This window comes from Centruroides vittatus, unplaced genomic scaffold (genome assembly GCF_030686945.1).
Source record: "Centruroides vittatus isolate TY-2023 unplaced genomic scaffold, ASM3068694v2 contig_3067, whole genome shotgun sequence".
NCBI lineage: Eukaryota > Metazoa > Arthropoda > Arachnida > Scorpiones > Buthidae > Centruroides > Centruroides vittatus.
The window spans coordinates 220,046-340,558 of NW_027121970.1; the positions used below are offsets into that span (position 1 = coordinate 220,046).

The 120,513-nt window shown below is 32.8% G+C and overlaps 2 protein-coding genes across 4 annotated transcripts; both read right to left on the reverse strand.

Moving 5' to 3' along the window:
• Positions 1–27,582: 27,582 nt before the first annotated feature.
• On the reverse strand, positions 27,583–31,405 carry LOC136972940 (polyadenylate-binding protein 4-like). The gene has a single exon (XM_067267598.1). The coding sequence runs from the start codon at positions 31,073–31,075 to the stop codon at positions 29,513–29,515; it is 1,563 nt and encodes a 520-aa protein (XP_067123699.1). The 5' UTR covers positions 31,076–31,405; the 3' UTR covers positions 27,583–29,512.
• Positions 31,406–39,157: 7,752 nt separating this feature from the next.
• On the reverse strand, positions 39,158–118,159 carry LOC136972941 (adenylate cyclase type 10-like). 3 transcript variants are annotated; one of them, XM_067267600.1, is made up of 20 exons: positions 117,968–118,159; positions 113,459–113,683; positions 113,165–113,360; positions 112,057–112,143; positions 109,046–109,317; positions 108,659–108,911; positions 106,544–106,607; positions 106,322–106,452; positions 102,818–103,095; positions 97,255–97,426; positions 94,670–94,810; positions 89,170–89,300; positions 88,374–88,521; positions 82,700–82,797; positions 81,799–81,926; positions 72,485–72,539; positions 61,663–61,778; positions 55,586–55,700; positions 45,935–46,130; positions 39,158–39,338 (listed from the first exon to the last, which is right to left on the reverse strand). In XM_067267600.1, exons 1-20 carry the CDS (start codon positions 118,141–118,143, stop codon positions 39,222–39,224), a joined length of 3,099 nt encoding a protein of 1,032 aa, XP_067123701.1. In that variant the 5' UTR covers positions 118,144–118,159; the 3' UTR covers positions 39,158–39,221. The 3 variants fall into 3 exon arrangements, with proteins under 3 accessions (XP_067123701.1, XP_067123700.1, XP_067123702.1); XM_067267599.1 differs by having other exon boundaries at positions 39,159–39,338; positions 72,485–72,581; XM_067267601.1 differs by lacking the exons at positions 108,659–108,911; positions 109,046–109,317 and having other exon boundaries at positions 39,162–39,338; positions 72,485–72,581.
• Positions 118,160–120,513: the final 2,354 nt, after the last annotated feature.

Below are 120,513 nucleotides of genomic sequence, written 5' to 3' on the forward strand. Positions count from 1 at the left end.
GGTGATAAAATTGACATTCACGATGTCATCAGATGGTCCTCCAGTCAATATGAAATATCTAGCAGATTTTGACAAAAGTTTGAGATCACAAGGGACCATGCATGTCTCCAACTTGCAAATCTCCATTTGGTGCATAATTTTTTTGATGCAAATATAACAGCACAGACATATCAAAGAATTGCTGTGCAATCTTTTGTTGGTTTCACAGATGTACATTGTTTTTTCTAAATGTATATGAAGTACAGTAAGACCCCTCTTAATGCTGCCCGCTTAATGCTGTTTCGGTATTGCGCGGTAGTGTTGGAATTCCCCGAGATCGCACGCAGCATTGCGATTCCCCGAATGCATGTTTGCTGCGTCACAGTTGATTTATGATCGGTCATCAACTTTATTGTGTGTATAAAGATATAAACATATTATTTTATTTTATTGTGATAAATACGGCATTTTTTAGTTTTTACAATGGGTGATTGCAAAGAAAAAGAAAGTAAAGCGACAAGAAAAAGCATTTCTCTGGAAACTAAAATGCAGGTGCTCAGACGATTAGATGCAGGTGAATGGCAATCTGATATTGGCACTGCGTTAAATTTGTCAACTTCAACAATACGGACAATTTTAAAAAATAAAGAAAAAATCGTATCATCAACTACAGCCACAATGACTTCGGCAACAAAAATTACCCGTACCAGAAACAATGTGTTTGAGGAAATGGAAAAACGACTTTCCATCTGGATTAACGATGAAGTTGAACGCAATATGCCATTAAGTCAAGCAATTATAATGGAAAAAGCAAGAAAATTTTTTAACCGTATTCAGAATGAAAAAAGCGACACGAGTGAAAATTTCGTAGCTAGTCTTGGGTGGTTTAATCGATTTTTAAAAATAGAAACAATCTTCATAACATACAAGTTACTGGAGAAGTGGCAAGTGAAGATACAAAAGCAGCTGCATCATTTCCAACAACATTAAGAGCAATCATTGAACAAGGGAATTATCCTCCTGAATTAGTTTTCAATATTGATGAAACGGGCCTTTTCTGGAAGAGAATGCCAAAACACATTTTTTTTTCCCCGTGAAGAAAAGCGAGCATCAGGATTTAAAGCTACAAAAGATTGTTTAATACTTCTACTGGGTGGTAATGCTAATGGAGACTTTAAATTAAAACCACTGCTTGTTTATCATTTCAAAACCCCAAGAGTAATGAGGGGAATTTCAAAAGCATCTTTACCAGTAATTTGGGAGTCCAGTAAAAGATCTTGAATCACTATGAAAATTTTCCAGAATTGGTTTACCGAACATTTTTGCCCATCTGTTAAATGCTACTGTGAATTTAAAAAACTAGAACCGAAAGCTCTACTTTTGATCACTAATGCTCCAAGCCATCCAATGCATTTGTCTGACTTAACAACACGCATTCCAGTAGAAGTGGTTTTCCTGCCGCCAAATACAACTTCATTAATCTAACCAATGGATCGAGGCATAATATTGAATTTTAAAGCTTATTATCTGCGGCGGACATTCCGACAACTGATTGATAAAACAGATGGAGCAGATAAACAATCCATTAGAGATTTTTGGAAAAACTATATCATCATGGATGCTGTAGACAACAGTCAATCTTTCATGGAATGAGGTGACCGAGAAATGTTTTGAAAGGAGTATGGAAGAAAGTGTGGCCGGAGCTAAGCAAGGATGTTGACACAAGAGAATCCATTGTTAATGTTGACGAAATTGTCAAGCTAGCTAATGAAACAGGGTTGGATAATATAAATGCGCAGGATATTGAAGAATTATTGCAAGTTACAACTGGAGAAAGTTTCTCCAACGACAATCTTAAAGAATTAGTAGAACAGCAGATGCATGAAGATGACGAAATTAGCATTTCTGAAGATGAGGAACAAAAGGAACTTTTAACGGATTTTCTAAAAAAAGTTTAGCCAGTATAACGGAAATAATGGATCAGTTTATACAAAATGATTTAAATTTTGATAAAGTTCAAAGGTAAGACGAAGTGTCACGGATGCGATGTCTTGCTATCGACAACTGCTTGCTGAACGAAACAGGAAAAGGCAAACAACGTTAGATGACTACTTCACAAAGAAACAAAAGATGTCAAATGAGGAAGAACCTTCCTCATCGCAAACATAACTTCTTTACTCAAACTTTTATTTTTATTTCTATGAATGTTTTATGAATAAATATCAATATTAGCAATAAATAAGTCTCTAATTAATGTAATAAAAATATTTAACAATATTAGTTTTTTTTTCTGTAACATTTAAATTTTTTTGTTCTCTGTTCTGTTTCCGTATCCCCATTATTTACGTGTTAAGATGACCCTGTTTTAATGCTGTTTCGTTTAGTGCTCTGTCATCTAGAAACACATCCCCCGCGTTAAACGGGGTCTTACTGTATTTAAGCTGTTGGGTATGAATGGTGATCTATGTAAGCAATAGATGGCTTACAATAGTTCTATGATAACACACAACACACACTGAATATTGGGATATTGGCAAACCATATAGAATACATATTGAACAAAGAAAGGTAATTGCAGACTGCATATTCATACTACTTTTTTAGTAGGAGAGCATAAAATTGCTTACTTCTAAGTAATGTCTTTACCTACTTTGATAAAAGAAATTTTTTAGAGAAGACAATTGTCTTCTCTAAATGCATAAATATGCATTACATATTCTTGATTCTATCCTCCTCCTATCCTTTTTACTTTTGTACATGCAATGCAAAATTTTGTAATCACTAAAGTAATCTTTTTTTTTTTTAGATTTGATATCTAAACCTTAACAATGGTTTTTCTGATATTTAATTTAATCAATCTGAATGATCATGAAGGAAAAGCTTTTGCTTTAGATTTTTCTAAGTTGTAATTTTGCATTTAAATTACAATATTAATGTTGTTAAATATATCACTTACGTGTTTACAGATGGAGTCTGGGATACCTTACAAGTAAGTATAAATCATACACGATTACTTTGGTCCATTTCAAAGTCACACCGAACCAAAAAGTGGCAGGCTCGATAGACGCCACCCCATGGCCGTTTATTTGTTAGAAAAATTTAAAAATAATACAAAGGACACATAACAAATCATTGCCACACATAGGTAATGACAGAAGAGAAATGTAACAAATGTTGATAATTAAATAGCAGTAAATGCAGACTTCTTTTTTCTGTTATTTACACTAAAGTATTTTGGTTTTGTATATGTTACCGGCAAAACCCGACTTTATGCCAAACTAGTTTGGCGTAAGCGTGTCGGGCCAAACTAGTTTAGAATTATTATTCAAGTATATTAATGGTTAAAATTAAATTAAAAGGCAATCAATTAGATGAACAATATTTATTCAAACATAGTCTACTTAATTATAAAAAAACGGGGTTAATGATACCCTAGGTATCGAAAGTGGCGGCTCGTCTCAGAGTCCAGCAATCAGAAGACAGGGAACAGTGGGGACGTGCGTTCTAACCTAACCTATTCTAATAGTCTACTTAATAATTATGGTAATTTATGTTTCAATAAATATTGTTCATTTAATTGATTGCCTTTTAATTTTATTTTAACCATTAATATACTTGAATAATAATTTTAAACTAGTTTGGCATAAAATCGGATTTTGCCAGTAACATATATACTTTTGCTCCAATTAAACTCGGAAAATTTTCTGCTTTATTATTAAATTTAATAGTGAAAACCTTATTTTTAAAATTTACCCCCAATTATGTGGGAAAGTCATTTAAATAACAGATTATAACTTTTTCACTTAAAGAAATTGTTGGTGATTATATCAAAAAATAAGGTACAATGGTGGATAAAGTGTATCGTGAAGCAGTCCACAAGCTTTCAGATGCCCTAAAGAAAAGTTTTTGGTGTGGCCTTTAACCAACTTTAAACCGCCTCTATTACCTTTGTATCATCAGAAACTTTTGACTTCTCAAACATTCTTTCAAAGGTCCAATGAACAAAAATAGTGTGAAGTCGGTACTACAGTCTGGATGTTTTGTTGCCCCAAATTTCAGATCTTTTAGTGTATCCACTGTATGCATAATCGTGTTGGTGCATGACAGTGTCCAGCCCTAAACTCTGAGAGAAATCCTTGATGTTTCAATCTTATTGCAAGTTTGACTTATTTACTAGCATGTCACATTACTGTATCAAGCATTAGTCAGTTTGACACTTTTCCTAAAAGTGCATTAATATATAGGGCCATTGGCATGCCATGGAAACTTGTCTTTATTTTTTTTAAATCTTTCCACTCTCCCGATTTAAACAACAGTCTCCATACTGAACCTTCATTCTTCTATAGATTTCAGATGATTTTTCTCCCTCTAACCATAAAAAAACAAATGGCACTTTGTTGCTCTTCTGTGGTACATTTCAACAGCAGTGCAGCCATGTTGTACGAGCTATTGCACGGGTGCTTAACCATCACGACCCCTATAAGACGTATGCCGATTTCTTAATCTAAAATTCATGGATATATATTACTAAGTAACAGGAATTTTAATGACTTTCCTACATTCATTTTTAGTATTATATAGTACTGCTCCATAAAAACAGACTGTCTTTAGTTCAGCATTTCTTGATTTTACACTAAACTTCAGTTTTAGGAAGTCAAACATTCAGGTGATTTCTATCATGTAACATCAAATTGAAAATATTTGATTTTTGGGTCCTGAATTTGAAAAGAATGTCTTTTCCAGTTATAAAATTTTCAAAAAAGGCACAGAAAAAACAAAAGAAAGAGATTATATACTTAATGTTTGTTATAACCATTAGATCCTTTGATTGCTTGCTTTTTACAAAAGAAACTTTCAATTTAATATAAATGAAAAAGAAATGAAATGTAAATGAACACTTTTCAATTTAAGCATATAATAAACTACATACTGGAAATGGAATACGTAAAAAAACTACACCTTTATAAATCCATCAAAAATGTTTTCAATTGTTTTAAACGATCTCCGTCAGTTACAGAAAATTCGAACATAAAATGAATTTGAAATAAATATAAAAATTAATGGAAAAATGCCCTTGGACGAAATATATCAGGTCAGTCCATAAGTTCGTGCGCATTTTTATGACCTTGAGAAAAATCTTGTTTTGCTGTTAAAAATGTCAGTCTAATGTGATAATTTTTACATCGAAGTGTTAAATTGGATCTCATTCATATAATACTGTTCAGAATTGTGAACATTTCAGTTGTTTACTTTCGTTAAAATGGAAGTAACCGACGAATATAAAAGACACGTTTTATACTTTTTATTTTTAAGTGGTGAGAATGCTACAAATGCAGCCAAAAAAATAAATACTGTACATAATCAAATCGTAATTAGTTCAAGGACTGCGCAGAAGTGGTTTGAAAGATTTAGAAACAATGATTTTAGTGTGGAGGATAAAGCTCGTACCGGAAGATCCGTCGTTGAAGTCGACGGATCTTCCGGTACGAGCTTTATCCTCCACACTAAAATCATTGTTTCTAAATCTTTCAAACCACTTCTGCGCAGTCCTTGAACTAATTACGATTTGATTATGTACAGTATTTATTTTTTTGGCTGCATTTGTAGCATTCTCACCACTTAAAAATAAAAAGTATAAAACGTGTCTTTTATATTCGTCGGTTACTTCCATTTTAACGAAAATAAACAACTGAAATGTTCACAATTCTGAACAGTATTATATGAATGAGATCCAATTTAACACTTCGATGTAAAAATTATCACATTAGACTGACATTTTTAACAGCAAAACAAGATTTTTCTCAAGGTCATAAAAATGCGCACGAACTTATGGACTGACCTGATAGATAAACAAACTTAAATAAGGTCAAAATATGGTGAAAAAGAATAAATATAACATCAAAATTAGCATTATCATTAATTATTGTAAAATGATCTCCAAGCAGTTGACAATGCATCTGCATCTCTATGGTTTATACAGTCAGTTCCCATGTGCACCTTGAAGATTTAATTTCTCGAGATGCTTCACCGCTTGTCTATTTGATGATGATCTGATGATTGCCGCCCGATCCCATTGGATGCTAACATCTTGTCTTGCATATGCCGCTAGAACAGTGCTGTCCAGGTTCTTATTGTATATTTGTGTTCCTTGAGCCTTTGTTTTAATTAAAATGCACGTCGTTGCTCCCACATAAGAAAGATTATAAAGGTAGCAAAGATAGTTTACCATGGACAGGCAGATGTTGAAAAGAATTTTTTTGAAAATACACAGAGTGGCCAAAAAATTAGAGACATCTTCTAATAATGAGTTGATCCGCCTTTAGCTCTGATCACAGCCGATATTCTTCTTGGTGTGTACTCAACAATTGTTACTTTGCTGAGGAATGTTGGCCCATGCTAACATAATAGCAACTCTAAGTTGGATCAGTTTCCAAGCTGGTGGTGTTTCCAAGCTTTGAAGCGATCTTTTGACTGTTCCACAAATGCTCCATAGGTTTGAGGTCAGGAGACTGAGCTGACCATGGAAGCAGGTTAAACTATAATTGGTCTCAAATTGGTTTGAGTAACATCAATTGAGCATGGTTACAAAGTCACTTTCAGCAGGACAATGCACCATCTCCATCAGAGAACATTACTGCCATAAACGAGTGTACGTGATTGGCAACGATGTTGAAATAAGCTGTTCTATTCAGAGATGTGTTCACAAATATCAATGGGCCCAGTGTAACTTTTTTTTTCCCACAAAATCACCAGACTTAACAGAATTTCAAGTGATGGAGCATGGGAAATGTTGCATGCAAATTTTTGGACACACAATGGTTATTTGTCTGTTGGAATGAAAACTGGCCACTCCAAAAATAAAAATTGAACAAATTTAAAATAGGCTTATGTAAAACAAAAAACTCAATCCCGGAACTGAACAATAGAACAACAAAGTAACTTACCAATAAACCTCTCATACAGTCCAACAATATGATATCCAGACACTATCATCCCTGAAGGCCTTTTGGGTAGGTCAAAAATGTTGAATTCTAAAATGCAACGTTTTATGAACCGTGGGCTACACACTTGAAACTTGACTGTACCGAAATTTAAAAGTGCATATTCCATGGTTCGTAAGCCATTCCATTTTGGAACTCCACACATTTTCCTCCTTCTTTGGGATAGTGTCTGGATATCATACTGCTGGACTTGCATGAGATTTGTTGATATGGTGATACATTTCTTTGTTGTAAAACAAAGAAATGTATAAAGATTTCCTTAGTCTAAAAAGACTTACAAAACATTCTTTTTGAAAAGATTCATTTTCATTGTAACATGCATAATGATTTTTTTATATTTTGCTGATCAGTTTCAAATAATAAAATTCAATTGTAGAATATTATGTAGTACATGCTTGTACTTTGTCCTAAAATTTTAATATAAATGTCTCATATTTTTTTCACGAGGGTGTCTTGCATAAAAAATATAATATAAGCATTTGATAACTATTACTATATAAACAAAAATAAAACGAGATATATTTGTTCATCTCATGTTATAGTGTAAAGGTTTTAAAAATACATGACACACATTTGTTCTTTGAACTTCATATTGACATTAAAAAAATTCAAAACAGTGATAATAAAAACAATCACATACACTATAAATGATATATCAACTATTTGATTAATTTATGAGCATGTTAAAAATGATGATAACGTGCATATTCTAATAAATTTTCAGGTTTAACAGTTTTATTTTTACAAAAACATCTTGACCTGTTGTTTACTCTCTTTAATTTATCAATTATTATTGTTTTGATGATTATTTTTGATAAAACTTGGACTTTGATTTTAGATGTGTAATTTCAACAAGTCAAAAGCTTAGCTTTTGGAATATCACCAAAAACAATACACTTATTAGTCTAATTTTTTTACTTGATGTCAGCTTAAATTATACTCAAAGTTAAATTTTGCATAATGAAAATTTTTGAATGCAAGTATGAACTTTAAATTTGTAATTTAAACATAGCAAAGTATTCCAACTTACAAACTTATGGTATTTAAGAAAACTGAAGCATATTTTATTGAAATTTCAGTAAAGTAACATTTTTTATGTAAAGGTTGATTTGAAAGAAGGTGCAGTTTATACAATGATGTAGGTTATAATATCAAATTAAAATATGGTGATCATTCTTTCATCTTTGTTTACCTGCTTATCTATGTAAAGACAGACAGAAAAAGAAACTCCTTTGCTCTCCCCTGTTATGCTGGTTTTTGTTATTTCTTGAATTTCTCTTCTTCAGAAGTTGGGAAATTTTCATTTACAATACAGGTACTCCTCACTTTACGAGCGAGTTCCGTTCCAACGACTACGTCGTTAAGCGAGGAGCTTGCGCCAGGAATATAGGATCGTTGTAAAATTATACAAATTATGCAACAAACTTCAAATTTATTCATAAAAAGACTATTATATTATGCTATTAGCCTATTATAATACGCTTAGTGCGCATGTCACCATACGCCACTGATTGACACTCAAGTTGAGAAAGGGGATTCCCCGAATTGCAGGTCAAAACTCTAGTGGTCGTAAGTGCAAGTGGTCATTAAGCAGATAGACTACAGGTACTCCTCACTTTACGACCTGAGGAGAGCAATGATGATAGAAAATCAATACAAATTTTATTTCATTTTCTATCTTAATGGTTTAGTGATCTGATAAGTCAATACTAAATGCAGTTATAATGTTTGATGAATAATAATAAACGAAATTTATATCTAGGTTTATATCTACGAAAAGACAAATATGAAAGTTGTCAATTACTAAACTTTGTTATTCCATACTTTCCCTCTGTTATAGAATAACCAGGAAAGACAAGTTACCTTTATTAATTTTATTTTTTGACCATTCAATGTATTTTTAAAGCTTTAAAATTTGCATTCTATGCAAGGCACAATCTATTCTGCCTGTGCAAAGTTGCACATTGATCCCATTATATCACTTGTTGGGCTAGTGATAAGCACCTACCTAGACAGGGACAGACTATGATAACACCTTGCTATTGGTTTTTCTGGGATTCTCAGTTGCATTTTGACATTTTTGGGTGGTGGTGACAATGAGTACTTCCACTATTTATGATTCAGAAACAAAGCAGATGAGCATAGATAAACCCAGCATTTTCGACCATCTGGTAACTATGAACAAAAGTCATTCAGGCTGGAGTGACAGAGCGCCAAGTTGTGCATGCATAATTCCACCTTTGCTTGCTTTTGGAAAAGGTCAGCATTCTTGGAACCCACCATCAGTTTAAATAAAATATATTTTATTGTGACTAATGCCAAGTTTATACCATTGATGGTGATTAGTCTGTCTGCAAGCAGCAGTTCCTCCACTTTCAATACCATATTGTCATTCTGAGCAGATGATTGCCATCCACTGCAAGAGTCATTCTCCAGGGAGATATGACCACACCAAAATTCATGCTTTCACCTTTTTTGCGACACCTTTAATCTTTAATGAAATCTTTGTGATGAGATTTACATCTCTACAGTCACCATGATGATATTTTTCTGTACAATTTGTTGGGAAGTTCTCTAGTGGGAAATCTGTGAATCACATGATACTGTAGCACTCAAACTGCAAGAGCGGTTTTCCACCCACTCTTGCAGTTTGAGAGTGATTACAGATAGTGCAAGTGTTATACTTCTGTCATGCTTCCGTCTATGTGAGGTATGAAACTTTTTGACTGGCTTTCATATTAATTCATAAACAGAGGAAATGGGAAATAATAAACATTGAGTTCATCAAATGGAGTTAAATGCATATTACAAAGCTATTAAAAAGTAACTGACTGTCCTGATTATCAAGTATTTTTAAATGTTTTTAGTGAAAATTGTTAACAGGTTGAAACTTACATTCACTTTAAGTTTTTATTAATACAAATGTCTTCAAAGCAAAAAAATAAGCCCACATGATTGTGTATTACACATCCTGAAGTATGGAGGAGATTACATCATGCAGGCCCTCACAAACCATCTGAACCACTGCTGGAGGAAGGAAAATGCCCCTAGGGACTGGCAAAGAGAATATTCAGGAAACCTTACTGATTGTATGTTTTTCTTAGGAACAACTGGAAAGGTGTTACCCTTCTCTGGGTTCTTGGAAAAGTCTTCTGCTAGTTTTCCTATAGAGGTTAAAGGGAGCAGTTGGACCAATCCTGAAGGAAGAGCAAGCTGGCTTCAGAGAGATTGTTCACATGATCATCCCTTTGCTCTATGATATTCCAAAGAATAATGTCTGGAGTTCCAGAAATCAGTTTTTTAAAGTCAACAAAGCTGATTATCAGCTTTTGAAGTTGTCCATTGTGAATCGCTGTGGAATATTGTTAGATCTTATGGCATACCACAGTAATACATTAATATTTTTAAGAACTTGTATCTGGAGTCTACCTGCTGTATAAAGACGCATAACACCAGTTTCAATTTTGAAAAAATTGGTGTATCTAGGGCTACACTCTCTCACTACAGAATCTATGACCAGGAGGAACAGTAATAATGAGGCAAGCAATGGCCATCCCTGGTGCAAGAATTCCATAGAGAGGACAGATGCAACACAAATCTGGACTTTGCTGATGACATTGGGTACACTTCTGATACCAGTGCAAAGTATAGCCAGAAGGGTGGGATTGCAGATCAGAAGTGATAAAAATAATGTCCATAAATAGGCAAACAAAAGTAAAAATTATAGTTGGGAGTGAAATAATGGATAAAATGGAAGAGTTCTGTTATCTTGAGAGCATGTTATCGTCAGATGACAGCATTGACATCGATATAAAATGCCGACTTGGTAAAGCATTGGCTGTCTTTCAGAGACTTTGTGCAGTCTGGTCCATACAAGCATTCAGTACAGTGATACATCTATAACATCATTGTCATTCCAACTGCAATCTGCATCTATAAAACATGGAAAGACAAAAAGAAGATTACTCAGAAACTGAACATATTCCATCAATGCTGTCTTTGAAGGATACAGTCACAATATGTAATTCTAAGTATCACAAATGAGGAAGTCCTCAGAAGTGGCCTACACGAGCTACAGGACGTTGTTAGAGCATAGAATGCATTTTTTAGGACATGTACAGTACAGTACTTCATCTGCCAGAGGAATGCTTACTAAAAGTAGCCTTGAAAATAGAAACCACATGGTGGAAAAAGGGAACAAGGTAGACCACAATCTGGCACTCTACATATAAAGATGATCAGCATTCTGTGGGATGATGCTGAAACCATTTCAGCCAACCATATTTGCTTGAGACTGCTGGTTGCCCAGCATGCTACTTGGCTCAGGAGGATCTAAGACTAAGACTGTGTATTATAATAAATTAGAAATTAACCTTACTTTTGCCTTAGAAGTACCAATTATGCAATAAGAAAATATCAAATACAGTAATACCTTGGTTTTTGTTGACTCTTGTTATCAATATTTTTTGTAAAAAAAAAAAAAAATCAACAAAAACCAAAGTTTTGTCTTGGATTTTGTCAGTGTGCCCATGTGACCTTGCTGATAATTTTGTGAAAAAAAGGGCAACCCACGCATTTTCCTGCTCAGTGTGGTGTTGTGTAAGCATTAACCTGTGTCTAGCCAAACAGTCTCAATGTTTTCCTTTCCTATTCGTTCATCATGGGACCAAAGAAAGTTTTCACAGCCAGCAGTCCTTCAAAGAAGGCAGGAACATGATCAAGTTGAAGAAAATCATTGAATTGATTGTAAATCAGTTTTGTGAGTGTGGCATTATGATTGCTGAAATCGGCCGCACGCATGGGAAGTCGTCATCTACGATAAGTTCCATTGTGGCAAAAAAGGAAACAATAAAAAATGCTAATGTAGTGAAAGGCATGAATGTGCTAACAAAACAGAGATCGCAAACAATTGAAGATGTCAAACAGTTATTATTAATTTTGATCAATCAAAAACAGTAGATGGTAATTCTATTTTGGAGGCCATCGTATTAGTCTTTTATATTCATTTTTATATTAACTTCTTATAGTATTTAATACTAAAAACAATATTTATTCTCTATAAAATGTGGTTTTGGTATGCATTTTGGAGTGTCTAGAATGAATTAATTATCACTGTTTTCGTTTATTGCTAGATCATATCAATTGCCATTAAAATTTTTTTTACCACCCCATCATTGTTGGAAAGCTTTATTTTTGTTATACTGAATAAAATTCATGTGATTGATTGTAAATCAGTTTTGTAAATATTGCCTATTAAAAAATGTTCTGGACAGCTTGAGTCATTGATGACTAAAAATTTGGGAACTTAGATCATTTATGCTGAAGTAAACTTTCATTTCAATTCAATAATCAACAAAGGATACATAAATAAAACTTTAATCAAAAGCATAATTCATAGTTCAAGAATTCAATTGTTTTAAGATGATTCATTATGTATTTTTACAAAGAGCAAACAAAATATATGATCTCAATCAAATTCAGTATACTGTACAATTATCTATTCAAATACAAATTAAGTTGTAGTTTACTACTAAAAACTTGACTAGTTGTTGAATATTCAAGAATAAATGTTTTTGTTTCTATTATTATATCAGTTAATAAAAAGTAAATTTATTTTTATTTAACTTATGAACCCAAAATTTTTCTATATTTAAAGTATTTGTAAAAGTTGATTGACTTAATTCATTCATAGGCATGGTGTTTTTTATCTTTGGCAGATTTTAAAATATAAACCTAAAAATATACAGTAATAAAAAAATGATTCGTCTAAATAATAATAATCTTATCCAGTAAAATTGCCAAACCACACAAATACTAAATCAACTTGGATGGGGGAAAAATACTCTGTTATAATGTTAAAGTAAACTAAATGAAAAAACTGTTGTTGTCTGATACAGAAACTTGTGCATTTTATGATACATTCAAACAATTTTGATATGTGCACCCTGAATGACATGGCAGAGGTCCAACCCATACTCCACATCCAACTAGCTATTCAGCAACATTTGTGATGTGACATTGGCAATAATAGCTTGATTAAATTTGCATTTCAAATGATTTATGCTCTCCATAGGTGTTTGGTACACATGGTCCTTCACAAGACCCTACAGGGAAAAGTCCAGTGGGGTAAGATCTGGGGAGTGTGGAGGCCAAGAGAATGGTTCAGATTCTCTCTGATCCATCTTCCTGGGAACAGCCTACCCAAAAATTCTCACACCTGAGCTACAAAGTTGGCTGGAGCTCCAGGAGAAAGCTGAAGAACAGCATATGTTCAGATAATTTGTTCCTCTCACTGTCATAATAGACCCATTTTTCTTTGCTGAAAAAATTAGCCTATTATCCTGTTTTTCCATTAATGCACACCACACATCTACTTTTGAGTCTCTTTCAACCTCGTGAAGATTTGATTGGCCTATTAACTTCCTACAGATATGAAAAGTTGCTTCATCAGAGAAGCACACTTTGTCCAGGAAAGCATTGTTCTCTGCAATATTACATTTGCTGAGAATGTTTTGGGTCTATTATTTATGTTTATCCTCAGGATAGATTTGCTGGTGTATCTGAATCTCTTCAGCCTGTAAATGTAGGGTAGATGTACCAGTTCTGGCCAGAAAACAAATTTAACTTAAAAATATAATCACCACATATTCAAATCTGTCCAATGAAACAAACTTTTATTGTTAACTGTTGACATTGTTAACAATAAAAGTTTGTTTCATTTGTGATTATATTTTTAAGTTAAATTTGTTTTCTGGCCAGAACTGGTACTACACTGGCCAAAACTGATACATCTACCCTAATCTTTTGTAGACGACATCATGGACTGAGGAATGCCAAACTCCAAACTGGTTTGTCAATTCTTTGGACTTCTAATGAAGGCTGTCCAAATTCTTTGTGTTATCCTCAGACACCTTCCATTTGTTTTCTTTCCATGACTAGACTCAAGACAGCCAGTTTCTCATAATTTTATCCCATTTAACAACACTCACATAAGAACAGTATCATGATGTCTAAGGTTAATTCACTTTGAAATTTTCATTGCACACACTTCACAAGAATACAGAACACTTTCTGTTGAAACATTACCATCTTTGCACATTCTGGTCATGTGTAACAGCAGCACCATGGTGTGGTATTTTTCATAAATTGCCACAGATATCATTGTCATTTATACAAGTATTTTCAATCAGAATCTAATACAATGAAAGATGTAGGTTTAACATTACAAATGTTTATAAGCCAGACACCCTGTATAATGAAGACATATATTGCACGTTTTATCCGAAGTAGCCTATCATTGTATCATGCACACAGGGAGACAAACCAAATTAGCAATATAACTGATGTATCTATCCATTACTGGCTTCTGTGCTTTGGATAATGTTATATTTCTCATTGGAAAAGAAAAAAAATGAAGGATTACTGTATATATCTGCATTCAAGCAGATGGGTGGGTGGTGATTTAATTTGTGGTGACCAATATGTGAACTTAACATCGCCACCAGAGTGTATAGGATATAAAAAGCCCTCACCCAGAAAGGGTTTTGTCTATTTGATAACTGCATTATCATCTAGCAATGTTGAATTTCTATCATCGTTTCCTGTGAAATGTCACACACATGCAAGCAAGAACATCATTGTTCCTAGCCAGAAGCAAGAACAACCATAAAATAGCATGGGCTCCAGAAGCATGACTTACATTCTCTCAATGAGATTGAAAGTCACCAGAGGGTGCATAGAAGAATATAAAAAGCCAGTTTGAACCTGTGCCCAGCACCTTTTACACTGCTTGTGATTCCTCATACAGTGACTGCAATGATTGTGAATTCTGAACTTTTTGTTGGCAAACAATGCCACAAATTAATTATTTGCATCTAACAGAGTTGTCATTTACTGAAGAGTTATGCACTAATTGAAAACAACCAACATTCAAGTCAAAAATCATTACTTTTGTAATAAGACTTGATTACCTTTAAAAGAATGTTAAATTATTGTTTCATTCATCATTAATACTAACATATCTCGAAAAGAATTATATGGATAAGCCCAGAGTTTTGCTGAATTTCCATAAAAAATAATCATTTGATAGTTTTATCATATTATATTATTTGAATTTAGATAGTCTACATTCTAAGGAGTTAGTAAAGTAGATGCACAACATATGGCTAAATGTTTCAAAAACATATTTACCAACATGTATTGTTACACAGAATACTAGTAAACTCACTTATTTAAATTATACTGAACTCAAATATGCAGGAAATTAAAATAATATTGACATACAGTAATTTCATTTCAAAGTTATATGCACTACAGAAAGTGTCAGTCTGTGAAATGCAACTGTCTTTTTTTCTTCTATTTTAATAGTAATTGAGATGCAAGTTGTTTTTTGTGCAGTTAAGAAAAGCTTTCCTATTTACATCAAAATATATTTAATTGTTAATGTATTCAGTTAATAAAATTTTCTGTATCAAAAGGGCAATGCAGTAGCATTGTACTAATAAGTTTGATCCTCACTGAACACATTTCAGCAATACTTACAAATCCAAATTATTCAGTCTCTATTTCATCCAAATGTTTATTTGTTGGAGTCACCTTCCAAAGATCAACATGACTCCAGCAATAAAAGAAGTTACTTGCATGTACAGTAGTTCCATAATTTGTAAATAAATGCATTTCATCAAATGGTAAAATGTCACAAGAGGTACAGCTGAAACTACTGGTTTAATATTGATGAAACGGGTCTCAAAAGAAGCACAAAAAAATCAATTGAATGACATCATTTCTCAGATTTTGAATCTCTTCAACAATTCTCAAGATATAAAAAATATTCACAAATTAGATAATATAATGTGAAGACATCGTTTTCTTTTTCAACACCTCAAAAACAAGTCTTTGTGGCATTTTTTACTCTATGTGAGGCTACTCATCCATCTTAGTATGTAAAAATGTTGTTCCAGGGATATGGCACAATCATAAAATTCTATTAAAAATTCAAGTTATTTGCACATTTATTAAACCAATCAAATTTTTATACAAATTTTAATCATACTTTAGGGCAGGGGTGGGCAATCCGCAACCTCTGCTTCATAAGGCCCATATTAATATTTTATGTGGCCCGCATCACACAGAATATTTCAAAAATATATATAAAATAAAATGAAGATTCTAAATACCATCATCAAGGAGTCTATAGTCATACTAAATACTAAGAGCCCACTTCATACATGAGTGTGGTAGTTTAACTTTACAGCACTATACGAAGTGTAGAGAGAAGTTTTAAAAATGTTTTCTGTTGTTTCATTGGTATTTTGGTTTCTTTGCAAATTATAATAGGAACAGTATATACTATTAATCTGTATCTAAGCCAAGAAAACAAAATACAGATTTTTACAGTGCCTTTTTCAGTAAATATAGAAAATGTACTACATGAACTTATATCGCAGATAATAGACTTACATAGTAATTTACATTTGAAAGATATTTCTGTAGAAAAAAATTTGATAGATTTTTATAAACTTTTATCAAAGAAAATCAATTTTCCAATGTAACAATAGAACTTTTGCTACATACATTTTTATTTTTTAAAACTTTGAGCAGCACTTGAAGTCCAATACACCACTGATTACACTGGACAACAATGATTTTGTTTCGGGCTCAAAATTAGCATATTCTTATGTATTTTCATCTGCTGAATTCAAAAATCTCCATAAAAATGACCGATTAGCTTTGCTTTGGAGATACAGTGATATGTTATTTTTTAGGAAAAAACAAAACAAGCACCTGATCATTCACTGAGAGATATTTATTCTTAACACAAACGTTTTCAATCCAATCAATGGATCATCATCAGGCGAAATTCGAACATTACAAAAATAGAACAACAAGTTCAAAATACAAAAATATATAACAGCTAACCAAAACGTAACTAACAGTACAATATCATTTCTAAATATCAACAAATTAATAAAATGCTGCTAAAATTAAAATAAAATATTAATATATAACAAACAAAAAGTGTATACAAAATATTAATAATGTTCGAATTTTGCCTGATGATGATCCATTGATTGGATTGAAAACGTTTGTGTTAAGAATAAATATCTCTCAGTGAATGATCAGGTGCTTGTTTTGTTTTTCGTATTATTTTCTGCTGAGCACACTGTATGTTGTTATTTTTTAGAGTCTGCATTTGTATTTTGGAGAAAATTTATTTTTTGGAGGAGTTGTCACACCTCTCACACTGAATAGCAAAACGTTCTCCATATGTTTGTAGGTTATAAACATAATAAATGTAGCTATGACTTTGAGTTTAATATTGCTTCTGTTTTTCTTGGTTAAAATTTCTGGTTTTGGAGTAATTTTGACATGTAATACTGGTTATACCAAAATGCCATGAATATATGTAAATTTAGTGAACAATTTTTGTTATATTCGTAGTGAAATAACATTTTCGTCACAGAAACACAATCTGACGCCTCTTCTGAAGACTGCCTATCCCCATTATTTGGGTATAAAGGTAGGGGTAGGATGAGTCATGGGCTCCACGTTGCAACTCTTGTTCAGTTATACTACGAGAATGACTGAAAAATAAAAAATGATCTATGGCTTTTGCTGTGCCTAAGGTTTGGCGGGAGCCTACAAACCATACAGATGACTGCTATTCTGCTTGATTCCACTTATAAAGGCAGGATTGTCAATGAAGAAAAAAGAAACAAAATACCCAAATATTCCATCTGCAATTCGACCTATTCCACATTCAGATAGTTTACCAGTTCCTACTCCATTCCAACATTATGAGCTTGAAGTAGAAAATGAAGAAAGTGTGGGAGAAGAAGAACCCAACAAGCGTTCCACATTCCATGACCCTGATTTTGAGATAAAAGATGATACACCGCAGACTGAATTAAGCGAAATTGAGTGATCTCATTCAATATCTAGTCTTGTCAAAGAATAAAGCAGAACTTCTAGGGTCAAGACTACAGCAACGGAATCTTCTCCAACGTGATTCAGGGTCTCACAGTACAGAGAACGTCGAAGCGATCCGATTCCTTTTTTTGAGAAGAAAAACAATCTGGTTGTTTGCTGTGATGTTAATGGCTTGATGAATTTTTGAAAATGTTGTTAACATATGTAATTAAAATGGGTCGTTTCTTCTTAAGCCATTAAAATCACATACTGCCACCTCTTGTATATCACGGAAACTAGAGCTAATAAAAATCTTTCTTTGTCATATTCGATTTTATCACCCCAAAATTAGTAAGATTCCACTCATGAAATAAAGGAAACATTCAAAAACATTTTTTTTGTTGTCCAGTGTTATTAACTAATTACATTACTCGTAAATTAATCATTGAATTCCATCTTCTTGAAACTTAATAAGATAGAGACTTGCACAAATATAGATACAAATAATTTTAAAAACTCCATAACAATACAGAATGAACAACTATACCAAATAAATATTATACTGAATAAAGTAATTCAAGATGAACAAAATTATTATTATAAATCAAATAGTATATCATTAAATTATTGAAGAGTATACTATAAATTTAATAAAGTAAAATTGAGATTTGCATGTTAAAAAAATGTATTAGAATATTGCTTATTTTATATTTAATATCTCAGAGAACGAACTTTAAAAAAATGTACAAATTTAACTAATGACACTCATTTCACAAATAATTATTAAGTGTAAAATTTTTTTGGACAATTCATTATTATGATTTTTAAAATTTTGAAAAATATAAAAATAGCTGCTTAGGTCATTCTCAACCTTTTACAGCTAAAAGTTTGCTGACCAGTTTTTTAAGGAATTGTCAACAGCTGAAGAGGGGTTTAGAACCAAAATGCATTCTACAACAATAATTTAAAGTAATTAATTTTGCCATGCTCTTTTAAACATATCCTATAAGTCTTATATTTGTCAAGTTGTGAGATTTTTAGCAGCACAGCAAAAACTTAACAACTAACATTTTTGGTCGTATTTAATGGCTATCCTCAGGTTTAGTTATTAAAAGCTTTTGCTGCTCTAAAAGGTTGTGAGTGACTTTGTATTTTTCAAATATTTCATATCTAAATAACAGTTCTTATTTATTAGTCTTTTGTATTTTACAACTTCTATATTTAAATTATTCTAATCATAACTATTAATTTGAAGTTCTATTTTTAATTTTTTAATTTTGATCTGTATAAAAATTTTTAATGTAAATTATTCTAAACTCAACCGCCATTTATATTTTGTTCTAATTTCCGCAGAGAGCCGACGATGGATCAAATAAGTTCAAAAATGTTAATTTTGAAATAAATCTACTGGTTTCCTCAACTTACTAGTGTGTGTGTTAAATTTTAAACAACAAATGTACATTTCTAAGTTATCAATTTACATTAACATGTTTAATTTTATACACTATTAAAATTTAGTAATTAGCAGAGTCATTAAAACTACAATAAAAATTCCAAGGATTTTTATACATTCATTATATTTAAATATAAAATATCATTTTAATATTTCAAATGGAAATATTTCAATATACGAGCAGTTTCGACTTTCAGACAACTCGGTCTTTTATTTCGGCTACTATAAAACATCATTGCAAAAGAGTTCAAAATATTTGTCTATCAGTTTTAATTTCAGTAACAAAAAAATCATTTGTCAATATTAAGTTTTATTGCCTGTTTTCTATTTAATCTATGATTTTAATTATCATCTTAAATAATGTCTTATGCATTGTAACAAACACTGTAAAAACTAGTAAGTTTCTAAAGTAAAAACAATCAATTTAATAAAAAATTAAAGTTAAAACTTATAATTACTGTATCACTGTAAATAATTTTATGACGACAAAAACAATATGGCTCTAAAAAGAATTGGTATCGAGTCACATCATATTTTTTAGGCAGGCATTAGGCCTGTGTGTACTCAGTAATCTGGCATCTCTTGGTTGAAGGAATGGCCAGATTAACAAGAGTCTAGAGCAGGCCTGGCCAATCCAAATTGTTTCGTTGGCCACTTTGATCACGCGTAAAATTATGGTGGGCCACAATTTAGGCAAACATGCTTTTAAAAAAGTAAAACAAATACAAAATGAATAAGATTTTATTGTTATACCAAAAATTCGTACTCGCACTTGTGCATTATAACAATGACACATGCAAATTTTCATTTATTTAATTGTTTTAGTATACACATAATGGAAAACAAGTTTTAATAGATATATAATATTGCTTAGCGGGCCACACAATTTAACATGACGGGCCACATGCAGCCCACGGGTTGGCCAGGCTTGGTCTAGAGTATGTTTTTCTTAATTTTGAATATGAACAGCTTTTAACTAATGCACATGCTCTTCAGATAATTTTAGGACAAAAGAATAAATTTTTTTTCAGATCAGATTCATAAGCAATATAACCAATTTTAGTCAGTAAAAATAAAACATTTTATAAATGATATAATGTTGGGCACTAACTGCATAAAAAGTAGTTAACTAGTATAAAAGGCAATGTAATTTCAGTATGGTACTAGTTAACAATATTTTACTACTGAGAAATAGAAAAACAAGAAACTTAAGACTGGGTTAACATAACAGTTTTGTTTCATTTTATTATTATTTCAGAGGTCTCAACTTGTTCTTTTGAAGAACTGATATCATAGCCAAAATTTTAATCAAAATATAGTTGTTTTGACAACTTTGATGGAATTCTCTAGTGTAAGGCAGTGGTTCTCAATCTTTTTAAAGTCGGGAAACACTAAACTTTCGCATTTTTTTCCGTGGAACACAAAGGTTTGCCACCCTTGCTTTAAAACTGATGTAAGTCATCAGCTTTAAAGCAAGGAAGGCAAATCTTTTTGAAATCAAGCACACTTGGTCTAGTAGATGACAACATTGGCGTTTGCAAATTACATTCCCATACAAAAATTATTTTACATTGTATTTACTTTTCTTTTGCAACAATTTTTAATTGTATATTTGTTTTTTTGTGGAACACTTGAAGTGGCTTCACGAAGCACCCGTGTTTCCACAGATTGAGAACCACTGCTGTAAGGCATAAGGCATACAGAAATGATAAAATAAATTGTCAACTATGATATAAGATTATTTTATCGTATACGTTTTGTTCTTTCGATTGTTTTGCACTTGTTATATTAACACGGTGAGGTATAGAACAGTGATTTCCTTGAGACCCTCAAGTGGGGTCACCAATTCTTATGTGGTTGCATAAACATTTTTTCGTAAACATTATTCCTCTGCTTGAAAAAATCTTAAAGTGTTGTGTATATCTTTGGTTTCTTTGACAACCAAAGAAAAAGTATACATAACACTCAATTGAAGAATATTGACAATCAACAACAGCAACAAGAAAAAAAGGATTAGTGAATTTGTATGAAAAGAAAATTATCCAAAAAGCAATAATTGTAAGAAAATGGAAATTAGAATCAACAAAATTGAAGACCTTATTTCCAAAGTGACATATCTCCAGAAAGTACAAATTTTAAATATTTGCTTTAATGTTAAGGTAAAAACTTAATTATTGGTTTAGAGCTTTATTTTTATATTCTGAATATAGGTTTAACAGTGAAAAAAAGGGCAAAGGAAATGGTAGTTTTGGTACTTCAAGTCATGGACTTAAACCACTTTGGAACAAAATTGCAGCATTTAAATGGATAATGTAATAAAAACAACAAATACATGATCAAAAACTTTTCATGTTAAAAAACAAAAGAAAATAAGATACAAAACAAAAATGAAAATCACACAAACCTTGTTCATATGACTGAAGATAATAAAAAGTGGTGTTTAAAAAAATATACTAATTCCAAAAGAAAGAAAATAAAAACTTAATGATTACATAAAATTACTAATAAAAATCATATTGTAATTGTTCTGTCACAGTACCTATTTAGAATCAATCACTTTCTAAACAATTTTTTTCATTTGTGCGAATTACGATACTTTAAAATTGTTAACCTCCTTTTAATTTTGTAGCAAAAAAGCTGATGAGGGACTCCAGGTCCGAAATGCATTTTGAAAATAAAATAGTGTTCTTCTAAGTCTAATTTGATGTCCTGTGGTAGAGTAATAAGTCTAGTGGTAAAGTAAGGCCAATCTTAGTGCTCACAAGTCATTAAAAACATTTTTGTAAAATGCCATTGCAGTATGCCCATCACTTATTCCCAGTTTATTTAAAAGTTTTTTCACATTATCTATCTTTTCCAGCTTAAGTTTATTCCCCAATGGTAACAAATCAATTAATAGACATGACCATTTTTTAGCTCTTTTTAACATTGTACGTTTGCACATTCCCATCAGAATAGTGCTGTTTGCAAACAAACATATTTAGAGTTTATTTTGATTACTTTCATTTCAGATACTTTAAAATCCATTTTTGACTTAATGTGTGAATGAGTTACAAGTTTCTAATTATGAAGTTGCCAGTCTTTTTGAGCATATAGAACGAGTACATGTTCTTTACCAAGAATGTGTACTTGTTCTATATGCTCAAAAATTTTATTGTAGTCTTCTGGTAAAAGCAGCAGTTCAATTTTTCTTAATATTTTTTCCACCCTTCCAAAGGCCTTATCTATGGGTAACTGTGACCTTGCACTGGATATGGAACCTCAATAGTTATTGTATACATATCTGAAAGTTTACTTAGCATTGCTAATAATGTGTAATTTTTGTTTTGTGCACTGCACCCATCACAAAACAAATTAATTTTCTTGATTTTTAAATTTTCCTTACAAAAATTTCTACAAAAAAGTTCTACCTCTTTCTAGCATCCCAACTAAATACTTTTTGAACTTCTTCAGAAAATGTGGCCATTATTAAAGAAAAATTAAGAAAACAATCTAACACAGTAGCACTTGCACTTCAGAAAGCAGTCATTACTGTGATATAATCACATGACCAAAATACACTTTGTAATTAGCTGTATGGAAATGTAAAAGTTTGGAAATAAATAAAAAACAAAAAACATCACATTTGAAAAGAAAACCAATTTTTTGATACATTTTTCAACAGAAGAAACACTCATTTTGGAAAAAAACTATTGTAGCACTATAGAGAAGCATGTTATCAATGTATTGGTGCCATGAACTAAAACAAAATACATAATGGAGATACATCACTTTGAAACTAAGCTCTTCAATTAGTGAACAAATGCCAAACACAACAGACACGCAGACGGAATCTCTGAAAAGCAGACTGTCTACACAAAACATGGATGGTTGAGAGGTCTGTTATTTAATACTTTTATTTCTCAAGAAAACAATTTTTCAAATTTTTTTATCTGACATTATGTATCAACTAGGTATTAAAATCTCTGACAAAGAAAGCATGTTCCACTGTACTGTACCTCTGCTAGCAAGGATAGCATTACATTTGAAAAATGCATTCTTCACATACCAATAGCTGTGTAATATATTCAAACTAGCACATTGGTTAATTTCTCATTTTACATAAAAACTCCTACCAATCATTTTAATTTACAGGGTAGAATAATAACTCAATATGAGTAAAAACAAAATAAAGATATAACAAGCCATATTTTACCATGAATATGTGGTGACAAAACATAGAAGCCTGATTGGTTGTTTTTGTTTGAATTCAATTTTTTATCACTCGGCAAATATAAAAGTTTTAAATGCTACAATTGTTCAAAAACAAGTAAAAACATTTGTTAAAGTCAACAAGTTTGATTCAAAGTTGAAATGATCTTTACAAAAATTGAAACATGATTTGCTCTGCTGTATACAATAGATTAATCTAAGGCAACATTATAATGGAGGAAAACTAGTTATAGTAGCTAAACCAAGCATTTAGTTAACCAGTAGTTTAATGAGACAGTTGTAACTAGTTTCATTAACTAATAGCCCATCTCTAAACGCGTGTATAAAATAATAAAACACAAGACATGAAAAAGATACCTTGCTTACAATCTTTTTTCAATGACATCCAAATAGAAATACAGGATACAGAAAAACAGTAATGTAAAATAAATTTAAACATGACATCCTTATTTGTTCTGTCTTTATCTCCAATTTAATTTCATTATCAGATCCTATAATTTTTTTTTATTTTCATTAATGAATGAATTAAATAAAGCATGAAATAGTTATGTAAAAATATTTCAATATAAGTTATATATTTAAACTGCAGAATCATATTTCAAGACAAATTTAAATAAATTTTAGAAGTCAACAAATCATTTAAGACTAGCTTTAATTGACGCTTAAAATTTTATATAATTTTTAATAGTTTGAATTGAGTATTTTTAGTTTCTTAAACTCCATGAAATTAATTGCAATGAATACAAGATCCCATAAAAATGTAATTATCACAAGTAAATGAGAAATAGATTACTGAGAAGACTAGAATAATGGGCATTACTTTTATGGAGTAAAACTAGTTATTTTAGTAAGATTCAAAATCTAATGGATTAACAAAATAATACAAATAGCTCCCAATGTATAAAAAGAATTTAAGAATTTGTAAATAAAAAGAAAAACCATCTGTTATGTGTCTAAAAAAATAGGAAATGTATGAATTAAGAAAGATTCAATATGAATTCTGATGTAAGTCATCCAGCAAATTATTGAAGTATATATAATAATCTAGCCAAACTTAAGACAAAAAATGCACTACAAAAATGGTTGATATACTGATAAATTTCTTTGTAGAAATTATTTGAGGTCTAAAGGTCTGAATAATAAGGTTAAAGATTTAGAAGTATAACTATTGAAATTTGTAGACAAATAATCGTATCGTCGATATTTTATGAAATAACAGTATACAGTAAAACCTCACTTATGCAGTTATCTTTGGAGTTTACAGTTTCTGGCCACATAACCACATCTAGGTGGCATCTCATATAGTAAAAAATTGATATAAAACTGTAACTGGAGTACTGTACCAAATCCTGCTGAAAGTTTAATACAGATTATAAAAAGTAAACAATAATTTGGCATAATACTGTAAATTCTTTGCAATATACAGTAATTCAAACTTTCCTACTGGGTAATGTTAACACTAAATAATAGAATATTGAAATACAGAATACATGTACTCCAAATGCAAGCTGTTTGCAATAGATTAATTGATGTACAGTACCATACTAAACACAATTGTTTAGTGTACATAGATGGAATCAATATCTCAATGAAATCAATATATTTATGAAATAGTAGCAAAAATTTTATTTAAATACTGTATTTTAACAGAGGTCACTAAATATGCACAATGTTCAAGATGCAAAAGTGTCAAAAAAAGAATTAATAATTAATGCTTTTTACAGCTTTTACATCAGGCTCGTTGTTATTTTTCTTCGTTAAGTGTTACAGGTAACGTAACAGTGACAGACAGATCATTGCTGATTTAGTTATATTTTTAAAAGAATACAAGTATCAGATGTATACAATTTTCCTTCTTCTTACTAAATTTAATTTATCAAGTGTAACTAAAGATTTATTTTATTTGACAGACACTTAACTAATGATGATCTATCAGAGGAATCTCAGCAAACTGTTCCAAAACTAGTAACAAAGCTCAATTCTATTTAATGCTTTAAAACACTATGCTGAATTTAGAAATATGGGATTTTTCTATTCTGTTGGTCACATAAATGGGATAAACATCACTTTAGGACACTCTTATCTTGGCCACCAATATGGAGTTTGATTTATATGAAAACTTGTGTAATTTTCACAGAGTAATTTTGGGTGGCCACAAAGCAATATTTTACTATAATTAGATATATAATTACTATAAAGATAATAATATCTAACAGCAAACACACAAAAATACGTATACAGGGAATAATATTTAAAGTCACATTATACATACATATTATAGATAACCTTTTAACCAAAAGTTTATTACCAATTAATCAATGATATTTAAATTACTACTAATATTTACATACAACCAATATTAATAAATATTGTACTGTATTTGTATTGTATTATTTTTGCACAAATATATTCTGAAACAATAGACTTACTGTATGATAAAATGTAGACTGAATTTTACTTGTTAAAATTTTCCCCATATCAAATGTGTTCCAATAAACTGGATAAAAGTATCTGAATAAATAGCAACACAATGCAATATTGTTGTAATTAATTAATTAATATCAACATTATTATATAAAATAAAATATATGAATGAAATATCTACTGCAACCTTATTTATTACTACAGATATCTCATATAATTTTCAGATCTAGGTTAGCACTTGAAAAATCTCTACGACCATCAGCATAATAATAAAAAAATATATTTTCTAATAAAAGTTCAATAACATTGATATGCAATTATTTTACATGTACTAATTAATGCCCATCATCCAATACAGCAATGTTATATATAAACTAAACAACTAAACAGAAAACTATATTCATAGAGGTAGAATTGTCAAATTATTTTATGCCGTATTATTTTGAAATGAACTGTGTTACATCAGATTAAAATGCAAGATTTTGTACATGTTAAAATATGTTGAAATTTTTCAATTATCATTTGAATCAATTTTTGATGTACTTAATAATACATTATGAAAATAAAATTTAATATTATCAATTCTTGTTGTTATTTAGATATGAAAATAATGAGTATTACTTTAAATGTTGACAATAAGTAGACTACTTTGTTATCACAATTACAATTAGTAAAAAATTGTATACATAAATATATATTAGTATGAATTTGTCAGGTTTTTTCTAAACATCTAGTAATTACAGTATATAACAAATGATAAATTCAAAGCTAATAGTAATTAATTAATGAACTAGTATTACATATTCAAATTTGTAGATTTGAATATGCAAAACTAGTAATTTGAATGTTTCTAAATAAGTATCCAATTCATTTTTTGCTAGAAAGCAAAAACATTACATTTTAATATTAATTATCTTTATAATTGAAATATATTTTCAGAATTTCATTTCAAATTTTTACTTTTTGTGTTTGATTTCTGTGGAAAAAATAAACAATGACATCAAATCTTATTAAACATATAAATTAAGAAATTCTTTCTTCAAATCTTCTAACAATTATTTTTTCTTTCAAATAAAATATTTAAAAAATGAATATATTTGAAACATTTACATAAATTAATAATGCAGCTTCACTTTTTACTTCATTTTAAAATAATTAGTTTTTTTAAATCTCTTTTTTCCCTCCTTCTTAAATGACCTAGTTTCCATGATAAAATCTTGTTTCTAACAAAGTTGTGACTAAATTAAAACTGTTTCACTTATGATTCATTATATAAATAAAACTATTATTTAAATTATGATTTATAGTTTAAATATAGAAACATTTTAGAGAAAGTGCTTAAATGTGGATTTTTCCAAGAGTCAAATCTTATTTAATTATATTGGTTATTTGCATCTGCAAAGAATATATCTTGTTTTGATGCAATATGCATTCTTAATTTCATACTTCCTGTCTTAAAATTTCTAAACAATAGATATAATAAATACCATAAGAACTGATGATTACTACTTACCTTTAAATATTTTCTATAAATTTTGAATAAGTATACTATATTACTCATAAAACAAATTTAAGAAATTTCTAATTTAAATAAAACTCTTACAATTTCATATTATTTACACTTTTTATTAGAATAAATAATGAAAAAATATACTGTACATATGCCTTTATCAAAATATTAACAGGCTGATTGCTCAAATTTAGTGTATACTTCCTGGGCTAAAATTTGAAATTAAATAAGGCAACAATTTCATTGTTGCTATAAATATTACATCGTATAGAACAGCAAAGATGTTATTTTTTTTCTTTTTAATGTATTAGAATTTTAAAAGAATAATTGTATTATGAGCAGCATCAACAAAATTAGAGAATTACAGTAGAAATTGTGAAGAATCTGACATGCTACATTTAATCGTTTGAACAATTAATACTACCGAATAGTTTTGCTCAAGAAAAATTTTCCTTTATGCAGCATGAAAATTTCTAAATTCTATCTTAAATCCTGCTTAATTTTGCTAATTATAGGAATTAATTCAAACATTGAATTTTAAAGTCAACATCCCTTTTATAAAACAATCATTTCTTGAAGTATTTAAAATTCGAGCTGAATCTGCATGCACTCAACAAAGCAGTCATCACAGTCGGAAATAATTCCGTGTTACGAAGATTCCATCTTTATTACTGTTTTTCTGAAACATTTCAGTCTTTTTTTATTTTATGATATAAACTACCGTTTTAAATACTAAATTTACGATAAATTATCAATTGAACAAATTAAGCGAAATATTTCGTTACAAAAAATTTTGTGAAATTATTTTTAAACTATGACATTCTATAACCATATACTTGAAAACACAAATGCAGTTTATATAATATCCTTTAATAAAACATTCACACAGAATTCCAAGTTTTATCATTAACACATCAGTTTATGAAACATTTTCATTAAGGAACTGTTATCATTTTCATTAAAGTATTTGATATTATGAAATATAATATACATTCTTATATCTTAAAAGTGAATAAAGAATGTGATTTATTTTGATCATAAAAGTGGTATAATTTCTGTTTAATTTTCAATATATATTTTATAAAGCACCAGCAAAGCAAAATACTTCAATATATTATTTTGATAAATATTAATAGAATTTCTATTTATCATCTAAATAAAATATAATTTACCATTTTGTGCTTTTCAAATGATATACATTAGACAAATCTAGAAAATACAACTAGCTATTTAGCCTGAGATGACTGTACTGTGGAATAAGCATGCGTAACAAACAAACACAAATTAGATAAAAGAATAATATATATCAACCCTCCATGTAATAACAAATATAATTATTCATTTAAAATCACCAGTGTTTTAGCCACAACTGCTCTAACTCTAGGCTACAGCAATTTAGTCTAAAAGACACTAAAGGCAAAAATAATTATAGAATTTCTCAAAAGCAAAAACTTAATAAGACAGTATATTATTATAGCTATGTAACTATAAATGTACAAGATTTTAATACTATCTATGAACACTAATATACTGTTAACCATACTTTACTTTGTAGACAGGAAATGCAATGAAATTTTCATGTTACTATGCATTTATATTATAGTTCATATATCATATATAGTTGATTTTATTTCAGCAAATATTGCATGCTGCATTAAAGTTCTGTATAACCTCAACAATGTTAACAATGTTATCAAACAACCAATTTATGTGAACTGGTCGACATTCTCTCGAGATTTATATTAGATAGTTCTTTCCACACAAAATTCTGCATTTCTGTACAATTTCAAGGAAATTTCAACTCCCCAAAAGAGTGAGCAGTGTGAGCTAATATTTGACAAACAAACAAACAGTAAAATCCCATCATCATCATCATCATCATCTTCATAGTAATTTGTTTGTAAATAATGCATTAAACTATCTTGGTAAATTATTTTGATACTCACACACACAAAATCATATAATAAGTTTACAAGTAAAATAATACATTGTTCTGTTCTATAATCCTTGCAAAACTTGTATTTCCTAAGTTGTTTGCAGATGTAAACTAGGATTTATCTGTAGTTCATCACCAGTATTGAAATTTGACCTATTATGAATTGCATGTGCAATGTTTGTGGCTGGAAGCACTGCAGGACAAGTAGAAGCAACGTGGGTCGGATTTAAAGCTGTTGCACATTCCTGCACTGGTATGGGTTGAATGCCCATTCCATGTAATCCTCCAGTCTGTGCACCATTTATTCCCGGTGTCGGATAAACTAACGTCGACTGCATAGCAGGAAAAGTTGCAAACGGTTGACAAATTCTAGGTTGGGGCGACCACCTCGGAGGCACCTGCGAAACGTGAAGCGAAAAATAATTCTGTTGAAACTGAGGCATCGAGGGAACGTAGTAACCGGTATTTGCCGGAGGATAAATTTGTCCGATCTGTTGCTGTACACCGATGCCGGCCATTCTCTGCATGTACTGAGAGGCCAGCTGCGCCCGACGATCTTCTTTGCGCTGTGCCAATGCGACATACAACGGTCTGCTGGCCAATATTCTTCCATTCATGGCGGTGACGGCGGCCGAAGCCTCGTCCGGAGAACTAAAACAAACGAATCCAAATCCCTTCGACAATCCGTGCTCATTGGTCATAACTTTTGCACTAGTGATATTTCCAAACGGAGCAAATTCCTTGAAGAGAATATCATCGTCGATGATATCGTCTAAATTTTTAACATACACATTTACCTTACGATCCACTTTTAGCTGTTCAAACTTCTGTTTCAATTCTGCCATTCTGTCCGCCTTCTTCTGAGCCTGTCCCACGTACAATATTTTTCCGTTGACGTTCTTTCCATTCATCTCCTTGATGGCTTTCTCCGCACTCTCCGACGTCTCGAAACTAACAAAACCGAATCCTCTAGACTTTCCATTTTCATCTGTCATGACAATGGCGGAGAGAATTTTACCAAAGACTTCGAACATCTCTTTAAGTTTATCACTGTCTAGATCAGTTCCGAAGTTTTTTATGTACACGTTTTGCATATGAGAAGTCTTACCGTCGTCGTTTTCTTTTTGCGGCACGTACTTCTCCACGGAAACCACCTTTCCACAAATGATAATTCCGTTTCCCCCAGCGATGGCCTCGTCCACCGCCTCTTCATTTTTAAACTGAACAAATCCGTATCCTTTTGACTTTCCGTTTTCATCCGTCATTATTTTGGTGGCAAGGATTTCCCCGTAAGAAGAAAAAGCATCCCTCAGTGCCTTATAATCGACATTTTCGTCTAAATTCTTAATAAAGATGTTACCACCGCCTGCAGGAGGTGTATCCTGGGTCCACATGGGTTTGATCCTCATGGGTTTACCTTTCATTAACTCACTATTCATTTTTTCTAGAGCTTTTTCTGCATCCGAAGGTAATTCGAAATTGACGTAAGCATAGCCCAGGGACTTCCTGGTAGTCTTATCTCTACACACGCGGATAGACAGCACTGGTCCTGCCGACGAAAATTTTTCGAACAACATAACTTCGGTAACGTCGGGATGAAGATCGCCTACATACAGAGATGCAGAATCGCAATTTCTTCCGTTCGAATCCATATTTAATTCTCGACTTATTACCAGATGTTAGGCCTAATTCTGTTACTCGGATACACGTTTTCGTTCTCTTTTCAATTTCGTATCTTTAGAGTCTATCGTAGGAAACCTACTTCGTCTGATTGTAATATCAACTCATAACCTACTAAATACCTTAAATATTAAACACCTCCTCTTCTTAACGAACTCACCGACGTGGCTATTCCGATAGCGAAGAGTGAAGAACAACACCGTGCGCCATGTTTACTCTCTGATTGGTCGATTGTAAATGGTACTCTATTCCGTAATTGGTTGGAAAGTTTGAATTGGAACGTATGCAATGTCTACTGGATATTAAATCGATGACGTACTTATTACTTTTATTTTCATTCTGAATCATCTAATGGAAGCTAACCAGAAACTATTTTTTATTTTATTTAAAACATATTTCGCTAAAAGAAAATTAAGCAATTTTAAAACTTAGAGGAAAATATATAGTAAAAAATAAATATTTACATTTTTTGAAATAAAGTAAAGTCAAATGATAATCTACATTTAATTACGTTGTCGATTCGTATTACTTTCGATTAGATGTAAATACTTGAGCAAAGATTCCTTTATTTAAAAAATCAGAGATTTAAATTTCAAAGAAAATTTCGTAAAATATTTTGTAATTTCAAGCTAAAATAAATATTCATTAAATTTACTTTACACATTAACGCTTAAATCTGTCGAAATACGATGAAATAATCACCCAATAATAAAAACAAATTAATTTAACTCGATTGGAGTCATTAAACTTTATACTTCAATATTTCAAAATAACACGACAAAGTTATCTGATTTGAATTTTAATTAATTGTTAATTTATATTTTAAAAGTAAGAAAAAAAATCGAGTCACAGTTAAAATTAACACGGCCAGATCATTAGTATAACTATTTAAGCATCGTACTTTGTATTTCATGATGATAAACATAATTATGTCAATATTTATAAAAAATAGTAGCATAAAATAAAATTGTCGGTGGTAAATATTGCAAAATATAATTTAAAAACTGTCATTAAATACTAAAATAAACGTCGATAATAAATATATAGATATAACACATGTATTCAATAGATAACAAAATTTAAAATTTTAATTAGATTAACGTATAGATGATTATTGTTTATTAAAGATAGTCGTTAAATTTGCCTACATTTTAAAAAATTAGTCAAATTTATACTTATGATTTTTTTTTTTTTAATTCCTTCCCCACTAAGGACTTTTTCAATATTCATCATGAGTTCCGCCAAATCCATAATGGGGGCGACCGGATGGTGAGGGACGGGGCCCGACGTATTTAGGACAGATTACCCATAAAAAATTCCTTTCGTTCTTCGCTCGGATTCGATTTCGGGTCCTTCAAAGCACCTTAACCATCTCGACCATTCGATCACCGATAAAGTTAGATCAAATAACCGTAAAAATACTATATCTCCCACCATTGGCCGAGTGGATAAAACCACCGAACGCCGTCGTGGATTCGCGTCTGGCCAACGTGAATAAAATCCACGTGGCCAGCCCGGCCACGTGGATTTTATTCACGTTAGTAACACCCAAATAGGGGTCAGAGTCTCATAAAAGACTTCCCAGGAGCCATCGCCCATGTGTCGCGTTGCCTTTTACGAATAAACTATATCTGAGATCACATAGATTAATATATGAAAGAAAATTTTCTAATTTCTCGCAAAAAAGGATTCTAATTTTATTTTTGATAATCATTATATTTAAAAGAGATGGGTGAACACTATCCGTGAGTGCTCGAAAACTTTTTAGTATTCGAGAATTTTGAATATCCCGTTGAAAAAAATTCGAATACTACGAATACCTATAACATCGCGTCATACATACCGACAGCGCCTCTTCAACCGGAGGTGCCAGATAGAGTCAATTATCCCGAAAGTTTCTGCAGAATTTCCCCAAATTAAGGAATTTTATCGAAAAATTCTCCACAATAATATCAATATCATGGATACAATCGACGGCATACAACTACTAGACCCCGAATCGCATTAAAATTAACGTAAAAACTAGTGCCGCCGTCCGAAGCCAAAGAAACTAGGTGCCTCCACGACAGTCTAAGGCAAAAAGTGTTCTGCCGTGGACAGTTTATTGTGTACCAAATTACGGTAGCTATTTCTGGCGTAATTGCTATTTATTAAGACTCGAGTGTGCGGGAATTGTCACGAAAGCATACAGGAACTGCGCCGAGTTGTGCAGTTAATTGTACGGCAAGATATAAAAAAGGACCCGGTATCGCGTTTCACCTTTAGTTAGATATAGCCCTTGTTCCTCCGATACTGTATCGTCGGTCGGCCATCAAAATCTAACTCCTTCAGAAGAAACATTAAACTTCCTTCAGAAGTCCGTTATTATTTTATGTCGATTATTTTTTTTATTTAAGTATCTACCTAGGTTCGATTCGGAACCTACGAGAATTTTATGGATCACGGGAAACGTGTTTCGCTATCCACTAATTCAAATACGAGAAAATATTGGAGTTACGAGGATTTGATCGCCGACCGATTATACGATATCTTTTTTTTTTTGTACGTAAACGAGGAATATTTTGTTGACGGGTTTCCTAAAAACAAGTAATACTTCGGTGGTAGTTGACAGAGCGATACGCCGTGACAAATGGAAATCGAGCAGTAGTAGTGTTCTTTGTAGTTTTTTGAACCTAACCGTTTCTACACCTATTTTCATGAAACATCGGTTCCTATAAAGTTTGATTTTCCTTTGTCATCTGCAGAGACGGTCGGTAGTGCCACCGAGGCCACTAAAGCCAACGTCTTTGGCTAACGTAGACGACGATATCGGACTAATCGATGATCCTATGATTAGCGGAGTGTGCAGCAGCGACGCGAAGCTCGAATGTCTGACCCATTACATCCGATAATCGGGCTCTTCGCGGTGTTTAAGACAAATGTACACCAAACTTGTTCAGTTTGAAGGTCGATAAATTACGTTTATTAATGGTCTAATGCATTTCAAAATATTCGTATAGAGCCGTCTATAAATTACGTCCACATTTTTCTTGAAATTTTTACTCCCCCCTCTTGTCCTGTTTTTCCATGTTCCGTAACCCCCTCCCCTCTTCGGATGTCCGACAAAACTTGACCCTCCTTAAACCTTTATCACTGTGTGAATGATGGATACCGTAAGTAGAAATGAAACGTACCGGTACAAGAGATTTTGAATATATTATAATGCACAAACTATAAAATTTAATGCAATAAACGTCCACTGAAGCTCAACTTCTCTTCCCCGTTTACGATTTTTCTCCGACTTGCTCAAAGGCAGAAAGATATGCACCCGCAGGAAATACCTATTGCAGATACGATTGTTCATCGCCTAAATAAACAATTTTCAAGACTAATTTGCAGAACCGATACATAATAAATGAAATAGTCAAAATTCTCTAGAAAATATTAAACGAATCTTTAACAGTATATACCAGTAGTTAAATTATTATTCTTATCGGTTGAACATTTGCCAAATTAAGGAATATAAAATACAAGAAATATATACAGGCTCTCCTACCATCAACTGGAATTTGTCGAGGAGTGCCTGCATCGGTAATACACAACCGTTCATAGGGGCTGTCCATAAATGACATTCACACTAGAAAGAAGGGAGTTAAGACTCATAGAGGACGCACATTCAATTCGCTTCAAAGATGGCGGTCGATTCGGGGTCTAGTAGTTATATGCCGTTGGATACAGTTTTAATAATTTAGATGCTATAACTTACCGAAATATTTTTTCTAAGAGCTATTAATTGAATTTTCACATAATGATTTGTTCTGTTTCATAATTTAAAGACACGATACTTAATATTGTATAAACTAGTTGAAACTAGGAAATGCATACATAATATCAATTGCAAATACAGTTTTATTTTATTTTAAAATCCTAATGCGATTGTTATACACTTCTTTTCGCTTCATGCGCATATTTTATAATAATAAACCAAATACTATATTTATTTAAACATGTTCGCATACTTTAAATATATTGCAAGAATATAAAAAGTCTTAAATTTCCATTGTTTTGTTATATCTTTTTTTTTTTTTTTTTTTTTTTTTAACTCTTTCCGCCCTGTGGGCACTAAGAGGACCTCTTATAGCAAGCCTATTATGGGTTCGGCCAAGTGGTGAGGGACGGGGACCGACTTATCCGGACTGTTTTGTTATATCTTCAAAAAGCCTTTGACTTTTAAATACACACTTCCAATTATGTTTAGTTTATAATAATATTGTGAGGCCCTGGGCTGGGATGAAAAACATTCTTTTAATCAAAAATCTAAACAAAACCGAATCTTGATCTTCGCAATTAATTAAAAATTAAGGGAACTAAATTATAAAAGAAAAGGAGAAAAATAAAATTATTTTATTACTAAAACTAGGCGAAAAAAGGGAGAAAAATTAGTAAATTAATTTTTTTTTTTTTTTTTAAGACAAGACGAACAAAAAAGAAAATGTTAGTTATGGTACAAAGTTCGTTCAACACCGAACGAAAGACGGTGTCGAATTGTATTCGTACACAATCGACTTTCTCGGGAACCGATCTAGTCCAATTTCACCTGGTAACAGAGAACGACCAATTTGGGACCTAGAAAGGGGATTATTAATAACCAATAAAGTGACAATTTGCGAGACGAAAAGGTATTTAAGCCCAGGCCACAAGGACTTACTTTACTCTTTCTTTAAAGGTCGTCTCTGCTGTGGAGAATAGTTTGTTCCTGGTGATTGGACATGGCGAGTAAACAAGATATTTTTAGCAGTGACGCGCCGTGACGTTTGATAATAGGGAAGCTGCATTTCCGTAAGAAGCCGACTTCCAGGGGCAATCAGTTAATTGCGCGTCAGTAATGGTCTAGGGTCCATTCGTACGTGCGTGGTGGCGGAAGAGACGTACCTGACAAAAAAGAAACAAAATAAACATATACTAAGTACAAAATAGTTTTCTTTAGGACAATCAGCCGTTCGGACATCCTGGGCGTCGATGTGGTTCTTTGATGGTCGATCGAAGGTGGCCCCGGGACAGTGGCGTTGACAAGTCTGTAAGGCACAGGGAGACTTCGTCTGTTGGTGTCGGGACACGGTCTAAGTCCGAAGTGGCACGGGTTACAGGTTGGCACAATAGACGAGAAACTTTTTTTTTTTTTTTTTTTTTTTGCGTTTTGACACACGGCGTTTTGGTTATTCGGAACGTTAACCGAGTGCCAGGTGTCCTCGATTGTCGGGGATTATATCAATCTCCGTTTTTTCTTTCGTTCATTTGATTGGTCGTTCTCCCTCAATTACGCTTCCCGAGTGGTTGGTCCCTGGTTACTAAACGTAACGAGACTCTTACCTGGAGCGCGAGAAATGTCAAAATCGAAGACGAATTCGATCTTCCACCGATCGTAGGACGACTTCCTTCCGCGATTTATGGTTTCTGCCTGGCAGTATGATATAAACAATGAGTGTCCGACTACAAACGACTTTTACCTATGTTTTTTTAAACTAATAAATTTTTCTCTAAATTAACCGTTTTTTCACTTCTTTCGTGACGGGTCAGACCTGTCCGGAACATCACATTTCCATAAAAGTTTTAAACAAGTACTGGAAATGACAAAAATAAACAATTTATGTATTTTAGTTCTAAAATACAAATAATACACACATAATACAAATTGATACGATACAGACAATGATAGAAAAACTTTTTTTTATTTTTTATAAACTAACTCTATTCGGCGATTTTTTTCAGCAAAGTCGTTAATTACTTTAACATAAAAGTCGCTGGTCGTCGACTCCATCAACGTATTTAAAACTCTTTTTCTATCGAAAGCAATGCTAGCGACGACAACTTTTCCTCTGACCCAGTGTTCCAGAGCCAATGTATGAATTTGCTCCGTGGTCGAAAAACTGCGCTCAGCAGATTCACCGGTAGATGGTTCCGTACATATTAAATCATATAATTCTTTTAGTACGTCTTTGTTCGGATCGACATTAATTATAATAAGTTTTGTGTTTAAGAGTTACTTGTCAATATAGTCCGGACACGAATATAAATACTGCGATTCGCTGCGTAATTTAGATAAATCAAAAAATTTCCCATAAAATTTACTTAATTTATAGAATTAAAACACGCTTGGAAAAATTGTTTTTCATAATATTAAAATTATTAACATCTAAAGTGATAAAAATTCTAAAGATTTTATGTCTGAAAATCTGTCAATATAATTACAGTATAATTAAAAGAAAATTATAATTAAATATAACTTTGCAAAACACGTACATAAAAATAACATTGAATACTCTACTTTTTAAATCTTAAACAATTCACTCAGTCAGATAGCTCCCTACCAGTGGCTAAGGGATAGAATCGCTGGAAGCGTTACACGTGTGTAGCTTCCACCAATTAAATCGGGTGAGGTTGGTGCTCTGTAAAGTGCATGCGCCAATGCCCTCTTGCTGCTTTACACCATTCAGTTATTCTTGCCTTGAAAGCTGTCTCGTAACCGCTTCCATTCCGCCACTGATATTCGAATATACAATAGCAATCTTATCGTTTTTTTCACATATAGTATAGAATTTTTTAATAAGATACATAATGCAGTTATAATAAAATATTCATTTTAATTAATTCAAAGTACTGTACGTTAAAATATGAAAATTTATATTTTAGAAACTACAAGGGAAGGTCATTGGAAGGTGGAAGCGGCGAATCCAATGACGGCACGCCACTGTATATATAAATACTAAAAATTAATTTTAGAAATTTTGTTGTAAAAACAGATCGACTACATCATTTATATTTTATAAAACGTTTTTATATTTGTCTGCCTTAATTGTATTTAGTTTGATCCTATCGATTTATCACAAGATAACGGAAATTCGTTGCACTGGTATTTGGTTTCAGTGGCCGGATGGCCGAGCGGTCAAGGTTAGCAGCCTGCCGCCCTGGGGGACCCGGGATCGAATCCGGACGGGTCGAAAAATTCCCAGGAATTTTTCGGGGGTGGTCCGTCCGTATATGTCGGTCCCCATCCCTCATCACCCGGTCGCCCCATTGTGGGCCTGGCCAAACCCATAATGGGCTTGCTATAAGAGGCCCTCTTAGTGCCCACAGGGCAGAAAGAGTTACAAAAAAAAAAAGGTATTTGGTTTCCATCTTTTTTAAAACAGTAAAAATTATATTACGGGGAAGACAGATCTAATTATAAGACATATTTCAAAGTCAACAATTTGATGTAAAAATTGAAACAGTCGCTGCACGTCCCAAATCTCAAACTAACTTGCCCAACAATGGCACCGGGCCTTAGTGTTAAGGGACGACCTTAATGTTATTTTTACTAAAATAAAAATAAATAAATAAATAAATAAAATCTTTAAGACTTATTTATAATTAAAGAAACATTCTCTACGTATTTTACTTGTTCAAAAAAATAGGGCAAAAGAGCACCATACCAAGCTTTTGATAGCCCTACTTCTAACAGCACTAGCACTCTTGTCCAAACTATTTACAAACAACTTTAAAGTATTGATTATTTTATTGGGATTTGGAGTATAAGCAATTCTCTTATTTGTTTCATGATTTGTAAATCAAAAAGCTTTTTGGTGCAACAGTCTATGCCAAGTTTCAAGTAATTATCAATTATAAATAAATTGTCAATGCACGTATTTGTAATATGATTTATTGACAATTGAAATTTGGCATAGAATATTGCTCCAAAAATTTTTTGGTTTATGAATCACAAAAGAAATAATGGAGCCTCAAAGTACACTTACAGGGCTTCACTGTATTCAGCTTATTACATTTTACACTTTCTCCTTTCGAACATTTTAACAGCTTCTCTCACTTTGCTGTTTGAGGTAGTCATTGTCATCTCACCTTTATAGCCGACCGTGGATAGCCAAATGGTGCAGTTCATATTTTTTTAACCAATAGCATCTACTATGCATGTCTGAACATGACTGTATGTGTAGGTGCAACAGTTACTTTTATGGGTCCTTTTATTGCATCCCACTGCCTAAAACAGAGACTTACCACTGCTTCTTTATGATATTTAGTTTCATATTTATTTATTTACTATTTATTATTAAAATTTTAATATTTACATTAGTTTTTTTTTAATCAAAAAAAAGTTTTTTTATAATCCCAATAATTAGAAAATCTTTCTTCAAGAGAGTTCAATTTTTTAATAAATAAAGGATGACAAATAGCCAATTTTTGTCCAAACATTTCAATTTCCTGTAAAATAAAAAGCAATCATTTTTGCATAAAAATATATTGATTATTTTAATATTAGTAAATAAATTAGTGAGTTAGGAAGTGATATATGTATTTACATTATAATTATATAAGCATAAAATCTCATTTTTTATTTTTAGAATCATATACCCAACAGCAAATAATCTTTTTATTTTTCAAAGTTTTTAAAATTATTGAATTGTGGTCAGAATGACAGTTCATATTAATATAAAGTACTTATTATCATATACCATTCAATCTATTCAACATTTACTTTTAATGATCTGAATACATATTTCATAAACTCAAAAAATGTATAAAAATATAGTGTAGAACTTCAGAGTTGATATGGACATTTCAAATTGTCTAGCAAACTGTACATGTTTCACCTGTGAATTCTTTTCCACTTCTAGGAAAATTTCACTTTCTGACTCAGTGTGGTGACTTTATATTTTGGTGCCATTCTGTTCAGCCAATCAGATTTGCTACACATTAAGCCTTTTTTCACATTCTTATGGATTTCATCCATTGCAATTTTAAACAGAAGTGATGAGAAAACACTTCCTTGTTGAAGTCCTGCCTTTACTTTGAACCACTCTGTTTTCCCAATATCTGTTTAGGCTTGTGAAATACATTGCTTGTATCTGATTTATAATTTTTGCCAAGATGCCCTTACTCTCTAGGGCCTTCCACATCATCTGTCTTGGGACACTATCATATGCTTTCTTAATATTTATAAGTTATTACTAAGTCTTTATTGTATTCCCAACTCTTTTACATCAGTAGTCTTACAGAGAATATCAGATCTGTGATAAATTGATTCCTTCTGAACCCATGTTGTTCCTCTTCTAGTTTGTGTTCCACCACTTTTCTGATCCTGCACTCTAAAAACTTTCAAAAATCTTGTAAACATGGAAAACAATGTAATCCCTCTGTAATTTTCACATTTCTTTCTGTCCCTTTTGTTAAATATTGGGACTATAATCCCTTTTTCCCATTCAGATGGTACTTGTTTGCCAACATACCTGGATGATACAACATAGTAGGGTGATATAATGCAGTCTCCACTGTATGTGTTATATCATCCTGCTCTTTGTCTCTTTCCTCCATCTGTTCTTCCATTATTTCTTCTGCTTCCTCAGGTATCTTCCATTGTACATTTAATAATTTTTGGAAATACTCCTTCCACCTCTTTCTTATGTCTTGTGTAGTCAGTTTTCCATTTTAATTTTTTTGATCATATTTGTCCTAACACTATTTTTTCCCCATTCTTCACCCCAAGTCATATAATTTTTTCTTATTCCCTCTCATGTCTTCTAGCAATTCTTGGGTAAATTTGTCCCAACATTTCCTCTTTTCTTCTTGTACTATTTTTTGGCACCTTTTTTTGGCCTCCTAATACTTGTGTCTTCTCTCATCTCCCTTGTTTGCTTCTTTCCACTCTTTCCATGCATTTTTCTTTTCCTTTACTGTCACCTTAGCCCATGCTCTTCACTCTCTTCTTGCCTTCAGTTCTTCCACATATATTGACTGCACATTTTATGTGTTTCCTTAAATGTTGTGTGGCTACAGGCCATATTTAATTTGTATAAAAATAATATAAGTAAGGCTGTGGCTGTATGCTATTCAATTTTGTATAGTTTTTTATTTAGTTGTATATTCTATTCCTATAAATTTATCTTTCTTCTAAACATTCCTTTGTTCCTTTGTTTAAAAACTTCCTGGAACTTGAACTCACCCCTAGCCCACCAGGGAGAAAACAAAGTACTGTGGCCGTCGGCCATGATATTGTATATTTTGTATATTTTATATTGAATTAGTCTTAGATTTTCTTTGTTCCTTTGTCTAACTCTTTCTAGAACTTTCTTTGTCTAACTCTTCCTAGAACTCTCTTTGTCTAACTCTTTGCCCTTGGGGGAGGATTATCTTTCCCTCAATAGTAAGAACAAAAGAGGGAGTGAGGCCCTGAAGCAAAACAGACAGAAAGAGTGCCAGTCTGGGTCGAGCTCTTGACGAGAGAAGGTAGAGCTCCAGATCGAGTGTCCGACGATTGGAGGCTACGAGGAGCCAAGGAATCGATAGGAAGGAATTCCTATAAGAGAACTTTGAAGGAAGTCTGGGTTGGAATCCCGAAGAGGTAGGAGCTGAAAAGGAGTGCTCCAGAAAGGGAGAAGGGTGATCTAAGAGGATAAAGTGCAGAGAGAGATCATCGAGGAAAGACGACTCAGTCTGAAAGAAAAAGATTATAGACGAAAGATCTATAAGGAAAAGGGCTACAAACGTAACAAAAGAGAGAGATCCGAAGTTGTTCCCCACCTAAAGACACATCGCAAAGAAACCCGGGTATTTCTACTTCTTTTCTTATCTTTCCTTATTTCTTCTATTCTTCCAATTTCTTTTAGTTTTAAGTTAGTATAAGTTAGTGTAAGTGAATACGGTCCTCGTCAGATTGTCGCGTGTGTGCAAGATAACTGTTTTTTGAGGACAAACTTTTAATTCCTGTATATATAAAATTCTAGAAGTTGTAAAGTTGGGATCCTATGTAAAGAACCTGTTCAGAGAGAATAAAACTACTTTGTATTAAGTTTTATTTTGTACCATTTCGCTCGCGGGATCGTGTACCTCTTGTTACGAACACCACAAATGGCGTCCGCGACAGGATCCCAACTGTAACACGAAGACATTTTGTCGTATATCTTTCTCCTTGTAATATCCCATTGTAATTTTAGTCTATCTTATTTGTATATATACGTATTGTAATGGCCACGAACAACCAAGTGGGGAGCTCGAATTCTGGTGAAGGTTTCGATCCGAGCCCACCGTTAGTCGTTACAGGATTCTTGGGCATGATCCCTATGTTCTCTGGAACGCAGGGTGATACGGTCAACATTAAGCAGTTTTTCCAGACAATAGAAAATATAGCTAAGTTGGCCGGATGGAATGACGAGGTCAAGGTAGCGGTACTGCAGTCGCGGTTAAAAGGTGAACCATTGGCCACATTCTTATGTTTGGTAGAGCAATACCCTGGAAAATACAAGGAGATAAAATGTGATTTAATAAAATGTTTTGGGAAGAGAGAGGCTGCAGAAAAGGACTTCGTAGATAAGTTGTTAAGTTTGAAGCAAGGGCATAGCGAGTCCGTAACGGACTTCACGATCCGTACAAAGACGTTACTGGCACGGGCTACCAGGGAAAATAATAAAATAAGCGTACTGTGTGATGATATAATCTTGGAGCGATTTATAAAGGGATTGAGGGGGAACCTTAAGGCCAACGTACTAAGGAGAGCGCCAAAAACTCTGGAAGAAGCTTTCGAGGTAGCGGAAGGAGAGGAAAAAATAGAAATAGTGTGTGGTGGCAGGTTCGAACAAAGAGGGGTAAATGTGAACATTGGGGAACAATATGCCGTGGGTGCCGAAGGATGGGAAGATTCAAGAATTCAGGATAATAAAAATGAGGAAAAAATTAAGGGGTTGGAAAAGAAAATCGAATCATTAGTAGAAGCAGTGAATAAGATATTGGATAAAGGGAATCAGGATAGGAGGGTGAATGATAAAAGATGTTACGTATGTGGTGATGCTAGCCATTTTGCCCGTAACTGTCCAAAACGTAAAAGGGAATCGGTTAACCTGATAAAGGAGTGCCATACAGGCCGGCATAGCGCTCCTTGTGTAAGAATTAAGCTGGCCGACAAAGCTTTTAAGTCACGAAAAGGTCTTCCACTAATTAATGGTGAAGTTGAGGGTATTAGACTGTGCTTTCTTATAGATACGGGAGCCGAAAGGTCAGTCTTGAGTTCCACGGTAATGAAACGTATCTCCAGACAAGACATAGCTAGGGCAACTATTGAGGGTGAATTTTTAGGGATAAGAGGCATAAATGGCGAAGTAACAGAATGTGAGAGAGTTTTGTACACCGAGGTGGGATATAGGGATAAGGCATCCAAGATAACCGTAGCATGCATGCAGCTTCCTGGACACACAGAATACGACGGTATCTTGGGAATGGATATACTCGGGAGAATGTATGAAATAATCAGTAGTGTGAGAAGGGCAATGGAGGAAAGTGCAAGCAGTAATGGGGGAAGTAAAGGTGTGTACGATGATTATGCAAATGATACTATAGGTAACATGAGAAACCACAATAAAAGGTTAATGAGGTGGTCAGCGAAGATAGCGGACTGTAATGTTCAAATAAGTCACATAAAAGGGAAGCGCAATAAGGTGGCGGATACTTTATCACGGATGAACGTTAATAGCAATAGGGCTGAGAAGGTGAATAATAATGTAAGAGAGAATAAAGAACTCTGGAGTAAAGTAGTGGAATCACAAGGAGATGGAGAGTTCTTAAGGAAGACGAGGGAAAACTTTAAGGGTCATATCGGAAGGGAAGACATCAGGAAAGTTGCATATGAATTAGGAAGGCAACGTAACCTAAAAAATAGGGGAAGAGAAAACGAGGGTAGGAAGGAAAAATTATGGGAAGAAGGGCAGCGGGTATGGTTACTCCGGAAAGGAGGAGAAAGAGGACCGGAAAATTTTCTCCAAAGTACTTGGGCCCATATAGAATAGTACGAGTGTTGGGTCCTGTAACTGTTGAACTTGGTAGTAACCGCCAAGATGAGAGATGGGTGGTACACACCGACCAGATCAAACCATGTTACGCTCCAATATATAAAGAAGGTAGGAGGAGGAACCCTCAGTATGTGAAGAGGAGAGAGTCACCCGTAAGAGATGAGGAAGAAGATGAAGATCCCACTGATTACATACGGACATGGTTACCCAGGAGAAGACCCGTACTAAATTCACCCACACAGGATGTGGAAGAGGTCGAGAACGAGGGTGCCGGTGAAAGGTGTACATGAAGAAAACGCCGCAACACCCCTATAATACGCGTAGATGTAAAGTCAACTACCGTAGATTGCACTACGGAGTGTGACTCTTATGAGGGGGGCGTATGTGGCCGTCGGCCATGATATTGTATATTTTGTATATTTTATATTGAATTAGTCTTAGATTTTCTTTGTTCCTTTGTCTAACTCTTTCTAGAACTTTCTTTGTCTAACTCTTCCTAGAACTCTCTTTGTCTAACTCTTTGCCCTTGGGGGAGGATTATCTTTCCCTCAATAGTAAGAACAAAAGAGGGAGTGAGGCCCTGAAGCAAAACAGACAGAAAGAGTGCCAGTCTGGGTCGAGCTCTTGACGAGAGAAGGTAGAGCTCCAGATCGAGTGTCCGACGATTGGAGGCTACGAGGAGCCAAGGAATCGATAGGAAGGAATTCCTATAAGAGAACTTTGAAGGAAGTCTGGGTTGGAATCCCAAAGAGGTAGGAGCTGAAAAGGAGTGCTCCAGAAAGGGAGAAGGGTGATCTAAGAGGATAAAGTGCAGAGAGAGATCATCGAGGAAAGACGACTCAGTCTGAAAGAAAAAGATTATAGACGAAAGATCTATAAGGAAAAGGGCTACAAACGTAACAAAAGAGAGAGATCCGAAGTTGTTCCCCACCTAAAGACACATCGCAAAGAAACCCGGGTATTTCTACTTCTTTTCTTATCTTTCCTTATTTCTTCTATTCTTCCAATTTCTTTTAGTTTTAAGTTAGTATAAGTTAGTGTAAGTGAATACGGTCCTCGTCAGATTGTCGCGTGTGTGCAAGACAACTGTTTTTTGAGGACAAACTTTTAATTCCTGTATATATAAAATTCTAGAAGTTGTAAAGTTGGGATCCTATGTAAAGAACCTGTTCAGAGAGAATAAAACTACTTTGTATTAAGTTTTATTTTGTACCATTTCGCTCGCGGGATCGTGTACCTCTTGTTACGAACACCACAGTACTACTACAAGGCTGGAGGGAAAAAGAGAAGTCGAATATTCATTCTCTGAGGGAGGACGAGAAGTAACGGACGTGTGGCGACAAGGCTGGAAAAGGGGATCTGCCAAGCGTTTCGAGAAAGGAGACCATAGAGAATGGGCTAAGGAAGAAATACGTTCGTAGATCTGGAGGAGAATCTTCAGACAGCCTATCTGTAAAAGAAAAAATGTTAAAGACTCGGGAGTCAAGAATAAGTAGTGTCTGGACCACTCGTTGACAACTTGGGTACCCTCTTTCCTTTACTATCACTTCTGAACTGCTCGTATAAGCCTTCTTCTTTTAATAGTTGTAAGTAGTCATAAGAATTTAGTTTTAACCTATTTAATTTTAAGTTTTTGTGTTATCGCGTCAAAGAATTGTTCACACCCTTTGTCGGGGAACTATAGTGTATGATCGTTAATTAGTTAATTGTGTTAATCATCTGGTGGGAGTAGCATAGTTGGTATCCCCCTGTATCCTGTATTATAACGAGCGGATTAATTAAAGTTTTGTATGTTATTTTATTCATTTCCAACTTTGTGTCTTTGTCTTGCTCACTGATTTCACAGCTGACCACTCTTCCTCTACTCCTTGTATTTTCAAGTTTGGAATGTGGATTGAGAAACTTCATGTACAGTAGGTTGTAATTATTATTGTACATTACTATGTAGTAGCTATACTATCAATCCAAATTATTTACATTATTTATCTTAAGATATTATTATATGTATATAAAATTTATTACTTTTGTAAGTTGTTCTTTTTTTTCTTTCAACTCTTTTACACATTCTATAGTGTCTTGATAAAAATTTTCAATAGATATTTCTAACATACATCCAGTAGCAGCAATTGCCCAATAACCCTCTAGTGGTATTTGAAGAAGTGATTCAGCTTTAGAATACCATTTTGTAATCTCTTCAGTAAACAAATTCTTGATACACCTAAAACAAAAAAAAATCATATTTTTATATATAATTACTTGGTAACACAAAACTACTGAATTATAATAAAAATTACAAGTGAATAGTTTGCACAAAAATTTTTAGATTAATGTTACATTGTGGCTGTACGCCATATTTTTGTACATGTATTTTAGATTTAATTAGTTTTAATAATTTTCTCTCCTTCTTAACCCTTCTTTCTAATTTCCTTTGTCCATTGTTCTGGCTTCTGGGAACGCGGGCTTCCCACTCCCCACCCACCAGGGGGTCGTGTGGAACAAAGAGTTCGAGTGGAGGACGAGTAAAATCTGGGTCATCGAAGAGTCACTTTTTCCCCGGCCGGACAAGAAGAAGCACGGACGAGAACGGCGAGCTCGTGAGACGGAATTCTACGAGGGCCGAATGGAGAGCCGTGAGGTGAGGATCTGGATTTTCGAATCAGAGACCCCGAAAGGAAATTATAGTAGAGATATTTGAAACGTTGACGAACCCAGAGACACGGAGAATAAACCACCAGCCAGCATCGGAGTTCAGCGAGAACAAGGGTACCCCACTGTCCTATCAATTCTTCTCACTTCCTACTTTTATACTTTTCTATCCTTTTAGGTTTAAGTTAGTTAAGAATCGCGCGGGTTTTATTGTTACAATCGGACAATAAGAGAAATTGGACTGAGGGAATCCAAAAAGAACTTATTTGTATATATTATTAATCGCGAAATTAAATTTGTTTTAATTGAATCCACGTGTCTGTGTATTCCTATCGCGCTTCACACTTTACATTGGCGTCCGCGACAGGATTCCCTCCTCGTTGATCCAATTCTCTGTATAGCTGTACTGATTATCAGCCATCGTTGTAAGTTATATGGAGGACAAAGGTACTCCCAGTATGAGTTTGGTGGCAGAAAGCCACAGTGAGAACCCCCCACTCGTGGTTACTGGATTCTTAGGGATGATCCCCACTTTCTCGAATTCGCCTAACGACACGGTAAATATAAATCAACTATTTAGAACCATTGATAATGTGGCTAAGTTAGCCCAATGGGGGGACGAGGTTAAGGTGGCTGCGTTGCAAGCTAAACTAAAGGGTGAACCATTAAACACTTTCTTTTGTTTATTGGAGCAATCGCCTGCACCAACGTTTAAGGAAATTGAGCAAGATCTAATTAAATGTTTCCAGAAGCACGAAGGGAAAGGAAGGGGCTTACTCGATCAATTACTAAATTTGAGGCAAGGAGGAAAGGAATTAGTCAGTGAGTATATCATTAGGACTAAAACCATAATGTCTAGGGCTATCCGGAGTAACCCAAATATCGTGACATTCAAAGATGAGATTATCAAGGAGAGGTTCATCAGGGGATTAGACATAAGTATCAGAAGTCACGTGTGTCGCAGGGAACCTGCTACCTTAGAGAAAGCTTTCGAATGCGCTGAAAGGGAGGAAGAGCTAGAAAAGGAATGTAGTAATCCTAGAGACCTCAAAACGGTCTGTTATAACTCCCAAAGCGAAGTGGGTGCTGAATGTACTAGTCCTGAAGTAAACCCTGACAAGACTCCAAAAGATGAGGATCGGTTGGCTAGTTTAGAAAAAGGGTTGAAGACCCTGTTCGAAATAGTTTCCAAGATGGCCGAAAACCCGACCCAGACTATTATGTCGCCTAATGTTAACGGCAGACTTTGTTTCATTTGCAATAGCCCAAATCACTTGGCTCGGAAATGCCCCAAAAGAAAAAGTTCGGAATTGAAACCAGCCCGGGAACCCGATCAGGGTCAGTGTCGCGTTCCCATCCTCACATTTAAATTGACCGAATTTTCACCTTCGGAGAGGGGACTCCCGTTAATAAGTGGCAGGGTAGCAGGGATAGAGATTAAGTTCTTAATTGACTCTGGTGCAGAAAGGTCTTTAGTTGATATAGCGCTGACTCGAAACGCGAAAATAGCTAAGTCTTTCCAAAGTTCAAGAAGGGGTGAGATCACCCATATCAGAGGTATCAACGGCACGATCTCCACATGTAAGGAAGTCCTAAAGGGATCCATAAGCTACAAGGATGCGATAATACCTGCTTCCCTTTGTTGTATGGAATTCCCGGATAGGCTAGAATACCAAGGGATTTTGGGGATGGATGTTATCAATTTAGTCCCGTCATTGATAATTGATGGATGTACATTCATAAACCGTGAAGCTAGAGTGTTGAACCATAGTCCTCGCCCATCGATCATGTATTTCGATTGCTTAAGTTGTACTCCGATTGACACCGCCATAACCCCAGGAACTACAAAAGCTAATGACGAAAATCAGGTGACTCGCGTCCTCGATAAGTATCCCGGTTTGTCTTCGGAGGGGGTCGAAGATTTGAAAAACACCGATCTTTTTATGCATAGTCCCAGTTTCCACCATAGAGTAGTAGAATCACAAATGGAGGACGATTTTTTAAAAAAAATGAAACTAGGTCTTGCGAAAGCTCAAAGGAACATGCATCAGGGTCTTGCCGGAAAGGGTGTCCAGCCAGAATTCCAGTTGGAAGGAGGTGTGTTAGTCCACGTTAAACCAGGAAGAGATGGACTTTATAACTGGAAGCGGATATGTGTAGGTCAGAAAATGGGTGAGGAGGTTGTTAGAGCGTTCCATGAGTCTGGCCTTGGGGGGCACTTGGGCATAGAGAAGACTTGTAATACTGTTGGCAGGCATTACTACATACGGGGCCTACAATCGATAGTCCGATCGGTAGTGAGGGTGTGTAGGACATGTCAGCGGTGCAATACAAAAAGGAAAGGGCGTAACTTTAGTGCTGGTGAGAGAGTGTGGCTGTTATGCAAGCACCAGAGTAGGAAGTTCGGGAAATTTTCCCCTAAGTATTCGGGCCCTTACCGTATTACGAGAATTTTAGGTCCAGTAACCGCAGAGTTGGGTGGTAGTGATGGAAGAAAAAATTGTACTGTGCATTTCAATCGTCTGAAACCATATTATTCATATGCTGTATATAAGGGTCAACACCATTACCGACCCAACAACAATGACTCCCCGAATATAACCGATGATGATGGAGGTGATGAGATTGCATTACAGTACAGGAGACAGCCGATGACATCAATCAGGCGACAAGAAGACGATGCATCACCAGAGAATCCCCTTGAATCGGATGACGGGCATCAAGCTGTTCCCGCAAGGGAGAGTCGATACCACCTTCGAAAAAGGAGAGTAGACTACTACAAACTCCATCATGGACTTTGAGCCTTTCCGATGGGGGCGTATGTGGCTGTACGCCATATTTTTGTACATGTATTTTAGATTTAATTAGTTTTAATAATTTTCTCTCCTTCTTAACCCTTCTTTCTAACTTCCTTTGTCCATTGTTCTGGCTTCTGGGAACGCGGGCTTCCCACTCCCCACCCACCAGGGGGTCGTGTGGAACAAAGAGTTCGAGTGGAGGACGAGTAAAATCTGGGTCACGAAGGGTCACTTTTTCCCCGGCCGGACAAGAAGAAGCACGGACGAGAACGGCGAGCTCGTGAGACGGAATTCTACGAGGGCCGAATGGAGAGCCGTGAGGTGAGGATCTGGATTTTCGAATCAGAGACCCCGAAAGGAAATTATAGTAGAGATATTTGAAACGTTGACGAACCCAGAGACACGGAGAATAAACCACCAGCCGGCATCGGAGTTCAGCGAGAACAAGGGTACCCCACTGTCCTATCAATTCTTCTCACTTCCTACTTTTATACTTTTCTATCCTTTTAGGTTTAAGTTAGTTAAGAATCGCGCGGGTTTTATTGTTACAATCGGACAACAAGAGAAATTGGACTGAGGGAATCCACAAAGAACTTATTTGTATATATTATTAATCGCGAAATTAAATTTGTTTTAATTGAATTCACGTGTCTGTGTATTCCTATCGCGCTTCACACTTTACAACATTATTAGATTGGATAGGTTCATTATTAAATAGATTCATTTGACACTTTTAGAATTTGTTTACAGTTTGGAAGAATGACTTCATAAATGACATCTGGCAAAAACCCATTCATTAAAAGAAATTTTGCCTAAAATTGGGGATTGGACCATCACCCAGTTCCCCACACAAATTCACCAAATTTGGGTATAAGAATGGAGGGGGCAAAACCCCAAATAAAAGGAAAGATGAAAGTAGGACACGGGAAGGGAGATACGATGAGAGAGTTTGTCTGTTCATCTGTCTTTCCACTGTGACCATTCACCACAGTACTCCGTTGCAGTGGCCGGATGGCTTTCTGCTCTGGGGGACCTGGGATTGAATCCGGACGGGTATCACACATTAAATTTAAATACATTGGATCTTGTATCTAAATATCTGATATTTTATACAGCAATATCTGCAATAAATCAGGATCACAACACTTGGTAAAACTCAAGTGATTCAGATAGACTTTTTTTTGTAGATGAGATCACCTTTCTCTTATCAGATCTATGAGGAAGGTGGCAGCATCTACAAAACAAAACACCTTTATCCAGCTCACTTCAGTTTTACTAAGTGGTGTGATCCTGATTTATTGTACATAAAACTTGCTAAGAATTATCTAAGATTGTTGTTGATTTAAACTTATTATTGATTTTTTTATGACTATGTGAATATCGATTATCAAACAACAATTTATTAAATTCTAGATAAAGTAAGATAAAATCACTGTTTTCTGTTGTCATTCAGTTGGCCACATTCCTGTTTTTGTTACAAGATAGTATTATTACTCTCCTAAATTGTCTGATTCATATGCATATTCACAATTCTCAGCTTTTGTATAATTCTGTTCTTCTAAAAACAAGAAAAGTTTCCTTCATGAATACCCCTATGTTTAATCAAACTTTGTTGTTTTGAAACAAGATAGTTGCTATTTTTTATAGAATTAATTAAAATATGGCAATTATTCTTTATGATAAAAAAAAATTTAGTTATTTCTTTCCTTCTATAAAAATTGAATTAACACTTCCAATTATATAAAGTTGTGCATAAAGGCGGTTTTTTTTATCACACTATTTATGCAGATCAATAGACTATAAAATTCATGAATTCTAGGAAATTTTTGAATAAAAAAATTTGTAATGAATAAAATATATTTCAGTTTAATTTCATATATTTTTTTTTATTCAGTTCAGATTTTATATCCAAAACTTTGAAAAAACACATAAATTCGTTTGCAATAATTTAAAAATTAAATATTGTGGCTTTATTAAGCCTTGTTATTTATTTTTCTTTTCTTTAATTTCCTTATACTATCTTCCTGCGGTAAAAACTGTACTTCCAGCTTCTGTTTATTTAACCACACTGTAGTTAGTTAACCCATGTGGTCTGAACTGTAATAAAACAAAAAGGGGGTGACACCCGATCGATCGAGGGGCTACGGGCAGAGGAGAGAGGGAGATTGGAACAAAAGGAAGGAATATTTTTCAGGGAGAGAGGAAAGCAGGACGAGCATGTAACAAAGACAATTATTAAGGAACGGATCTGAGGTTTTTTTTTTTTTTTTATTATTGGGTTGTTCGGAACATTCGTAGCGATTTTTAAGAGAAATAAAAGAAATTGTTTTAATACTAAAAATATACTTTTATTCCATTATGTATGCGCCATTGTTTTTAATGACGTGTTGCCATCTATGGGGCAGCTTCATGATACCCTCTTCGTAGAACTTTCCAGTTTTTTCCGCGAAAAACTGATCCACGTGGTTTTTGTAAGCTTCCAAAGTATCAAAGTTTTTATCATGAAGGGAATTTTGTAGAGAACGGAACAAATGGTAGTCCGACGGGGCAAGGTCGGGGTGAGTAAGGGGGTGGGGTAAAACATCCCAGCCTAGTTCCAATAATTTTTGGCGTGTTCGTAAAGACGTGTGAGGTCTGGCATTATCTTGGTGAAACACAATGCCTTTTCTATTGGCCAGTTCCGGACGTTTTTCTTTAATTGCCATGTTCAGCTTATCCAATTGGGAACAATACTTATTAGAATCAATTGTTTGATTCTGTGGAAGCAGCTCGTAGTACAGGATTCCTTTCCAATCCCACCAGACAGTGAGCATGACCTTCTTTGGATGAAGACCGGCCTTTGGAGTTTTTAATGGTGATTCATTTTTCTTACTCCATGATCGTTTTCGGCTGATGTTGTTATAAATGATCCACTTTTCATCACCTGTCACTAAACGCTTCAGAAAAGGGTCATTTTCATTTCGTCTTTCAAGAGAATCACAAATGGAGATGCGATCCAGTAAGTTTTTTTCCGTTAAGTCGTGAGGTATCCAAATGTCATAACGATTCACGTATCCGAGCTCCTTTAGATGTTGAAATACAGTACTGTTTGATGACTTCACTATGTCTGCAATCTCTCGAGTTGTGTAATGAGGGTTTTCATCCAATAATGCTTTGATTTGGTCCTCTTCAATAACAGGAGGTCTTCCTGAGCGAGGAGCATCTTCAAGGCTGAAATTACCCGTTTTAAATTTTGCAAACCACTTTCGAACAGCTGATTCTGATACAGCACTCCCACCATAAACATCACATATCTTTTTTGCTGTTTGTACAGCATTTTTGCCTTTACGAAAAAAGAAAAGAAACATGTGTCGATAATGCACGTTGTTCGCATCCATTTTTGCAATGAGCCAAATTAAACGCTATTTGAATAATCTTAACGGTTTTTTTGTAACGGACGCGTCTCAAGGTCATTTATCGTAATATTCATTGGTTTGTACAATTCTAATCATTTTTGTGTCAATCGGTGTCTCAACTGTCGGCTATCAAAAATCGCTACGAACTTTCCGAACAACCCAATACTATTGCCAGTCACCCCTTTGAACTTTTTCATTCTAATAATTCTTATCAACCTTATCTTGCTCTAGGGCCCTTACTTTGTAAATTTAGTTAAACTATAGTTAAGCTAGACATAAGTTAGACTAAATCCTTTGTTTTGTCAGTACGCAGGAACCAATTGGTAATATTGTTACAGGTGGTCCCAAATGTCTTTGTATTTTCTTAGTTAGTAAGTGTGTACAATTGTTTCTTTGGAAACTATCGGTGTTAACTGTAATTAATAAACTTTTTAAAATTTTTATCAAAGCCGAGCGATTCTCAGGATTCTGTTATTTATTACTCGGCTACAATATAAAGTGATCATAATGTAAATACAGTGAAATTCCATTAACATGGTATCCGGTATGCTAGAAAACCCAATAAGCCGGCATATCGAGCTCATTTTGGAGAGTATCAGTGCACTGGGAATTCGTCTGTATTTATACATAACTAAGTAACCAATTAATTAAATTTAAACTCAAGGACGACGTCAGCCAATGGGTAAGGGGGGGCAAGATGATGTAAATTGATAGAGGATATGAATTGTATGTAGGTAAATTAGAAACGATTCATAAAGTTTTAATCATTTACTATGTACCGGAAAAGAAATATCTCAAATAAAACATTTTCTTTAACTTACAAGAAGCCTAAGAAGATTATTTTAATTAAAACTTAGCATTTAAATAACTTTTTCAAATTTCTAGGGGAGGGCAACTGCCCCTCTGCCCCTTCCCCTGGCGACGCCCTTGTTTAAACTTATAAAAATTTTAAGCTCTAGCCTTTATACCTAAACCAAAACTAAAATATAAAATAAATAAATAAATTAATTAATTAATTAATTTAAATTAAAATAAAATCAACTGAAACATAATATTTTGGAAAGTGTGGCTAAAGTACTTGAACTGTCACAAACCAAACCTTTTTTACCAGTAATTGAACTAAACAAACTTCTGAATGTTTTCGGCCTTCACAAGACCTGCTTTAGGTGCTGAACTAAACTGCCTTCCTACTTGCCTGAACTAAACTGGCTTCCTACTTTCTATGTGCATGAATAACAACGTGTATGGTCTTACCCTTAAACTAGATCATTTTAGTAACTCTAACGTCCCTTAGATGTCAACATGCATCTCATTGGGGCAAAATAGAAATGAGCATTTATTACAAACCAGCCATGTTTCACTATTTATTCCTGCAAACTCGTCTGACCCCTTTTGGTATAAAATCGCAGCCTTCCGGGCCCTAACCAGACAGGCCTTTACTCATCACACCAACAGGCACAACACCCTGCTAGAGCTTCAGAAAATATAGCTGTTGAACACAGCTATATTTTCTGTATGTTGAAGCTCTAGCAGGGTTTGGATTTGCAGTTTGGCCCTTACCTATGCCAACCAACTTCCCCCATGCAGTGTTTCTAACACCTGGTCTATGTCTAACAGTAGCCAGCAGCTCATTACAGGCTATAGGCGGACAGTCATCCAGTTCAATCAACATTTGAACTCCTTATACAGGGAGATTGCAAACCAGAATGGCACGGAGACCACGTACAGGAAATCCAGCACAATTTACAAGCTGCTATGCAACGAAAAAGATAAAATAGATCTTAGCAGAGCCCCAGGGGTTTACTCTATTCCCCTCAGGGATGATAGGTTCCAAAAGGACTTAATTTATGTTGGCTCAACCATACGTTCAACTCAAAAAAGGATACATGAACATTAATCTGACCTTATAAACAGCAGGCACACCATCACCTTGTCAGTGTACACCACCGACCCCGAAGTTCAGGCGGACTTCCAGAACACCAGATTAATTAGACAGGCCTTTCAAATCAATTTATATTCATCACCTGGAGGCCTTGGAGATTTATAAAGCCAACTTAAGAGGCAACTGAATTAACTTTAAAGATGGTGAGACTATCGCGCATGCGTGGAGATACCTGTTCGAAGAATTTGAACGGAGCCAGGCAGAGGGGTGGAATGTGATATATACAATGTTTAAAATTGAACAGCATCATTCTAACAGTCCAAGTAGGAAGCCAGTTTAGTTCAGCACCCGAAGCAGGCCTTGGTGAAGGATGAAAACATTCCGAAGTTTTGTTTGTGACAGTTTATTTCTCACTCCTGTATTTCTGATTAGAAGACTGTTATTTTAAAGTTCTTGTCTGTCTTGATTGATTTGGTTATATTTCATGCAAACAGTCAGAGTTTAGTCTCTATAGCACTCAAAGTATGTAGTAAAGTGTTAGTTTTAGTTTCAATTGGCAGTGACAGAACATTTTGCTTTTAACATGTAAAATATATAGAATATAGATACATAGATACAGATTATAAAGTAGATATAGGTAAAAGTGTACAAAGCACAAAATAATATTCTAGTTAGAGTGTTCTTGTTTCAAAACTAACCAAGGATAGGAATAATCTAGGAAAATTAAAAGTACATTGTTAAAACAATCATAAAAGGTAGATTTATACAGTTTTACATGCAAAGATATGTAAAATTGTGTCCAGGAAATTAAAGCAAAACCAGAAAAAATTTCATCATCTGATAAGATGACATATTTGATAAACTGGCACTGTATTGGTCGCAAAAATGCTGGGTTAACGAAATGTCACTGTATTAAATATAGTTTCAAATAATATATTAAAGATATTATTACCACAATGCCATGTTAGCTGTTAAATAAAATTCCACTTCTCTATCAATATTCTGCAAAGGTAATGATACTGCAAATTCTGAACACTTTTTCTTTAGTTCTCCAGAGACAAAAGTCACTATAAAATAATATTTATAAGTTTTAAATATTTAAAAATCTTCCTATTTGCTAATCAATGCAATTTCAGAAATTCATTAATCTTTTTAAATATTTTCTAAATAAAATATTCCTCCCCTCAAATAAAATTTGTTTCTATTTAGAACAGATTAATGTATTAGTACTTTAAAACTAAAATTATGTAAGAAGAATAGATATCCATTTTTCAAAAAAATTCTTTTGAAATGTAAATATGTAATAGAGGGCGCGACAGACTAATAGCTTTATGTGTGGCACCCTACTGTGAACGTTCTAGTATTGTAAAAAGCGCAATGCTTTCCGAACAGCCTTAAGGATATATTTATAGAACTAAAATTTGATGTAAAATGTTTGTAATACACCCGGAAAAAATAGTAAGTACGTATTTACTTTTAGAAAACTCTATATTAGTTACACAGATCTTTGTAAAAAAATTTTTATATAAGAAAACTTTATAATTATAGTACTACTGTAAGTACACGGGAAAATAGGAATTAAAAACGAATATGAAAACAGATACCAGCGAAAAATGTACAGTTAATAAGGAGTATACGAAGAACTAAAAAGGTATAAAAAATGTATTTAGTTAAAAATGTTTTTTAAGGAATTTTTTGTAAATCTTATTATGTACGCACTCGCATCACCCATGTTAATAAAAAACCTTTGGTTTCCTGTAGCAATGATGAGGGACCAGGACTCATAAAACTGGTCTGAAATGCATTTGATGAAGAACCAATAAAAAAGTTTTAAGCCTGTTTAGCTGTAAGTTAGTCTACCGTATGTTTTCGGATTAAAGAGACAACCACCTATTAAACATATATACAGCTACTAAACAAATTTAATTAAATATTTTTCCTTTAAGCTGTTGGTAGATTTTATAAAAGTAAAAATTATTGGAAATATAAAATAATAAATTGTATTATTGTGTTTATTAAATTATTTAATTATAAAAGGGATCATTCAAATATGATATGACTAATTTTAAGTCCTTTTTGATTACCTACCCCCTTCCTGTCACATTTTGTCAACAATTTTTAGACACCTATGCTGAGTCACACTCAATCTGCTATCCCTTGATAACTGAAATCAAGAAATTCTGTAAAACAGATCTATAGTACTGTACATTGATTTATTAGTATACTGCCTAGGTGAGGCTAATTCTAAAAATTAGGCCAATAGATTAGAAAAAAAAGGAAATTCACTGATTTACTATAGATAAATAGTCTGATGACATTGTAACACCTAGGCTAAGGATAATGTTATATATTCAACTACTCAAACTGGATATAAATAAATATGCACACATGTCCAGCAAGAAATACAAAAAGCACAAAAGCAAACATTTTCATCCATTTTGAATGGCCATTCTCAAGCTAACTGACTAATGTGTTACATACCAGTATATTTTTCAGCAGTATCTTTATCCTTATCTGTAAAGTTTAAATTGTTGCCATTATCCTTTTGCATTAAAAGTTTCTCTAGAGTGTTTCCAACAGAGCACATTTAATACAGTAATTCTACTAAAGTACAACTATTTAAATAAGCAAGAATCTTCTGTGTGATCATTAATCAAAATATTTCTGCGTAATGATTTTGCTAAAACAATTTTTTAAATATAAAAATTTTTAAAAATCTTTAGATCATCATCATTCTACTAATATGCTTAACAGAATTTATCAAAATAGATAGCTTAGCAAAAAGATTTAAAGATTTTTCATTAAAAAAAAAATATATTGTTGATATGAATTTATCATTTTGAAATATTTGAGATAAAAATTATTAAAGATAAAAATATATATTTCTTTAAATAATTTTAATTTTCTTAATTTTATATTAATATATTATATTTAATGAATTTTCTCTTTACAACAACAACAACGACAACAACAACAACAATAATAATAATAATAATAATAATAATAATAACTCTCCCGTGATCACCACCTGGTCGTGGTGGGAGAGTCTAGTAATTTTACTGATTCATAGGGCAATGCAGGCTGGAGCACAAGCTCCTGGTAGGGACACCCATGCCAGTAAGGTCTATGGGGAGAAATGAAGCTAAGAGTGACCACACACCCACATTCTGTGGAGATATGTATCATGGTAGTAACCAGATCTAAATGTGATACCGGCTCGGACTTCGCCTGGGTTAACAAGGTTCGCGTTCGTGGGTTAGACAGAGGCTCACGTTCGAAAAATAGGCCACAGTCTCCCTTGGTTACCGGTGGCGAAAAGCAGCACCGGCCCAAGCATGGCTACTGCAATGCCCTCAACAGATGTGAGGAACCAACCTAGCCTTGGTGTTTCTGTGGCAACACATCCACAGACCACAAAGACTGGAAAACCACGCCAACGAATGAAATGGACATCGAAATGAACAAGTTTATCATCCGTAATTATTACATAATCACAAAACTTGAAACAAACATGACAGCATACAGACAACAACTACACCATAGATTCACACAACAATATCCTCACCTCACTGTTACCGAACAAAGGGTTGTTGATCAAAAAAGAACAATTATACACAACAACCTTATTCCACAAACAACACTTGAACTTATCAAACAACAGGTTGCTGATCAAATACATCAACAGACAGAAACATCTAATATTAATGAAGATCAAGTAACCTGTCAGGATAATCCAGCAACAAGCACTGATTACAGCACACACACAACAACTACCACTATTGATACTACAAACACTTCCTCATTCATCACTGATAACATAGACATAGATTTAGTTAATACACTCTCACTTATATTTCAGGAAACACTCACTAAATATACAGGCACTGATCCCACACAACGACCACGAATACCAAAAATCAACACGTCAAAGGAAGTAGGGAAAACACTAAATTATGTAAACACCCACTTACTACCACACTACATTCATTCAATTTCTACACTCTCAGACATTCATACATTAGTTTATGCTGGGGCAGTCACAGTAGTGACACACCATGGTCTGAAAGTACAAGCACAGAGAGATACACAGAAAACACAATTCTATCACAAGCCTGCCTGGCAGAGAAGAATAGAAACACAAATAAATGACATTAGACAGCAATTAAGCAAGCTGACACAATACACTAAAAACAACATAATACCCAAATTAAGGAAACAGCTCAAAAACATTTTCAAGAAAATAAAAACACACACAAAACACGAACATCACAATGCACGCATTACAGAATACATTGATACACTAAAACAAAAACTTGCTGCCAAAGCACGTAGACTCAAACGATACAAAACATGTACACTACGAAAACAACAAAATAAATTATTTACAAACAATGAAAAACTCTTTTACAGACAAATTAATAACAATGCAAACACTGATACACAGCACAGTGGCACACCAACAGAAGAAGAACTCACAACATACTGGTCTTCTCTTTGGTCCATTGCTGTCACGCACAATGCTGAAGCAGGCTGGATCGAGGAGGAGAACAGAAACTTGCACAACATACCAACTATGCCCTGTGCTGAAATAAACATACAACATTTCCAATACACTGTTAACAGAACACACAACTGGAAAACACCTGGTGTAGACAACATTCACAATTTCTGGTACAAAAAGTTTACATCACTGCACCAGGAACTAGCCAAACACCTAACACACATCATCATCAATCCACTAGACATGCCAAATTTTCTTACTCAGGGCATCATCTACATGAAACCTAAAAACAACAATACCACAGACCCCACACAATACAGACCAATTACATGTCTTCCAACACTCTACAAATTATTGACATCCTGTATTGCAAACAAAATATACAAACATGTTGAAGAACATGACATTCTTACAGAACAACAAAAAGGTTGTCGTAGAAACCACAGGGGATGCAAAGAACAGTTACTCATAGATTCAGTCATTCTACGGCAAGCACACAAACAACACAGAAACATACACATGGCATATATAGACTACAGAAAAGCTTTCGACAGTGTTCCACACAGTTGGCTGCTACATATTCTACACATGTACAAAATACATCCATCACTCATTGCATTCTTTCAAAACACTATGCAGCACTGGAGAACAACACTACATCTCAGGGTTAGTAACACTTCCATACAAACAAACCAATTTTTTATTAGGTGAGGAATTTTTCAAGGAGATTCCTTGAGTCCTCTCTGGTTCTGCTTAGCCCTGAATCCATTATCCAACATGTTAAACAACACGCAATATGGTTACAATATCAAACATGAAAAAACAACACAGTTTACACTGTCACATCTCATGTATGTACATGGATGACATAAAACTTTATGCATCCACACAAAAACAACTTCATCAACTCCTACAAATCACACATTCATACACCAAGGACATACAAATGGAATTTGGCCTAGATAAATGCAAAACACTTCACATAGAAAAAGAAATCCTGAAGAAAGAAGATTTTGCACTTGGAAATGGAGACATTATTGAATCCATGGAAGAGGGCGAGTTCTATAAGTATTTAGGATTCCAACAGGCCAAACTAACAGAACATACACAAATAAAGCAAAGATTAATTAAAGAATACCAAAGTAGGTTAAATGCTATTCTCAGAACACAGTTAAATGCAAAACACACAGTTAAAGCAATAAACACATATGTCATCCCAGTACTCACATATTCTTTTGGAGTTATACATTGGACTCACACAGATCTCGAGCAACTCCAAAGGAAAACAAGAACTACACTTACTAAGCATAAACATCATCATCCTAAATCCGCCACAGAAAGATTAACCCTTCCACGTAAAGATGGCGGACGTGGCCTGATTGACGTAGTTAACCTTCACTACAAACAAATACCGTCACTGCGAGAGTTTTTCTACAAAAAACAAGAAACATCACAATTACATAAAGCAGTAACTCTAGCAGACTCAAATAACACACCATTAAACTTACACTCATATCATATGGACACAACACAACATATAAAAAGCATAGACACCATTAAGCAATCGTGGGCTCGAAAGGCACTCCATGGCAGGCATCCTTATGATCTGGCCCAGGATTTTGTTGACAAAACTGCGTCAAACAGCTGGTTAGCTCGGGGATGCCTCTTTGGGGAGACGGAAGGATTCATGATTGCCATACATGATCAGGTCATAAATACTAAAAACTACAGAAAACACATACTCAAAGATGCAACACTCACAAATGACACATGCAGAAAATGTCACGTCATGCCAGAAACTACACAACACATCACTTCTGGTTGCAAGCTCTTGGCACAGACAGATTATTTACACAGACATAATCAAATAGCAAATATAATACACCAAGAGCTTGCAAAGAAACACAAATTAGTAGACATCCACGAACCATACTACAAATACATTCCACAGACAGTATTGGAAAACAACACGCACAAAATATACTACGACAGAGCCATAATCACAGATAAAACAATTTACCACAACAGACCAGACATCACACTCATTGACAAACACAATAAAATCACATACATTATAGACATATCCATTCCAAACACTCACAATATACAAAACGCATGCACTGAAAAAATTAGCAAGTACACAGAACTCGCCCAGGAAATAAGGCATCTGTGGAGGATGGATAGGGTGCTTATTGTACCTGTTGTTCTCTCCTCTACAGGTGTCATACCACACACACTACACAAAAGTCTGGGCACGTTACAATTGAATAGAAACACATACATCACACTACAGAAGGCCACTATATTGAATACATGTCATATTGTGAGTAAATTCCTGAATACAGACACACACACTGATACACTTCTTTAATTTCTGTTTTGGTTACTATGCCTTGACTTTGGTCTGGCATAGTACACAGCCACCGGTGTTAACCGAGTATATCTCACTTAACCCAATATATATAATAATAATAATAGTAATATTTATAATATTAAATTGTATGATATTATATATGGACAATACATACAATTATAATTTATAAGTTCTGCAAGGTTTCCATAATATAAAGCCATTCCTGTATTATTATTAGCTAATTCTGCATTGCATTCAAGAATTGATAAAACTTCAATACATTTACTAAAGCTGCAAGAATATACAACATATATGATTATTAAATTACAAAATTAAACTAAATATTGAAATTTTATAATTTAGAAATAATAATTAACAAATATACAGGTATTATCATTAACTTTAGTGTATGTTTTTCCATTTGTTATTGTGGTATTTAAAACTTAATAAAGTTCATTTCAAATTTAAACTGAGAATGTAATATTTCTTTGAAATTTTTCGAATTCTAAGAAAAGCTTAATTTGCAAAAGCAAATAAAATATTAATAAACTAAAATTGATAGTAAGTGCAATTGCTTTACTTAAAATTTAGTTATGGGTAGTTACTGAGTACAACATATAGGAAAGGAGCCCAATTTCACCTTTGTCTGGGGTCCAAGATATTGTTAAAATGTTTTTGTTTGTATCCCACTTAAAGTAGGCAGATCCGCCAGTTCCTTTTAACTTTGTAATTTTAATTGGATATTTTTCTGTGTTTTTTAAACTTGACAGCCAAGCAGCCAACAAAGAATGGTTGGGTTTGTCAAATGTTTGTACTCTGGAACACTAGAAATGAATAAATGGTGGTTCCTAATTTTGGACAGACTTCTTCAAATTAATTTTCAGTAATTTTTTAATTATTTTAATTCAAGTATCTTTCAAGATACAAATTAAAAAACTTATTGCAAAATCAAAAAAGGATAAAAATAGCATATTTAATTTGAGAAAAAAAACCAAAATGATAGTTACCGAAAACAGTGATCTCCAAAATGCAGTATATGTACCCCAGGGGGTATGCAAAGTTTCCCCTCAAAGTACTGTGTCCCCTGTGCAGTTTGTCTGATCTTACAGTTATCCTCCCAAATAAGTAGGCTCACGATTACTTGCGATCATACGTGGAAAAAATTCAAATTGCAAGTAGAAGAAAATTTAGCACGAATTATGTATTTATAGTGGAAATTTAGCAAATTTTATTATATTATAGAGGGTACAACTTATAATTATTTTCATCTTAGGGATACAATCAAAAATGTTTGGAAATCACTGACCTAAAAGATACAAATAGAGACTGATTGTAATCAATTTCTACAATTGAAAACTCTCATGACCTTTTTTTTGGAACTAAAAAAATTTGATCATAATTATTGAAAACTGTTATTTTTTCAAAAAATAACAAAGTAATAAAAAAATACATTAATATTATTTTAAAAAAACTAGTATGACCATAGGGCCGGTATCTTTTTGATACCACGTCAGGATGACACCACTGTATCCTTAGATTGATACAGAAAATCAATTGCGCGAGCGGTTACGTATGGGTTAGACCCGGAATGAAGCGAGTGGAGAGGATGACGAAAAGAACGCACCCAGAGATTTATATATAAAAATATACCCGTTTATTTTTTCCATAGGACTAATTAGGTACAAACGATTACTTTACAGAAGCTGATAAGATACAGGACACACGATCCGCGAACATAAATTCCACGCAGATTAGAGAGAGAGAGAGAGAGCTTACAAATATTCGCGTGTAGGATAAATACCTTAAGATATGTAGTCGGATGTCGATGTAATAATCGATGATATCCTTATAGACCGTTGTAGGCGTTCGGGCTAAGAATAGATGATCTTGTAGTAGATCGTCGGTAATGACTCTGTCCACTAACAGGTAATAGTTGTTCAGATAGGAAGTGTAACGACGACAGTTCGGCTTGAATATAGATGATGAGGGAGGATCGGCGGCGACAGAACTATCCTTTTGAGCGCACAAACACACGATCAGTAACAACTTCCCCGTCTTGCTCATCGTACTCCCCTTTTATATGGGGAGGGAGTTTGCAGGCCCTTCTTTGATTTCGTCAAAAGAGATGATCTTCTTGGACCAATAAAATTATTGGTGACGTAGTCGTGTCACCGAAATTTGACTCGTCTTAACAAGGAACTCAACACGTGGGAATCGAGTTTAGACCGCTCTTATCAGAAAGTTTTATCAGTCGATTTCCCGTTTAACCAACCCTTTTTGGTCTACTTCGTTCCGTTTTGTATAAAATCTAGAGTTTGCATAAAATATAGTTAAAAGATTATAAAGGTATATATGTTGTGTCCGTAAAATAAACGATTACTGTTAACGTATATAAACAACTTTATTAAAATAGAACGTAACGGCGGGTAATACAACGTAACGTTTGTGCCTCCAGGTCTAAGTGTTACAACAGCTAACGCACGACTGCCCGAAGACAAAGAAGCACGACAAAGACAAAGGTCAGAGGTGCGGGGTCGCCTAACTAGGTCAAGGGGCAATTCGGTGTGGGTTATCCTCTGGAGGTTTACATACATAACAAATACATAACAATTCTCCCACGCTTAATAAAATGTTTAAAATTTGTTCGTTTACAGATTTAGGCGTTGTACTGGCCTTCGTATTCGCGTTGATCGTCGAGGCTCCGATTCATTTGAGTTTGTCATCGTTCGGCTAGACTCTCCCTCCTCCTTCTCTAGGGGCTGTTCGGAAGTTGTTTTCGTCATTGTCTCCTTTTTGTTGGGTAAAGTCGTTACAGTTCCTTCGTCGTAGCTAATTGTGCTTGGGTGTGGACTAGCACTAGCTGGGGATGAGTCTCTACTGTTAGCTATGTCGTTACACTTGTCAATTTCCTTTTTGTTGAAGTCGAATCTTATTTGAATAGGATTTGTCTGTTTGTTGATTTCACATGGGCGTAGTTGATCGTAATGCCTTTTAATTACGTATCCATCGTCGAGTTCAATTAAGTAATGTACACGACCTAGTCGTTCAACAACAATACCATATTTCCAAGGGCCGGACGTTGTGTAATTTCGGGATTGTACACGATTTCCCACACGATAAAATTTGTAGAATTTCGGTTGTTCGGTTACGTTCCTTTGGGAAGCTTGTGCCTGAGGTTTGAGCAGATCTAATTTTGTTCTTATTTTGTGTCCTAACAAGTTTTCTGCTGGACTTTTCCCGTTAGATAAGGGAGTCGCTCTATACCGGAATAGTAGTTCGTGGAGCTTCTGATGTAGAGTACCACTTTCATACTTCATACATTTGAGGTGTGTTTTTAAGGTGTGACAGTATCTTTCAGCCTGGCCATTTGTGGCTGGGTGTCCTGGTGCAATTAAGTTTTGACGGATTCCGTTTCTCGAACAAAACTCTTGAAATTCTTGTGACTTAAAAATACTTGCATTATCACTTACTAAAATCTCAGGTAGACCAAATCGACCAAAGACTTCACGTAGAAAATGAATTGTGATGGATGTGTCTGGTGCTTTCTTTGTATAGAATATTTCTGGCCACTTTGATTTGGCATCAACAACAATAAAGAAATAGTGATTCATAAATGGTCCTGCATAATCGATGTGTATACGTTGCCAGTTTTTTGTAGGCGTTTCCCATTTGTGTATTGGGGCCTTTGTTGGGTTTTTCTTAATGTCACAGCACTCTTTGCAACTTTTAACCATATTCTCGATATCAGAGTCAATATTACGCCAGTAACAGTAATTTCGGGCTAGAGCCTTCATTCGAACGATTCCTACGTGTGTAGAGTGTAGCTCTTGCAGGACTGCTGGCTGTAAACTTCTTGGGACAATTACACGGTGTCCTCTAAACAGAATTCCGTTGTGTGTGGATATTTCTGGGTCGTACATATGGCCATTGACAATGTCATTTTTGATCTGTGATAGTTCCTTATCAATTGATGATTCTCTTCGAATGTCCTTGGCGGTGATAGTTGCAGTTGAGATATGTTTAACAACGGTGTCGTGATAAGTATCATCGTGGTCTTCTGCCTGGGCTTCTTTTCTTGTTATGGGTATAGGATTCCGTGACAGGTAATCAGCATTTGTATGTTCAATCGACTTCCTATGTTTGATGGTATAATCGAAGTTGGAAAGGAAGTGCGCGTATCGTAGCATTCTTGTAGCTGTCAAAACAGGTAGCTTCTTGTCGGGATGTAGTATCGTCATCATGGGTTTATTGTCGACTATAAGAGTAAATTTCCTTCCATAGATATAATCGAAAAATTTCTTACAAGCCCAGTACACAGCAGTGGCCTCTTTATCCAGTTGGCTATAGTTTTGTTCGGCAAATGTGAGAGATCTGGAAGCAAATGCTATAGGCCGTTCTGTTCCATTTGGCATCTGGTGTGACAATATTCCAGAGAGTCCAAATGGGCTGGCATCTGTTGCTAATGTTATTGGTAGTTTAGAGTTAAATGGAATTAGTACCCTATCACTGATAATCTCAGCTTTTGCACGAATGAAAGCTGTTTCCTCCTCTGCTGTCCAACGGAATTGAGCGTTTTTCTTTAAACGTTGATTCAATGGATATAAAATGTCTGATGCATTCTTTATGAATCTGGAATAGTAATTAACAAGTCCTAGAAATTGGCGTAATTCTTCCACATTTCTCGGGCGAGGTGCATCCTGGATGGCTTTTATTTTGTCTGGAGACTTTTGTAGTCCTTCTGCACTAATTATATGTCCTAAATATTGTACTTTTCTTTCAAAGAATTTGCACTTACTGATGTTTACGTGTAAGTCATTAGCTCTCAACTTGTCTAAGACATTCAGTAAACGGTTCATGCATTCTTTATAAGTTTTTCCTTGAATTATGATGTCGTCAAAATAAGCCACCACTCCTTCAAGATTTTGGGTGAATTGGTCGATAAACTTGTGGAACTCGTTTGGTGCAGATTTAATTCCAAAAAATAATCGTTTTGCTAGATAGGTTCCACGGTGTGTTGAGATTGTTTGTATTTTCGCACTGTCATCATCAACTGATAGATGAAGATAAGCTTTGTGGATATCTAACGTGCAAAAATAAGATCCATTCTGTAATTTATTGAAAATATCTTCAATGCGTGGAATTGGGTGGCGTGAGTCGTGCAACTGTTTGTTGACTGTGACCTTATAGTCGGCACAAATTCGTACTGTCCCATTGGGTTTTGGAATAACGACTATGGGTGTTCCCCACTCTGAATAATCCACTTTTTCGATGATACCCTCACTTTCTAATTTATCTAGTTCCTTATCCACTTCTTCCTTTAATGCATATGGAACTGGGCGTGGTTTTAAGAACATTGGTTTGGCACCATCTCTCAGTTTTAACGAGCAAATATAATTAGGTATTTGGCCAACTGTGGGAGTGAATACATCTGAGTAGCGTTCTATGATTTTTGAAATGGATGTTTCTGCTTCTGTTGACGAAATGTTGTTGACTGTAGTTGTGTGACTGAGTTCATTGATGTCAATCCTTAAGCTCCGAATCCAATCTCTTCCTACTATTGCATTTTTTTGGAAGGGAACGACATACAAGTCCTCTATACTGTAGTTATCATCATATTTTGTTTTCACTTTTGCTACTCCTAGAGGTTTGAAAATATCTCCTGTGTAACTTCGAAAAGTCACTTCCGTTTTTGCTATAGGTGCGTTCAATTGTAAGCGATTGAATTCGTCGATACTGATGAGAGTGACGCGACTGCCAGTGTCACATTCAAAACGGACTTTTTTACCGTTAACGTAGATTTCTGTGAGGAGTCTGTCATCGGTTCCTGTTGTATTAACAAATATATCTAGAACGCTGTTTATATCAAAGTCAATTACACGTTCGTGATTAATATTGTGGACGTTATGATTCCTGTTGATTGTTGACGTTTGTTTCCTTAAGAATGATATGCAAACTTTCCCCGTGTGGCCCTTTTTATGACATCGTTCACATTTCAACTGGTCTTTGACTCTACAATTTACTGATTTATGGTTGTTTTTCCCGCAATGTAAGCATAGTCCTTCTAAATGGAGTTCGTGGAGTATAAGTGGGTTTCCACTGCGACCTTCTATTCTGCTTTTGTTCCGATTTGACGGTTGTATTTGGGGGTGTGAGCGTCGTTTTATTTGAGTATTTTTGGTAATTTTGTGAACAAGGTGGTTACTTTTATATACTTCGTCGTTTTCGATTTTGGAAGCTTCTATGGCTAATGCAATTTCTAGCGTCTGTTCGAAGGTTAGATCAGTTTGTTGTAGAATTTTCTCACGGATGTCGGCGTCTCGTAAACCACGTATGAATTGTACTCTTAACATTAAATCTATGACGGATTTTATACAGTCCGCATTGTTACAACTAGACTTGAAATCTGCGCTTTTCGAGAGTTGTTTTAAAGAAGTCACGTAATTTGAAATGGACTCACCATTATGTTGTACTCTGGACAAAAATTTATGCTGTTCTGTTAGGATATTTCGTTTGGGTGTTAGGTGATTTTGTAGTAACTTCATTAATTCAGCAAAGGTTCGCCTAGAGGGTATTTCTGGTGCCGTTAGGTTGGTCAGTAGCTGATAATGTTTCGGTCCAAGACAATTGATTAATATCATTACCTTAGCTTCTTCAGTAATGGCGTCAGTTCCGGTTAGTCCTTTGATTTTGAGAAAGTTATCCAGTCGTTGGGAATAGTTTTCAAAGGTCTCGGACGTTTCGTCGTAAGTTTCGAAGGTTAAGGCTTGCGTTTGGAGAACTCGTTGAACTGATAGTTCTGGTTTTGTCTCCGCTGACTGACTCTGTAGTTTCTTGATAAACACATCTAGAGTTGAAATTAATTCCGTAAGTTCACTCATTTTTATATCCTTTCTGTCTTCGTTGCTAATTTTATCCTTGTCGTCAATTTTATTCTTCTCGCCAATTTTATCCTTGTCGTCAGTTTTATCCTCGTCGCCAATTGTTGTGTCCGTAAAATAAACGATTACTGTTAACGTATATAAACAACTTTATTAAAATAGAACGTAACGGCGGGTAATACAACGTAACGTTTGTGCCTCCAGGTCTAAGTGTTACAACAGCTAACGCACGACTGCCCGAAGACAAAGAAGCACGACAAAGACAAAGGTCAGAGGTGCGGGGTCGCCTAACTAGGTCAAGGGGCAATTCGGTGTGGGTTATCCTCTGGAGGTTTACATACATAACAAATAGATTATAAAGGTATATATAAATGATAAAGTTCACAATATCCCGATCGTCACACTAGTATATAACAGAATTTAATGTATTCTGATTATAATATAGTAAATGAATGAAATTTAATTTATAAAATTCTTTGATAACTGCCAAATAAATGGTTAAAAACCTTAACAGACACCTTGAAGTATGTGTTTTTTTTTAAATCTTAAATTGAATCATTTGAAGAATGATCTTTTCTAAAATATTTTTTGAAAAACTTACAGTAATTTATTTAAATAGTCTTAATGTATTTTTATAGATATTTAAAATTTTTGAGTTTTTGATGCTTTATTGTGCTAATATTTAGGCAATTTTATTAACAATTTGAAAGATATAGCTTGTAACAAGATAAAATATATTTTATGATTACACTCAGAATTTTTTGTTGCTTATTTTAACTATATGTGTGAAGAGATATTGTATTTTAAGAGATGAAATATGATAATGTTCAAATTATTTAATAAGCTATTTATTGACTATGACAAAGTTTATAATATTTACATATAATTTATAATATTTATTACCATAAAACTTTAATTTTTAAGCTACATAAAAAACAACTTCTTTTTTTAAGATAACTAGTTATAATATTTCTATTTAAACATACACTAAACAATTTAAAATATATGATGGATCAGAAAATAAGTTTATAGGTTCTATTTCCTGAAATGTCAAATTCACAAAATTTCCAAATGCTATTACTAATACATATAATAAAGCATTCTTGCATTCACAGTCATATGATTTGAGATAGATACATAGAAGTAAAGATGTAATTTAACCTTTATGACAAAAAGTGGTTTTGCAGTGATGAAATGAGATTCTCTTCCATAACAATATCTGACACACAAGTTGACACTCTAAGAACTTGCTGCAAAACTTGAAAATACAGTATTGGATTATATCCTATACAATCCAGATTTGGTACCTTTTCACCTATTTCCCATCTTAAAAGAATACTTATCAGGATATTGCCTCATTTGTAATAAGATATCACAAATGTACTAGCATTAAATAGCTGAAGCAACAGATTTGTATGCTCTATGAATCTGATGTGGAAACTTTCACATGTTTTGATAAATATTTCAACTATAAAGAGGACTATTTTTTAAAATTTTTTATTAATGACATTTCCATTCTATAATATCAGTTTAATCTATTAAAACTGTCTGCGATTTATAAATGCAGTAAATTTATTTTCTGATCAATAATTATATTTTTATTTTGAAATAAGAAAACTGCAGAAATTTCTAGAATTTTATTTTGTTTTTATGGTATAAGTTATTATTTTATTTCATTTATAAATTACTTGTAATTTTTATGAGCAGTATTTTTAATTTGCATTTTTTATAACCCTATTTGTTTTTATAAATAAATGCATATAAGAGTTAGGACAGAGTAAAATTGAATATACAGTCAAACCTGTTTTTATGCGGGGGATAGGGACCGCATTAAAAAAAATCTCACGAAACTTCACGAATGGCTGTAAATAATAGTTTTCGCGACACAATTAAAAAATATTTTTTTTATGCGGTCAACAGGGACCGCATAAAAAAAGTCTCACATAGAAAATAACTCAAAACCGTACGAAATAGAATTTATTGACAACAGATGTCAGCACTTGACTGCATCGTCTGGTCTATCGTCTGTTTTACATATTTTTGTCCAGGTGGTGTTTTGTTGACTTAAAAAGTAAATTATTTCATTTTTCGCATATTCATGCAATAATATTACTATAATAAGTGCATTTATGCTATAATAAGTTTATTTAGCTATAATAAGTCAACGTAAGACATGACGAATCGCACGAGACTAGTCACCAACTATACCGCACAAATTAAAAATTCGCATTAAAAAAATCGCACAAATAAAAATCGCACATAAAAAGAGCGCATAAAAACAGGTTTGACTGTATTTAATTTTCAATACTGTTCTCCCATACGTTAATAAAATTTACTTTGCAGTTCAATTACATGTTAATATAAAATAAAAAAATTTTATTTCATTTCAGGCAGTTATACATTTAATCAAAATTTTGTCAATAGATTCATAGCAATAACAGAATATAAAAATTAAGAAAAATACTAATTTGTTGTTAATAATTAAAATTTTACTTTTACAATATAAGAACAGTTCTGTTCTTATATTGTAAAAGTAAAATTCATCTTCAAGAGAAAGAAATGATTCATGTCCTTTACAAATATGAAATATTATAATTAAAAAAAGGAAAATATTACAATATTATATTGTGAATTTATTATAAGAAATGAAAACTTTGGAAACATTATCTTAAATAAGTGAACCATAAAAACTCTTCAGATTCAGAACCGGATAATGATCACATAATGTCTCAATAAACCTCATCAGTATATGCCTGAAAGAGGGATGTTGTTCCTATTGTGATGTTCTGGGTTACTCAAATGATGACAGGGTATAACATAAAGAACAAAACTTTATTTTCGAGTATGAACATAAGATTTATAGAATGATACAGGTTCCAACTCTGAGGCAAGTCCCAATAAACAATATTTTCCACAACACAAATATATACAAAACTTGAAATAAAATCTTCGTTACAATCCTTTAGACGCCTGGAGTTATCCAATATACCGGTTTCGAATTATGCGAGCATGGGCCATATTTTTTCTTAAATTTACCTTAACCTACTTATATAAAAATCGTAGAAGACAGACATAGATAGACGAAGGAAGAAGAGAGATAAGATAGGGGTACCCAGTTGTTTTGAATGTTCCCTCGATGGTTCATGTGGACTTAACTTTCTTTGTCTAGCCAGATTGATATTCCATTTTCGTGCAGTCTTTGCACCTCTCCTCAAAATTTCTTTCTTGATGTTCTTTCTGCAAAACACCTCAAAGACTTCCACTATATTGTCTCCTTATCTTATTCCTGGCTTTAACACAGTGCTTCCATACTGTCTTCTTTTACTAACACAAGACCGAGAGATTGGACGGCTCAAGGAGAGAGCTATCCAATCTCTCTGGCATCTACATAAAAAATGGCTCTCTCACCCTCTCACCCCAGGGCCTTCGCTTCCCACACTTCTGGGATTTGGGCATGGGTAGAAAGTTCTGGGGAACAAAGATATTAGAGAACAATAGAAAGTTGATAAATATGAAAAAGATTGAGAAAAGAAAGAAAAAGAATTATAATATAAATATAATTCCTATATAATATAAACCTATAAACTATATACAATTTATGGCATCATGCCACACTATGCTTCAATGAGCCAAACACAATGGGAGTATGGAGCCCTAGAAATTTTTAAGGCTACCATCAATTACAAAAAGGAGAAGCCTGTTTCCAGGGTATGGCAAGTCACGTCATGAAACCAACATGCATCCAACAAGCATTTTAATTCAGAAGATATAATCACATTCAAACATCAAATTCCGTACAATTAAATTTTTAAGTGCACGTTCCAAGTATTCCATTTTAGAACTCCTGTTTCCTGAACAAGGCCTTCAGTGTTAACTGAAGATGTTTGAACAGTTTTGCTATTGTTCTGTTGAGTTGACAGTGAGGTTTATTGAGACATTATATTAAATACTTTTGTTTTAATATTATATTATAATTATTACATTACATAGATCATAAGTATTTAAAATTTTATATATTTTTAAAATTACGAATTATTTTGTAAAAATATTTTTATTGTTTTGAGCATCTCTTTTTAAATTATTTTATAACTATTAATATAATATATAAATTTATCTTACTTTTCATTATAAAGGAGAGCTTGGGCAACATAAGGCTGAATATCAATGAGTGAATCTAAATCAGGAAGATTTTGAAAAATTTTCATTGCTTTGAAACCTATAAATAATGATAAATTTTAAGCATTTAAAATATATTTATTCTCAAAAATTTAATTAATGATCTAATAAAAATAATGATCATTCTTTAATAGCATATTAAAAAGTCAGAACAATTTAAACTATTAAAAAGGAAATGAAATTTTAAAATTGTTCATTAAATAGTCAAGTTATAAAATAAATTTCATAAATAATGGGCAATTATTTATTGTGACATCATCTCAATGCTGGGCTGCAATTTTTGATCATATTTTTGATTTACTTAATTTAAAATATTTGCTCTCCACCTCAAATTAGTAGGTCTTGCCCCTGTACATTATATTTTTCTGTTAGCAATGGAGTCATGTCAGTCATCTATCTAACTCTTTATCTATCATACCCTGAAAATTTTTGAATTGAAATAATGTGACTTCCAGTTTGCATTGGAAGTTTGTATAGAGTTATTCGGGGCCTTCTGACCCTAAAGTTTCCATATCTGATCTTGGATTTCATCCATCTTACTCTGTTCTTAAGATTAAGGGAAGATGGATGGACAGTGGGAATTTATAGGTCAACAATTTTTTCAAATTGCAGCCCAATGACATTTAAAAATATAAACAGGAGCATTACATTATTATATAAGGTTATAGTGAGGTGGTAACCCTTCCAAAAGTTAAATATAATGACTTTGGTCAGAAAATATCTCAATCATATAATTAAACAATACAGCCATGATTAATTACAGGGTCAGTAAGTTGAAAAATTTAGTTATGTTTAAAGATAAAAGATGTCTACTTTTTGAATAATCCTTAGGTATGTGAAGTCCCAGACAGAGTCTGAATCCCTCATTAAACATACAGAGAAAATATTTTTGTTACAAAATAATATGTGAAATAGATCTGTTGCAAAGGTACAAAATAAACAGTACGGTTGACTTTGTGAGGTCTTGAGTTGATGTGAACTAACAGGAATGTTTATAATGTCAATCAGGAAAATTGAGCTTTGACTCTGACACTCATAGACATGACATGACAAAATTTGGAAATAAACAAGAAAATATAGCATACTCTTAAAAGAAAAACTGTTTTGTTGTATGTAATAAAAATATTTAAAAAATTCTTAGGTGTCAGAAAAGAAAATATTATGAGATATAAGTGAAAGTTTCAAAGTTCGATCAACACTTGCAGATGAAGTTGAAAAATGATATCAAATTGATTAAGAGAGAGTAATCTTTCCCAGGCCCAATCAGGAAGCAAAATTAATTTCACTTGGAAACAGGAAAGTGACCAATCAAGAGGTGGAAAGAGAAAATTGGGACCAAACAAATTAAGAATTTGGGGAAAAAACCTTTAAAAAACCCCAAAAGTCAACGAAAAAGTGTAGTTGCTTTTTTGTTGCTCAACCTGCTTGTCCTCTATGTCTATTTTCCTGTTGTCTCAAACTCCATCTTTATTTCGCCAAACTATGTCTGACTTCCAGCCAGTCTGCCCGGGACCATACGATCACCATCAAAACTCTGACAGATTGCTGTTGGATAACCAGTGAACTATAGACTGAACTTCAACTTTGTTTCCATCCAAGAAAATTTCTTGACCAGAATTATGTAAGCATTATCTTCCAAATAAACAGCTTGTTATATGAAAGTGTGTCTGTCTCAGTGTCGGCAACCACATCGATCACATTATGCTTGCACCCCTTGTTCTATTTGACATGAAGAGGGATCAAGCTTTCACTTCCTCCCCATCAGCAATCTTTCAGGTATAAAATTATTTACTGTATTTCCTTGATTAAATCCCAGAATTCAAATAAACTCTGGAAAATAAAGGTACCGTTAAAAATAAACCCCAGATTGAAAAACATTGGAATCATAATGAAGTACAGTACTGCACTGTATAAAGTAATAAAGTTTAAAGTGGCAGGTAAAGACTAACTAAAATTCTACTTCTTCAAATTGTCTAATCCATTGTACTTTCCATTGCAAAATTCACACGAACATTTTATGAAATATTGTCAAATAATGAATATGAAAAAGTTGTGATCAAGTTCTGAAGAGAACTTATCAGTCAAAAGATAATTGGGAAAACTTTTAGGATGCTTTGATGTCATATAGGAACCAAGATCTTGATTCTGATAATGATATCAAAGTAGATGTGAAAGACAACATAATAATTGAATTTGTGAGGTCCTGGACAGGTCTGAACCTCCACTAAAATTTGTGTTAAAATTATTATTTTTTTAAAGAGAGGAAAAAAATAGAAGGTAGAAAAAACTGCCTGTTTTAAAGTCATGACATAATGTCATAAACAATAGGATAAATGTAAATCCTAAGATTGACCATCTCCGGTTGGGAGATTGAATTTATTTCGAGTTTGACTTCTGCTGCGATCCAAGTTGGCATCTTGTTACATCAGTAACAAGCAAACCACCACTTGAAGGAGGAGGGAGAGTGACCAATTGGAGTGGGCGATCGAGGGCAAAACTTTGTGTGTCATGCCCTTGAAGACATGACACACGCAAAGTTTTGCCTTGAAAGTGTTATCAGTCACTACCCGTAAGTGTCAAGGCATGTACAGTGTCAACAGAGAGCATCGACAACATCAATATTGTTGGTCATCATTGTGGTCATCATCGTAATTGTAAATGGCATTGTCCTTCTCCTAGTGTCATCTTAATCTCCCTCTCTCCCAGTGTTGTTGCCTTCCTTTTGAAATTTCTATGGATTTAACCCAATCAAACCTACAAGAATTCACTGCTGACCCAGGGCTGTCCAACTATCAAACCATGTGGACTGAATTCAACTCAACTGAAAATATTGAGATGTCTGTTACCTGAAGGACTTACATTATATTTAGATAAGTGCGACTTTTGCTTAATAAACAGTTTTGTAAAGACATTTTGTATTCTCTGCTTCCTATGCCACCACCCACATATGCGAGCACCCCTAGATTATCCTGAAGAGGGATTAACTATCCTTCTGAAAGTTGGCTTATCCACAAATTGGAAGATGTGAAATTATGTTAATTATTAAAACAGCAATTACTTCAAATGTAACCATAACCCATAAATACAGTCAATAAATGATTTTGATAGTTTGGTAAATATGTATATAATTAAGATATGTTTTTCAATTTTTACTCATTCATCTCTTTTAGCAAGGTAATAAATCCTGGCCTCACAAAAACCCTGGGATACATACATTAATAAATCTCAGGGGTTTAATCAAGAAAATACAGTAGTTTCTAAACATTTGAAGTTTATTATTATTATGTTGGGTTAAGTGAGATATACTCGGTTAACACCGGTGGCTGTGTACTATGCCGGACCAAAGTCAAGGCATAGTAACCAAAACAGAAATTAAAGAAGTGTATCAGTGTGTGTGTCTGTATTCAGGAATTTTCTCACAATATGACATGTATTCAATATAGTGGCCTTCTGTAGTGTGATGTATGTGTTTCTATTCAATTGTAACGTGCCCAGACTTTTGTGTAGTGTTTGTGGTATGACACCTGTAGAGGAGAGAACAACAGGTACAATAAGCACCCTATCCATCCTCCACAGATGCCTTATTTCCTGGGCGAGTTCTGTGTACTTGCTAATTTTTTCAGTGCATGCATTTTGTATATTGTGAGTGTTTGGAATGGATATGTCTATAATGTATGTGATTTTATTGTGTTTGTCAATGAGTGTGATGTCTGGTCTGTTGTGGTATATTGTTTTATCTGTGATTATGGCTCTGTCGTAGTACATTTTGTGCGTGTTGTTTTCCAATACTGTCTGTGGAATGTATTTGTAATATGGTTTGTGGATGTCTACTAATTTGTGTTTCTTTGCAAGCTCTTGGTGTATTATATTTGCTATTTGATTATGTCTGTGTAAATAATCTGTCTGTGCCAAGAGCTTGCAACCAGAAGTGATGTGTTGTATAGTTTCTGGCATGATGTGACATTTTCTGCACGTGTCATTCGTGAGTGTTGCATCTTTGAGTTGTGTTTTCTGTAGTTTTTAGTATTTATGACCTGATCCTGTATGGCGATCATGAATCCTTCCGTCTCCCCAAAGAGGCATCCCCGAGCTAACCAGCTGTTTGACACAGTTTTGTCAACAAAATCCTGGGCCAGATCATAAGGATGCCTGCCATGGAGTGCCTTTCGAGCCCACGATTGCTTAATGGTGTCTATGCCTTTTATATGTTGTGTTGTGTCCATATGATGTGAGTGTAAGTTTAATGGTGTGTTATTTGAGTCTGCTACAGTTACTGCTTTATGTAATTGTGATGTTTCTTGTTTTTTGTAGAAAAACTCTCGCAGTGACTGTATTTGTTTGTAGTGAAGGTTAACTATGTCAATCAGGCCACGTCCGCCATCTTTACGTGGAAGGGTTAATCTTTCTGTGGCGGATTTAGGTTGATGTTGTTTATGTTTAGTAAGTGTTGTTCTTGTTTTCCTTTGGAGTTGCTCGAGATCTGTGTGAGTCCAATGTATAACTCCAAAAGAATATGTGAGTACTGGAATGACATATGTGTTTATTGCTTTAACTGTGTGTTTTGCATTTAACTGTGTTCTGAGAATAGCATTTAACCTACTTTGGTATTCTTTAATTAATCTTTGCTTTATTTGTGTATGTTCTGTTAGTTTGGCCTGTTGGAATCCTAAATACTTGTAGAACTCGCCCTCTTCCATGGGTTCAATAATGTCTCCATTTCCAAGTGCAAGATCTCCTTTCTTCAGGATTCCTTTTTCTATGTGAAGTGTTTTGCATTTATCTAGGCCAAATTCCATTTGTATGTCCTTGGTGTATGAATGTGTGATTTGTAGGAGTTGATGAAGTTGTTTTTGTGTGGATGCATAAAGTTTTATGTCATCCATGTACATACATGACATGTGACAGTGTAAACTGTGTTTTTTTTTCATGTCTGATATTGTAACCATATTGTGTGTTGTTTAACATGTTGGATAATGGATTCAGGGCTAGGCAGAACCAGAGAGGACTCTCCTTGAAAAATTCCTCGCCTAATAAAAATTTGCTTTGTTTGTATGGAAGTGTTACTAACCCTGAGATGTAGTGTTGTTCTCCAGTGCTGCATAGTGTTTTGAAAGAATGCAATGAGTGATGGATGTATTTTGTACATGTGTAGAATATGTAGCAGCCAACTGTGTGGAACACTGTCGAATGCTTTTCTGTAGTCTATATATGCCATGTGTATGTTTCTGTGTTGTTTGTGTGCTTGCCGTAGAATGACTGAATCTGTGAGTAACTGTTCTTTGCATCCCCTGTGGTTTCTACGACAACCTTTTTGTTGTTCTGTTAGAATGTCGTGTTCTTCAACATGTTTGTATATTTTGTTTGCAATACAGGATGTCAATAATTTGTAGAGTGTTGGAAGACATGTAATTGGTCTGTATTGTGTGGGGTCTGTGGTATTGTTGTTTTTAGGTTTCATGTAGATGACGCCCTGAGTAAGAAAATTTGGCATGTCTTGTGGATTGATGATGATGTGTGTTAGATGTTTAGCTAGTTCCTGGTGCAGTGATGTGAACTTTTTGTACCAGAAATTGTGAATATTGTCTACACCAGGTGTCTTCCAGTTGTGTGTTCTGTTAACAGTGTATTGGAAATCATATATGTTTATTTCAACACAGGGCATAGTTGGTATGTTGTGCAAGTTTCTGTTCTCCTCCTCGATCCAGCCTGCTTCAGCATTGTGCGTGACAGCACTGGACCAAAGAGAAGACCAGTATGTTGTGAGTTCTTCTTCTGTTGGTGTGCCACTGTTCTGTGTATCAGTGTTTGCATTGTTATTAATTTGTCTGTAAAAGAGTTTTTCATTGTTTGTAAATAATTTATTTTGTTGTTTTCGTAGTGTACATGTTTTGTATCGTTTGAGTCTACGTGCTTTGGCAGCAAGTTTTTGTTTTAGTGTATCAATGTATTCTGTAATGTGTGTGTTGTGATGTTCATGTTTTGTGCGTGTTTTTATTTTCTTGAAAATGTTTTTGAGCTGTTTCCTTAATTTGGGTGTTATGTTGTTTTTAGTGTATTGTGTTAGCCTGCCTAATTGCTGTCTAATGTCATTTATTTGTGTTTCTATTCTTCTCTGCCAGGCAGGCTTGTGATAGAATTGTGTTTTCTGTGTATTTGTCTGTGATTGTACTTTCAGTCCATGGTGTGTCACTACTGTGACTGCCCCAGCATAAACTAATGTATGAATGTCTGCGAGTGTAGAAATTGAATGAATGTAGTGTGGTAGTAAGTGAGTGTTTACATAATTTAGTGTTTTCCCTACTTCCTTTGACGTGTTGATTTTTGGTATTCGTGGTCGTTGTGTGGGATCTGTGCCTGTATATTTAGTGAGTATTTCCTGAAATATAAGTGAGAGCATATTAACTAAATCTATGTCTATGTTATCAGTGATGAATGAGGAAGTGTCTGTAGTATCATTAGTGGTAATTGTTGTATGTGTGTTATTATCAATGCTTGTTGCTGGATTATCCTGACAGGTTACATGATCTTCATTAATGTTAGATGTTTCTGTCTGTTGATGTATTTGATCAGCAACCTGTTGTTTGATAAGTTCAAGTGTTGTTTGTGCAATAAGGTTGTTGTGTATAATTGTTCTTTTTTGATCAACAACCCTTTGTTCCGTGACAGTGAGGTGAGGATACTGTTGTGTGAATTTATGGTGTAGTTGTTGTCTGTATGCTGTCATGTTTGTTTCAAGTTTTGTGATTGTGTAGTAAGTACGGATGATAAACTCGTTCATTTCTACTGTCCATTTCATCCGTTGGCGTGGTTTTCCAGCCTTTGTGGTCTGTGGATGCATTGCCACAGAAACACCAAGGCTGGGTTGGTTCCTCACATCTGTTGAGGACATTGCAGTAGCCATGCTTGGGCCGGTGCTGCTTTCGCCACCGGTAACCAGGGGAGACTGTGGCCTATTTTTCGAACGTGAGCCTCTGCCTAACTCACGAACGCGGACCTTGTTAACCCGGGCGACGTCCGAGCCGGTATCACACTTTGATCTAGTTATCACCATAATAAATATCTCCACAGAATGTGGGTGTGGTCACTCTTAGCTTCATTTCTCCCCATAGACCTTACTGGCATGGGTGTCCCTACCAGGAGCTTATGCTCCAGCCTGCATTGCCCTATGGATCAGTAAAATTACTGGGCTCTCCCACCACGACCAGGTGGTGACCATGGGAGAGTTATTATTATTATTGTTATTATTATTATTATTATTGAAGTTTCTTATTATTATTATTGAAGTTTCTTATTATTTTATAACTGATGTTAAAAGATTAAACTCAATAATTTGTTAGCTTGTGTAGACATGTAACCATATCCTTTTTAAAAACTTATGAATCGACTGCATGTAAAAATTCTTTGGTGTTCTGTTCATTTCTTACTACTGACATTCCAATGCTTCTTGGAGTAAAACTTTGCTACATCATCAAACACATCCTTCTGATTTCAAACTGACTTCTGGTCTGAAGGATTCAACTTTTCAAGTTGGGAATGGACTTCCTCAATTGAGGATTTGTCATGATCACACTTTCTTCTTTTATTAGAATTGGAAAGAATTGTTTATGTTCTACAGTCTTTAGTTATGAAAGAAGAATAATAATAATCTTCTTTCCTTTAGCATATGATACAACACAAATGATTATGCAGTAGAGTCTCGAAAACTCGGCACTCGATAACCCGGCAGTCTGGATAACTCGGCCACACTCCCACTACACACGTGTCTGGAGCATTATGTCAGATGCAGAAATTATTGCTGCTTAATTATTGTTAATGAAGAAATGCCGGAAAATGACAAAGACATTGATGTTGAAGATTCCACCGTACAAGCTCCTAAAATATCACATAGTGAAGATCTAAAGACTGTCGAAACCGCCCTTTAGTATTTTGAACAACAAGGTGCATCAGTAATAGACTTACTGTTCCTTCGTCATCTTTGTGATGAAGCAGCAAAACGCAGAGTGCAGTGCAGAAGACAGCAGGACATTATGCATTTCTTTAAAAAAAAAGTAGCCAGTTTTTGCAAAGTCGGCTAGTTAATTTTCATTTTTATGCCTCAAAGTATTTTTTTGAGGTCTGTCTTATCAGATAAATTACTGTACACTGTATTCATTAATTTTCATTTTCATGTAGTAAAGGCTCTATGCCTTCATAAAGTATGTACTTTTCCTTTGTTTAAGGGTATTTGGATAATTTATTCTCTGTTGTATTCTCAAGCAAACAATACATACAAGTACAGTACAGTAGAGTATTTTCTGAGGAAACACTCGTACTTATTCTTTTTTAACCCCCCCAATCCCAATAACCCGGCATTTTCACAAACTTGGCCACCCTTCAGTCCACATTAGGCCGAATTTTCAGGACTCTACTGTATCAATTATAGTAAAAGAAGAAAATGTGATCATGATGAATCTTCAATTAAGAAAGTCTATCTCCAACCTGAAAAGCTGAATCCTTTGGACAAAGAAGTTGGTTCAAAATCAGAAGGATGTGTTTGATGATGCAGCAGTTTCACACCAAGAAACATTGGAATGTCAATGGTAAAAAATGGACAAGTTGCCAAAGAATTTGTAAATACAGTAGCTTTAGAAGGAGGAGATCAAGGCGAAGCAAAATATAAAGCTTCTAAACCCATCAACTAATATCATTTTAAATACAGAATAAAGTATACAAATGTTAGTCAGAAATTTTGGTTACTGAGTCAGCTATTTTTGTCACACACCCCTCCAAAACTAACAACTAAGCAAGGCCACTTAATATTAAATATATTATAACATATAGTAATATTAATTAAAACATAAAACTTAAGCTATAATTGTCTGCTCAAAGCTTCTTGTCCTCAAACTGTTGTACTTAAATCTTCCAACTCGACAAATGTACGAGGTAAATTCGTTTTGGTTTTAATTTTTTGGATTTTTAAAAAATTTTATATCATATATTTAGTACATAGCATATGACATTATAAAACACTTTTCATTGGTTAATATTAAACTAAATATATATTTTCCTTATGACTTTCTCATGACCAGTTTTTAAGGAATTGTAAACAGCTGAAGAGGAATTTAGACTCAAAAGGCATTCTACAATGACAATTCAAAGTGATCAATTGTGCCATGTTCTTTTAAACACATATCCTGTATGATAAGTCCTACATTTGTTAAGTTGTGAGATTTACAAAGTACAAGAAATTTATTATTTATACATGCATATATATTTACCTATATCAATAGCACGATCTAAATTTCCATTGAATAAATGTAAATATAAAATAGTTTTATACAATTTTCCAATACTTTTCAAATCATCAAATACAAGGGAGTTTTCCTTGCAAAGTATTTCCATACAACTGTAAAAAACAAATTTTTACATATAAAATATTGTAAAGAAAAAAGTTATAATTAATACAGATATAAAAATTATACACCATATTTTTATGCATATAATTCATAATCCACAGCAGTATATAACCCACGATGGTGTATACACTGCAGAATATTGTTAGCACATAAATAAAACCCATCCACCATATATCCCATAGGAAACATTCCAGTATGCATCAAACAGTGCATCGGTGAACTGTAATGTAATAAAATGTGTTCCGATATTCACCAATCAGTTCATAAGCGCAGCGACAAATGCACATTGTACTGGTTGGCTGTGCATATGATGAATTCTGATGAATATGGCTGCCTCCATAGTTATATTATTAACACTTTTTATTACCACTTTTATTACTCATCTGTATTAACCCAAAATTATTTTGACAAAACAAGTCTGTGAATGCTAATATGCACTGTTTGCTTCCATCATCTTTTAGGCTGCCAGAATTTCCAGTAAAAGCTTATTAAACTATTCACCAGTGTATTGGTTGAGGCTGAGACTGAAGCATACTGGAATATACCCATACTTATGGGAGCAACCACAGGTGCAACTTTGTGATTGCAACTTAAAGTCAGTGTATAACCTGTCATATCACATAACATGACTTCTTTTTCAATTGTCTTTTAAACAGATAATCCAAGGATTAAAGGCATGAAAATATAGTACTTGAAATTTAAAATTAAAATCATAATATAAAAAAACCACTTCTTTTTTTGTTATAAGAATAATTTTCCATACTAATTCATTGCATTTTCTTCATATTGTATCTGCTTTTGTATAGCCAATCTGTCTCTATAAAAATGACTTTCAATAAACAGGATATGAGAATCTATTATCTATAAATAAAAATGAATATACCTTTAAAAGATTGAATAATACATAAAACAAAATACTGTATATCAATTGCTTAAGATCTAAGAAGCAAACAGAAAAAGGAAAATGAAAATGGTGATTGACAAGTTAATAAAAATAAAAATTAAAAAATTAATTAAAAACCAGGTATTTTTCAAAATAAGTTATCCCCTATATTTCAGTAATATTGTGGTCATTTGTTATGTGATGTGATGTTGTCTGCAAAGGAAAAGTACAAATAAAAGAAAAGATACACGAAAACTTTCTATATTACACAATCTTTTCTTTATTCACAACAAACAGGTTCAGTTTTAAGGAATTCCAACTGTTCTTGTAAAACTTTACAAAATTTGAGGTGTGTCACGTAGGGATTCTTGCTGGGTTTTCATACAAATCAGGATTATAATTTTACACCCGGAATAATCGCATAACAAACTTCTTAGCCTAACCACGTACATGAATCTTACTTAATTAAATCTTAAAATTACCTTAAAACTAACTTAACTTAAGGAAGTGAAAATAGAGACAGGAAAATGAAGAATGGAGAAGAATGGAAGTCTACAGTCACCCGGGATTTGTTCTTTTGTCTGTGCCGATATGCTCTTTGGATAGGAGTTCTTTTGGAGGTTAATGTTCTTGCCGTCTCGATGATTCCTTTGCTGACCTCAGGATTCTTGAATATCGAGTTCTCTTTCTAATTCACTGCCTAGGTATGATTCTTTCCCCTACCAACCTATACAGTTCTCTCAGTTTCTCAAAGGCATCCTCGGGCCTTTTGTTAATATGGAGTTCCTTCTGTTCCTTCTTTCTTAACAGTCTCTGTTCCCTCAATCTTCTCGTCGAGATCTCTCTTTGACCTTCTTAGCAGTGCATCTAACTCCTTCGGTCTCCAGCCGAAAACTGGTCAACTCGCCAGTTGTTTTTCACCTGGTCACCTTATCTCCTATTGTTCTCTTCCTGTTCGTGGAATGGCTAATCCTACCCAAAGGCAATAACAATTGTCCTAGAAAGTTCCAGAAAAAGATAGAAGAAAAGAATAGAAGAAATCACAGAAATAGAATAGAATTATGACTATATACAAATATACATGTTTTAATATATACATATATATATATTGCCAATGGCCACAATATAATATTAAACATTATGTGAAATGTTATCTTTGAGATAAAAAATTATATTTTAAAAAATCATTATTTTCTTGCAATGATATAAATAGTAAAACAACAAAACATATTAATTAAATATGTATTTTTTGAAAACAGTTTAAGACAGGCTCCCTGCCTCTTCTATTCAAGATGATTTTAATGTAAACAACTGAAATATAAACTATATAGCACAATAATGTTCTACTAAGTTTAAAACTTTTGTAGAAAAGAAACGCTTGTATACAAGATAACTATAACATAATAAAACATTTGAAAAGATATTTATGCATAATTATTTAAATAATGATATCAAATAATATCTTATTTATTTTAAAAAGTATGTGCAAACACTTGTACAACAATATAATTTTCTCTCTAATTTTTAAAGTCTGTTTAAGGTTATTCAGTTGGAACAATCATAAAATCAGATTTTACAATATTAATACAGTAAGACTGCACTTAATGCTGCTTCAATTAACGCTGATTTGATATAATGCGGTCTGCTCAAAGCCTAAAAAAGAGCTCAAAATTTACACTGATTCAAATTATCACAGCATTTCATTGATTATTCCCAAACAGGAACCAATTAGTAAAAAGTGGCAATTTGTTATAGTGCTGTACTTTCCTTATATCTATATTTGTTTGGTGCAATTTTGGAAAAAAATATAACATCACGGATGCCATAGGCAATATGCAAAATATAACAATATGTGTGGTGTTCTCGTAAGTGGTACAGTACGGTCCGCAAATGAAAGGTACAGAAAGGACTCTACGACAATTATAATAATATTCACAGTCCCTTTATTTCACTCTGAACAAAAAGGTTATACAAGGAATCCCAACTGGCTACGTGATATATTACAATCCGGCGTGATTTTCGCAAAGCACGAAGGTGACTCCTTCCCAACCGCGTGACAATTAATTTTTAGTAAGAGCGTAACTAACCTAATTTAATTCTAACTTAAATCTAACTTAATACCAAGGAAAATAATGAGGAAGATAGGATAGTAGGAAGAAATAAGAAATGAAAAGTTGCTTCACCCGGGGTTTTCTCTATATCAGGACAATATGCACTTTGGGTAGAACCTTGGTTCTGTTATGGTGGCTTCCATCTTTCAGATCCTCTCTTCTATATCACTTATCAAGGTTCTCTTTTACTTCGTACTTTCTAACTCGGTCCCTTGCTGGACGACCTCGAACTTCTGCCCTCTCTACCAAAACGTCTTTCAGAGTTCCTTCTCACACGTCCGATCTCCTCTGTGTCTAGTCCAAAAGTGCTAACTCTTGGCCATTATTCTTCCGGCCACACTATCTATTGTTCTGTTTTCCGATTCTTAGAACCGCTAATCCCACCCCAAAGCAATAACGGTCGTTGGAAAGTTTTAGAAAAAGAGAAGACAAAGAAACAAAGAAAAGGCTAAGACTAGCTAAAATTAAAAATACAAATATATTATTATGGCCGACGGCCACACATGGATGCCGTAGGCAAATAACTGCATGAACGAAGTGTGGAAGAAGTTATGGCTGGAGGTATCCAAGAATTCTCAATAAGAAGAGTCTATCGCTACATTGTTAGGTTGACCTAATTGTCAACCTAATCTAATTGGTACAGCAGGACTAGGAGATGTAGACGAGCAGTGATATTGAAGAGTTACTGCAGGTTTCTGGTGAGAGCGTTACCAATGACGACCTTCAAGAACTGGCAGAACAAGGAATTCGTGTAGAACTGGAAAACAGAGATTCTGAAAACAAAGAACCCAAAGAATTTCTCTACAGATTTCCTTAGTAAAAGTTTGGTAACGATAAAAGAAATTGTTGATCAAACTGTAGCGATCCAGATTGAATGATCCAGATTTTGAAAGGAATGCAAAAGCAAGATGAGGTGTTTTGGATGCGACCTCCCGATACTGACATTTGCTTAAGGAAAGAAAAAGAAAGTGACAAATGAAACTATATGACTTTATCACAAGAAACAAGAATTTCAGAAAAGCCAAAACCTTCATCATAAAAAATGAACTTTACATTTCTGTGTGCATATGTTTGTGTTTTTTTTACATATATTATTATGCAAATTAATATAAAAATAACTTAAAATTAAAGTAAAATCTGTTTATTTTTGGTCATGTGTTCCCCTTTCCCTATTTACTCTGTGTTAAAATGACCTCGTTTAACACTTTTTTGTTTAGTGCTTTGTCATCTAGAAAACATATCCTGTGTGTTAAGTGGGGTCTTACTGTACCACTTAGGAGCTGTCCATAAATGGAGAGCTCCCATAGAAGATGTCCACACTGAAAGAGAGGGAGGAAGTTACAGTAAGTTTAAGGTGACCAGATTTTAACACTGATGAAGTGAGACAAAATTGACAAGGGGAGTGGTTGTCTTGTTGAAAAAAATTGTTCTAGAGCACAAAATTTTATCATCAAAGAATGCAAAAGTGTATTGTATTATATTTTTTTAATTTAAACATATGTAAAATTTACAAATATAATAAATATATATACTATTATAAATCTTTAAAACCTTTTATTCTTTCACATATTTCTCAATCAAATGAATATTTTTTAGTAGATTGCTGTCATTGTTTAAAATGTCATGAAATTTTTTGCAAGAATTTGTTAAATTATATTTCACACATAATATGGCTTTTAAAGTCTCATCACTTAATTGTGATTTATCAGATGTCCACACTTTATTTACGGTAGAAAAAAACGTGTTTTTGTAGCATGCAATGAACAAAATGTTCGCTTGTTTGGACAGCCTGTGAACATGCTTGCTGTTGCTGCAGCTGCACGCCCTAAACCATTTTCTGTCGATCTTTGCCACAAACACAAAGAGTTTTGTTGGCGCAGCATTCTTTATTTCCTTGTATTCTCTGACCTCCTTCATCACTGCCCACATACATGAGAGTCCCTAGGTTATCCCTGACAAGGGATTAACAATTTCCCTCCCCATAAGTTGGCATACTCGCATAAATTTGAATATAAAGCATCTCTATGGCTTAATAAGCCCATTAAATATGCAAAATATATTTCCAACAGGGAAAGAAAGTCTGCCGAGGAAAAGCTATGTACTGTACAACCTGAATTTGAAGTAACTTTCAAAAAAATACAGGAAATATTAGTAAACAGCTCATTTTTTTTATTTTGGATAAAACAATGAATGTGTTAAAAAGAAACATGTTGAACATTCTCACTGATCCATTAACATAAGAGACAATATAACCCATGCTGTTAAGATTTTAAGAATTAAAAAAGTTAAATTCCTCAATTGTTACACAAACCTTCAATGATGCATGTGCCAAATTTTGAAACTCTGCAATTACATATGAAAAAGTTTGGTTATTTGTAACAGACCAGGCACAATACATGTATTGTACGGGGCCTAATCTGTTACATGCTAAGTGCATGCTCAAATATAGTTGATATATCCAAATCTGAGACATGTCACTTGTCTTGTGCATTGCCTTAGCAAGGTATTGAAGCAATTAGGACAGAATTTTCTTAGGCCAACGATTTCATTTTGGAAATGAAAATCAATCATACACAAAAAGCAGAATCAACTTTCTTTTGATTTTTAAGAAAAAACAATTATATTTCTAAACTTGCAAAAAATATGTTATTTTAAAATTCTCTTTCTTTCTTTCTTATTGTTTTCTTAGTTTTGAAACAGAATAATTTTAAAGATTGTGGGAAGTACTCGATCTTTAGAGTATTCCCCGTGCAGGAACAAAACAAAAAGAAACTTCAAAGAAATAAATCACACACACTATGACTCCAATGCAAGGAACTTAAAGTTTATTTTAGTCCTTCCAATCACTACTCTGTCCTTTCGCTATAACAGACACTAAAACAAAAGACACAACACACACAAAAAAACAATCTCGCGACTCTATCGTCTACACGTCCTCTCTCCATTCTTTCTTCTGAAAAAAGTTCCTCTTCTTCTGTTGAGCATGCGCGATCTCCCTCTCTCTCTCGTTTTTTCTTCCGAAAACGCGGCCCATCCTTTCTTTACCCTGCGGCCCACCCAAGGATCACGCAATAGAACACGTGATCTTTGGACCACATATCTCCCGTCCTCCCATTAACTTTTATAACAGGAAGCTTTTACGCTATGAGGGCCTGTCCCTCCTTTACACCGTGAACCACCCAAGGGGTTGGTTACAAGCTGGTTAGGCAACAAAACACGTGGTCTTCAGACCACAAGATGTTTTAAGCACTTCTTTCTGTCTTTTCAAATTTTTATTTTATATTTATTATGAAATTTTCATATAAAAGCAACAAATTGCTTATTTATGTTGTTCAAGCACAACTTATTTAATTAAAATTATGTTTGTATTATCAATATTAAAATTTAAATGATTAAAGATATATATATATTAACTAGAGAATAAGTATTTCAAAATTACTCACTTTATAAAATTTTTTTTTTAAAATACTTAATATATTTTTTAGGAATTTAGCCAAGTCATATGCAATATTAAAATCAGTAGTTTTTATATATATTTGGATTGCTATAGAAAGAAGTTTACATTCTTCAGACACCTCATTTTTATTTGATCTGTTAAAAATATCAATATTTATTTAATATTCAATTCAATATTTACTTATGATTTAACATTACTATTAATACTACTTTTTAAAAATATTATTCACTCACTAATTGAATTTTATATTGAAGATTTTAATTTGTTAAATTTAACAAATGTTTATTAACAGAATAATTATGTTTAAAAATTAATTTTTATACAAATTAATTAAATTACTAGATTAAGTTACTTTGAGTGTTATAATTTCATGACAAGGATAAATTTAATTTTTTATTGCAGCTTAGTCATCACTATAAAAATAGAAAATTAAATTTATATAAGAAAAGAATTTGATTTTTTTAGAGTGTAATGGACCATACCAAATAGTAGCAAATGCTCAGGATTTTTAAATGAATGGGGTTTTAAAAAACACATTACTGTGTTGTAATTTATTAATTTTTACGTAATAGGTATATAGAGTAACACAATACAGCAGACTAAAGAGAACGAAATGGGTACAAACTAAATATAAGTTATATACAATATGATGTTTAATTTTATTTAATTTTTAAATTCTTCACAAATGGGGATTAAATCCATAAAATCTCCATGTGTACAGTCTTACTATATATTTTTCAGAATATTTTCATAATACAATCAAATTAAACTAAAATACTTACGTTTTCACGATTTTTATCAAATTTTGGATTGAAGAATTCCTGTAATATGCTGGAAATGAATGCTTCAATAAATGAGATGCATTTCTAATATCACTTAGAGCTTTTTCATAATTTTTCTCATGAAAATTCAGCTATAATAAAATTTAGTTTTTGTAAATAGAAATTTGATTAAAAATATTTTATTCGTATATTGTCATCATCTCAAGAATTTGTTATAGATTATTAATAATATAATTTATATAGTCTGTGTTTAAAAATCCAAATGTGTTATGTGTTATGAAAATCTATATTTTTAAAAAAACAATCTAAAATATGTATAAATTAAGACTTTAAATTTATATAAATATTTTAAATAATTATAAAATTAATTTCAACTGATGTCATAAGTATTTCAATAATACATTTATTTAGCTATCTACAATTTTACTACTTAGCATAGAATCAACTAAAAGAAAAAAAATTACAATTTTATTCCAAACAATGTAATAGAAAATAATACATTTTTTAAAAATGCTAGCTTAACAGGATGGCAAAATGTAAACATGAAACAAATATTTTCAATCTAAAATAACTGTTCATGCATAATTATATTTAAAGCATTATATTTAAAGCATATATAAAATACAATATATAAATTCAATCCAAAAAATTTGCAGAATCTTGGTTATTTTCTGGCTATAATTCAGTGACAGACACAAAAATAAAGAAAAATTAAGCTTTCTTAAAATAGGACTCAAATTTAAAATTTATTACTTAATTACATTACATAAAAGAAATTTATTTTGCAAATATATCCACCTGTACTGTAAATTTATGCTCATTGATGAAAAAGTTATGGATCAAGGAGAGGGTGTTGAATTCAAATGAAACTTTATTAGTGTGGACACAATGATGGTAGTAATTAGTGATTGCAAAGATCGTAGCATTTTATGCAATAACAGTACAATTCAAAGAAACTTTTAGTGCCTTGTTGGATCTCCTTTTTAAATGTATGAAGTTATGGGGAGGAAGAATGAATTTGTTACAATATGTATGTGAAGGCAGAAAATAACAACAGCCATGCAAAAGGATGGTAGAAACAAGTGATACGTGAAAAATGCCAGTCACATGTGTTCGGGTTAATCTGTTGTTTTTGGGGTTTAATAAGGCAAAAACAAGGATAAGATAACATTAACAAGCAGTAAACTGATCCCTTATTTTATGGATATAATAATCATGTGGAACACCAACACAGTAGGGACATTTTAATTAACTATAGTACAGCACATTCAATGACTGAGCTGACAAGTCTGTTAGCAATGGTTGCCAAAATCATAAAATTGTCAAATCTTACATTAATTTTTGAGTCTTGGAATTTCCAGCAGTCCTCTGTGATCACTCCTCAATCACATGCATGATTCTAGGGCCACTAAGTTTCACATTTTGTTAAGTACACAGTTCCAATTCCAGTCCACAGCATTACCTTTTTTCCCTCCACGTGGACTTTCTACAGTCAGACTCTCTTTTTTCCAAGTTTCCTGCACACTTCCTTTCATCCTCATTTCCCAAAATTTTATCGAAGCTACTGGTTCTTCTACTTAGTCCAGACAGAGGGGTGTCACCAATAGGCTTAAAACACAAAAGCATATAAAGCATCATATGCTCTCCTGCAATTAATTTGTCCACAGATATTGCAATTGACACTCCAGATCCCTTGCACTCATGTGACTGAAGCTGGCATCCCATCTCATCTCACAAATGCTAAATTGGTTATAAATTTGGAGACTGGGCAGACCAAGGAAGTATCTTGAATATTGATAGATAACTAAGACTAGTAGTAACAAAAAACTTTTAATAAGCAAGTAAGATTAGCACAAATTATACAATATAAGAACAAGACAAAGATGTCAAACTCTCAAACACCTGCCAAAAATCTTCTTTTTTAGTGGACATTGTTGAAATCAACGATTGAAATTATTATTAAATGCTATATGACATTGTTACATACAATGCATTGTGTCGCAGTAATGTTTTGTAAACATTACTGCAACACAATGCATTATTTTTGTAAACATTGTTACATAATAAAAGGTTGGTGGTGCTATTGACCCCTCGGAGAGCTGTTGATGATGGCGACCTCGTTTCACTTTCCCCCTTTTAGTGCTGATCTTCCATGAGTCAAGACAGTGTAATCTTTGTGTATTCTTTGTTTCTCTGTTACATAACCAGTTACGTGAGTCTAACTAGTTTTTACTAATCTCTGAAAAGCAACATCAAGTCTAACAGGTTATGGGCCCAGTTATGGCAACAACTAAGCATAAAGAGAAAAAGGTAAATTCAAGAGATAATGTAAACTGGATATATATTTATATAAGAAAAATATTAGGTGAGAACACAAAAGACTTCACAATGGCAGATAAAAGTTATGTTGCCATCACTAAATTAAACAACAACAATTATCACATTTGGAAATACAAGATGGAATTGCTGTTGATAAAAGAGGAGTTATGGGATATAATACAAAAGGAAATATCCTTGGATCCTGAGTCATCTTCGTTAATAAAGGATGGAAAGGCACGAACTATGATAGGCCTCTAGCTATATCTAGCAATTAACTCACGTCCAGATTTTGCAATAAGTACATTGACATTAGTGAGAAAAGTCACAAAACTTTCAGAGAGTGATTGGGTGGAAGTAAAAAGAATCTTTTGTTATCTGAATTTGACGAAAAAAAAAAGAAACTTAAATTAGGAAATATTGATGAAGAATTAGAACTTAAATGTTATGTAGATGCCCGACTGGGGAGGAGAGTGTATAGACCGTAAATCGAACACAGGATTGCCCTTGCTAAAAGGAGGTCCTATCCATTGAATTAGTAAAAAGCAACAGTGTGTAGCACTTTTGTCCACTGAAGCCGAGTACATAGCCTTGGCAGAAGCTACTCAAGAAACTGTATGGATGAAACAACTTCTAGAAGAAATAAATCTACCAATTACAACACTTATCAAAATATTTAAGGACAATCAAAGTTGTATTTGACTTTTAGAATTAGGAAAAGCACAACAGTGCATGAAACATATCAACACAAAATACCATTTTGTACATGATTTAAAGAATTCGGGAGATATTACTGTAATCTATTGTCTGAGTAAACGGATGATGGCTGACATGTTAACCAAACCGCTAGACAGAAATAAGGTTAAGAAATTTACTCGCGATATTGGCTTGTATTAATGATCAATCATTGAGGGAGTGTGTTGGAATCAACAATTGAAATTATTGTTAAATGCTATATGACATTGTTACATACAATGCATTATGTCACAGTAATGTTTTGTAAACATTTTTCTGTTATGTAATAAGAGATTGGTGGCGCTGTTGACCTCTTGGGGAGTCCTTGGTGATGATGACCTCATTTCACTCTCCCCTTTTTAGTGCTGACCTTCCGTGAGTTAAGTGTAATCTTTGTGTATTCTTTGTTTCTTTGTTACATAACTAGTTATGCGAGTCTAACTAGTTTTTACTAATCTCCGAAAAGCAACATCAAGTCTAACAGACGGTGGTTTCTTTCATTTTTGTTTATTATTATACTCAGTTTGAGCAGTTTATTAAAAACCCTTTTTTTTTTGGTAGGTGATAGGAACTGTCCATAAATTACATCTGCATTTTTCTTAAAATTTTTACACCCCCTCCCCATCTTGTCCCAGTTTGTCCAAGTTTCTGATAACCTCTTCCTCTCTTTGGATGTCCAACGAAATTTGACTTCCCATAAAACCTTTATCACCATTTTATGAAAGATAAATACCATAAGTAGAAGTGAAACATACAAGAAATTTTGAAATAAATATAATGAAATGAATAAACTATAAAATTTAATGAAATAAACGGAAATCCTCTAATGCTCAACCTCTACCCTACCCCTTGTCCGACTAACTTCCTCCCCATCTTTCAGTGTGAATGTCTTTTATGGATAGCTCCATAGAAACTTTTCTTCTTAACAGCAACTAAGAATGTGTCATGCCTAGGAAACCATAGCAGTGTGTGGCTGAACATTATCTTGCTGCAAAATGACTGTTTGCTGCCCTGTCATAAAAGGCAACGTATGAAGGCACAGGATTTCCTGAACATCCTGTTGTCCTGTCAATGTCCTTGTATTGTTACTGAGGATGACTGACTGTCATACAAGATGGTTTTCCAGACTAGCACACCAGCAGTGGGGGCATTGTGCTTATGCCAATTAACAGTAAAAGTATAATTGAGATGCTGGTCAGTGGTTCTCCACACACTAACACAGTGGTGTCTCTTCCCAAAAATTAGAATTAGAATTCATCACTAAAGACAATATACTGCTAGTTCATAACACTTCATGCTCCTCTGTTATGATACTACTGAAAACAAAGCCAACAAACCGATTTTTATATTTAATTTATTTAGATATGTTATTTCATTTTTAACATTTTCACAAAAGAAATAAATGTATCAAGTAAATAAATCTGTAATTTAAAACACAAACAATTCTTTTGTAACTATCAGATGTAAAATGTAAAAAAAAAAAAAATAGAAATGACTAAAACTGGATAAGAATATTTCAAAACATATTTTAAGTTAGAAATTATAGTTTATCAATTTGAATATAATCTGTAATTAGTAATTTTTCAACTAATTCCTTAAGCATAATTATCTAAAATGTAAGAAAATTAATAATATATATTTTGTTATATTACAATGAACAAACAGCATTTAATTACAGTAAAACAGAAAATAAGTTTTAGCAAGCAAGACCATTTTCAATTTTTATAATAGTAAATGTTTTAATAAAATAAAGGTTTATTTTTATTTATTTTGATTATAATTTACTACTTTTAATCACATTCTATTAATTACACATTCAAATTTTATATTTTTTTAATATTTAAAATTCTGCTGATTGTTGCAACAGGTAAGACTATAAATTAACTGAATTATATCAAAATATACCGTATATCTTGGCAGATAAGACAACCTTCAGATAAGACGAGGTATAAATTTTCATCGAAGTTTTATAGTTTTGGCATATATCTGTCCTATAAGACGACCCCCAAACTATCAACGGCCTATGAATTTAGTTTAGATCAGCAATCATCATCTGAATAATAATAGTGTATAGAGTATACAGAATTATGTCCTATTTGTAATTTTTCGAATGAACAAATTTTATTTTCTTGCACTGCCTTGCGATTGTTGCAAACATTCACACTGATTCGGCATTCGGATAATGACCTTGACTATTCACAAAAACGTCATATGGGCTACTCTATTTTGAGCAAATACCCTACTTTCTACTAGTAAATAATTATGGTTTGTCCGGTTTTTTATAATGGTTTTAATTTATATAAATTTCAATCGAATTTTTTTTTTTTGTATCTGTCCTATAAGACGACTCCGGATTTTTGGGGCCTTTTTTTATGATTTAACTATCGTCTTATCTGCCGAGATATACGGTAGTTATTCACAATAAACATCTTGTTTATATAATACTTACATGTGTTGAAATTCTTTTACTTTTGACATAAACTAAAGGAATAGTTAGTGCAATATCATCATCAGATTTTGAAATGAGATATTTATGAATTTTATGCATTGAATTAATCAAATCATTAGCAGTTTGCAAACAAGATGCTGCCTATATATATATAATATATGAAAAATGTATAATAAAATATATGCATTACGGTACATTTACATTTCTAGTATTTATATAATAATTTTAAAATTTTATTCAATGACAGATTTTAACAATTAAAACTAAATATTGTGATATCTTTAACTTGGTAAAAAATAATAAAAATCTGATAATTTCTTAACAAAGTTAAAGCTATCACAGTTTCATTTCTATGCAAACTTTAAAATTGTTTTATTTTATTAAATATAAAAAATTCTCTATTATTATATACTAGATTTTAAAAATCTTTTAAATTTTCTACAAATTTAGTATATTTTTAATTGATATCATTATTAAAAATTGGTTATTTTAAAAACTATAAATTTTTAAAAGTTTTAAACACATTTATCTTACAAAACTCCTATCTTTTACAATAAATAATATTTTATTATTTTGTACCATTGTAAGAAAACTTTCTAATAAAATTCTTCTAGAAATTCTAGCAAGGAAACTTTAACAGTGGATGAAGTTTAAAGAATGCTGTTTTTAACCTAGTTAATGGACCATCTTCAGGTATGGACAGTTGAAAGTGGAATGTCAGTGTTGGTTAGAAATGAAGGTGGGACAGATAATAAAGCACATGGAGGATAGTATAAAATTTATAAATACATCATTACTAACACGTTAAACAGCAGAGATAAGGACTCCCTTGCCTAGCAACATCTTCTTAGTTCTTCACATCAACCACTGTAGTCGTAGTTCCCTTGCTTGCTTATTCTTCTCATCTTCTTTCCTAATCAATATTGGTATTCCACCTTCAACAGTCCATATTCCAGGGCCATTGAAAGCTTGTGTGGGGTCTGGGATAGAGTGCCTCTTTGCTTCTTAGCAGCTTCCTTTTGCCATTTATTTTTTGAACAAATTAAATATGCAAAAATGTTCCTTTATTAATAAAAAGCAGTCAAAAATTTTATTTCCGTTTACTAAAAATAACATTAATTTCATAGGGGTAGGAATTACTAGGGACCCCCTAAGTTTTCTCTAGGCCCGGGGAAAAAATCTGCAGCTCCTCCTCTTGACAGCCCCGTTCGTATCAAAAGATAGTTCCTTAACTAAGTTCAAAAATATTAACATTTCATTAACTTTATCCATTGCTATAGTTGCATTGATTAATTCAGTAGAGTAACTAAAATGGCCAGTTCATCCTTGTAGTAATAATAATTGACATTAATACAATCATAAAAATTATATTTCTCTCAGAAAAAATTCAACCAATGTTATTTAGGCTGGAAATTATTTTGTTTCTCTCATTTCTCTCTTAACTTTCAAAGATAAAGATGTATATTTCAAATAATGTACTAATATTATGTCATAATATATTTTTATATGGATCTGACAGAGATTAGATTAATGCAAAAATTAGGACAGTCTTATATATCTTACATAATAAACTTTTACAGTTTTATGGTGAATTAACAAAAATGAAAATAATTATGAAAACAAATACAGTAATACCTCGACTTACGCTACCCTGACTTACGCAAACCCGGAGTTATGCAATTTTTAAATCTCGTCGATTCGTCTTTTGTTTGAGTTTCACACAACTCTTGATTACTCACTCCCCCCCATACTATTGTTCTGCTTACATGTTCAGATGTGTCGCACGGAATCGACGCACAGCTACAATTTATTTTGTGTTATTTATTTCTGTGTTTGTTATATCTACGGAGACTTGAGAGACTCTACTATGTCATCCAAACGAAGTAGAACTGATTCTTCTGCATCTAACAAGGAAAGAAAAACTTTATCTTTGGAATGTAAAGTTAACATTATTGAAGACTTCAATACAAAAATGAAAAGAGGTTACAAATTTTAGAAAATATAGACTCCAATGCAGAGCACATTTCTTCTACAAAACGAAAAATAAAAAAATTATTAGCATGCTACAAGGAACTTTTGCAGGAGAAAAAAAAATCTTTGAGCCGTCAGATGAATTTGTTAGATTTTATGAAGCCTTCTACATCAAAATAACTTTGGTTTACAATTTTAATAATATAATTTGTTATATATGTGTATTACCTAAGATTTTATTAAACATTTTTTTCTAACTTATTGTTTTCTTTAGTCTCCAGCCCCAATTAAAAATAATTTGTATGTATTTATATGCGAAATTATACCCTGACTTACGCAGTTATCACTCGGTCCCACCTATCAAGTAAGTTCAAGGTATTACTGTATTTAAAAAAATGTTTTAACTGATTATTTGGCTATTTATTTTTTACTTAAAAGTAAGAAAAATTTTCAAAATCAGTAAATGTATGTATATAAGCAGAAAATTTATAAACTCCTTAAATAGCAAGTCTGAATTCAGTGATATATAACTATTATATTTTATATAAAAAATTAAAAATTTCTAACATAAAAAATAAGATGATTTATTTACAAAATATAAATTTCTCTTTTACCTTTTCAAAATTGTTTAATTTAATAGCAGCATTAGCAGTTAAGTAATAATATTCAACAGCTTTTCCAATAGCTAACGCTTTATTCCAATGACTAGATAACTGATCAAATAGAATAAACCTTGTTTCTAGACATTTACATGCTCTCAAATTAACCTTTACATTCGGAAATAACCTATAACAAAATAAATATTACAGATATATAAGTTAAATATCTTTTAATGTTATATCATTTCTTTATTCAAAAATGAAACTAAAAAGACTAAATGTGAGAATCAAACAAAAAGAAAAAACATGATGATCTATGATGATCTATCTTATCAGAAGCAGGGATATGTCAACTTATGCTTTCACATATTTGATTGTGATACCTTATGACATCTTTCCCTTGACCCTTAGTCACCTCTGGGGAATTTGCACCTTTGAATATGACAAAGATTGGCTGATTTTAGTCAGTTGCTGCTCATTCTTTAAGCTCTTAAGATCTGTGCCTATGTGCTACTACCCATCTGCAGTTTTGTTTGTGTGCCTCCTTTGGATTTCTGTGCCTTTAGATTTCTCATTACTCTCCTGCATGTGAGCTACTTCTCTCCAACATCTGGGAGATTTGCCTCAATGAGAACTGTTAGTCAATGTCAAGGTTTGATTTCTTCTGCTCCTCGACATGGGTATTTCCAGTTCAGATTCCTAAGATATCAAAATTTGTAAACTCTCTCTCTGCAATGATAATGAGTGTAACTTCAAATACTGTCTTACTTAGATGTATAACATACTTCAAACTTTTGTGCTGTCTAATAAATGTTTAAGTGTAGTTAATTGTGTTACAAATGACTCCTTCCAACTGCATCCTGTCATTTCCTACTCCATCCTCTTATCCCTAAGTCTCATATATGAGACAGTGTCATTGCCATTCAAAAAAGCTCTCAAAAACACAAGTAGTAAGCATAAACTATTTGGTGTCAGAAATTTCCAAGTGTAATTACATACATTTGGCAATAAGAAGGCTATAAAAGATGTAGAAATCTCAACTAATGTTATGTAGGCCATCCTGGTGTCCACTAAATATAATATAACAAAAAATTTTTTATTTGTTTATAATTTAAATTATGTAACTGATTATTATAAAAAATTTATCATTTAAATTACAATATAAATCTAAGATAATATTATGACCTTTTCATTTAGTAATTATTAATTGTTTCTTTATAATTTTTAAATGTAGGAAATCTTTATCTTTTAAATCTCTTATGTAGTAACAACAAAAATTTTCTTTTGATTAATTTTCAACTGATGATATGCAACAGTTTCATATGCATTAATTTATAGTTTATTTGCACACTTCCTTGTCAAAAAATATTTGAATGGCATTTGTAAATAGATAAACAAAGAGACTATCATTGCTCTTTTGACTTACATTATTAATGGTGACGAAAGAAATTGGGATGTTTTTATTATCCCTGCTGTGTTTGTTTACAATACTATCAAACATTCCTCACTTGTCTTTTGAGAAATGTTTGATAATAATGTGGTGTTTATTCATGGATAGAGATAGGAAAGTCACTTGCCTTTCTCTATCCATGGATAAACACCACATTTCCTTCAAACTCAGGATTTTTGTATAAACATTATTAAGTAGCATTTCAGACTTCTTAATAATGTTTATACAGTAAACTCCTGTACAATATGTGACTAGTACATATGCAAAATTGGAATTTTGTCATTCAGAGGTATATGTTTTTTTTTCAACTTTTAGGCCTAGGTTTAAACTCGCATAAATCATGTGATAATGCAGGTTTTGATAACAGGATTTCCTATAACATGTAATGTACCCCTGCATTGTATGGGACTCCTCTGCTGACAGGAATGATGTTTTAGAATGTTTGGAATCTGTTTCTAGTTCTACTGGCAGACTGAATAAAATGACTGAACAAATCTAAAAACTGTAGGGACAAGAGTCATCATGTGAGGAAGTTTCATGTCAAACAAAACATTTGGCTTCTCTGTCTAATCTACTGGAGGCATAAGTGCAAGTTTTCCCTAAAAATATTCTGGTCTCCATACCATTATGAGAGTAGTTGGTGATGTAAATGTTGAATCTGATAGTGTCAGAAATAAGGTAAGAATTTAACCCATATCAATCTATCCTCTTCCAGAATAAAGTCAGCTATCAGGATCCTTATTTGCACAATGTTCGAAAAACAACATAGAAATCCAGAGGAGATACTAGATCGTGATCCATATTTAATTTATAGGCATTATAAGGAAAAAAAGAAGACAAGTGATGCAAATAGAAGTAATAACAGGAATAGTAATGGCAGATGTGACTAGAAATCATCTTTGGACCCTACTGTCTTAAGCAATGATTTTCATCAAGATTCTGCTGAGTAACTTAGAAAGCATTGTTGTTAATACTTAAGAAGTTAGAAAAGGAGTAATTACAGAAAATTAAATTAAAGGACTAATTATTTCATCTTCCTATTTTGTATTTTCTTTTATTTTCTAAAAATTTTTGTTTACTTGCTGGAAAAGGATGTAACTATTTACTGTATCGGGCCAAATATTTGTTGATTTTTTTTTCAGTTTTTTAAAGAGCACAAAGTTTCTCTCCACCTACATTCATGCCTCAACTTATAACTGAGTTCAAGTAAAGTTTTCTTCAATAATTATCTGTAGTACACATTATTCAGAGTTAAAGTAATGCTAAAATTTGGTGCATTAATTGTTTAGTGATGCTCAAAGTCAACCAACTTGTGACCTGTCCTGCTGCAGCCCACAAACTATACATGAAAATTAATAGTTTGGTACAATTGTAAATAATCAATTAGTCAATTGTATTTAAATGTTTGACTAAACTAAGTTTATTGTTTCTATTGTATTCAGCTTTGGTAACTTCTATAGAAATTTTATTTTGCTAATGTTTTACTTTCCCAACTATGTTATATATAACAGAGGAAAAGTATGGCGATTGGTCAAAAAATGACCCCTCAAGATTTTTACCTTTATGGACTCTGCAACCTTGAAACATTTCAAGACTGAAATTCAAAAAAATTCAGAGGTTTGTTTTTTGTACTGCCCAAAAAATCTTTATATTATTTTTAAAAGCTATCTGAACAACAGAACAGCATGAGTCTTCAATCAACCTTTCAAAATAGAAAAAAGTATTGAGAAAGGATGCCTACAGGGATCAAGATCAGGACCAGGACTATCAGATATAATGTACAATGGGCTTTTTAGAATAAATGACAATAGAACAGATTCTTGGACGGTACAAGGATTTGCAAATGACACAGCTGCCCTTATTTCACATAAAAATGGAGAGAGATTACAAGAACAGGGAAACATCCTTTTACAGAAAATTTGAAGATGGCATTGACTTGTTCAATGATAATATGATGACTCACTGTAAGAACATCAGAAAAGTTGCCAATACCAGAATACATCAGAAAGATTCTTCCCCATGGAAAAAAGGAAAAATGGACAAAAACCCTCAACAGTAATGCTAAGATGAAAAAGAGAGAGAGAGAACACCAAACGTACAATTATTTGGTATCTTATGGAAAGTGACTCCCCCTACGAAACTAGTAACCTTTCTCCTCCTCTCTACCTGTACATGAGACATCATCACTCCTCACTGAGTTACAGTAAAAGCAATATTCATTTTATTATACAGTACAGTAGAGAATCGTTTATCTGAACACCGGTTATCCGAACGCTTTCCAGTTTGACTGTGTCGTGCTGAATCAAACTTTTTTGATACTAGATTTACTTCCAAAGTATAATTTTTATGTTTTTATATTTTTCAATATATTTATTTTGCTTGTACAAAATAAAGAAATAATTTTTAACGATACAATAGCCTCGATTATTATTATAAAAATTTTCGTTAGGCTTAAAATCGATGAAAATTCAACACGAAGTGACACGCAACGAAGAAAAATTTCAACATCGGACAGGTTAATATATTTTTTCGTACATAATCAGTTATCTGAAAAATCAGTTATCCGAACAACCCCAGTCCCCGAATGATTCGGATAAACGACTCTCTACTGTATTTATGTATTTTATTTATCATTTTCATGTTCTAATTTATTATTTAGGGCATATAATTGTGTTATTTTACTTTAATTATGTGTAGCTGTTGTTAAGTTTATCAAAATGGGTTAAAATTATTGTTTAGGATCTGGGAATGGTTTAATTCACTTCCCATTATTTCTAAGAGAAAGTTGAGTTGGACTTCAAACTGCCTCCTAAAACAAGTTAAATTTGAAGTACATGGCACCATTGAACTTGACTCTTTGTTCATTTGAAATTTTCATGAAGCAGATAGTGCAATTATGGATTTATAAATTATTAAATTATTATTATACTGTATGCTTAAATGAACAACTATGTATTCAAGTTATAACAGTAGGCCATTATTAGGAAAATAACAATTTGTGAAATAAACTTTCTATATGATTAACAAAGAAATATAATTTCTTTTAAGACTATACATTTACACGAGTCTTTCTCCTTCAGTCCCTTCACACACTATTTAGAGGCAATAACAAGTCTTCGGCGGAACTGACCTTTTATTGTAGGCTACTGTCCACCATCCAATGTAAAACAGTTATAGAGTCCTCTAGTGGTAGCATACGTATTCTTAAAAATAATAATTACATTAAATATTTGCCGGGACAAATTCACAATTAACAAAGAAATATAATTTCTTGTAGGACTATACATTTACACGAGTCTTTCTCCTTCAGTCCCTTCACAAATAATAGTCCTTTCTAAATGATTATATATTTTTCAATAAAATTCAAAAAAGTTTCACTATTTGAAAACAATGTAAATATAATGATGATAAAAATATAGTTACTATTAGAAAAATAATTTAACATAATATAAAATATAACAATGAAACTGGAAACAAATTATAAGTAATATATGCCTTTCCAATTTGTTTTTAATATTAAATGGTTATGGAAACATCAAATTTTAAAAATAATTTTTGCAATGAGAAAATTAGCTTTTAGTCAATTATAATTTTTTTAAAAGTAAGATATAATAAACATTAAATTTGTTGTTTAGGAAAGTCATTATTAATAATATGTAAACAAGAAAAAATTGCTGGAGTAAAACTAGAAGAACAGAATATAGTTGCAAAGTAATACATATGATACATTAGGTTTCAGATCATGTTTGATCTACACATCAAGCAGGAGATCTTATCCGTCTGATACATACTACTCTTTTACAAACTGAAGTCTTAAAAATATGTAGTTTTACTTTTAAGACTCCAGTAAGCAAAATAGTAATGTTTGTTAATATATAGACTTACTTGTTAGTTAAAGATTATCTGGTACTCTGCCAATATTTACATAGCAATTGTGGAATAGAAGCAAAGCATGGTACATGACTGTTTGCACTACTACTTGTAAGAGGCCAGACAAAACACCACATACTTTATAGAATTATAAATTAACAAACAAATGAAATTATATCTTACATAATATATAGTGAATTCATTAGAATAAATTAAATATAAAAAAATATAAAGCTTTATATAATTTTTCTATCTTACATTTCTTCTTCAACAATATCTTTTGTTATATCAATATTTTTTCTATCATTCTTTAACATTTGTTTTGTTTCACTACATGATGGACAAATAATACTCTTCTTTTCAAGACACGTTGCAATTCTTATATGAAGTGTAATTTTTTGTTGATTTGTCATAGATTCATATACAGTAGAATAAATAAAACTTGGAATTATTAATTTGTTTCTATTTTCTTCATCTGATTTTTGAACATATTCTATGAAATGGTGATTTATCATATCATTAATATCTTGATTTATCTATATAATTTAAAAAATATAAAGTACAAATAACGTAACGTAAGTATAAAGTATAAAAAATAGATTCATATAAAATTTATCTTGCTTAAAATAATTTTTATTTGTTGATATAATTTATAAGAAACACAATTATATTAATAAAAAATATTAATTTAATTTTAATTCTCTTTCAATTTTTAAATGTGGAAAGTTGTATACAAAATGAATTTAAAAATTTTATATCTGAAGTTTTTCTCACTTAAAAATTCTTATGTCATGTAAATAAAATTTAAGAATGTATAATTTAATAAATAATGGCAAAAGTATAAATCAATTCCTTAATGTTATAAACCAACACATTCACCTACAAATATAATATCACACATTTATAAATATTAAGATTGGCAATTTCATCTCCACACCAAGTGATTGATGAGATATACGTTTGTTGGTCCATTATATTTATTAAAACTTGTATGTTTAATTAAACAGTATTATTGTTTATTACAATTTTTTTTTGTTGTATATTTACAGTCTGAAAAGGTCACCACCATTTTTGTGCATGTCTTTTTAACAGAAATATGATGTTCATCTTTGTCTCATCAATTCTTTTATGCATTGTACGTATAGTGAATTAGTTTTGTCAAATAAAAACTTGTGGACTAAATAATTTCGTCATTTGTCCCCTTGAATTAAAATAACCAACAATAAATGATATAAATATTATATTAATAAGTGGACATGTAAGAATTGTGAAAGCAAGGGACAAGACATCAAAAAAATACATATCAATAAAACAGGTAAAAGATGGAAATGGTAAAGTGTTATAAGACCAAGAGAAGATAAAGGAAAGATGGAAGAATTATTTTAGGAAGCCAACAAATGACAAAAATCTATGAGTTCTATATGAGGATGGGAAAACAAATGAAGGAATGACAGCAGATATAAGCAAAAGGAATTGGAAAGGGCACTTAGAAAAATGAAGAATAAGAAAGCAACAGGAGCTGATCAGATCCCAGCTGAGGTATGGAGATGTCTGGGTGAAAAGGGCATTGATATTATATGTGACCTTATGAAAAAGCTGCAACAGTAAGAGAGGATACCAGATGAGTGGAGGAAAAATATTTTGGTGACAATTTATACAGGAAAAAGAAATGTGCAAGAATATGGAAATTACAGAAGATTTAAAGTGATATTTCATTCAATGAAGATCTGGGAGAGAATTGTGGAAGGAAGGAAAGAGACAGCTATAGATGGGAAGAGTTTGTTTTCATGCTGGAAAGAGGAACAACAGATATGATCTTTGCTATAAAGCAGTTGATGGAAAGATAGAGAGAGACACAAGCAGAACTGCATGTGGTATTCATAGACCCGGAGAAAGTGTACAATAGGATGCCTAAGACAGGAAGCATGGAGATATATGAGGGTAAAGAAAATAACAGAAAAGTAGGTAAGACTTGTAAAGAAAATATATAAGGGAGCAATAACTCAAGTAAAGAATAGTATAGGTATGACATAGGAATTAACTGTGAGAGTTGGATTGCACCAGGACTCAGTCCTTAGCCCATTTCTTTTCAATTTCGTGGTGGATGTATTGGTGGAAGATGAGAAGAGCAAGATACCATGGAGTATGCTGTTTGTGAACAACATTGTGCTGGGCAAAACATCATGAGATAAGGTAGAAAAGAAGCTGGAGGAATGGAAAAAGTGCTGGGGGAGAGAGGCATGAAGATCAACAGAGCAAAGATAATATATGACATCTGGTGGAGGGGACAAAAGTTATATACAACTCCAGGGTGAAAAGTTAGTAACATCTTTCAAATTTAAGTATTGTGGATCATATGTAGCAAGTGATGGAGGAATGAGTGCAGAAATCCAGCAGAGTTCAGGGTGGATTGCTGAACTGAAGGAAGATGAGTGCAGTGCTGTGTGATAAGAAAATAAGGCACAAAATGAAAGGAAGATTATACAAAATTGTGGTAAGATCTACAATGATGTACAGAGCTGAAATATGGGTAATTACAATATCCCAGGAAAAGATGAAGACAGCAGAGATAAAAATGCTGAGATGGATGTGTGATGTGATAAAGAACAGAATTAGGAATGATTACATAAGATAAACAGTCAAGGTGAGTCCTATAAGTAAAAATATACAGGAAAGTAGATTAAGATGCTTTGAACATGTGGGGAAAAGGGAGGACTATGCTGAAAAGAGGATTGGAAAATTGGAAGTGATAGGGAGAAGGAAGCAGGGAAGATTGTGTAGTGCTCTGCCACTATTTGTTCGTTTTTTTTTTGTGTATTTGTATATATTGTATATCATTAGACATAACTTTGCGTTACTGTATCAAGTTATTATTTTATCGCGTCTTTTTTGTATCGGGTTTTCTTTTTTTTGTTTCGTCATTCTTAGACGACACGCGCCCCTTTTCGAACCACCTTTGGGGGACGCGTGCAAAAGGGGCCCTTGGATTGGTTACCGAAGGACCACGTGGGAGACGGTAGCCGAGAACGGTATAAATAGAAGGTCCAGGCGTGGAAGGGCACCTTTTTTCCTGATTTTTTGGAGATCGAACTTCGTCCGCCTGAGCTGAACCGGTGTCAAGCACGAGAGTGAGAATCGGGAAGCCCTCTGAGAACAAAAGAGAAGAGGAGCAAGAATCGAACTCCATCGGAGCTGTATGAAAGACGAACGAATTAAGGTGAATTAATACAGACTTAGGAAGGTCCAAGGTATCGTCTTGAGCAATTATTTCATTTCTCCATGCGGGATAATTGTCGGCTAGACTCTAGTGTAGCTACAGAGTCACCGCGTGTTATTGTTCTAACGACAAGGAGAGCGAAGATGTGTACGCGTACTAATTGTATCTAGACACGTGTGGTTGGAAGGGAATTTGTGTATAAGTTTTTTTTTGTTCCTGTTTTGATGTTAATTACAAATAAACATGTTTTTCTGTAAGCCGACTTCTTTCCCTTTTTTTTGTAGACCAATAAACCTCAGTCTAACCTTAGGGTCTTAACAATTGAAGCTGAAATGGAGAGACAAGGTGGTAGAGGTTTTTGGAGAGAGAACACGGATGCCGTGGATAAAAAGAAGTGAAGACAAATTAAAGATGGGAATGCTGACCCCATACAAACATAGGAAAAAGCTAAGATAAAGAAGGTTAATATGTGGGCATGTAATAATAAATACTTATTTAAATAATGTTTTGAAAAAATATTTTAAAAAATAATTTAAATAAATTACCTCTTCTATTGGTAGATCTGGATTTATTTTAGCAAGTAATTCAACATCAAATTCTGTTTGAAGAGTTGCTGCAGTTTTTAACAATACTTGCTGCCTTGTTTTAATAATATTTAAACCTTGCTGAATTAAATCTGTTGTAAAATTGACAGGAAGTAAACTGTTTTCTATTACAATTTATTGAAAAAGTTTTTTTGTTAATTAAATTATAAAATTCTCATTTACCTTCCATTGTTTTAGGTAAATCAACTTTTTCTAAGTCTGTAGCAGGTGCAGTATCACAAATAAGCTAGAAAATAATATATATATATATCCAGTTTTTTTAATCTGAAATTTTACACTCAAATCTTAATTTAAGAAACTAGAACAACAAAATATTATTTTTTGTTTTAATTTTGTAATTTTCTGATATGATAAAATTATTCTTTTTAACTCAAATAATTGAAAATTTTATTCTAATCTTAAGAAATTTACAATAAAATATCTTTGAATAGGATATACTTCATAAAATGACAAGAAAAGAAATCTATTAAATTAACCTATCATGGAAAAAGCTCAAAATTTTAATGCCTGCTTCTAATGATAATAAAACCAATATCATCATGTTGGAATCAATGATTGCAATGTTTTGTAGATGTTCTTCTGATGTAATAAAAGGTTGGTGGCGCTGTTGACCTCTTGGAGAAGGTGACCTCATTTCACTCTCCCCTTTCCAGCACTGACCTTCCGTGAGTCAAGACTGTGTGTAATCTTTGTGCACTCTTTGTTCCTTTGTTACAGAAGGCATCAAAACAATGGTTCTGTAGTTTTTAGATTTACCATATAAACCTGTAGACCAGTTTACAGAATATGTATGGCAACTGGTGACAAAGTGGAATGTTGTAAGAAAGTTGTTGCCTTGTCAGCAGATAGTACCAATACAAATTTTGGTGGTAAGTCTAGAAGAGAAAAGAACAATCTTTTTCATAAATTGAAATCAAAATTGAACTGTACATTGATAGGTGTTGGATGTTCATCCCATATCATAAATAATGCTGTACATTGTGCAACTGATGCATTGCACATGGATATACAAGCTGTTATTGAAAAACTATATTAGCATTTTTATATTTATACTGTTAGGGTACATACACTCAACGGTTTTTGTGACTTTTTGAGTACCGAGTACAAGACAATGTTAGGACACTCAAAAATGCGATGATTGTCTCTATACCTTACTCTCAAAAGGATGAATGCGATGTACGAAATTCTCAGTCCTATTTCTTTTCCTTTGATAAACTACCACTGTTTCAGAAAAATTTCTTTAATAATCCAGTTTCAGAGCTAATAGCCACATTTCTAGAATGTCACTCTGAAATGTTTCATGCAACAATTTGTGCAATAGAAGGTGATAGTCACTCTTGCTGAAGCTAAATCTATTATTGAAAGCCTCTTAGAGAAACTTCAGTTCAGACAAGATAACAATTTTGCAACATGAAAAGAAGTCCTTACTGAAAACATTAATTGAAGATGGGCTCATCATAGAGAAGAGTTATGCTAATTATGATTAAGATTACTTTACAATAAATATATTTTAATTGAAATTGTGTTTCACTTCCCTCAGTATAATGAGTCCTAGTTCACAAAAATGTCCAAAGTAGACAAAAGTATAATGTAAGTAATTAAGGACCAGATAAGCATATTTTTTAACTGATATTTATGGAAATGTGTAATTTATTGTATAATCCACTTAACTGAGGTTCAAAGAATAGAAAGAGAAGCAAATTTTTATCTATTGTTTATAGAAAGTCTGCTTAATCAAGGTGAAAATATGTTAATAACTTAGTTCTATTTGTATACTGGAACCAGAAGTTTTGATTATTAAATATAGGTGTCTGCTAGACCCAGGTTTCACTGTATTAATTTGTTATTACATTTAAGTCATTGGATGCATTGTCTGATAAAACTTCTTTAGTTAGGCTGCTGGAAGTTGCTTAATTGATTTTCAATTTTGAAAAAGAAAAAAAAACAATTCTACTGCTATGTTGCTGTTTTTAAATGCCTATTTTTATACATATCAAAATGTTTACACAAAAATGACACAAAACTGTAAATGAAGTTACAAAATTTAAGATAGTCAATGACACATAATTCTGTTTAAAAAATTTTACAAATACTTTGTTTCGTAGCAGTCATCTTAAATTTTGTTTTCAACACTCCCAAATTTTACCACGCTAATGCCTTGGCATTAGTGTGGTAAAATGGAAGTTGCTAAACTGTCTTTTAACAAAGCTGTTTTACGTGACTTTACCAGACAATGCACATATTAGAAATATAATGATAATTTTAAATGCTACATACAGGAGTTGAAGTTATGTTTTTCATATTTCCAACACTTTCTGGTGGAGCTTCTTTTTCCATTGGAATCCATGCTTTATTATAAAATTTATCACTAAAATATTTTTTACATGGGAAAATAAAATCAGATTGATATCTATCATATAATTTGGCAGTTAATGGATACGATGTACATTTGATGAGCTTTTGGGCTTCAAGACACAATAACAATTCTTTAATCCATTGTGGATTCCCTTTAGCATGCTTTATTAAAAAGCTATAATATATAAACTCTCTCTTTATAATTCAATTTTAAATATAAAAAAGCTTTTAAAGTTAAATTTTAAAACGTTTTTCAAAATTATATTTCAAAATCTAACCTTAAATTATCTAATTTAAAAAATTTCTTACTCATTTATTTTCTTATGAATTCCAATAACGTTAAGAAAATGACAGGCAATTATTCCTGTAAAATTTGACTCGAGAGGCTGCAAAATAATGGTTGTAACTTGACCTTTCATTATTTTCTTAACAACACTTCTGTTAAAACCAGTCACACTAGTTGCTACTATACAAATAACATGGTGATAAGCACGAGCAGCATTGTATAACAATTTCCAAGAATCATCATCCATATTATGTGCATCATCAATTGCTATAAAAAGTGGCTGAGTTTCCATTAACTAAAATTTAGAACAAAAAATAAGTAAACATATATTTGTTGAATATATGTATAGAATATTTTGTTAAATATATCACTGTTGCAAGTTATGTGTTCACAAATAGTGAGTAGGATAGCTTACAAGTAAGTATAAAATCATACACGACTACTTTAGTCCGTTTCAAAGTCATACTGAACCAAAAAGTGGCGGGCTTGATAGAGATGCCATGTCATGGCCGTTTATTTGTTAGAAAAATAATACAAAGGTTATATAACATGAAGCATTGCTACACACATAGGTAATGACAGGAGAGAAATTTAAAATATTTTAAACTTGGAAATATGAAATCAGATTAAAATCTACCATATAATTTGATTGTTACTGGATATGATGTTCATGATGAAAATAATATGTGATGTGTATGGCCGTTGTCTTTCATTAAGTAAATATATTTAATGAGTGTTTCTTGGAGTAACTTTGTGAGAATGTTAATTAATTTCGTTTCTATAGTGTCACTGGTTGTAACTTAATTACCATGCTAATGTTTTCATTGGTCATCATGTTACACTGTGTATGTTTTCATGAGTGACTGCTTTTGAAGTACTGTCAATGAGAATGCAATTTTTTGAGCAATTTTATGTTTGTGCATGTTAATTTGTCTGCTCTGCAACTTTTTATTTGATATGTTCAAGCATTATTTATGAAAAAAGATTGTTTTGTATAATTGTTCTTTTCAGATCAAGACACTTTTGTTCTGTAACAGTGGGATGTAGGCATTTTTGTGTGTAGTTGTTATGTAGTGTCTGTGTGTATGAACTTATATCTATTTCTAATTTTATGATGGTGTAGTAAGTACAGATGAGGAATTTGTTTGTATCTTAAGTATTGTATCTTTTGTTTAAGCTGCTTTGTGGCATGCATCTCCATGTGTGCTTGAGCAGTATACATATTTAAAACATGGACTTTCCTGCACTCCATTCAACATCTTTCTGTTGGAATGTCAGGTTCAACTCAACCATTTCAAATTAAATACAGAACAGTTAGCAATGATCATGAAGTAACTTATCAAACAAACATTTATCAAACATGGTTCTGAGCTATTATTGTCAATGCATTCAACTGTGAGTATATCCACTTATCATTATTTTTTTATTTCTTTCCATCATTCCAATTTTTCCTTGTCCCTGGATATCAAAATGGATCAGGAGCAACTACAACTCCTAATCAAATCCTATGAATAAAAATCAACAAATGCTCATCAACCAATCATTATTAGATCAACTGTCTAGAAACCCTTCTGTAGGCAGAGGAAACAACAATCAACTTCAAACCATTATCAATATTTCCACATACTTCCCTTTGAAAACTTCAAAGGGAAGTATGAAACATTCAAAATATTATCATCAATGCTTTGAAAACTATATAACAATGAAAGAACTTTTTCAAGATAAGAAGTGCTCAAATGTTGCTCAACTTCATAAGTGCAACAAATTATAACATCCTGGCAGCTTTAGTAGAATCAAAACCCCCCAGAGGAACAGTAATATTATGAGCTCATGGAAGTTTTGAAAAAACTTTATCTTCAAAAAAAAAACACATTGGTATCTCAGCACTACTTTCTATCACACTATCAACATTTCTAACTGTGAATTTAAGATGACATGTGAATGCAGCAACAACATATCAGCAACAGATATTTTTCCCCAAGCTCAGTTTATCCATGACATAAAAGATAGCTGGATCCAAAAACAGCAATTCCCAATTCAATGACATAAGAGCAAAAGCTATCACCTTTGAAGCATCAAAGGCAGATAGCCAAGAACTGTCAAAGCTACACCATTGAACACAGTCATCAACTCACCAGATAAGATCTGTAAAGTTTCAAGTTAACCAGACAAGCAGTAAGGGAGAGTTCCAACCTCCAAAACTAAAATAAATCAGACTAAACAGCAAACACATCAAAGTCAATACATTAGAAATAAGCCAAGAGAACTATGGAAAGCTCGGTATTTATAATTTATGTTTACACTGTGGATGAAACAATCATTTATCAAAAAGCTGTCAAACAAATATTTCCAACTTAAATGCAAGTTTTGCAATTCTACTGAACATGTAGCAAAAGTGTGTATCAAAACCCTCTTAAAAATGAAGTCAAAGTACACTATCTGGAACCTGTAACCGGTGCATAACGTGTATATATTGTACGCGTATATCGCGGCTGACAAACATTTTCGAACAATAACTTTGCTCTTCTTCAGGTCAACTGGTTAGGGAATTCCCTGGACAGAGTGTATGTTATTCGGTGGGATCAGATGTCATTCCGATGAAGTGGGTCCTTCCTGACATGCGTGGTCGAGTGCCGGAGGAGGTAGTTGCGGATTGGCATCCAACAGGGATTGCCAGGCCAGAGATAGAGTCAGCTCTTTTTTTCCAGTTGACACACCTGGCTACCCGACCATCTACAACGCATTTGTTTCCTACCTCTAACATAGGGAACAAATGCTGTCTAGCAGCCACCCACTCTGAGTCAGATGCTGCTTGTGGGTTACTCTTTGCTTTATTTATCCCTGTAGAACTTACTGGCATGAGTGCCCACCATGCTTGATGCTTACATTCTCATCAGTAGCACTATATGGTTCATTGAAACTACTGAGCTCTCTTATCTCAACAAAATGGTGACTAGCAAGAGAGATATTATTATTATTATTAATACTTTTTAATACTTCAATAAATACAAAAATTAAATTTTTATGAATTTACCTTTTGAAACATTGCTAGCAATAAATCAAACAGCATATTTTTCATTGTTGTTTGGTCTTGTGGAAGTGGTTCCTTTGGATAAGGAAACTATTTTAAAAACATCAAAATTAACTGAGTTTTAATAAACCAAATATATCTATGAATAATTCAAATTACAGACAATTTCAATTAGAAATTTTTACTGTTTAAGCTTATTACTAATATAAAAAAATGATTAAAGACAAAAATACACTATATACTGAATACTTAAGAAATTTCTATTTGAATATATAATAATAAAATTTGGAAAAATCAAAAAAAACAATGGTTTGAAGTTTAATTTTCAACTCTTGTATATTTAGTAAATTCTAATAAAATTTAATATATAATCTGAATATTCTGAGATTAAATTTGTTAAAATCCACATAAATTTTATAAATAATAATTAGAGTTATTTATTGAAACAGCAATTAAGTATTTAAATGTGCTACATTGTGGACAAAAGTCTTTATTAAAAAAAAGCACAACCAAATAACTATAATACACACAAGAATGAAATTATATTTGCTAAAATGTTTCCTCCAAAATTGCTGAAAAAATTTAAATCTAAAAAATTTTAAATGCAAATGAACAATCGCTTACGAAACAAATCAGTTTATTATAACTTTGATCGAGAGTTACATAAATAAATCAATCTAAAATCAGAAAAGTATTACAAAGTGAATATTAAATACAAATAAAATCTAATATTTTAAAATGCATTTTATTTTTAATTTTTGTCTCTTAGATAATCAAAAACTATTTTTTGATTATCTAAGAGAATAATGTAATACCTATATTTTTAAAAAACTATTTATTAAATAGAAGTGATTCTGAAATTAATCTAAATGTCATTTGTTAGCAATAATAGCGAGAATATGTAAGATTCAATAAGAATAGTTTTCTATAACAATATTATAAGTTCATCCATAAGTATTTAATATGTTTTAATTTTCTTATTGGCAACAGTAATATGTCTTTTTCAATTTCTAAATAACTAAGAAAAAACTTTCCTGAAAACAATTGACTAAATATTTATTTTTTCAAGAAAAGCATTTATCATGTTAAAAAAGTAAACTATATTTAGTACCTGAATTTGAAATAATTCATTTAATAAACATAATGGTATATTTTGAATTTCTTCAGAATCTCTTAATATTGTTGTTATCAATTTTTGCTTTACTTTTGTTGCAATCCCTTTTAATTTGAGTAATTTAGTTAATATTCTTGAGACAATACTTAAAGATGAATCTTTCACAGCTATATTAACTTTACAAGTTATTACTCTGAAATAAATTATATCAAATTGTATAAAAATAACAGATAAATTTAAAAATTATGCATTTTTAATTATAAAACAAAACTAAAAAGAGAAAATTTATACTTGTAATGCAAATTAGAAGCCTCTAAACAAGACCAATATAAAAATCGTCCTTTTCCGATTCCAGAATCACCTTTAACAATTACAAAGTGATGGAGAACGTGATAATATACAATTTTTTGTTCTGTTTCTTCTTTGATTTTCTTCAAATATTCTGTTACAATAGCTTTTTCTTTAAGCATTCCTAGACAAGGTTCTTCAAACTGATCAATATCTTTCAAATTTTCTCTAGAAAATTATAATTAATAATAGAAAGAAAAATTGTACTAATAATATTAAAAATTGTATTTCTTCTGAAAAGAAAATAAAATTTAAAAAACAAATGATCAAAATAGCAATAATAAAATAAAAAACTAAATTAAATATTATTGCATTTGATTTTTAATATAATAAGAATTTACAATTTAGTATTGAAAAATAATTATTATAATGGCATATTTTTTTATTGAAAATAAACTTCAGTTAATCTTAAAGAAAATGATAACGTTTGAATTAAAAAATATTTTATTTATTTTTTTTTTGTGAGGTTTCCAAGAGGAGGAGGAAAAAGAGAATATCAAAACTGAGTCAAAATGAACGAAAGGAATAATATGTGAGTTTAGTAAATGACACTGAGACAAGTCATCTTTACAATTGAACCTGTTTATTTATAAAAATGAAGAGCTTACAAAATTCTTTTCAAGAACTTCTTGAAATGGGTAAAAGAATAGTCCAAATGGAAGTAAGACATTTTCAACAATCCAATGGTGATCTGAAAGCCTCAGGATAGTGTTGCTAATAACTCCAGATGCAGAATAAAGATAGAGATGGCAGTGGAACATGGGCACAGAACAAATGGGTTTATATTGTGAGCTTTGGAAAGAAAATCTGTAAGGAACATTATGTTTTTGGAAGGCAAAGAACTTCATGTCCTTGGGACATGGGCTTTTATTGATTTCTGGTCCCTCAATTGTCCGTTCGATAGTATCAAATCCCCGTTTTTGCTCTCCAAGTGGTCGTCTACCTGTTATTAGGTGTAAATTGAAACCAACTTAGAATGCAGAAGAGGTCAACATTGATGTTTTGTGGTGTACATGAGGACAAACAATAAATACGAGATTTTACACAATAGAATAATATTTTATTATTGGTTCACATGGTCCTTTATACACTATGTTCTTTGTGATCCCAACTATACACCGCCGATATATATATATGGTCGGTGTGGTAAAACTGTGTACACACAAAGGGGATTGATGCGTTTACGCGACAATGTTCTTTGTTTGTAGCCCTTTCCAAAATAATACGAATTAACTTAAACTATCTTAACTAACTTATAATCTAAAAGAAAATAGAGGAGAAAAGAATGAAGGTTAAGAATAGAAGAAAAAATGCTGGTGGGGTACCCGAGTTTCTTTCTTGTCTGGTCTTCACTCTTGACGAAATGGAGACTTGCACCGCAGTCACTTGTAGCTGTCCTTTTCACTAGCTCCAATCAAATGAAAGAATCTATAACGCCAAATTCTCAGTTTTAGTTTCCATCTATGTCAGTTCTTTTCCTGAAGACGACCTCAGCACTTTGTCTCGATTCGTGACAATGACCACTTTCTTTTCCGTCCGCTTCTTCTCAAAGCTAGACTCGGAATGTCTCACCCCGCTCCCTGACTTGCCCCAGGGTTTTTGTTTTACACACTTGTTTTTTCGGTGTTATTCTACGAAATTGCATTCCCACCAGCAGGAAGGAAAGACCATTAGAACATTCAAAGAAAAGATATAGAACAAAAGATTAACGAAACTTAATATTAGGCTTAACGCTACATATACATATATACAACAATATGGCATATTGCCACAGTTTAATCTGATCCCAACTGGAAACAGTCAATCTTACATTGCATCAATAGTCAATGGGCTTACATTGACTATTTTAAACTTTATTTTATAAAGTTTTTTCCATAATTGTCTCACTCTTTTCTACATTAAACAATTTAAAATAAATTTTAGTGAGGGTTCAAACCTTGTCCAGGATCTCACATCTTCTTATAACAAAAGAAAATATATTTGTTAATTTTTATCAAAGACTGTTTTATTAACCTTTCAGCAGTGGGATAGTCAGGTATGGTGCTATCCCAAAGTAGTGGAGAATATACCTGGGAAAATTTTTAAAGTATTTTTTCACACATTTTTTCTCATTATCGTTTCGGAAAAAGATTTTGTAAACAGTTATGACTAGTAAACTTACTTTTTTTATTATTACATAATTCATTTTTTATGTGAATTTTTTTTTTGCGGTAGTTTTTGGCTAGATTTTGGTGATACCCCAAAAGAATTTAACATATATATACATCCCTCACAACTGCCCTTGACATATATATACGTCGCTCACTGCCGAGTGGTTAATTTGCTGGGAATAAAAATTTACAATCAGAATTCCATTAGTTTTATGATAATTAAACAAATTAATGAGATTTTGAAATACATTAATGTAGGTATTTTTATTTTACAAAATTGTAAAAAATATATATATTTTGAAAATTAAATACATTATTCATTGTCAACAGAATGATTAAAGTTTGGTTAACCAGGTCACATGTATGTCCCACCTATATATTTATATATAGGTGGGACATACATGTGACATACATTTATATTTATATATATATATTTATATATATTTATATAGGATGGGACATATGTATGTCTTGGCAGAGAATACTGTAATTTTTGTTAGAAACAAATTGTGTTTGAGAGTTTGATAAATGAATGTTTGGTGCACTCTGTACATATATGCAAAGAGCTTAACAACCTCAAACAAGTATTTGGTTCCAGATTGATAACTCTGGACATAGCAGAAAAAACCTGAGGCAGTATCAAATAGTCCCTGATTTGAACTCCCTAGATTCGGCAACATGGTGGCAACTAAACATAAAAGTTTATCTCTCTCCAATAAAGAACCCGAAAATTCTTCATGAGTGCATCAGGGACACAATGAAAGAAATTTCAGCAGTGGTCAGACAATCTTATTGGCAAATTTTATGAATGCCTACAGAATTTGTGTGTGTCTAAAGACAAACATTTAAAAATCGTATTTTATAGTTAATTTACTTTTTAATTAATTGTGCTTTTTGAATAATTTAATTTTTCTTTCAGGACATATGTATGTAAGTACCACCCTACAAGATTTAAAGTGATAGCTGAAAAGTCATAGTCAAGTAAAAGTTTTATATACTCCTGAGCATTTATATATTTGTGGATTATCTATTATAGTTACTCTTAAAAAGTTATGCAAATTACAATTTTTTAATTATTTGTACTGATCTATAATGATCAGTTTTTCTTTGAATTTTTTTAAAACTTCTATAATAGATAAATCATTATCATTTTTATATAATTTGGAATATTTATTTAAAACAGTTGTAATAACTAAAAATAATTTATGTTATGGATGAAAATAAAAACTGTCAGTTCTCTTGTAAAGTATAAAATGAGCTAATTGTAACAATTTATTTTCTCTTTTTTGTATACAAAGTCATCGTCTTCTTTTTTGGAGACAATTGCTCTTCTTTTTTTCTTTCGAAGACCATTCTAGAAAAAATTCAAATTAACTGCACATATATTTGCCACCTGGCATTGAAAAAGGGTAAATCCATAAACAAGAAAAATACAATCATGAGCTTGGTGCTTACATAATGTTTAAAAAATAAAAAGTTCAAAATCTGTAATATACCATATTTTACAGCATACAAGACACATGGTCATGTAAGATGCACCTCTTATTTCAGCACAGAATATTTAGGAAAATGTATTGAATATTTAGTGTATTTAAGTCATCCTGCGCCTCTGTAGCTCTACACCAAAAATTTTTAAACTATATTTTGATTATAAAAAAGATAAAATTAGAATGAAGAAAAAAGTGGATTCCTTTTGTAAAAAAATGAAAACTCCTTTAAAAATACTCCTTTTTTTAAAGGGTTCAAAAAAAGTCATTTACAATTAATATTAACCATTAAAATATTCTACATAAACACATGCAAAAGCCCCTTAGCTACAGTTAATAATAATACGTTTAATTAAGCAATTTTTAACCAAGAGGTGGGCTAGGTAGAAATTACCTACAATCTACCAAAAGCCATTTAGGAAATTCATTAGCCTATGGGAGATTGCAACTTCACATATAAGACACTATGCAAATTTTTTGAGCATTTTTCATGGACAAAAGTTGTATCTTATAACTTATGCCATAAAATGCACTCTATCTTGCACTTTATAATGATATTGTTTATAAATAAATATTTTTAAAAATATAATTTTATAATATATTTAATAAACTTTTTCACGTTTCTAATTTATCTTTTGATGAGAAATCAAAATTTTTTATTCTAATCCTAATTCATTTTGTTTATTTTTAGATATCAAAATTATAAAATATATAAAAATTTATTATATATACTTTATAACTTTATTATAATGTAATTATTTCAGAAATAAGGTAAAGACCTTATTTCTGAAATTATTTTATAAAATACTACTCACAATGTTTCTTTTAAACGATATTCATAGACGGCCTTAATATTCTGCATGCCTTTCAACTTTTTTACTGGTAAAATTATAAAATTTTCTTCACCGAGTTGAGATTTTGCTTGTTCATAGGTTACATCATCACAAGTGATACTATGTTCTGAATAGTACATCATTAAACGAGCAGCCATATTTACACCACGACCAATAACTAAATTTTGTATTAAATTATTTAATTATTTTTATATACATTTTTAATTGCTAAAACTAATTACAACTGCACTTCTTAAAACAGTTAATATTTCAAACACTTATTAAATTATTATTTAATATAATAATAAATATATTTTTAACAAAATACACATCATATAATGCTTAATTTATAGAATTAATCATACTAAAAGACTGAAAATAAAAGTTTAAGCAGATATTTCAGTAGCCTTTCTTCATAAAAATTATACTAATGTGTATTTTGAGTTACATATTCCCTCTTCAATCTCTCTATATACTATCTTAATAAAAACTTTCCTGATTAAAGTATAATTTTTACCTTTTGTAAAGTTTTTTTAATTCAATTCCTATTTGATCAAACACCTTAAAGTAGTTTTCCTAGTAATGTTAATTTAACAATCAAAAGAAAAAAGGGAATTAAATAGTGATTATTAAGGCAAAGAGAATTATGCAAATTTTATGTGCATATAATATGGTACATATGAAATATACAAAATATGCATTTTTGGTTAAATTTACCTAAATTTACTTACAGTATTTTCAGAAATAAGTAATGTAACAATACAAAAGCCACTTTCGTTTATTACTTTTTTTTTTCTTTTCAATTTATACACAATTTCAGCAAAGATTATTAATTTTTGGTTTTATTTTTCTAAAGAATAATTTGCATTAAAAACTTTTCCATTCTGATCACTTTCCTCAGACATAGGATATTCTAGATTTACCACATCAGCAATATCAGATGGGATGAAATTCAATGGTAAATGCATTTTCAGGTTTTGTTTTGTAGTGAACTCGTGGAGACTGGTCAAAAATCTTCTTAAAATCTGAAAAAATCATTCATCTTCTGTGGGGTTGTATCCTTATGAATACTAGGAAGTAATCAAAGCTACAATTGCAAGTATACATAACCTAGACAAATTTTTAGGGTCTCAAGCCCAGTCATTTGTAGGTTTAAATAAATACAACTTAATTTGTTGCTGAGAAGAATATCTATTTGAACACAAATGTTTTCAGCCCGATTAACAGGCCATCCTCAGGTCACAACTAAAATGGAACTGATACTGTAGTGCTACGCAACTATGTATTATTGTTATTATTATTATTATTAATTTAATTTCTCGGTTTCCTTTTTTGTATGTATCGGGTTTTCTTGGTTTGTACTGTGTCGCGTGGAATTTTCTTATGATGTCACCTTAGGATACGTGAAAAGCTTTCTGATTGGTTCAGAGTGGGACAATAAGTGAAGCGGACTTCCGGAGAGCGGGAAGTATAAATTGAGGAACTCTCACGATTGAGGACACTTTTTGGCTGTTTTTGGATTCGTCGAGGAAGGTCGTCGAGGAAAGGTCAGCAAGGACGTCGGAGTTAGACCGGGAGAACAGGAGTCTAGAAAGGGCGACCACTTTCAGTCGGGAAGCACAATCCGTTTCCATCGTAGTGTAATTGAGGAGTATCAACGAGGGACGTACCTCTGGTGACGTAAATTACGTTCAGGTATCGGACAGAACTATTAGTTTTGAGAATTGACGTAAAGAAAAGGAACGCTTGGAACTCGAGATCGTGTTGCATTCACTTAACATAATACCGTGATTCGTCGAAGGCTAATATATGCAATTATTGTATAGAAGGAGAATGTGTATGTATATATGTATATAGAGTATTGTAAATTTCGTTAGTTTTAAGTCGTGTATCGTGTAAACTTGAGGGTTAGGAAGCATCTCGCGGTTATTGTACTGTTAGAATAAATTACTGTTGTTTTGCCCAATTCGTGCACGTGTAATTGGTCATTACTTGAGTCCTTAATATACATCCTTATTACATCCGTGGACTTCGATCCATCGGATAATCAACAATACATTCCTTACATGCATGGTTTGGACAACCACCTTCCCAAACCATTAAGAAAATAAATCAACAGGGGAGAACGAGGGAGTGGAGTAAGGGGAAGAGCAAGGGGAGAAACGTGGGTGACAAGACACATACCACAGTTTGTGACTGCACGTAACGAGAATAGACGAAAGACGTTATAAAGAAAGGACAAAAGATGATACGAAGAAGCACATTGCTCTATCATGACGGTGGAAGACAGTTGATATTTAAAACAAAGTATAGAACATAAAAATTATTTAGAAACGAAAAACGGAATAACATATAAACAAAACAACCATAAAATAAACACTTAATAAAACAAAAGGAAAAGGTATAACCCCCAATATGCTAATACTAGGTCAAGCTTCTAGTGAATTTTCTAATCAAGTATTTCCATGCCATTGGTAGGCTCTCCGCATCCCTCTCATTTAAACATCCCTCCTGTAGCCTACTTTTAT

Coding starts and splice junctions, on each gene's coding strand:
- LOC136972940 (XM_067267598.1), bottom strand. CDS start 31,075: ATGGATTCGAACGGAAGAAATTGCGATTCTGCATCTCTGTATGTAGGC.
- LOC136972941 (XM_067267599.1), bottom strand. CDS start 118,143: ATGGCTGCTCGTTTAATGATGTACTATTCAGAACATAGTATCACTTGT. Junction 55,701..61,662: donor AGAACTTATAAATTATAATT/GTATGTATTGTC, acceptor ATTATTTTATAG/TGACTTTTGTCTCTGGAGAA. Junction 46,131..55,585: donor ACAGCTAACATGGCATTGTG/GTAATAATATCT, acceptor TTTTTGTTTTAG/GTGTATCAAGAATTTGTTTA.